The following is a 141,477-nucleotide window of genomic DNA, read 5'->3' on the forward strand; positions in this document are numbered from 1 at the left end:
AATGGAATCTTCATCAGCTTCCCAGGTGTGTCCTTTCAGGGGTGTGGCCTCTACTGATTGATCAGAACCAGGGCTCCTTTTAATCCTTTGGAAGGCGATAACTGCTTTCCTCCTGAGCTGACCTATGGTGGCCTGTCCCATCACCACCTGTCCTTAGATAGAAGTCACATGGGGCTTTTTTCCCCAGACCCCTAGTCCTCTAAGGTGGAAGGGTCTACCGCATGACTAGCTACATGCCTGGGTAGAAAAGATCAGGGGGAGGATCTGACCTGCATGCCCTGAGATGATCTAGGGGAGGAAAGGGTGCTGATCAGGGTGAGGTCCTCATTAACAACACATTTCCTATACTTGCTCTCCCATTTCTGCTGGTTGCTAGGTATCTGTTGCTAGGTGCCCAGGACTTTCAGCCCTGGTGCCATTCCATACCCGCCGGTTATCCTGATCTGCTCATGCCTGTCTGCCTACCCTAAAGCCACCAGTAGCTGGGCTAGGTGGAGAAGACACAGGTCCTCCGTCCTGGGGCTGACAGGCTCTTTTAAAGATGGAAGTTGCTTTGAAAGAATTTGCATTGGCCGTAAAGAAGGCGGCTGGTGCAGGAAGAGGTGAAGCAGGGACAGCTCTCGATTATGTACTTGGTCTATAAGGAAGAAATGTTACTAATTTTCTGACTGCTTGTGGGCCACGGTCTGGAAAATTCATGCATAAACAGATTCAGTGGTGTCTGGTGGTCTGTTGTTTCTTTGTAGATAGCTGCCTGGAGGTCCACTTGAAGCTCCAACATACATTCAGGAATGTGAATGGTCTTTTGTTAGTTTTGCCCCACAGCTATTAACTGAATAATTACCCTGTCTCTTTCCTACACTCTCTGGTCCACTGTGATTTAATTTAGGACACCTCAGAATTTTCCTCTTGTCAAAGATAAAAGTCTGCTTTGCAAGTATAATGAAAATAAGGGGTCTCTTAGACTAAATAGAGATTTAAATGTAAGATCCAAGGTAAGTCTTGTAACTTAAAGGGTGTGATGGGCAGGCCGTTGCATGAGTCAGAGAAGGCCAGGATACTGCTGGCGTCCACAGCAGTGTGGTCAGTAACCAGAGTTGTCGTGGCCATGAGGCAGGGTCCAGAGCATGGACCTCCACAGCTCCTGGTTCGGGGAAGGGGAGAAGTGGATGATACAGATTAAGATACTTCTCAAAACAATGACAAGCTGATAACTAGACTATAGCTGGTTAATAGCTGTGCTACCTCCTTGGTGTGAAAGGGGTGTACGTGACTTTAAGGATGTATCCTGACTCGTGATGTAGCCAGGGGAGGTGGAGGCCCCTGGATCACTCTTGTCCTGACTAAGGATGGCAGCCGAGAGAAGGGTGAACGACATGGGGAAACTGGCAAACGTAGCTCCTTGTGGGAGGAGTCAGAGATGAGGCCCTGTGGGAAGCTCCGGGTCAGGATTGAGACTAGGGTGGGCAGCTGTGAGGGGAAGAGCTGTGTTGCCAGCAGTGAGATGGGGCTGCCGTGCGGTTTGGAAAGGGTGTCATTGTTACAGAACAGATCCGGGGGTTATGGGTCCCTCTCTCACTGTGGGTTCTTTGCTCACTTCCAGGGAATTGGAATCATGGCTCTCAATGCCAGAGTTTTGTGAAAAGGAACTATTCACTCAAAAGTTATAGACTTAGAGTAATGGCAGAATGTTGCTATTAAATACTCCAAGTTCCTTAAAACTGCCCCCCCCCACCAACACACACACACATAGTTTTTCCTTTCCCCCTTTGCCTAGTCAGGCCAGTCAGGGGCACCGTATTTCAGGAAAAAAAAAAAAGGAATCCGTGGCTTGGCTAGCTCCTGGTTCTTCCCAGTCATCCTTGCTCGGCTGGCAGGCCTCCCGTGGTTCCCAGCACCATCAGCTGTGTTGCCGGGATCTCCAGTTCTCAATCCAAACCCACGTGGCACCTTCTCACAACCCCCCAGTGGGAGTGTTTTCACCCCTTTCCTTCCTTCAGTGTCTCACATCATCCCCATCCCTAGTCCTGCATTGCCTCTCCTGCTTGCTAAGCTTCGTGGTTAGCCCCCTCATAGCTGCCACGCCTGGGTTTCAAGCCCAGTGCAAATCTTCCTCTGTAACCCCATTTCCAACTCCTCCCACAATCAGCTACACCTGCCACATTGCTGTATTTTTCCAGCTTTTCTGGGCTGCCATAGTAAGTCTGGGCAGGTGTGGTCCCAGGCTTGGAGTGAACCATCTCCAAGCTCTCTCGTAGGCACTGTAACCCGGCTGGCGGGGTGGGGGGAGGTGCCTCCCAGTTACATCATGGGTGGAAGTCATTCCCATCTCCCTGGCTCAAAGCATGGCCAATACTACTTAACATATCTATGGAACTTGCCAGCTATTCTGGATATGTAAGAAACCGGTTTTGTATATTGGGTATGAAGCTGAACAACTGTTTTTTTTTAATATATTTTATTGATTATACCATTACAGTTGTTCTATTTCCCCCCCCCTTCATTCCCCTCCACCTGCACACTCCCTCCCCCACCATTCTCCCCCCTTAGTTTATAACCATGTGTCTCAAGTTCTTTAGATTCTGTATTTCCCCCACTATTCTCGCCCTTCCCCCTATCTATTTTCTACCTACCGTGTATGCTATTTTCTGTGCCTTCTCCCCCCTTCTCCTCCTCCCACTCCCCTGTTGCTAACCCTCCATGTGTTCTTCATTTCTATAGTTCCACTCCTGATCTAGCTGTCCTCTTGGTTTGCTTTTGTTTTAGGTGTGGTTGTTAATAACTGTGTGTTTGCTGTCCTTTCACTGTTAATATTTTTCATCATCTTTTTCTTATATAAGTCCCTTTAGCATTTCATATAATAAGGGCTTGGTGATGATGAACTCCTTGAACTTGACCTTATCTGAGAAGCACTTTATCTGTCCTTCCATTCTAAATGAAAGTTTTGCTGAATAAAGCAATCTTGGCTGTAGGTCTTTGGATTTCATGACTTGGAATACTTCTTTCCAGCCCCTTCTTGCCTGTAAGGTCTCTTTTGAGAAATCCGCTGACAGTCTGATGGGTACTCCTTTGTAGGTGACTGTCCCCTTATCCCTTGCTGCTTCTAGGATTCTCTCCTTCATTTTAGTCTTGGCTAATGTAATTATGATGTGCCTTGGTGTGTTCCTTCTTGGGTCCAACTTCTTTGGGACTCTCTGAGCTTCCTGGATTTCCTGGAAGTCTATTTCCTTTGCCAGACTGGGGAAGTTCTCCTTTATTATTTGTTCAAATAAGTTTTCCACTCGTGGCTGTTTCTTTCCCCCTTCTGGTACCCCTATAATCCGGATGTTGGAACGTTTAAAGATGTCCTGGAGGTTCCTAAGCCTCTCCTCATTTTTTTGAATTCTCATTTCTTCATTCCTTTCTGGTGGGATGTTTTGTTCTTCCTTCTGGTCCATTCCATTGATTTGAGTCCCAGTTTCCTTTCCATCACTATTGGTTTCCTGGACATCTCCCTTCATTTCAATTAGTTTAGCCTTCATATGTTCCTCTAATTTGTGACTATAATCAACCAGTTCTATGAGCATCCTGATCACCAGTGTCTTGAATTGTGCTTCTGAGAGGCTGACAATTTCTTGGTCGCTTAGAGTTATGGGCTCTGGGACTTTGAGTTCTTCTTGCGCCATCTTTTGTGCTGTTCGTGCCTATTCCATAGCAGGACCGGAGCCCTAAGGTGTTCACTAGAACAGGGCAACTAAGTCGCTGGGTTGTGACACTGTATGTGGGGGCGGGGTCAAAGAGGAGCAATGGCGTCCCGCCTGCCACCTGCTGTTGCGGCTCCCACAGGTGCGGCAGCCGCCACCGTCACTGGGCCCACTCATTTCGTTCCACTGCACGAGAGTGTGCCACCGCCGTCAGCCCTCCACCACTGGGTTCGCCCCCTGGGGCCTGCGCAGTCCGTCTCACTGTGCACGAATGTGTGACGGCGGTCAGTCTGCCCCACACCCCGACTGGTTCCGGGCTGCCTACACTCCTAGGTCGGGGGATCTGTCCTGCCGACCCAGCTCCGCTGCTGGCTCTGCCTCTCTTACTCTCCAGGTTGAACGGTTCGTTGTTGTCGGACTTCCGTATAATTCAATTTTCGGGACTTTGGCTGTGTCTTTGTTCTCCACACCTTTGTTGTGTTCAAACTCGGTTGTGGGAGAAGGCACAGTGTTTCCACCTATGCCTCCGTCTTGGCGGAAGTCCTGAACAACTGTTGATACACAAAATGACTCTCCTCAATGCATCCCGTTCCCCAGTCCAGACTTGTGGGGGTGGGGATATCCTATATTTTTATATTTCCTGAACACCCCGAGTTCTGGGCCCTGTTACAAGTCCTTCATATGGGGGCTGTGCCCCATTGCATAGTGAGCAGGGAGCCACGAGGAAGGAGGCAGTGATGGAGCAGCCATGTGACGGGAGGAGTAAGCCAGCAGATGCGTAGTTTGTCGCTGGGATCCCTCCTTGCAGCCTGGTGGAGTAAGGAAGGAGACCTGCTGCGCTGACTGCTGCTGCTCTGGTTGGTGCTGCTGTAGCTGACTCCGAAGTCATCAAGAACTCTGCCTTGGAAGACACCGGCCAGTTGCCTTGCAGACCCAGACTCTATCTGGACTCTTGGGACTTGTGCCTTTGCTGGCCTTCACCGTGACCCAGTGTAACATGGCACAACCTTTTCTGGACTATGACATGGAGGCTGATGACAACGATCCTGAAGGCGAGAGCTGCTGCTGAGGTTGGCGACTCTGGTACCTTCCAGAGGGTCTGGAGAACTGTTTGTGCAGCTGGGTTAAATTCAGATAAGGAAATGGGGGGCTTCTGTTTTGGGGGCTTTTGGCCTATAGCCTTTTGGGGAGCAAGGGAAGTGCTGCACCTCAGGGAAGAACAGGGCTCTGAGCGTAAGTGCTCCCAGCAGTCGCCAGCAAGGTCGGAATGTTGTACATAAAAATCTTTTTCTTTCAGCATTAACTGTTGTGTCATTCACCAAGGTACCATGTGAATGGGCCCCTGTCTGCTCCTTTACAGACACTAGTGACCTCTGGCTCTTTAAATTGGAATTAATCATACTTAGATAGAATTGAGAACTCAGTCCCTCAGTTGTATTAGCTCATATATATATATATATGAGTATATATATATATCTATATATACTCATATATATAGATATATCTATATATATATCTATATATATCTATATATATATACTCATATAGATATATATATATATATTTAAAATTTTTTATTTAATTATTGTTCAAGTACAGTTTTCTTTTACTCCCATCTTAGCCCACCCCCCCCAGTGCTCCCCACCTCCCTCCCATTTCCACCCCCCTTAGTTGTTGTCCATGTGTCAGCTCTCATATATTTTAAGTGTTCAGAAGCCCTCTGTGGCTGGTGAGTGGTTACCATATTGAACACCTCATCGTTGCAGAGAGTAGAGAGGCTGTGGATGAAAAGGGGGGCCGAGCACTAACCCCAACAAGCTCGGGGGAGGCTGGTGTGGTGGCCTTACAAACTCAGAGATTAAAGTTACCATGCAGGATGGTCTGAAACTAAAACTTTCCAGCTAAAAGCAGGTCATGGTGGGTAGTCATGTCCTAGGCTGTTATCTTCCCTGACAAAGATCAGTCTTTACTGGAACTGAGCCTGTTGTCTTTCTGCATCCAGGATAACAGACCTTTGGAATGTCAGGGTCATTGCCCCCACACCCCTTTCCTCAGGGCACAACCAGGCCCCAGCAGGGATACCACAAATCCCCTCATTGTTATCGCCATTGTGTTCATTGTTGACTGTTAACTATCCTTTCCCCACCAATGTAAAAGAAGTGTATGTCTCTCCGTTTTGGTTTTTATCCAATCCCAGTGACTTTTCTGCTTTGCTTTCTGAAGCTGCCCAAATCCACCACCAATGAATTTCAGGTAACCCTTTCAGCCTCCTTTTTAGATTATAATGTATAAAATAAGATGCAAAATCTTTCATTCTCTGGAGCAACTGTTGTTAGTTCGGCTCGAATAAACTCAAAAAATTCTTACAGGCTTGGACGTCTCTTACATTGGCGAGCCTGATCCTAAACAAAGATCCTGTCAAGCCTAACTTAGTGGGATAGTGACAAGGAGAAGGCTGACGTAAGAGGGGGCTGCGGGTTAAGAGCCACAGGTGCATCAGACAGGGAGGACTCGGGAAGAATCCTCGAGGTTAAACTTCCAGGACCGGAATGCCTGTGGGCCAGAGGGGGTGTTCCCCCTTCAGTCTGGGGGTGCAGACTGGGCATGGGCCTAACAGCTGAAAGGCACGCCTGCCTAGACCAGACACCCAGGAAGACCTGCCCAGAAGCTACGTCAGATGTGGGGTCCAGGTTAGGCCTCTGTTCTCAGCTTCCTGGTGGTTTCCACAAATATATTCAATGTGCTTGATAAAAGTTTTTAGAATAAATAAAAACACATGTTATTAGAAACTTTGACTATAATTTATATTACTTGTTAAAATATACTGCTCTTGTATAAACATGTTATATCACTACATAATAAAACTTAATTTGAAGAAAAAGAAGACATTTGTAGAGTTACTATTATTTTGATGAACGGAAATTTCAGATTCTGAGAACACTTGAAAATTCCATCAGTCAGCAAGGCCTTTCCCACAAGAGATGTTTTGTATTGGGAGAAAATAGTTAATTGCATTTTCTGGTTTCCTATTTTTACTTTCCTCCTCTTACATTTTGAGAATTCTCTCCAAATACCTTCAGCCTTGTGTGAACTAACCTAAGGCAAAAAGACAACTAACTGTTCATGCTGCAGGGAAGGTTCCATGGTTGGGTCATCAGCACTGGGAGGGCGGGGAGGGGTGGGGAGGGCCTTGGTGGGTGTGCCCCTGAGGAGACCTGGGCACAACTGGGGGAGCCTCTGAAGTGAGCTGGGTGACATCTGGGGATCCCTTCCTGCCTGGGGTGCTCTCTTTCAGAGAGAACATCTGTCTCCAAGGTGTGACCCGAGGCGGAACTCTGAAACAAGAAGTGTCTGCCACACTTCCTTGCCCTTCCTTTTCTCTTCCACCCTGTTCTGGTGTCTGTCTCCCCCGCTGTTTACTGGTTGCTATTTACTGGTTAGCAGGTAAATACATTGATACATTGATACATTGATAGCAGGCTAATGCAGTGGAGGCTTTACTCCTCCCACTTTGCATAATAACATCTAGTTTTAATACAAAGCTTCTGGAGACAGTGCTGGAGGTAAAGGCATGGAACAGGCACTGCAGTTCACAGCAAGGGGCTGCTGACCAGGGGAGCTGGCTGGGCTAGTCGCTGAGGTGTCTTAGGCTTCCCCTTAACTTTGTTGTCTTGTTTAAGCCCACTGTTCTGGGCAGACAGCCATGAACTTGGCTTCTGCCTGTGCCATCACATAGGGGAATGGCTGATGGGTCCCTGACACTTTGCTGGCCTGAGGTGCTGTGGGGCCAGGAGGAAGGTATCTGGCCTGGGGCCAAATGAAAGGTCAGTCAGTATTCTGACACTCTCCTTAAGACCAAATCCTGGTCAGGGCAGGTCTGTAGGCTGGAACCTAAGTGGGTTTTTGCCCCAGGCAGGCTAGGATTCCAGAAACCTGAACTGGAGGAGAAATCAGGGCTGGACAGAGTAGGGGCTGCGGGGAAAGGGGCTCATGCTCCATGACTGCTCAAGGATGACGAAGGTGAGGAGGGCCACTCGGGCCAGCGGGGCCGCACTGCAGTGCCCTGGCGGGTCATCAGCACACCGAGTCCGACTCAGCAGACAGACTGGTCTGGGGCCCGGAGGAGGAGCTGGTGACAGCAAGGCTAGGAAGAGGGGCCTGTGGGTAAGCAGGCCAGAGGTAAAGGGGGCACCAGCACGCCAGTGGACTGATGCTAAAACGTGGTCATGCAAACTCTTTGGCGAGTGAGTGGGTACGTGCCTGGGACTTCACCCACCAACGCCAGGGGCCAGGATTGGTTCTGCCAAATGAATTCCAGAGCCTGCTCCTACCCTGTGGTGGGGGAGAGCTTATTCTGCTTTGCAGAATCAGCGCCCAGCACCACATCTGGCTCATTGTGAGTTCCCAGTCTGGGTTTCATAAAGATTTACCGAGCTCCTGCTAAGTTCTGGCTATACAGGGGTGAATGGCAGGAAGTTCCTACCCTCGCAGAAGTCGATAGCCGATAGTGAAGCGAAGCAAGGAAGCAACTGCATGCAATTATTTTACAGGAAATAGAGCACTTTTGGTAGGTAACACAGGATTAAAGAACGGCACTGGTGGAGGGATTGCCTGGGATTATGTGGTCAGGAAAGGCCCTTTTCAGGTGGTGAAATGGAACCTAAGGGACAAGAAAGAACGAGTCATGCAACTGTTTGGAGGTGGGGCAGAGACACAGTTCCAAGGCAGCAACTAGCGTAGTGTGTGTGAGAAACAGAAGGAGGCTGGGGTTGCTCGGTGGCTCTGGGCAGACAGAGCCATGCTGAGAGTGGAGGGGGGTGGACTTGGAGAGGACGGCAGGGCCTCTCTCCAGTTTCTTAAAGGAGTGCCATTGGCAGATGGGAAGAGGCAAGCATGGATATTAGGTGGCATTTAGCATCTCTGGCCCTTGCCCACTAAATGTTAGTACTGCCTCCTCTCCTAAGTCATTCTGACAACTACAAATATTCCCCAACATGTTTCCATTCCCCCACACCGTCTAATAAGGACCACCAGGGGGCCGGTATGTCAGTCAGGGTTCTGAAGAGAAATAGAACTCACTACACACACACACGTGTGTGTGTGTGTGTGTGTGTGTGTGTATGGAGAGAGACTTATCACAAGGAGCTGGCTCACGAGGTTATGGAGGCTGACAAGATCTGTAGTCAGAAAGCTGGAGACTGAGGGGAGCCAATGGCATGAGTTTCAGTGGGATGCCAGCAGGCTCAAGACCCAGGGAGAACTGATGTTATACTTCAAGTCCAAAGGCAGGAAAAGACCCGTGTCTCAGGTCAGGGCAGTCAGGCAGGAGGAGTTCCCTTTTATGCATAGGAGGCTCAGATCTTTTGTTCTACATGAACCTTCTGGATGAGGCCCACCCACACGAGGGAGGGCAATCTGCTTTACGCAGTTTACAGATTCACATGTTCATTTCTCCCTGCAACAACTCACAGAAACACTTAGAATAATGTTTGAGCAAATATCTAGGTACCCTGTGTCCGGTCAAGCTGACACATAAAATTAAGCATCACAGTCTTGTAGGGCCCAGATAGTCTCCCTGTGGTTCAAGAGCAGAGTGGGGCTGAGCTTGCTGGGGTAAGCCATGAGGGGCTCCTGCAGAATCTGACTGGGGAAGGTAGGAGGCAACTGTGCCTAGGCATTAAAACTGCCCCTAGCCCCCCTGGCTGGTGTAGCTCAGTGAATTGAGCGCGGGCCTGCGAACCAGAGGATTGCGGTTCGATTCCCAGTCAGGGCACATGCCTGGGTTACAGGCTGGTTCCCTGCAGGCCAACTCCCAACAGGGGAGGCACGAAAGGCAACCATATATTGATGTTTCTCTCTTTCCCCTCTAAAGATAAATAAATAAATAAAATCTTAAAAAAACAAAACTGCCCCTAGCCTTGCTTATGGCAATCAGGTTTGGGGGTTATGATACAGGAATAGGCACAATAATAACCAGAGTCTTTACTTTGCAAATCCACATACATGATCTCATTTCACTGCCCAGCAGTCTCATGAGGGAGCCAAGGATGCATTGTAATTTCTTCCTTAAGGATGAGAAGGAGGCAGAAGTTTGCCCAGGCTGTGCACGTTGCTGAGCTGGCCGGGGCCGGGGTGACTCAGGTTTCCCCCAGATGTGGGGGAATGCGGAGTGAAGAGCACAGGATCCCTCAGGGCGTGGAGAAGCTGCAGAGGGCAAGGGGACAGCCGTGTGTGTGCACTGCAGGCAGTGGAAAGTCCTCAAGGACACAGTGTGCTGCCTGAGCTGTGGTGACGTGACAGAGCTGTCACTTACAAGGAGGAGAGGGCTGTGGCCAACGGAGCCTGCTGGTAGTGGCAGCTGGGGTCAGGATGACTCAGAGGGAGCAAAAACCCAGGGCGGGCAGGGAGGCAGCCAGACAGGGGGAGTGGGGGGGCTAGTGAGGAGCAGGCAAAGCTGTCACCAAAAGCCTCGGAGGATGAGCCCCGAGAGACGAAGCCAGCGAGGGCAGCTCAGTCTCCTTAGTTCTTTGCTAAAGAACAGCGTCGGGGGCCTGCGGGCCTGCTTTCCTTCTCCGTGCCTGAGCTGAGGAAGTGTCCGCAGGAGTCTAGTGAAGGGCAAGCTAAGGTCTCCGTGGCCTCCCCGCCATCTTTTGCTGAATCTAACAAGTGACCAGGGGCAGCGAAAGCCTAAGGCGTGCTGCTTGCTGAGGGGAGAGGACTGGTGTTCTGTAGCCCGTGTGTGCACAGCACTGGGTAGGGCCCTGTAGGAATACAGAGGAGATAAGAGGCACGCTATCCTGGGGAGTTCCCAGGGTGGGTGGAATGAGGGCACCTGACCAGCCACTCGCATCCCAGCTGGACAGACAGCATCCCATAGGCTCTGTGTCTGGGAGGCAGGTGCTCTCAAAGGCCACAGCACAGCAGTCTGCATCCAGCCTGGGGGCTTGGTGGGGACAACATCCACCGTGGGTGAAGCTGGCACATGGGAGAGGTGGGCAGTGCAGGCCTTGGCCAACTAGATTATGTAGAGAGTAGAAAGAAGAAAACATGGGAACCTGGAAAACATTGGCCTTTTCCCCCTGCAGATTCCTGAGAGGTGGCCTGGTGTGGTGGGGGCCGTGGCTGGAGAGGTCAGACTGCCTGTGTGAGGACTTGTGTGTCCCATGGTGCTGACCTTGAGCGGCTGTGACGAGAGTGGTGGCCGGGCTTCAGGCAGCTGCGACCCACAGCTGTCAGGTAAGCACACTGGCCGTGCTTGGACCCACCTTTCCATTGTTCTTTGGAGAAGACCGGCCTGGTTTCCCTCTTAGACAGTGACACAGAGCCCAGAGTCCCATTGTAACCAACCTCAGGGCCTTTGGGACCAGATGCCCAGGGTTTCTCCTCCCTGGACCCTGGTCACTACTCACTCTTTCCACATATGAATGTAACAGGGTGCAGCCAAGGGTTGGGGGTCGAAAGGGGGGTTTGTAATGGGGTCCAGGGTCTAGTACTCGGTGTCTAGGAAATATTAGAAATATATATATATATATAATGATGTCCTCACCCCCACAAGTCTGAGCTGGGGGATGGGACACATGGACCAGGGCCATTGAGAACTGTTTTGAATAGCCACAGTTTTGCAGATAATCTCTAGAAAAGTCTTTTAATGTATCTATAACCTTTAACTGGTTTCATAGATATGTTAAACAGCTGTGGCCATGCTTTGAGCCAGGGGAATGGGAGTGACTTCAACACATGATGTAACTGGGAGGCAACTCTGGTTGCAGAGACTGTGCAAGAGCTTGGAGATAATTGGCCTCACACTACAGGGCCACACCTGCCCAGACTTACTATGGCGGTTCAGTAAAGCTGGGAAAATACGGGAATGCTGGCGGCTGTGGCCAGTTGTGGGCGGAGTTGGAAATGGTGCGGCAGAGGAAGATTGGCGCTGGGATTTAAACCCAGGTGAGGCAGCCATGGGGGGTCTTTCTGGGACCACACAGCTTGGGCTCTCTGCTCTACTTCTTTTCCTGAGATACGGTACCCCAGACTGGGCAGAGGGGGAAGGGAGGACTGTGTGTTTGTGGGTGTTCTAAAGGACTTTGGGATCTCAATGAAGACATTAAGTCATTACTCTTAAGTTTGTGTAACCCTTTAAATAAATAATCCCTTTCCTTTTCACCAATCTCTGGCACTGAGACATCTTTCCCTGGGGGCGGGCAAGGCAAACCTTGTGCAGGGTGGGGGACCTTCGGAGCACAAAGGTGAGTCCATTTGGTAACAGTATATCATTCACCCCCACCCTGGGTCTGTTCTGTAATGTGAACGGGGACGCTCAGCACACACTGAATGGAGGCCCAGAGGCCTGCTGGGCCAGGGCTGGGTCAGCGCCATGGAGCCTCGGTCCCAGCTTCTTCTTGGGTTTGCTGGGGCCAAGGGCAGACGTCACCAAGACAGGCAAGGGGGTTTTGAGATCTGTAATCTGTCCTGCTAGACAGCCTGCCCTGGGGGTGCTGCGGGTGGCAGTGTGGCGACAGACACAACTACTGGGAAGCAGTGGTGCGGTCCTCATCTCTTAAACTTGTGTCTGAAGAGCAGGGTCACTCACAGGCCAGCGCTGAGCATTCTGAGTCTAGGAAGGCACCCCTAGACTGTGGGCTCTTTGGGGGAGGCTCCGGGGCATCCCCTTCTTTACTTAACCTGCCCCTGAGGTGGGTGGGACAGCAGGAAGCTGGCAGGGGACTCTGGGAAGGAAGCCTGAGCAGGTGGCTGTGGGGGCCTCTGCTGTGGAGGGCCATCTGACACCTTCACCAGCATACAGTCCTGGGGCAGGGTCCCTTTTGATTCCCCAAAGTGCCAAGGCATGTCCCAAGCAGGCCCCCGGGTGCACAGATGGGTAGGGGGCTCCTTGGACCCTTGAGAGAAGGACGCAAGGGATTCTGGCAACTCAGTGGAACTTGGCCTCAGGGCTTCTCCTGGCTCCAGACACGGCATCCTGGAGAGCTTCCAGCCTCGATCCCACACTGGAAGGAATCTGCTGTATTTTCCTTTTGGTCCCCAGCCCTCAATCAGGGCCCAAACAAGCCCACAACTCATTGTTCCCCATTGGAAGAGAAAGAACTTGGGGTGTGCCACCCTGTGCAAACACCTTCCTCTGTGTGTCAGAATCCCTCACCTGTGGAAACGCGTGTGCGTGCCCTTGCCCATCCACCCTTGTGGGCTCTAAGGAAAGATGGGAGAGGGCCTCAAAATATTTTAGAGAAGGGCTGTGAGTATTGTTATCATTGAGCTTTTGCGGTGTTTTATACATCAATATGTATCACCTGTGTTTACAACTGTATTTGTATTCATCTATTTTCTATTAACAAATTAATTTGTGAATTATTTTACTGTGGCATCATTGACATATAACCTTGCACGCTGGCTCCAGATATGTAGGGATTCAGTATTTGTAGCTGCTGTGAAATGGTCACCCCACTAAGTCTGGTTAACATCTGTCACCCACACAGTTACAAACGCTCTTTCTGGGGAGGTGAGCATTTAGGATTTGTTTTCTTAGTAACTTTTAAATGAAGAATACATGATTATTAACCATAGTTACCATGCTGTACGTACCTTGTATCCCCGTGACTTATTTATCTTACATTTATTTTGTACTTTTGATCTCTTTTGCTCATTTAGCACCCTCCTTCCTGCCCCTACCCTGCTTCTGGTAACGACCAATCTGTTCTCTGCATCTAGGAGATTGTCTTTGTTTTTTAAGAGTCTACATGTAAGTGAAATTGTGGCCATTTGTCTTTCTCTGTCTGACTTTTTCAATTAGCAAAGTGCTCTCAAGGCCTATTTATGTTGTTGCAAATGGCAAGGTTTTCTTTTTTATGGCTGAATAATATTCCACTGTGTGTGTACACCACATTTTCTTCATCTATTTATCCCTTGATGGACACTTAGGTTGTTTTCATACCTTGGCTACTGTAAATAATGCTGCAATGAAAAGGAAGGTGGAGACATTTTTTCAAGTTAGAGCTTTTGTTTCTTTTGGATAAATATCCAGAGTAGATGGCTGGATCATATGGTAGTTATATTTTGTTTTTCTGAGGAACCTCCCTACTGTTTCCGCAGTGGCTGCTCCCATTTGTATTCTATGAACAGTGCACAATGGTTACCCTTTACCCACAGCCTCACCAACATGCTTTTCTTTTCTTTTTTTTAAAAGATTTTATTTATTTATCTTTAGAAGGGAAGGAGAGAGGGAGAGAAATATCAATGTATGGTTGCCTCTCATGCATTCCCTGCTGGGAACTGGCCTGCAACCCAGGCGTGTGCCCTGACTGGAATCAAACCACAATCCTCTGGTTTGCAGGCCCGCGCTCATTCCACTGAGCTACACCAGCCAGGGCACCAACATGCTTTTCTTGATAAGCTCCCTTCGATGAGAGGCAGTGAGGGAACCACAGGCAGGGATAATACCGAGCATTAAGTCTAGATCCCACAGGAGGGGTGCAAGGTGTTTCCTCCCATGAGCAAGGATCCACAGCAAATAAATGGGGAAAATCAAATAAATGTATTGTTAGCTTTTAATCTGCATAAAAATGCTGCTCTCCAATTTGCTTTTTCTGATGAAATGTAAAAAATACTATTTCCCTGTTAAAAATAAATGTTTGTTACCAGCTAAAACAATGCAAACTGTTGGATATTTATTTTCAGAGTTCAGGCCTCTTAGCAACTTTTAAATCAAGAGTACAGTTTCCCTGAAAAAGTCCCCCACTTAGTGAATTCTCCCTCAAAATGCTCATTGTCCTCCCAGACATCTGCTTCTGTTCTCTGCTGAGAGAACCTGTGTCCTCTTCCTGGACACAGCCGATCCCAAATTCCACCGGCTCCCAGCCCACCCCAGTGCCTGGCTGTGGGGCTGCAGAGCCCCATCCCTGGGAGGGCGTGCGGTGGTCTGGACTGGGCAAGGCAGCGGCCGCAAAGGGGAGTCTGCAGAGCAGTGCAGGGGAAAGAGGTCACCTCTCATTTGCGTGGGACTCAGGAATAGCTGGGCAGCCTGCTCCTTGTTCAGGGGTCTTATTGTGTCTCAGGTGCCAGGGACCAGCTTCCTGTTGTGAGTGATCATGGCTGTCCTGCAGATCAGGTGGATTCATCAAATACACCATCATCCAAGGGTACTGATGGCCATTTCCCCTGCTTCTAAGGTCCAGCCCTTACTTTCTAACTACACCTTTATTACTCCTCCCTCTCCGTCATTTCCATGGTGAAAGTGGAACTGTGAACTTGAAGCACAGCTGAGCCTGATGCCCCTGTAAAAACAGCACAGAAGGGGCTTGCAGGACAGCCCTCTTTGTTCTGCTTCATACCTTGCCCTGTTTTAACAGATCTCGAAGTAGAGAAGGTGTGATTGTGTTTTGTCCTCTAATGGAACATCAGGGTCATTTGAGGCGTTTTTCAAAGGATCCAGGGTGCTCTTCCCTTATTATGGTGTTTCCTTTCAGGTGGTGGTTTTCTCTGCAGGGTGGGGAAAGTAAACTATTGGGTGGGCTTTCCCCCAGCTTCAGAGCTGGGTTTTTGTTTTTGTTTTTTAATCCTCACCCGAGGAAATGTTGTTTTATTGATTTGAGAGGGAGGGAGAGAGAGAGAGACATGTGAGAGAAACATCAGTTGGCTGCCTTGTATGTGCCCCAACCGAGGATCAAACCCACAACCTAGGCATGGGTCCTGACCGGGAATCAAACCTGCAGACTTTGGTGTACAGGACAACGCTCCAACCAGCAGAACCACCCGGCCCACAGACCTTGAGGGGTGTCCTCCCAGGATCAGAGACAGAGCCGCTGGTTCCCAGCTCCATGGGGAGAGAAAGCCAGTGAGGTACAGACACCGCCCCCCCACCNCCCCCCCCCCCCCCCCCCCCCCGCCCCGTCAGCCACTCCCTCCTAAAGCCGGTTTCGTTCCTGTCATCTGACTGTTAGGATTTGCTGAGTGCAAGGCATTAGGGTAGGTGTGGAATCCTACTCCCACCTTTGCTGATATATATACTGCTCTCCATCACAGGAATCCTGGGGCACAGAACAGTCCAACACCTGTCCACCCTCCCTTCAGCAGCTCCGCTCACCATGATGTGGAGAGAGTCCCGACAGGTCGTCCGGTCCAATGTTCTTCTGGGCTGTGCAGGCCAACTGATCAGGCTCGCTCCCCTTGGCCTCATCTACTACTGGCTGGCTTGCTTTCTCCTGCACGTTAGTAGCCAGGGAGGGAGGAAAGAAACTCTGGAAAGAACCCAAAGTGCCCATTAGATGATTGTTATTACGTTGGTGCCTGTTGCAACAATATAAGTCTGAGGTCTTAATAAAATTCAACATTTTTCCAATTAGCTGTTGCTTAATTAGCATCATGAATATTCAGAGCCCTCACACCCTTTTGCATCTGCCCCCCGCCCCTCACTTAGCCTACTCCATCAGACTGTGTTCCTGACATCTGTGGGTGGGGGCGGAGGCTCTCAGAGCCCAGGGCTCCTCCCGTCCTCCTGGCAAGGTTTGGCCTCTGCAGGTCCGAACCCCCAGTTCTCACTGCCTCCCCTCTTTCAGGGGCCAGAAGGCGCAGGCCATCAGTTCTCCCCATTGGGAAAAATGCAAAATGCAAACGTTTCCTCACTTGCTGTAAAGCCCACCTGAGTATTAGAACATGTGACCCTTTGAGCACATACTATCGGAGCAATTCGAAGTCTGGTGGCTCTTGGTTGCTGGTGGTTTCCTTCCCTCCTTCCTTTTTCTTTTTTTAAAATTAGCAACAGAACCTTTTCTTCAAAGGCCTCTACCCTGGAACCTCCCTCTATGTCAGGCAGAGACAGTGCAGATGTAGTTAACATGCACCCTCCCATCGGGGCACCTCGGGGACGCCTCCCGGAAATCTAAGGAGTGTGGTGCAGAAAACATTAATTTCAGTCTGTTTGTTTTTACTTTTTTTTAAGGGAAGAACACAGAGGGCCGGGGAGGGGAGGGAAGTGGTCCCCGAGCAAACCGCTTGTCAGGGACAGAGTCTCACTCAGAGTTGGGGGTCTCCTGGTGCTTCCTCCCCCAGGAGACTGGAGCAGGAGACCAGAGGAGCTCAAGCATGGGGGCTCCCACTTAGATGAGAGGAGGAGGGGTCTCCCCTTGCTGCACTGAGATCCGCTTTGCTTCCCCACCAGGCAATGCTGTCTGTCTCCACTCCTGACCGTGGGAGGAGAGAAGGGAATGTCTGCCCTTGGCCCTCCAAGCCCCCTCCCCGGCAGCCTCTCACCCCGCTTTGGACTGAATATGCTGTATTGGCTATAATTTGGGCTTAGCTTGGAGGTAATTTCCCAGTGGTGCCTGCAGCTTCTTAATGCAGGCTGTCAAAATGATGTAGAATTGTGCTCTGCCAGCCACCCGGCTGACTTTATTCAGATACATCTAATGTGACAATTTTGTCAAAGCTTGTTTTAAAGAGCTGTTTTGACTGGGTGTTAATGCAGCCTTCCTAATCAGCCAATTGCCACATCTGATCCCCCATACCAGGGACGAGATGGTGATAATTTCTCATGCATAAGTGTCTCCCCCTGCCCCCTGGGGACCCCTGAGGCAGATGCGGGCTTCCGGACAGATGGCCAAGCCCCCTCCTCCCGGAGTGCCAGGAGACTGTCAGACCCCTAGGCTTGGGAAGAGCCCGCTGAGACCTGAGGGGAAGCCAGTGAGGAGAGGAGCTTGGGGAGTTGGGGCTACTGAGGGCAGGTTTGCTGGGCTCTCAGATGTGCTCCAGGAGCTGGGTCAGCGGAGGGCCCAGGCTCTGGGCAGATGCCTTGAGTTCCTTCCCAGAGCCTCTCTGCTGAACTGAAGGTCTCACTGCCTGTCCGGGCATCAGGAAGAGCAGCGGCCAAGCTCTGGGCTGACAGACACAGGCTAGAATTCCAGATGATTCCCAGTCTTGGGCAAGTCACCAAGCTCACCTGAGTTCCAGTCTCCTCACTTGCAAACCTGTGAGGACTGAATACCATATCACAGGTGGGTGTGCTTGGCATGGAGGCAGATCCAGACGGCAGCTGCCTCCCCTGCTCCCCTCCTGCCTCCACGTCTGGGCAGGACCGGAGAGGAGCCAGACAGGGAGCTCTACGTGGAAGTGTAGATACCTGCACGGTCTCCAGGAGACTGTTCCCGCAGGCTCGGTGGACTGCCTACAGCACCCCTGGTTGATTTTTAAGCTCTATGGGGGTAGGAGTTGGGCATTTATTATTTAATGTGTATTACAAGTCCTCGTATATACCTGTAGAATCCTTGGCATGAGATGTTTAATCAAGATTTTTATCTTGATTAAACTAATTTCTCTGAACAATGGGTTTTGTCTTCTGAGGGAGAGGAAGTGCTTTTGGAGCCCCAGTTAAGCCTCAGGCCCTTGCTAGGGCTTCACACCCCTTCAGAGGCACAGTGGGCCTGTGGCTCATCCCAGCTCACACAGCTGGTGTGTGACCGAGCTCAGATCGGCACCTTTGTCTTCACCACGCAGATCCAGCTCTGTCCAGGGTGCCCTTGCCAACAACGAAGGCACTGGGTGCAACAAGCCATCGCGGTTCTGACGCTGGAACACTGGCAGCTGGCATTTGGTGCTGATTTCCCAGTGGTGCCGGGGGTGGTGGGTGGCCTCCAAATTGTCCTCAGGCCAGGTAGGCTAAGGGGTCTGAGGTTAGTGACTCTCACTGTCGGGTGTAGGGACTTCCCACTTGATTTGCATCTTAAAATGTCACCTCCTTTCTGTGTGTGGCTGGTCATTGATGTTTGTTTTCAGCTTGCTCACGAGGAAGGGCAATGAGAGCTGTCTCTACCAGCTGCAGCTGGTCCTAGTTGGGGCTTTAGGAGTTGGGGTCTTACCTCTTATGACCCATGCTTCTTCTACACCCCTGGGAACATCTGTGCTGCTGAAGGCACTGTATTTGTCTTCATGAAACCAGATTTAAAAATAAAAATCGACAACCATCAGATTATCAAGGAAGGCTTAATGAAACTTTTGTAAATGCTAATAAGATCTGCAACCCTAGCCAGCGGTTCAGGTGTGGTGTGGAGCCCTTCTGACTAGCTCCAGGAAAAAGAGTTAAGAGTCCCATGACCTAAACCTCAGGAGGCCTGGGCCCCAGGGTCCAGGCTGTGTCTGACCCCTGGCAGCTCCACTGCTGGCTCCTGGGTTCAGGGCACTGCTGGCAGAGTGTGACCAGATGACTATTTTCCTGGGAGCAGAATGTACTTTCTCCATCTGGGGCCTGAGGGTCTTCTGGTGTGTGAGTCTGTTTTGAGGGTTGGGTGTAGTTATGATGGGGCTCATGGAAGCCTGCCCAAGGCTCCCCACCATGGGCGTATGCTCAAGTCTGCTTTGGGAACCTCTTCTGAGCTTGGCTGTCAAGAAGAGAGTGACAGCCAGCCATCCTGGGAGTCCTGAGATGCTGCAGCCACAGGGGGCCGGGGCCGGGGACAGGACACGGGGGTGGTGGAGCTCCAGGCCTGAGGAAGCTCCTTCTCCTCGCAGACCCTGCTCCCGCAGAGCCCTCCAGGCCTTTCCCTGCAGAGGGGTCTCCTCTGCAAGCTGGCTCTCCCTCCTGGAATCAGAGGAGCACGCTCTCTCCTCTTCAAGTCTTTGCTTCACTGTCTCCTCCATTTTTAAAGCTGCAACACCTTCCCCACACTTCGGACTCCTCCTGCTCATGTGTATGTGCCCCAGGGCAAACATCACCTCCTAACATCCCACACTGCTCATTTATCAGGTCTTCGATTTACCGCCTGTCTCCTCTCTCCAGAACTGAAGTTTCATCAAGGCAGGGAGGGCCGCCCACTTTGTTCAAACACACACTCCCCCCGCCACCACCCCGAGAAGTGCCCAGCACGGGGTGGACCCCTAGTCAGCACTTGCTTAGTGAAAGAGAAGAAGTCTTTCCTCCTTCCTTTCATGGCCCCCTCTGTGAGGAAGGTGCTGAAGATTTACCAAGAGGACCAAAAGAGCCGGGGGTGGGGGGTGGGGTGGGGTGGGTGAGGGGGCGACCTGTGCCTCGTCCTGTGCTCCATCCATCTCAAGGAATGAGGAATGTCACTCGACAGAAAAATGCACGAGCTGCTGAATCTCCAAGACATTGTGAGAAAATCTGTCTCAAAGGCTACGTAGAGATGACTCCGTTTATTTGATAGGCTGTAAAAGACAAAACTATGGTGACGGGAAACAAATCAGCGGTCACTAGGGATTACAGACTGGGTGAGGGCTTGGTCTAAAGGGGTAGCTGGAGGGAATTAGAGGGGGGAAGTAAGAACTCATACTTATCCTGATCACAGCGGTGGCCACGCAAATCTAGACATATGCAAAAATTCATGGAACTATACACCAAAGGAAATAAGAGTCAATTTTGCTGCACAATAATTTTAAAATAGAGAAAACCATCTTTAAAAAAGGAAAGGGTGGCCCTGGCTGGTGTAGCTCAGTGGATTGAGTGCAGGCCTGCAAACCACACGATTGCGGTTCGATTCCCAGTCAGGGCACATGCCTGGGTTGCAGGCCAGTTCCCAGTGGGGGACACATGAGAGGCAACCATACATTGATGTTTCTCTCCTTCTCTCCTTCCCTTCCTCTCTAAAGATAGATGAATAAAATATTTAAAAATTTTTTAAAAAAAGGAAAGGGTGGAGTTTACCCAGAGGTACCAGCTCTGGGATAATCCACAATTATGGTGTTCATTCTGCTTCGGGGAGACGGGTCTCCGGGTCTCTGCTGCAGGAACTTCTCTCCACCCCCCTGCACTGAGTGCCTCAGGCCGGCCTGCACACACGGGAGCTGAGGATACATCCCTCTGTTTCTGTGCACACAGCAGGCACCGTGCACGGGTGCACGGTGGCAGTTTTGGAAGGACAGCAGGCATTTCATACGGAGCAATACCACCTTGGCAGACCATTTACTGCGATAAGAAGGAAGTACACCATGGATAGAGTTCCCTTTGCAAATTCCTTTGCTGGCCTCGGCCCCAGTTATGGATTTCCTGCTGTTAATAGATTTCAGTTCTTCCACTTGCCTCTTCTTGCCTGTCCTGCTGTGGCTGCTGTGCTCTGCCTCCCGAGGGCTCTCACTTCATGACAGTCTGCTGTTGCCCCTCGCCCTGGGCCCGGACCTGAAAGCTCCACGGAGCAGGGGTTGGTGGGAAATGTTTTCTGCGGTGATGCTGGGAGTTCTGCCTGCAGCGTGTCCTGCTCACATGGTGCGTCCTTCTGTGACTCACCTGGGTGAGTTAACATGACTGTTCTCCTCCCCGCCACTCCGTGTTCACTCTCTTGCTCCTTTGGTCCACAAATGGTGCTGCCAATGTTGCTAGAGCAGCGCCTGGCAGTGAATGAGCCCCTTGTGAGACTCACGTTCTGGCCCTTTGTCCTCAGATTGGCTTCTTCCACCAAGCAGGTCAGAAACCCAGGAGGGATCCCTGGGCGCTCCGTCTCCACATCCAGCCATCCGGCGGTCCCTCGGATGGCTTTGATGTTCCGCCCAAAACCTTTCTCAGACCTGCCATCCTTTATCACAGGGGCTGGCAGAGCCTCTTCCAGGGACCACGGACCTGGGCTCCTCTTGTCCCCCAAGTTCCCTCTTCACCACCTGTCTTTCCTCTAACCCACCCCTCGCCCCACACATTGCAGATGTCAGAGTTACGTTTGCCAGGGTGTTCAGAGGAGTACTTCCCTGTACAAAGACATTTAATCTAAGAAACTCCCTGTGGGCTAGAAGTCAAGTTCTTCCACAAAGCCCTTCACAACCAGAGCACAGCCCTTTCCAGGCCTCATTTGAGTCCACTTCCCTGAACACAGCGTGCCCTCTGGCTGACGTCCCGCCACCCTCAGAACTGGCTGCCCTGGCCACCTGCCCTGGACAAAGCTGCTCTCTCTGCCCCACCCCCAGCTCACTCCCCAAGGGTCAAGTGAGGCCTCCTCTGACAAATCTGCCCCTCCCCTTCACAACCCCTGAGGCAGAATTAATCTTTCCTTCTCTCTGCCCTTATGACGCTTTATTTGTGACAATGGTGTTCTCCTGCCATGACCTTGGATAAGCTTTCAGGGGGCAGGTGGGGACTGGCTCCTCTTGGCCTTCCCGGCACCTGGCAGGGTACCCTGTGCAGAGCAGATAACTTAATGCACACTAGTGTGTTGAATCCAATTGATTTCAATTTCTCAGATGCCACCTTTTCCATGGGCAGTGTGTGTGTGTGTGTGTGCGTGTGTGTGCGCGTGCATTCTTGTTGGAGCTGAAGTGTAAGAAGGTGAGGGAGGAGAAAGGTTCAGGGAAGAATAGTCTCTTCATTACTTCTTGGCATTAAGCTATTCTCACCCCTGCTCCTTCCGGCCCCCCAGGTCTCTGGTTTTAAGGTCACTGCTCTTACGGAAGGTGTTGGGGGTCAGTTTACCTCTCCTCCAGCTTTTCTATTTTAAGTTCCTGACAGCTCGGTCTGCTTGGTCAGTGCCCCTAACCGACTCCCCCTTCTCAGGCTTCAAACCTGGTTTGGGTTCACTCCCAGAAGACTGCTATCAGACCGCAGGTTGGATGGCCTGGCCAAGGGCTGGTGTTGGCGTGGCGAGGCTCAACGGGACTTCCTCTCCAGATATGGAACCCCTTGGTTCCCGTATCTGAGGGCGCATGGATGGAGGGCAGGGGACCCTCTTGCCTTTCCCACTCCCAAGCCACTCTGGTTTTCAGATCCATGGCAGGTTTCTTGGGGAAGAGGACGCCTTACAATCTGAGGAGAATTACCTTAGTTTTTGTCAGGGAATTTATGAATTTTCCTGAGTCAGAGAGTTCTAAGAATGAGAGAATTCCCACTTCTTCTCCCATCTTACCCCTCCCCTACCTCACCCCAACACGTTTTCCTCCTCTTCAAATCTCCCTGAAGATCCCAGATGAGGGTGGGACGGGCTGGGTAGCTGCTATTCCTGTTTGAGGTTTTGACAAGTTTATTTTTCATATTGTTATAATTTTCCCCACCCCACCCCTTTCCAAGAAAGTAGTGAGGTGTCTCGCCTTCCTGTCCTCATGCAGATTGTATCATTGAAAGGGAAGTTTTTGTTTCCTCCAAGACTGGGCTCCTCAGGGCACTTCTGCTGGGGGTGGGAGGAGGTGGAGCGAGAGGGGACTCAGGGAGCTTCCCCATGGTGGGGAGTGGGACAGGGAGCCTCAGGTATGTGAGCAGGCAACATGTGCCCGCCCTCTTTGGTGAGTGGGACCCTTGTATCTGTGGTTTTCTCAGTCCAGAATGTCCCCCCACCATATTTGCATAACTTGCACCTTTACTTCATTTAGGTCTCTGCTCAAGTGTTACCTTCCCAGCACGAGCTTCCCTGACTGACCGTCAGTGGTTTCTTGCACTTTACCTGATTTGTGTTTCTTCTTTATGTTAAAACTACCTCGCATACTGAGACAGGGTGGGAAGAAGCTGGGCAATTCCTTGGCAAGGGGAACAGGGAAACTGAGACAGAGAGCTGAACAAATTGGCTGTGTTGGGGCCTAAAGACGGTGAATGCAATCCATTAAGAAAATCGCACCAGGAGGGCCTGGCTGAGGCAGCCCCAAACAGGATGCTGCAGCCCAGCCAGGTAGCCCCCACCCTTGTAGGCATCTCTTAATCACGAGTACTACCTACCAATTAAGATGCTGATCACGCGCCCACCCACCAACCGTCGCCAAGAGCATGCAGTGAGCATGCACAGGACAACCTATCGGGACCACCTCCCCTTTTCCCTTCCTCTCTATAAATAACAGCCCTGCCCAAAATAAAATTTGCGGCTTGATCAGAAACCTGTCTTGCTGCCTTTCTACGCGCCTCTTGCTCCCATCCCTATTCATCCGTTTCAGGTAGACTCGGGACCCCCGTTGACTGTTCCGCGGGACGGAACAGGCTGAGCAATTCACAGCCAGATACAGAAGGTCACCTCCCTGGAGATAACATTTAGGCCTCAGTTGTATTTCAGCTCCAGGCCCAGAAAACCAGCAAAACCAGGTGGGTGACCCCAGGACCAGCTGCGATGATTGAAGACCCCTGCCCTGTTACTGACCAATGAGTGGAGACCATGACCGTGAAAGGGGGCGCACCTGGAAAACTGATGAATAGTGTACTGAGACCTCCCTTGAGACACCCCTAAGATTCCCACCTACAAGAAGAGATAAAATCCTCAAGACAAAGGACTCAGAATGAGCGCTCTCCCTCTGGGGAGCACCTGTGCGATCATTCCCTTTCCCCTCCTTCCCTCTCTCCTTCCCCTGCAGGCACATCTCCTAAATTCTAAGGGACCCTGAGATGTGCAGGCAGGGGAGCAATGGGCAGCTGCTGTTCATGTTCATCCCCTGAACCTGTCTCCAGGGCCCCTTTTCTCTGACTGGGCTCTTCTGTTACTTCTATCCTAATTCTTTTCTTGTTTCACTGTCCTCAGCCTTAACAAACATGCTCTCAAAATCACCTGGATACGTGTTGTAAAATCTTTGCTACACAAAGTCAAGAACCCACACACTATCTGCTGGCCTCAGGAGGACCAACTCAGGGCCAGGAACCCTGGCTGGTAATAATATTTCATATGCATGTGGTTATTATTATTATTTTTACATTCCTACCCCTGAAATGTAAAAGCACCAGTAGGACCAAAGACCTTGTTTGCTTTGGAGCCCTGGCTGGCGTAGCTCAGTGGATTGAGCGCAGGCCTGCGAACCAAAGGACCATGGTTTGATTCCCAGTCAGGGCACATGCCTGGGTTGCAGGCCAGTTCCCAGCAGGAGACTCACAAGAGGCAACCATACATTGATATTTCTCTCCTTCTCTCCTTCTCTTCCCCTCTAAAGATAAATAAAAAAAATATTTTTAAAAAGACCTTGTTTGCTTTGGTTTACTACTGTAGCTCCAGTGCTTAGATCGCTTAATGGGACCCATGATGGTTAGTTTTATGTGGAACTTGGCTACATCATGGTACCCATAGATTTGGCCATTAATCTGGATGTGACTGTGAAGGTATTTTTGAGATGAAATCGACATTTAAGCCAGTATATTTTGAGTGAAACAGATTACTCTGTAAGAATGTGTGGGCCTCATCCAACCGGTTCAACGCCTGGAGATAGAAGGACTGAAGCTCCCTGAAGAGGGAGCGTAGCCAGCAGACGGCGTGGGACTCACACTGAAACCGCAACACTTTCCTGGGCCTCCACCCTGCGGGTTTTTGGATTTGCCAGCTCCAATAGTGTAAGCCAGTTAAAAAAATATCCATCCATCCATACATCCATCCAGTCCATCTATCTGTTTATATCCTTGTATTCATCTCTATATACATCTTATTGATTCTATTTTTCTGGAGAAGCTTGATGAATATAGTATTCAATATTTGTGAATGAATGAGAAGTGAGGCCTCAGAAGAGAATGGCTTTATTGCATCATAAAGAGACATGTTCTAGACACTGAGACTCCCATGGAAGTCCCTCTAGCTATACAGAGCAACATGACTGTAACATGACTGTAACATGCTATACAGAGAAACATGACTGTAAGAATTCGTGTTGTGTGGCTTTGAAGGCATCAGAGGAGATGGGAACAGAGTAGGGAGAAGAGGCTCCTTCCCTGTATGTGGTTCTTTCCCAGATTCTCAAGTGAGTTTAGAGTAGGAGTAGAGAAGGGTCTTGAGTGACAACAATGACTTAGAGCCAATTATTTTGATTTAAAGAAAATATAGTATTAGGACAATTCTTGGATATCTACTTTTATGGGTTAAGTTTTTTTTTTAAAGATTTTATTTATTTATTTTTAGAGAGAGGGGAATGGAGAGATTAAGAGAGGGAGAGAAACATCAATGTGTGGTGTTCTCACATGCCCTCTACTGGGGATGTGGCCCACAACCCCAATATGTGCCCTGACTGGGAATCGAACCAGAAACCCTTTGGTTCGCAGGTCAGCACTCAATCCGCTGAGCCACACCAGCCAGGGCTTATGAGTTAAGTTTTCTAAATCTTTCCAAGGTTTTACTCTCTTTCCATTGGTTCTCCATGTCATGGCCACTCCTCTTCTCCCACCAATCATCACAAATTTAATGCATGATCCCTCACCTAGAAGCTTCATTCATTCATTCATCAAACATTTCCTGAGCACCTGCTGTGCTCTGGGAACTAGGGGATTGCCAGGGGTACATATTAGTTATCTCTGGTGCATAACATATCATCTCCAACGTTAGTGGTTTGAGACAATCATATCCATTTATTATCTCTCATAGTATCTGTGGATCAGAAATTCAGGAGTGGCTTGGCTAGCCGGTCCTGGCCTAGGCTCTGTCAAGAGATCGCAGTCTGATGTTAGCCCAGGCTGCCGTCATCTGAAGGCTTGACTGGGGCAGGAGGATCTGCTGCCAAGGTGGTTCAACCACATGGCCGCCAAGGTGGCTCTGGCTCTTGGTGGGAGTTCTCAGCTTTCTTCATACAGACCCCTGCACAGGGCTGCCCATGTGTGCTCACAGCACGGCAGTGACTCCCCCCAGGAGCCATTTGGGAGAGACCAACGCGGGAGCCACAGTGCCTCAAAGACCCAGCACCAGCAGTTGCACACCATCACTTCCACAGCATCCTCCTGGTAGCACTGCTCAGCCCTAGGGAAGGGACGAGCTGAAAACACTTCTCAGATAAGATCAAATTCAAGGAGTTCATCATCACCAAGCCTTTATTATATGAAATGCTAAAGGGACTTATCTAAGAAAAAGAAGATGAGAAATATGAACAGTGAAAGGACAGCAAACTCAGTTATTAACAACCACACCTAAAACAAAAGCAAACCAAGAGGACAGCTACATCAGGAGCAGGACCATAGAAATGAAGAACACATGGAGGGTTAGCAACAGGGGAGTGGGAGGAGGAGAAGGGGAGAGAAGGTACAGAAAATAGCACAGACAGTAGGTAGAAAATAGATAGGGGGAGGGCAAGAATAGTAGGGGAAATATAGAATCTAAAGAACTTGAGACACATGGTCATAAACTAAAGAGGGGGAATGGTGGGGAGGGGGTGTGCAGGGTGGAGGGGAATGAAGGGGGGAATAGAACAACAACTGTAATGGTATAATCAATAAAATATATTTTAAAAAAAAAGAAACACGGGTACCAGGCAGGTAAGTCATATTCTGCGCCCTGGTCACATGGTGGGGAATGTGTACAAATGATCTTCATGGTACAGAAGGACCCCTGGAAATATGTACAGGCCTGAAAGGGCAAAGTGTAAACCATAGGTACGTGGCATAACCCCCCAAACGAGCAGTTATACTGCTTGTTGAACAGGGAGGTATGGTATCTTCCCTGATGACTCTGCTAGGCCCATCCCAGGAGCACATTCCCTTGGTTCTTTGGTGCCTCACCAGTTGTAGTGTATTTATTTGTACCTTTTTCCTTCTTGACTCTATGTTCCTTGAGGTCAAGGAGTGAGTCTTCTTCCTCTGTGGTATCCTTCTCCTAAGTCAGTGCACTAGCGGGGACCTGGACCATACTTTTAAGTGACTGTCCTCAGTAGGTGGTCAAGGACCAAGACCTGTCACTTGTTGTATTCCCAAGGCCTGCTATGGAACCTCTTTCTGGAATGAAGTCTGTAAGGGTAAGAACTTTGTCTGTCTTATTCACTTTGCCTAAAACAGTACTTACCAAGCAAAGACTTAACAGGTACTTAAAAAAGGAGCCAACGAATGCTGGCATGAAGTAGTGCTAAATCAGCACTTGGATGAGCTAACAAGCTTCAGCCTCTTTATCTTCTGGATCTCAGAAAGCCTTCAAACTGTCTTTAATTGTTTCTGGACCTTATTTTGCTTCCTCGACTTTTTCCCACCTGGAGGTGAAAAAAAGGGCTAATGAGTAACAAAGATTTGTGGGCTCCAAACTCAGGCTTTGGATACTGTTCACTTAGAGCGTGGATGTGAGAAAATTATCCTCCTCTGACTACCTGTAAGAAAGGGTGCTGAGCCCAAGCTGGCCCTTTAGGATAGGGTAGGGGTGCGGCTAGAGGGAGAGCTGGCATGGTGCCTCGGGATCTAGGAGGGATCTCACACCAGACTGTGGAGAGATGCAAGGGTGAGTGCGCATCATCGTTATCCTATGATTAATATATAATAATATAGTAATCACCAAGCAGAGCTCTGTTAATACAACATTAGGCTTAAAATAATACCCGCAGGAAGCACCATCTGAAGCCTCCCACAGCATCACTAACTTGGCTTCTCATCCTATTAGCTCAGGTGAAAGTAAGAGGACCCTGAAGACGCTGGAAATACAATTAGATCCCTAGGATGTTCATGCCAGGAAGTGCTGAATGACTTAGCGACTTGGTTTGCCTGAGATGTTGGTGACTGGGGCGGGGGGGTGGGGGGAGCTTCAGGATTTCTCTGCTCCCTTATCCCCTCCCTCGTAATATCACTGGAGGAAAGATGATCGGTTTCCATGGCCAAAAGCAATGACAGTTTGGGGCCAAGATGCTATATGTTTGGTGTCTGTCCATCTTTCTCTCTCTCTCAGGATACTGGGTCCCAAGACTTTCTGTATGCCCCACTGGTGGACTGTTCTGATCTGTGGATTCCTGGCAGGGGCATTCAGAAGAAATACTATACTTTCATTTTTATGCTTTACTTCTGGTTAAGTGCTATAGACCTAGAGAGGAAAAGCAAGAACATTTGCCTGTAGTCTTGGCCAAGGAGGTCCACTATGTACATAGCATGCTCCCAGGGACTGTTCTGGGTTGGCAGCACATACTTCAAGAGTAGCCCTCATCCTGATATCATCCTGTATGCGTGCATCTCTCTCTGTCTGTCTGTCTGTCTGTCTGTCTCTCTCTCTCTGTCTCTGAACTCCAGGGGGTCTGGGTAGAGTTTAGCATGCCTGTGGCAGGGCAGGAATTAGGCAGGCTGGGCTCTGAGTCTCTGAGTAAGTATTATTTTTTAATCTTAATACAACCTATGCACAGTAACAGAAGAACACATCACACTTAGGAGGGTCCCTCTCTAGAGGTAGGGGGATGAATGGCTTGACCTCTGCATGATCCCAAAATTCAGCAAATCTTAACATTTCCAGTTTTCAGTAATTGCTTAAGAAAATGACTCACATGAGCCCTGACCGGGTGGCTCAGTTGGTTGGAATGTCAACCCATGTACCAAAGGGATGCAGGTTCAATTCCCAGTCAGGGCAGGGCACATACCTAGGTTGTGGGGTCAGTCTTTGGTCAGGGCATGTATGGGAGGCAACCAATTGATGTTTCTCTCCTCTCTCTGAAATCAATAAATGTGTCCTTGGATGAAGATTAAAAGCAAATGACTCAAGTGAGAGGAAACCATCGTTGGAGTGGAGTCAGTGTGGTGTTTGCTATGGTGGAAGCAGTGTCCTGAAATGAAGAGGTAAGTGGGCGATGCTTGCCAGAGGATGAGAGGGATGGGAGAGGGTGAGGGCCGAGCTTAGCCCGAGACACGGATGGGGCCCATCAGTTGATCTAGGCCGGTGAGGAGCCTATGCCTGCTCCTTACTCCCTCTCCACCCACTTTGTGTCACTTACATCTCCCTTATTTCCCTGGAGACCAAGTCCGGTCTTCTTGGCTAAACCTCCAAGCAGTTTTTCACCATATAGGGAATGTCCTGTTGTGCGACATGTTTCCTTTTTCAGTGCTCTGGCGCAGCGCTCACCCAGTAAACAAGAGCCAGGCCAATGGTGCCCTTACCATGCCAGGCTAGTGAGCAGGAAGCCACCACTCTCCTTGTCTCCTTAGGAACAAGAGTGGGGCATCCTGCCAGGGACCTGGGGCTGGCAGGGCCAGGCGTGGGTTACTGCTCAGGCATCTAACGTTTCCAGGCAGATTCTCTGGGACCTGTTGCTGTCACTTCCTCTTTTCGCCACAGGAGATATTCTCTTGTGCCAATTCTGTTCTGGGAATAATCACCACCTGGTCTGTTCCGGGAAGGAAAAGAAAGAGGTAGAAGGGAGCAGGCAGGCAGTGAGGCGGAGGGCAGAGGAAGCAGACCGGGTTAGAAAATGCTTCTTTTCCTATCTGGGTGACTCTGACCTCCCTGAAGCCTATTGTAGGGGGCTTAGATCTCAAGGTTCCTGGCATAGAGGTGATTGGAGATCCACCACAAGGCAGGACACACATGGCACTATGTCAGTCCCCTGCACACAGAATCTCATGCAGGAGGTCACTGTTGTCTCGAGCACCAGGTCAAAGCATCTCATACACCAGGTCACTATGGCGTTATCCCTCTTGGCCAGAGTTCGAGGGTTCAGGTCACCCTCTAGGCTCCTGGGCTGTGCCTGCTTTCCTCTCTGAGGATGGCCAGAGATGAGCAGATCTGCCCTTTCTCTGTCTGGTGAAGGAGCCAATAAGGACAGGGCCAAGTCACACATCCCCTGTGTTTTCACAGGGCTGCCCCTGTATTCTTGGCACAAAGCTTTTCTTGTCCATCTCAGGCTTCTGGATGGAACAGCTCTGCCTTCCAGCTGCAGAGAAAGAAGAGGCTGTCAGAAGAGGACAGGATGGACCCTCTGTCAGCTCCTCTGGGAAGATGCTGAGATGACGTGACCCTGGAAGGCATTTCCGGCAGAGTAGCAAGAGCATAGCCCTGATGTCTTCCACCTTTGTGCCCTTTGGTGGCTCACAAGTCCCACCACACAGCTCAGAATTCACTGCAACCTAAACACCAGCTGTTTGTGGCATATAATAAAAAAAACACCCTGCAGCTTTATGTTCTTAATTAATAAGCTCATTATTAATCTCCAACTACCTGCAAGCATAACCAATTCTTTGTCGTGACCATTTACCATGTTGGTGGGAATACACTTCAACCAGCTCTGGCTCATCTGATGCGGTAGGAAGGCAAATTGATTAAGAACCTCCTATCTTTCCTTTGATCCTGTTTGTCCAAACCTGGAGTGCACTCTCCATTTTATACCTTCGACAGTTAGTGCTTTTCCCAGACCCCTGTGTTGGGCTGCTACACCCACCCTAACTGTGTTGGCCATTCTTGGCTCACACCTGCACTCTTCCCTGCAGGGAAATTCTTGGGCCGTTATGCCCCGACCTGGGACGACTTGTAGCCAAGACTGACCAACGCAGCCTACAAAGGCCAGCCTCCTTTTCTCAAGGTGGGCCAGCCATGTAGCACCCTTGAAGTTCACTCTTCAACTCCAGGGGAGAGTGGGCTGAACTTAGACTCTGATGGAGCCCCATGCTTCCTTGGCTTCTTCTCCTGGCCATCCTGCTCCCCTCAACTTCTCATAGGTTCCTCCTGAGGACTGTCCCTCAAGAAGTCTCTCATGTCAGAATTTCCATCTCAGGTTCTACATCTAGAAAACTTGACTGAAGACAGTCAGTTTATTCCAGAAGTGTGTGTGCACATGTGTATCTGTACATGTGTGCTTATGTGTGGATGTGTGTGCATGTGAAAGAAGAAACGTGGGTTGAGACTCAGGTTAATTCAATGAGCTGAACATTCTCTATGAACTGTGTGGAAGGAGTTGTGAGAGGTTAGCACGGGGCAGAGGCATGGAGAGAGGAGGCCCAGGAAGACCTGGGGAGAGGGCTGCCTTTTGAAGAGTGAATGACAAAGAGCACAAATGAGGGGAAGAGCAGCATGATAAAGCAAGGAAACTGGGGCTGAGATAGAAGGTAGGCAACTTGTCCAAGTTTATTCCATGGAAAGGACCAAAGCCCGGACCCAAGGCCATCTCTCTGACTCCGAAGGCCTTTCTTCCACAAGCCTATCTCCCTTTAGCTTGGCTGGTGACTGGATCTTGAAACCTCTGCTCCCCTTTGCCTTTCCTATCTTTACCATGTCAGGACCTTGCTTACCTGTTGATGTGTTTAGGTGCCTACATGTCTCCATGGGCACAGTGCCAGGGTCAGTGGTTTTTACTCATTAAATATCTGTCAAACTGGCCTTAATCCAGATTCACCTTGTTTGTCAAGGTTCAGTGAAGTAAAATGTCTCCCCTCTAGAGGCTTCAAGCAAGATGGAATTTAATACAGAAACGTAGGAGCTTATGCAATTGTTGGAAGGGCGGGAGAAGTCGCCTCTGTATTGAGCTACTGAAATGACTCCTACAATGGTTCAATACTGGGGACTTTGTAACACTGAGGCTGCCACTGGGGCTAAGCCCATTGCAGCTGGAGCAGCCATGAGCCCCAGACAAGTCTCTGGAGACCTGGAGATGGGAGACTGGACAATATAATCCAGGGATTAGACAATCAAATGAAGAGGCTGCTGCTACTGCTTTTGAAACTTAACAAATGAGGGGACTTCTGCCAAGATGGAGGCATAGGTGGAAACACTGTGCCTTCTCCCACAACCAAGTTTGAATATAACAAAGGTTTAGTAAACAAAGATGCAGCCAAAGAACAGAAAACTAAACTATATGGAAGTCCAACAAAAACGAACCATTCTACCGGACCGGTAAGAAGGGCGGAGCCAGCAGCGGAGCAGGGTCAGGGGATCTTTTCTGCCTGAAAAGATCAGGCAGAAAAGATCCCCCGATCCAGGCACCAGGCAGCCGGGGTAGTAGCGCAGATCCAGTGAGGGTGCAGGGCAGGCTGACCTCGGTTGCACATTCACGTGCAGATAAACCAGCAGAGGAGTGAGCAGTGAGACAGACTGCCAAGGCCCCAGTGGGCGAAACCAGTGAGTACGCAAGTCGAGGGGCTGACCGAGGTCGCACATTCGTGTGCAGTGGGATGGATGGCATGGCCACACCATTGCTTTCCTTTGGCCCCGCCCCCACATATAGTGTCACAACCCAGTGACTGAGTGGCCCCGCGCTGGGGAACACCTAGGGCTCTGCTCCTCATACGTAACAGGCACCAACAGACCAAAATATGGCTCAAGAAGAACTCAAAGTCCCAGAGCCAATAACTCTAAGCGAAAAAGAAATAGTGAACCTCTCAGATGCACAATTCAAAACACTGTGATCAGGATGCTCACAGAACTGGTTGATTATAGTCACAAATTAGATGAACAAATGAAGGCTAAACTAACTGAAATGAAGGGAAATGCACAGGAAACCAATAGTGATGAAAAGGAAACGGGGACTCAAATCAATGGAGTGGACCAGAGGAAGAAAAAAATGACCAAACAAAAATATGAAGAAACAAGAATTCAAAAAAATGAGGAGAGGCTTAGGAACCTCCAGGACATCTTTAAATGTTCCAACATCCAAATTATAGGGGTACCAGAAGAGGAGGAGGAACAGCCATAAGTGGAACACTTATTTGAACAAATAATAAAGGAGAGCTTCCCCAGTCTGGCAAAGGAAATAGACTTCCAGGAAATCCAGGAAGCTCAGAGAGTCCCAAAGAAGTTGGACCCAAGAAGGAACACACCAAGGCACATCAGAATTACACTAGCCAAGATTAAAATGAAGGAGAGAATCCTAGAAGCAGCAAGGGATAAGGGGACAGTCACCTACAAAGAAGTTCCCATCAGACTGTCAGCTGATTTCTCAAAAGGGACCTTACAGGCAAGAAGGGGCTCAAAAGTAGCATTCCAAGTCATGAAATCCAAAGACCTACATCGAAGACTGCTCTATCCAGCAAAGCTTTCACTTAGAATGGAAGGACAGATAAAGTTCTTCTCAGAAAAGATCAAATTCAAGGAGTTCATCATCACCAAGCCCTTATTATATGAAATGTTACAGGGACTTATCTAAGAAAAAGATTATGAGAAATATGAACAGTGAAAGGACAGCAAACTCAGTTATTAACAACCACACCTAAAACAAAAGCAAACCAAGAAGACAGCTAGATCAGGAGCATAACCATAGAAATGAAGAACACATGGAGGGTTAGCAACAGGGAAGTCGGAGGAGGAGAAGGGTGGAGAAGGTACAGAAAATAGCACAGACAGTAGGTAGAAAATAGATAGGGGGAGGGCAAGAATAGTAGGGGAAATATAGAATCTAAAGAACTTGAGACACGTGGTCATAAACTAAAGGAGGGGGAATGGTGGGGAGGGGGTGTGCAGGGTGGAGGGGAATGAAGGGGGGAATAGAACAGCTGTAATGGTATAATCAATACAATATATTTAAAAATACATTTAAAAAATAAAAATTAAAAAAAAGAAACTTAGCCAATGACTAATGGACACCAGGAACTCTGCAAAACTAGGATGATCTTGAAAACCATCAACAGCCAAGTCTGCAGGGAGAGCACCTCCATCCCTTGTCAGTTTTCCCAATACTGTACAAGCACTGGCACAAATGGACTCTAATTCACACCCAGAAACATAGCCATAAGGGGGTTTGGTGAATGGTTTCTAACCTTTCCTTGGGAATGGGGAGGTAGAGGGAGATGACGTGGTGGGTGACAGCTGCCACGGGGACCTCCCACAGGGTTCTTTTCTCTCTCAGATTGATCTTCTGTTATTCTGCCTGCAAGTGAGGGATAAAAGGCAAGAAATGCCCCTCCATCCAAGCAGTGATGGCTAGTGTGGTGTGGGGGGCCCAGGGGAGAGAGGTTGGTGGTCCTCAGGCCCTCAAGAGAGGTGCCAGGGACGCTCTGTGAGAGGGAGGTGTGGCAACAGGTTGCACAGAGGAGCTTCAAGCTGAGCACATGGAGGATGAGTTCAGAGATGTGCACTCTGCGTGCTGAGGGGCAGACTATAACGCTGGAGCCAAGGCCTGGGGCTGCACACAGACAATGTGCAGCGGTGAACCATTTTCCTCAGACCCCAGATGTGTGTATCATCCTCTGTGGTGACCCTGTGAACTCTCTTTATCTTGAAAGAAGCTGAACCCAGAGAGACCCAAGAAGGAACTTCCCCGAACTCAACTTGGGCTTCCTCCACAGGTTGAAACCTATGCTGGACATTTTCAAGATCATCTCTTGCATATGAAAGGTCAATGTCACCTGCACATCCTTCTGAGAGTCAGATTACCTCCAGGGTCTCAGTCATCTGCCTCTGATCAGAGTCCTGTACCGAGAACTGTGGGTAGAACTGTGAACCAGGGTTTCTTCCTATAAGGAGCTTCAGTAAAACAACCAACCCTTTATAATTAAACCGCATTCTTTCTTCCTGCCCACTGGTGGACATCAAGGGGAGAAAGACTTAGGCCGAAGTTTAGAGCTGTTTAGCCAGAGAGCTGGCTGCGTGATGAGAGTTCCCATCTCCCAAAGTGTCCCAGTGAACATGTTTAGTGTGATAGACAGTCCCTTGTTGAAAATGTCCTTAAGGAACTTTGGGCCTTGAGAGAATGGGAAGGGGCTGACCTGATAACAATCACTAAGGGCCCTACTATTTCTGGTGTTTTGTGTTTCTGTGACTTGACCTGGAGATGGACTTGGTGTGAGGCCAGTGGTCTGGGTTGTGTGATGGGGAGTAGAAGAATTTGAACACAGGGTAGTGAGCCATGCAGTCTGAGTCTTTGGGCATCTGCTTGGGCTGTACTGAGTGGGTGGTCCCCTTCTGCTCTCTCTCTCTCTCTTTTGAAATTCTCTTTGTGTTCCCATATCTATGTTGGGTGAATGTAGGCTGGTGGCTGCCATGCTGCATTGGCTTCTGTGAGCCTTGGCACCTCACTTCCTATTGTTTGGGGCCTCAGGTGCAGATGTACTCCAAGCTCCTCTGAGGATGGAGGTGTAGAGAAAGCCCAGCTGAGTTATAATGGGCTCTGTTTGGTACAGAAGTGGCTGAGCACTTCTCCAACACCCCTGATGGGATTAGCAGGCATGGCGTGTCCCAGAGGAGTAGGAGACAGAGTCCTACACAACTGGCAGAAGAGCTTCTGCTTGAGGTGGGTGTCAGGCATGTCGGGCTCGTCACATCATGACTCACATGCGGTGCGTGATCCTGAGTGTGCTGCTGGGAGGGTGGTGGGAGGGGTTTGGTAAGAAGCTGGAGTTCTGCTCATCACCCGGCCAGGGCATGCTTTCTGTGGTTCTGAATGCTCTCTTCTTCTAGCTGATAGCACATGAATGTGGCCCACGTGTGAGTGTGTGTTTTTGTGTACCATGTGTAAGACATACAGGAGACTCTCCAGGTGTGTATATCAAACTATTTATGTGTCTACATATTGTGCACACCCTCATCCACATGCCTTCTCAAGCACGTGTGTATGTGTGTGTGGGTGTGAATGCACATGCAAAGTTTGGGTGGGTAGGTCTCTCTGCTGGGCTTTGCCCGGGGCCATTAGTTTCCTAGAGGGTCAATTTGGATTCGTGCTCCCTGTTTTGGGTCGATGGCATCGATCCAGGAGGAGTGAAGAATCAATTGTAATTTGGTTGGAGGGCCTGGCGCCAGAGTGTGTGAAGAGTAATTAGAGAGAGAGAAGCTGATGCAGAGGGCTGGGCCCACTGCCCTTGGTGGGGCTGGTGGCCTAGGCTAGACTGGGACGAGGTGAAGAGGAGACACAGGGGGAGGGGGCCTCATTTAAAGGAGGCTTGGGGGCTTCTCCCTTGAGCGCATGAGGCCAGTTCAGACTCTTTCCCTACCTGGCTCAGGTTGGACTCTGAGAAGAGAGCCTGTCTTGTGGTGGGACCAGAGGCCACTTCATGGTTTTTCTTTTGCTGATATGCAGCGTGCAACTAGGCTCTCTTGACAGATACTCTTTTACACCCACATGTCTCTTACATAATAGTAAAAGCACACATCATTTGTTCAAGACTTCTAGCTTTTCAACAAGCTTTCACTTCTCATTCGAACCTTACAACATGATTATGAGGTGAAAGAACAAGTATCTTACCCAATGTGAGAAGCCAGGAAGTAGAGGCAATGTGCCAGGTGGCTTGCCAAAGGTCCCATAGCGAGTTAGTGGTTGCTCTGGGTACACAGTCGAGAGCCAGCTCTGGGCTGTGACAAGGCTTCTCCAGTACCAGTAAGTCTCCTGGGAGGCAGAGCATGAATGTGTATGAAGACCTTTACTCATCTCCGGTCAAGGTTAATGGGGAAGGGAGTGTCCCAGGTGGCTTTGGAGGCTTGTTGCTGCTATACTGGGGTAGTAGTTTCTCAAACTGCAGTAAGTGTGAGCCACAAGAGGCTTTCGAGAGTGCAGATTCTCAGGTCCTACCCCCAGAGGTTGTGATTCATCTGGAGTGGGTCTGAGGTGAGGAATCTGAGATTTCATCAAATGGTCCAGGAGATTCTAAGGCACGTGGTCAGGACCCACGTTTAAAGAAATGCAGCTTTAGGGAGTAAAAGAAGAAGTGAGAATCTCAGGAAGCAGCTAGCCAGCCAAGAGGAAACTTGCGTAATGGGCATCCTGTCTGCCTGTGGCTGGTGCAGAGAGAAGCAAAGCTGCCGGATAGAGTGGGGGAGTCTCCAAGCCATGGTTAAAGAGGGGAGGGTAGATTGGCAATTTTTGAAACCCATACTATTCTGGGGTTCACTGGGACTCTCTTAATGTGTTTTCAGCCCCCTCAAATTTAGTAGGAACTCTTTAAGAGTATTATTTCTTGAAATGTAGAGAAGAAGCTATTGCAACATTTTGAGGCAGTAGGGGGGTCCAGACTAAGTTGTAAGGAAACATGATAGGATGGGAAAGGAGCAAGGGTAAAACAGAGCGCTTGGGTGCCTTCATAGCACTGCTAGTGGGGTTAGGCTCACAGTCATTCCTATTAAATGCCTGGGTCCATTTTGCCAGCCTGAGGGGCACAAAAAGAGAAAGCTGTTCTAATGGATTTATCACCCAGGAGAGGAAAGGAGGAAGGACTATGCTGAGGGAGATTCTGGAAAGAATAGGAAGGTTGGGAAAATGGTGGAGGTGGGGTTGTTGAGGGATTTGAAGGAATGTTCTGCCCGATCAGTGTATATTCAGTCTTATATGGTAGCCAACCAATGACAAGGGGCATGGGGCTTCCAAAAGAATGAGGCTTTGATTTCTTTCTGAGAACTGGAGAATCTTCTCCAGGAAGCAGTAGGTCATATTAGAATGAGTCAGGTTGGGGGCCAAGGAGAGGGTCCAGAGGTCTCTTGTCCTGCAAATGGAGTCCTTGGTCTGCATGTCCTGTTCTCTTTGAGACAGTGGGGGACCTGCCCTGATCCATGGGAGCCTCTTGACTGGAATGTACTTCTGAGAACTGCCCTAGGATGCTCTGGACTCCAATGGTGGTTTTCCCATAACAGGGAGTCTGAAATATGTCATGATGCAGGACATAGGAGAGGGGACTGGCTGAGGGATGATGATGGAGGGTGCAAAGAGGGAAAAGACAATGGTTAGAATCAAGAGAAACATTTCAGGGTGGCCTGAAAATGATAATCTTCATGTTCTACAAAGTACTTTGACCTCGGAGCTAGTAATGGGGTGACTAGGAGAGAATTGAAAGCCATGCAAGGATGTTTGCAGCTGCTTGCCCCTTTTGGCCCATCCCCTCCCTGTTTCTCCTTTCTTGGTGTGATGTGTCAGTCCCAGATGGCAGCTGTCCCCACCCTGTTCCTTGTATTCATCTCAATTCTCACTTCGTGTGCAGTTACTCATAGCATGAGCCAGGCTGGGATGCAGAACAACATACCCTCATATTGTATAATGCTTTGCAATCTTCAGACTACTTTTATACCCATGACGTCATCTAATGCACATGACACACTGTGAAGGAGGCAGTGCAGTGTCATTGTTAAGAACACGAGTTACGGGGGCAGGCTGCCTGGGTTTCAGCCCTGCCTCTGCCCCTACAGTTGGCGTGATCTTCAGCAAGTGCTTTCATTTCTTCTCTTATAAAATGGGGACAATGACAGATCATTCCACTTATTGTCATGAGAATTCAATCATTTCATCTTTTTTCTTTTTTAAATATATTTTATTGATTATGCTATTACAGTTGTCCCATTTCCCCCCTTCATTCCCCTCTGCCCTGCACACCCTCTCCCACCCACATTCCCCCACATTAGTTCATGTCTATGTGTCATAAGTTCTTTAGCTTCTACATTTCCAACACTATTCTCACCCTCCCTCTGTCTATTTTCTACCTACCAGCTATGCTACTTATTCTCTGTACCTTTCTCCCCTCTCTCCTCCCACTCCCTTGTTGCTAACCCTCCATGTGATCTCCATTTCTGTGGTTCTATTCCTGTTCTAGTTGTTTGCTTAGTTTGCTTTTGCTTTTGTTTTAGGTATGGTTGTTAATAACTGGGAGTTTGCTGTCATTTTACTATACATGCTTTTTATCTTCTTTTTCTTAGATAAGTCCCTTTAACATTTCATATAATAAGGGCTTGGTGATGATGAACTCCTTGAACCTGACCTTATCTGAGAAGTACTTTATCTGCCCTTCCATTCTAAATGAAAGCTTTGCTGGATAGAGCAATCTGGGATGTGGGTCCTTGCCTTTCATGACTTGGAATACTTCTTTCTAGCCCCTTCTTGCCTGTAAGGTCTCTTTGGAGAAATCAGCTGACAGTCTGATGGGAACTCCTTTGTAGGTGACTGTCTCCTTTTCTCTTGCTGCTTCTTGGATTCTCTCCTTAATTTTAATCTTGGGTAATGTAATTATGATGTGTCTTGGTGTGTTCCTCCTTGGGTCCAACTTCTTTGAGACTCTCCAAGCTTCCTGGACTTCCTAGAAGTCTATTTCCTTTGCCAGATTGGGGAAGTTCTCCTTTATTATTTGTTCAAATAAGTTTTCCACTCGTTGCTCTTCCTCTTCTACTTCTGGTACCCCTATAATTTGGACGATGGAATGTTTAAAGATGTCCTGGAGGTTCTTAACTTCTCTTCATTTTTTTGAATTCTTGTTTCTTCATTCTTTTCTGGTTAGATGTTTCTTTCTTCCTTCTGGTCTACTCCATTGATCTGAGTCTCAGTTTTCTTCCCATCACTATTGGTTCCCTGTACATTTTCTTTTATTTTACTTAGCATAGCTTTCATTTTTTAAAATCTAATTTGCAACCAAATGCATCCAATTCTATGAGTATACTGATCACCAGTATTTTGAACTGTGCATCTGATAGGTTGGCTATCTCTTTGTCTCTTAGTTGTACTTGTTCTGGAGCTTTGATCTGTTCTTTCATTTGGGCCATTTTTTTTTGTCTTGATGAGCCTGTTATGTAGTAAGGGGCAGAGCCTTAGGTGTTCACCAGGGTAGGGCAAGAGCCTTAGGTGTTCACCAGGGTAGGGCAACCCAGTGCCTGGGTTGTGGTGCTGTATGTGGGGGCGGGGTCTGAGAGGGAACAATGGCGCTTTCTCTGCTCTCTGTTGGATTTCAGTCCCTTCTGCAGCTTCCCCCAAGCAAACTGGACTTTTCTGGTGCTGATCTCCATGTGGGTGGGCCTGAATATGTTCTAGGACCCTGTGGGTCTCTCCAACAAACTCTCCTGTGAGGCTGGGAGTCTTTCCCGGCACCTCGACTGCCTACAGGTGTTTTCAATTGGTGTTTTGAGGCTTTATTTCCCTGAGCTGGGGCCCTGGATTGCATGGTCTGTCTTGCTACCCAGTTTTGCTTGGTTTATCTGTGTGCAAATGTGTGACTGCGTGGTCAGCCAGCCGCCTTGTGCATCTCTCTGGCTCTGCCCGCTGCCACCTTGCACCCAGGGTCCACCTGTTGCTGTCCAGCGCTCCTGGGGCCCACCACCCACCGCTTTTTTTTTTTTTTGCTCTGACCCCTCTCCGCGCAGTGCTCAACTTCACCCCTCCTACTGGTCTGGATGAATGTGTCTATTTTAACTCCTTGGTTGTCGGACTTCCGTACAGTTCAATTTTCTGTCAGTTCTGGTTGGTTTTTGTTCCTACATTTTCATTGTCCTTATTTTAGTTGTGTGAGGAGCCACAGTGTGTCTACCTACACCTCCATCTTGGCCGGAAGTTCAGTGATTTAATCTTTAGGAAGTGTTTCTACCAGGGTAGGGCATGTGGGAAGCTCAGTTAGCATTAGCTATTTTACTGTTCTAAGTCAATAAAAGGGGAAACTAAAATTTGAATGGGGCAAGTGACCTACTCAGGTGTTAGAGCTAAAATTTTGCAAGGCTGGGGCTTGAACTCAGATCACCCAGCTCATAGCCCCACCATGTGGAAATGACATATTACCAAGCAAACTAGATGCTTTGCACGAACCATTCACCTCCTTGTCCAGAAGTTCATGGGGATGGAAACCAGAGCAACCATTAATTCTATAGAGAGTTTACACTAGAATGTGCCAGGCACATTGTTTGACACTTTATGGTCTTCAAGTCATTTGATCCTCACAATGGCCCTGAGAAGCACAAATTTTTATCTTCAATTTATAAGACTTGGAAGTTGAAGGAGCCAGGACTCGAATGTGTCTGGCTCTAGTTGCTCTTCTGTGTGCAGAGAAGGGTGCTCCTGCATCCCGAACCTCTGAGAACCGTTCCGAGGCTTCAGATAACCCACTAGTTGAGGTGCTGTCCACAGTGCTGGGGACCTCAGCAGGATGACCAGAACAGGGAGTCACCTCTGTCGCTCACACTCCAGCAAAGGGTGGGTGTGTAGAGTGGATGGTTGTTCTCTTCCTTCCCACGCAAGGGGACTCCTCTCGGGTTTCATACTTTTCTCTTGGACCTCGAGAGGCTCAGAAATTAGGATGTTGTACAGGACAGGAGAGTTTTCTCCCCCTTTTCTGGGTGTGGGGGGCACTGAGAACTTATAGACACAGCACAGAATGTGCATGTGCCCACACATGCACGCATGCGCAGAGCCGACATGTGCCCAGGTGTCGGTGTATGTCTCCTCTGCATTTATATGCATTCCCATGGTTCTGCACAGGGCCTGTATAGATGTGTGAAAGTGTGTGGGTGGGCAGGTCTGTAAGTGGCAGTGCAGCACCTGTCTGCGTGGGTAGTGTGAGAGTGCGGTGTGTGTCCCTGGAGTGTGCATGGTGTGACGAGTGTGTGGGAGGGGCTAACAACCATGCTGTGTGTGAGCAGGGTGGTGCTATAGTCACAAGGGGCTGTTTGCTGGGTTCCGTCCTTACCCCTCCCCGAGTCACAGTGCATGCAGCACACACACCCCTACGGTCTCAAGCCTGTTCACACCTACTTCTTCCATATTCACTGACACACAAGTAGCCCACCAGCATATAGCACAGCACCCAATGTGTGTGCAAACACTAACACAGGAGCACCCACGCATCCAAACCTCAGAAAGCCCCCACAGGAGCTGGCTCTAGGCTCCTCTTTCCTCTTTTCGATCCCTAATCTTCAGCTTCCCGTCTTCTCTGGAGCTCCCAACCCTTTGTCCTCTCCCTCCTCTTCCTCGGGAGTGGCTTCTTGTGGCCTGGTGCCCCTGGTAGATCCACTCACTGGGCGCAGCCCTGGACACGGGGAGGAGGACTTAGGATGGGTCTGACCGTTTTCTCCCCAGAAATGTGGATGTGTTCTCAATCCCGATCTTGGTTCCACGAGGTTCCTGCTGGTGCCACCTGCTGGTGCCTGCTACCTAGTGTCTGGAACAGGTTGGGGTGGTAGCTGGCTACTCTGGAGACAAGAATTATGGTGAAGACTAGGGCAGCCTTGACCCTGGGCTCAAGGTGAGTTTCAGAAGCTGGATTTCACGTAAACAAGTCTCATTGGGATTGGACAAGAAGAGAAGAATGTTCCAGGGACATACAAGCAGTTGGTCCCTGTATGGGAAAGCCAGAGGTCCCATGCATACATGAACTAGTGTGTGTTAATCTTGTGCATGTGATGATATGGTGTGCATGTGCCCATATAAGCAGCTTAAGAGGATGCGGACTGTGTAGATGTACAGATGCAGGTGTGACATTTGTGTCATTATCTGAAGCCATTCTGCCTGTGAGCATGTGGGTAGGAGTGTCTTGCAGTTATGTGCGTGTGGGTCTTGTAGCAGGTGTGTGCACAGTGTGTTGCTTGTGTGTGTGTTTGTGCAGAGATGTGGGTTTCGGTTGTATTGACATGCTATGTGATGACGTGCCACGTGACAGAAACCTTGGTATTTTTACTGAGTCAAACATCCCCCCTGGACTCAGGGCGCAGAGCTTGGTGCAGGTCAAGACTTTCCCCTACACTGTTGCTCCTGACCCTCCCCTCTAACGGTGCTGCCCAATGTTCAGTTGACACTCAGCTTTCTCCCCTTGTCTCCCTTTCTGTTCTCCTTTCAGTACCCACAGCTCCTGGGGTACAGACGCACTCTGAAATTCTACCAACAGAGACCCCCATTACCTTTGTCTCAGGGTCCAAAGGCAGCCAAACCAGTCGCAGGCCCCTGCCCTGTCTGCCAAGTGTAGCCATTTGCCTGGACAATGAATGGCAAGCCATACACACTGGCCCCCACCCCACGCCACTTCATGGACCTCAGGCGCTAAAGACCCTCCACAAAGGAACAGCAGCCCAGGCAAAGAAAGGGCCCTTCTCCCCACAGCAAATGCTCCTTTCAAATCAGCCTCCCTCGTGCTGGAATGTCTCAGAGGCCTCTCGGTGCCCCTGGATTAACCTTGGGATGCTGCCAGGACAGCAGCCGTGGCAGCAGCCTTCTCCCCACCCCCTTCTCCTTATGTTCCCCCTCTATCAGTTCATTGTCCGGGGGTCCCTATGAGACTCTTTTCAGTGCCTCAACAGGTCTCCACCCACAGAGCCCTCCCACTCTGGGCTTCCCTGGCAGCTGTGACCACCCCCAGTCCACAGACTTCCCCATGTTGGTTTCCTAGAAAGGGAGAGGGAGGGAGTGTGGCATCTAAGCCCTCAAAATTCAGGCTCTGGATGAATTCTCCTCCCTCCCCAATAGCCCCCATCACTATTTTTCTATTTCTCCCATTCTACCCCTGGGACACATGCTTCTTAGGCTTAGACACCAGAATCTCCCACACAGCAGGGCCTTCCCAGGTTGGGATATCCCATCTCCTAATGGTTCTTCACTACTTCATGCTTATTCCCTAGTTTCTAATCACCTAGAGACTGCCATTGGGCTGCAAGCAAGGCTAGAGGGTCAGCACCCTCTTCTGATTTGAACCAGCACTGTAGCAGCTGGGCCTCCTGGGGGCTGTATAGGCCAGGCAGCTCTCCTCACCAGGCTTCTGATGCGCATAGTACCCCTGGGAAACCTGCTATGGACTGGCCACTGTGCTAACCCCTGAGCGCACCCCTGAGTGCACTCTGTTCTTCTCAACAACCCTATTGGCTGCTAACTGTATCTTCTATGAAGGCAAGAACCATGTCTGCATCGCTCGCCCTGCACCTAGCGAAGTGCATGGCACACAATAGGTCACTCACTACATATTTGTGAATGCCAGCTGCTGTCTAAATGGTCGGACATTAGTGAAATTTCCAACGAAGCTTAAGGAAGTTACAACTTGCTTAAGTACTCAGTGCCAGTGAGGCAAGGCAGGCTTGGGACTCAGGTTTTCTGACTTGGAGTCCCGTAACCTGCCCTCGGTACCGTGTTTCCCCTGTCTGAGAGCCACGGAAACTTGCTGCCGTGGCACCTTGTCATGGATGTTTTCTACAAGAATGAGTCTGGTTTTGTCTCTGTGCTCTCCATACCATGCTGAAACCCAACAAGGAGCAGAACGCAGAGAAAGAGAAGGAGAACAGATTGAGAAGTATAGTCTTGCCGTAGAGGGGACAGTGAAAGAAGCCTAGAGAGAGGGACAGAGGGGACGGGGTGAGGATGGGGGTGGCTAAGGACAAGAGTCAGAGAGGAGCCAGCAGAGAGTAACGGAGACTGGACGTGGGGAGAGCTGACATTTCCATCTGACCTCTGGCTCCTGTCTCTCCTCAGCCCCTCTTTTTCTGTTTCCTGCACCTGGTACAACGCTGCTCATGCCAAGGCTTGGGGGAGGACTGGGGGGCAATTGAATAAAGATGCACTTGGCATCTCCTAGCTCTCAGACACAAGGCTCTTTTGTGTTGGAGATGAGAACTAAGTGCAGAGGGCCCAAGAATGAGTGGTCTGGGGGTCGAATGTGTGCCAGAAATAGACCCCCTAAGGCCCTCCAGCTGTGGCTCCCAAGCTTGTTCTCCTCCCCCACCCATAGCCTATCCCTCTGTGGGTCCAAAGCAGAAGCACAGCCCCCTTTTATACCACTGCTTGGGCTGCTTGTCTCGACCCCTCCCCCGCTCTACCCCCTGGCTTTATTTGAGCCAAAGGAGATGCTTTCTCCTGAGCTTTTCCTAAGGAGGGAGGAAGTCAACCCAGCGCACCTTTGTGTTACTCCTATTTGCTTACTCCTCCTTCTCACCTTCCCTAATTGACCCATTTCCTCCTTTTGCCCTAACATCATCTCTGCTCTAAACATGGAAGCCTTTTCCTTGTGCGCGGGCCTGTCAGCCATGTCACCGACTTCCACTTCTGCCCGCTCCTTCCCCAGGAAGCTCTGCCAAACACCCTCCACCTGGTAGGTGCCTGGGGCATGACACAGCAGTGGACTAGACAGACCAGCTCTCGGCCCTCAGGGCGCTGCAGACCAGCAGCACCTCTGGACTGCAGTGCCTTTTTCTTCCTTTACTTAAGGTTTAGCTCGCATCTCACTTCCTTCACTCACCTCTTGCCTGTCTCTGCTCTCCCTGCTGACCTTCTTCAGGTTCTATGGCAATTCAAGCCCAGGGCACAGTCTTTGTCCAGGTTCCATGTTGACAAAATTTATTATGTTCTTCAGGGGGTCAGCCTTACCTTTTGAGCTAGATGCTAAGGTTCTGAATGATAGAGGCTGTGGCTCATCCATTTTGTGTTCTCCTCAAGGCCTGACACAGTTCAGTGGCTCCTTGTTAATTAGAGAGCTCTTCCTTCTTGAGCCCAGGTTTCTGACCTCTCTGCCTCTTGAGTCATGCTAGGGTATGACTTGTTCTTTGGCTGATTCCCTATAACTTCCTGCTCCTCTGCTCATGTCAACCTTTTACCAATTTCAGTGATGCCCGTGACTTCAATCCATGATTTCATGTGCCTCTGCAGAAACTCCTGTACTCTACTGGGATCCCTGACGATTCAAGAGTCTCTGAACTCTAGAATAAGGCCAGGTTTGATTACCCTTCTATGTAACATAACAAGGAAACAAGGACACAGAAACTATTGTTTGAGGCTGTTGAACAGTCTGTGACAGACAAACAGCACATAAGAACCTTCAGATCTCTTCCTTTTCCTACTACCATCTACTGCCTCTTCCATACGGGAGAAAGTTTGACACAGACAAAAGAATGCCCCAGGCCCCCTACTTGCTAGGGCCAGAGCTCAGAGGAGTCAGCAGAGCCGGGACACCTAGCTGACCTTTAGACTCCTGAGTGCCAGAGTGTGTGAGTGGGGGCCGCTGCTGCCCGTCTGTTCCAGCAACTTGCTGCTGGGCCTTCAGTGCTGGGCAGGTGAGAGCATATTCAGGTGGGCCTGAGATGCCCAGGAGTCCAGCAGATCACATTTGCTACGATCAGCCCTGGGCAGAGTGATGACTTGCTCGAGACTCATGGCAGTGTGTTTCTGTGGGACACTGCACAAGGAGGGCTGTCACCAGGACCCCAAGTTCTGCAGGAAAAATGTGATGCAAAGCAGAACCTCCTTTCCGCATTCTTAGATAAAGCCACAGACTCGTGAAACCTGTATTTTTGAGACTCCTCAGAGCTGGCCTGGAAAGCCAAGAAGCAAGGGTAAAGCCAGTGATCCTGCAGTGGTTGGAAGGGCTGGCTCCGCCTCTGGGCCAGTCGCCACCACTGCCCCAACGATGTGGCCTTTGGGGGAGCTGCCGCTGAGCAGGGGAACACTGGATATCCTGGGAAATTTGAATCATAATGAAGTTTGAGTTTTAATAAGAAGGAGTCTTCAGGAATTTATTTTTGGAGGAGCAAAGTGGACGTTAAAATAGCTACTCAAGTCCAGAAAGACAACTTACGAACAGAGGCCACCTGCCGGAAAAAACAGCAGGGCTCTGGGAGAGGAGGAAGTGAAGCAAGATTCCTGCAAAGTTCTGTGAACATTTTGAGCCTAAATGAAAAATTCTTATGCTAAGGAGGTTTGAGAATCTTGCAAGGCTTTTCTCCACTTCTTCTGTATCAGATCTTAAGATTAGATATTTATATTTCTGAAATCCAATTTCCTTTGTTTATTTTCTTCTCTCCTTCCAAGTTCTTTTAAAACATGCTGACTGGTCCTTGGCACATCAGGAGAAAACAAGGTGAAATGATTTACTTCACAAATAGGCTAGAATTTGGTGGTAGCAGCTGCAATTAAAGTGAACAGTTCTAAGATCTAGAAAGGGTTTGTTTGCAAACCCTTTCTTTCTAGGACTTCCTTCTATACTTCATTTTTGTTAAATTTTGAAGACTGTGTCATTCCCAAATGGCTACAACCCAGCCTCCCATCCCAGCAGCACTTGGTACAATGGGATGTGGAGACTGCCCCAGCCGAGCTGTAGGGATCCACATTTTCTGCCTTGGAATCGGGGCAGGGCTTTTCCTTTGGCAGAATTGATGAATTGCATCTTCTGAGGCTTGGACATAAAGGGATTCCAGCTCTTGGAAACCGGCCACCACACTGTGAGGAAGCCCAAGCAGCCCGTGGAGAACCCCACATGGAGAGGGACTGCGGTTCTTTGCCTGTGGCCCTGGCTAGCAGCCAGCATCCACTCGCTGGCCATCTGAGTAAGACACCTGAAAGTATGACTCCCATCCTCCAGTTGGTCAGATGTCACAGGAAGTCAAGAAGAGCTGTCCCCACCAGGCCCTGCCCAAATTACAGATCTGTCAGCAAATAAATGACAATTGTTGTTTTAAGTCACGGCACTTTGTTATTTTTTAATATGGCTAGATAACTGATACAGTTTCCTAATGATATAAACACTCAGTATGTTCTTTGGTGTTCATTTTGGGTAAATTGTTTTCAGTTAGAGCTCCCTCTCCCCTCACAAGCTGCTGTGCCAACAACTGTCCTGACCCAGACTCCACAGAAAGGTCTGCAACCGCCCAGGACGGGGAGGGGCGGCACACGAGAGAACCGCTGTTTCTGAGTCCTCCTTGCCCAGCGCATGTGAGGAAGGAGCAGGCAGGTCTCCCCTTCTCGTAGACTTGTGGCTCTGCTGGCCACCTTTCTCTCTCGTTCTCCATGGGCCTGTGTGGAGAACAGGCGTGGAAAAACCCCAGGGCGGGATGTGGTTTTTCACAGAGTAACTAGTAAGACTAGCATTTTGTGTTTCCAAAAAGTAGAAAGGATCACATATACTCCCGTACCTGATGTACATGCACTGCATTTGTTAGTGACATGGGTGACTAATCAGGTACACCTATGAGCTGCTCATGAAATGGTTCACATTCTTCCCTCAGGTTCCTCTCAGGTGGCTGGGATCTACATGCTCACCTTTGATGCTCCACTGGATGTAGCCATGCCTGGGAGGGGCTGCCATCCTTCCTGGGTCAAGAGATCAGTTATATGCTAAGAGGGAACGACTTAATTGGTCTCAGTCTTCACTGTGACCCGATACTGCATGTCTCTTTTGAGCTGATATGAAACCAAACTGAGACATGTCTGGTGACAATGCTAACATTCCCCTTTGTATCTTAACTTTCTCTTCCCTCTCTCTGCCTTTACTCCTTTGTTCCACTCCCTCTCCAATAGATTTATCTAGAAGAAATTTGATCTCCTTTTTAGATAGTTTCTTTGAAGCTTTTCCCAATCCAACTCGTGCTCTTAAGCTCTTTATGTGTTTCTTCTCCCTTCAGTCTGACAGTTTTAATTCCCTAGCAGAAACCAGCAAACCATGCAGGACAAAGTAGATGGCCAGCAAATCAGTCCTGATGATGGTGAGAGTGGCTCTACCCTTTTCCTTACTCTGCAGGCCACTAGAAGAATGTTTCTCCGAGCATAGATGCTTCTCACTCCTCTGCCTTATTTGTATCTAAAAAGAGCTAGGGACTGGGGCTTAGCCCTTAGGAGTCCAGCATCTCTCTCTAGGCCGGTTAGCTTAGAGGTTTTGGAAGGAGAAGAATCCTGCTGTTGCCAGCTCTGCAAATGGACCTCAGCAGGCTTTACAGTGCTAGGACCCTGGAAAGCATGTGAATGTGATTATGTTGAGGGTGGACTTGTTCTTGGGAATGCTGGCTGGGAATTAGCCAATCCGTGGGGGCCTAGAGCTCCTAATTCATTGACTTCATATCCCCAAGAAAGGCATCTTCACAGAGAAAGAAAACCCGAAGCAAAGACTCAGTGAGGGATGCCCACAAAGTTATGCATCTTGAGTGTTTGCAGGACTGGAGTGGGTGGGTCGAATAGGAGGTTATTCAAGGGTTCTGGTTCTTTAGATTACATCCAGATGCTAAAACTTTACCAATGTCTTTGCTGCTCAGCTGGGGATCCTTGCTTTCCATCTCCTGGCTGGCAGTGACTAAGAAGTTTCAGGTTTCAGGGAAAGCTGTTTGTCCAGTATTCAAGGCCACTGTCAATATATGTTGTGTGTGTGTGCACGTGTGTGTGTTCACAGAAGCGAATCTTGTTCTACTGAGAGCTTCACGTCCTGCAGCCAGTGCTTTGTGGCTAAGAAGTGTTTTTCGAAGCTGAACTTCTCCCCCTTGCTGCCCCTCTGCCTTCTCTCCTTGGCCAACAGCCCATCCTAGGGAGCTCTGCCACTCTTGCCATTGCTCGCACTCCTGAAAGGACAACCATCTTCGCTGCAGCCTCAGAATGCTGGCGATTGTTTGTAGTTTCCATGACACTCATTTATTCCTTCTGCAAATGCAACTGTGTTGGGGGAGGGGATGAGGAGTGGTTACAGTAGAGAGACTGGGAAGTATGAAGACCTTCCCTGTTCATATGTCTCCTTCTGTGGGGACAGAGAGCCCACCTCCCTCTTTCTCTGTATCCCTCTGTTCCAGACCCCCAGACTGCTCCCCAAATCCATCTTTGCTTCATGATGCTCACATGGGGCTAGGCCCCAGTTAGGTGGGGAGGGGAGGAAACGTGTACATGAGGAGGCAGCCTTTTTTAGAAGAAGGGCTGGGGGAACAACTTTTATTGCTCGAAGTTGAGATTCAGTAATGATGAGCAACGCTGACCCGCACTGGGGGAGGCAGTCTGTGTTCCAGAGGCGGGTCCCTGACACTCCTGCCCCTGAACCAATGACTCATTCTAAATCTTTGCGATTGTCAGAGGTCATTTTAGTCATCCCCCTGCCTTCAGGCTGGATGGAACCTAACTTAACAACACGTTCGGGTAGGAGGGGTACATTGCTGAGGGAAGTGTGTCCCTGTGTGCGGAAGGGGCTGGGGGAGGGGGAGGTGGCGCATGACCTCTTTGAAAAGATCTCCAGCGAAGGACGTTCCCGAGCTTTCCCAGACTGCCAGTTCCTGGGTTTCCCCATCACTGAATCAGCATCATACTCCCGGGAATTGCTTTTAGCTGGATGGAAACCGGATGTTGGGTTCCCTGGGTGGGCGGGGGCGACGTCCCCTCAGAACTGTCATGGGTAATTGAGACTCACAGGGTCCTATTATCAAGCCAGAAAAGCTACCATTTATTTTACCAGAAACTTGCCATGCAGTGTGAGCAAAGAAGGGAACAGAGCAGAGTCGCTACAACGCCTTGTCTCTGGCAATGCGCATGATTCTGCGGCTCTGTGCTGGCTACACTTCAACGCACCTTGAAATGGGCTCGCCTCCGAGCCCTGACGGGCAGACCTCGAAGCCAATCGTCTCTGAGGTTTGTGGGCGGTGACCAATGGGTGGGAGGTGAGGGCGGAGCCGGAGACCCGGCAGCTAGGCTTCATTGTGGCTCTGGCTTCGCTCTGCCTGGGCTGGTAGTGCAGGTGCCGCTGCGCCGGGCCCCGGGAGCCTGCGCGCCGAGCCTAGCGGAGCCGAGGAGGGATGGGGAGCGGGCCGCCCAGGCTGCAGGAACATCAGCGCGGGGCGTAGGAGGGTCGAGCGGGCGTGAGCAAGCGCTCGGGCGAGAAGTGTGCGGCGCAGGAGCACTTGCGATAGGATGAGGTTCTTGGCTGGCGCGCGGTAGTACTATGATTTGGTATGTGGCCACTTTGATAGCAAGTGTGATCAGCACCCGAGGTCTTGCGGCTCAAGGTGAGTTGAAGTGCAGCGTCCCTGTTCTGCCCCTCCCGACGTTCTCATCCCCTTCCTCCCCACCTCAGGCTCCCTGGCCCCTCCGAGCGCCGCGCCTTTTCCACGGGTGAGGCTCCGGCTCCAGCCAGGCGCGCTCCGGCACACTGCTGGGGAGGGCCGGGGGCTGCGGGCCAGAGGGTCGGGCGGGATGAGGTCCTAGTTCCCGGGCTGCCGAGCACACGGGAAAAGACACCTAGGGATCGGGGTTGATTTTGCTCACACTCGCCCCAGGTCTTTACACCGGCGTGCCGAGCCCGATGCTCTTAACCAGAGCAGCTGTCCTCTTGAGGGTTAGGGAGTCGGCGGCTTTCCTAACTCTGGAAGCCGGGGAGTTTGCGGGTGTTCGGGCAGGCTGCAGCACTCTCGCGCCACCGCTCCGCAGACGAGCCCTTGCAGGTAGGCGCGACCCAGAGCCTTGGGACTTCACACATGGCTAAGGGACAGAGTTATCCGCCCTGGGGGCGCCCATCACTCCAGCCTGCGCCCCTCCTAACCACAAATCTTGGCAACCAGAGGTCGAATCCTTCTCTCAGGGCTGGGGGTGCATGTAGACCCAAGAGAGGTGAAGAGCGGGTGTCCCGAGGAGTGTCCGTTTTTGGCTAGCCAAATCAGGAGCCGGCACCTGTCTGAGCCCTACCTGGGCCTGGCCAGGTAAAAGTTCCCTGGGAGCAAGCCGCAGCCGGGCTGACTCCAGGTCCCCCCCAACCAGGCTTCGAGGAAGAGCTGGCTGGGGCCAAGAGTAGCGGGGGAGGGGGTCCCCGCTGCTGCATCTCGGAGCGCAGGGAGGTCTTTCTTTTTTATTTCCAACCCCCTCGTCTGAGCTGGGGATGAGACTAGAGGGAAGCCGGCGAGTTGGGTGATGCGCGCGTGAACGCGCGGGCTTTTGCTCTGGAGACGGGCAAAGCGACCTACAAGCCGCTGGGTGGCACCTTCAGCTCTCGGCCCTTGTATGGAAGTAGGAGCGCAGCCTGGAGGGTGCCAGGACTCTGAGCTCACGGTTCTCGGCGCTCAGACACCACCCAGCAGCGGACAAGTTCACAGAGCCTGGAGGAGATGGCTGCCGGAGAGAACCGGTCTTTGGATGGAAGTCAGCAAGGGAGAACCCGCCAAGGAGAGAACCCACTCTCAGCGGCGCTAGGGCAGAAGAAGGTGTGGGCAGGAGGCACCTTTTACAGCATCCTCTCCTCACCTTGTCTGGGGCTGTGGAGGTGGGGGGGGGGAGTGATTTGAGAAAGTTTCTGGAATGGAATGCCTCCCATGCTATTGGGGGAGGGGGACGTCTGGACACAGAACCAGAGAAGGGCTGGGGGAAGGGTGATTTTGTTAAACGATATGTTGACCTGGATGGTTTTAAAACTCTATTTGTCAGATGGGGAAACTGAGGCCAGGGAGACTGCAAGGCTCCTATGGAGTGGGGATGGGTGTGAGGTCCCAATGCCCTCATCCTCCCCTCCAGTTTTTGGCGTGTTCCCGCTACCGGACTGTCTCTGAAAGCACAAAAGGATATGTTGGGCTTTTTGAATAAAAAAGAGACACTGAAGGGAGGCTCTGCAATAGTCTCCACAGCTGAGGACTAATGGTGAGGGGACTGGAGTTTTTGCAAGTTTAAGCACAGAGTAAAGGAAAATGGCTTTATATTGCAGCAACACACAAAATGGCCAGACAGAAAGAAGGACTTCCTGATATTGCATGTTGCTGGGCATGAAGGTTATGCCTTCTTTCTGGGTGTGGAGAGGGCCCTCTGTTTGGGGTGGCTCAACCTGCACCCCTGTCTGCCACTCCTTTTTGGTCTTGGGATCTTTTTAGCCTAGTGAGGGTCTGTATGTAGTGGTTAAGGACCTATGACTAGAGTCAAACAGCATGGATTCAAATTGCTGGCCTTGTGACCTTGGAAAAGTTGTTAAGCTCTCTAAGTATTATTTGCCTCATTGGAAAATGGGGTTAACAGGATGAACTTGTAGTATTTTTGTGAATATCAGTGCTAAGAGATGAGTGACTGTGTGTTATATAGTAAGTACTCAATAAATGTTAATATTGTTGTTAATGAATGACTCCTTGTTATATAGTATGTGCTCAATAAATGTTAACATTTTATTATTATTTCATTATCTCTGGGGTTCCAGGCTTCTCAATTTCTTTCCCTCAGGGCCATTCAGGGCACTGAACCAGCATTGTCCTGCGGGGAGGAGGGTCAGAAGGCTGCCTCTCTTAGGAACCAAGTGCCCTTTCATAGGCTGACCTTGCCTGGGAGGAACCTCATATTCCTCTGCAGCCCAGGGAGATGTGTGGAGGGCATGCAGGCTTCTGGGCTGCTTGGAAATCCTTTGAAAAGTCTGCAAAATGGGGATTTTGTCTGTGGCCAGAGGCTTGTGGGAAGAACGCAGCAGGTCGTAGCCTCAGAGCCTCTGCAGGGAGGGAGAAGGGGGGCTCTGCATGGCAGGCGCCTGCTCACATGAGAAACGGCAGTGTTCAAATACCGCCTGTGTGTGAGAGCTCAGCTGTTCTCTGACTGGCAGAGGTGACTTCCGGGGAGATTCCTGAGGGGGCGGGACTTTGAGATGCCATGCTTGGGGTCTGCCGGAAGCAGGAGCTGCTCAAGCACAGGGGTGAAGGGGGGATGGGACAGTGGTAGGGATGGGCTCCTGGGGTTGGGGAGGGTGTGGAGAAGAGAGAGATCAGAGAACTATCTGGAGTCTGGGGTGTTAGGAGCCTCAGCATCTCAGATTTTCGATGAGTGAGCCTGGGGAAGGACCCTGGGCCATGCTTAGCTGACTCTGGGCCTTGATTCCCAAGTCTCCTTCCTCCTGTCTACCACCGATTCTTGGCTGGATTACACCTGACTACAGTGTCCCTGAATAAAGTGGAGTTCTGACTCAGATCCTGCTGGTAGCTGGACCAGGGCCCTCTACTCTCTGCCTGGCCTTGACCCTTTGCTCTCCCTTTGATAATGAAGATGAGAGGGAGGAGGTAGGGACCTGGGGGTTGCAAGCAAGACCTCGTGGGCAGCCTATCAAGCCAGGAGAGACTTGGCTCAGGAAGTGGCCAAGTGTGCGCCCGCCCCTTCCTAGTACGCATGCTGGAGGCAGAGTTGTGTCTGTAGCAGGCCGTGTGTACCCTGGGAGAAGCAGAGGAGGTGGTGGGCTGGAAGGGGCATGGTGGGGGGGCAGTGGGAAGAGTCAGCTTGCAGCTACTGGCCTGAGGCCGGACATAGGCTGGACTTGGAGTTGTCAGGTCCCAGAGCTGGGTGGTTTCATGTTTAGGGCCCTGAGATAGAAAGCAGGGATCTGGTTACCCAAGGAGCAGAGGCTGCCTAGTTGCAGAGATGCAGAAACTCAGCCTCTCCCTTCCCCTGCCTCTCTCCTCTTGGCTCTGCTTCCTCCTGCAGTGCCTGTTTTCTCTACCCCCACCACCGGCCCAGCCAGGGTGTGGCTCCCAGGGCCTGGCCTGCTGCTTCCCCTTCTTCCTGGCCTCTTTCTTTCTCTGGCGTGCTGGGAATCTTCCTGTGTGCCTTACCTAGGAAGTCAAGGCAGGGAGACAAACCCCAAAGGGGGCTAGGCCTGAGATTTTCTGTGCTTCTCCACTAACATTTCCTCCCCTCTTCCCCCATCCTGTGGCCTCCTCAGGATGGGGCCCAGGGGCTCAGGGAGCCATTCTCTTCTGTCTGCTCCCCAGGATGGGTTAAACAGCTTGCGTGAAGAATGGCTCTGAATCGTGAGAAGAGCTGTAATTGGTACAAGCTGTCTGGAGGTGTGTGCGTGTCTGCATATAGGTGTGTGTGTGTCTGTGTGTGTGCACATGTGCGTGCATGCCTATGTGTGCTTATGTGGTTTATATGCACCTGTGTGGGATGTAGCAGGACAGGGGGCCGTCTGTCTGCGGGCACGAAGTGGGGAGTCACTCTGCTCCAAGTGCTGTGGGTGGCAGCAAGACTAGACTCAGAGCAGATGCCTTGCTTTCCTTATCCCCCAGGTCTGCACCTGAGTTTAGGCAGCCCAGAAGTTTCCAAAGGTGGGGGCTCAGCCCAGGTTCCAGATTTAAGGATGGCTGAAATCCCTGAGAGAAAGCCTGAGGTGGGGGACAAACACAGAGAGCCCCTGGGAATGCTGACGGCAGGTCTGTCCTGCTCCCGTGGCTCTGATACCCATTGCCTGTCACTCAGGGCGGCCCAGAGGATGGAAGGGCTGGGTCCCAGGCAAGATGGGAAAGGGTGCTGGGTTGGAGAGGCAGCCGGTAGCCTAGCCCCTCAGGGCACTGCCCATGGGTGTCAGTTCACTCTGCCCCTAGCAGCTGACCTATTTTCTTAGGAATCTCCGGCTTTCTGTTTTCTCTTGCGTGAATAAGCAGCAGACTGGTGAGCAGGGAGAAAATTCCATATGGCCAGGGCTTTGGGGGAGGTCCCAGCCAGCCTGACTGTTCTTTGGAGAAGAGGGGACTGCAATAGTTTCCTCTAGGCCTGTCCTGTCCCCTGTCCCCAGCCCCTTTACGTCGCTCCTGGTCACAGGCACACCCACCAAGACAGTCTGTGGCAGACAGCTTGCAGCTGGGCTCGTCCTCACAAACTGTGCGAGGTAAGCCACTGTCCTCATTTTCCAGCTTCAGAGCAGGGGACACTGCACTGTCAGCAAAGAGAGGGCTTTGACTTCCCACTTACCATGTCTACCTGGCACCTTACCTGAGGGTTGGGACCCTGTGCCAGGCAGAGCCCACTGTGTCCTCACCTGGTGAGGCCCACCCACTGGCCCAGGAGAGCATGTGCATGTTCGACTATGCCTCACGTGCCTGTAGGTACAGGCCTCCGCCTGCCTGGGTGGTGGGGAGGGCCTGGGGTGGGATACAGCTTTGCCTTTCTGCTGAGGAGCCATTATTACAGGAGCAGAGCAGAGGTTGAATTACTGGCTGCTTCCTGTCAGGGGCTCTTGGGGAAGGAAGGGCTCTTGGAAAGATAATCTAGTAGCCAAGAGCAAATTAAGGCTGCTAATCGCATCACTGCCTTGTGGACTGCTGGGGGAACCCTCCCCAGAGGAGTTGTGGGGAGAGGTACCCACGGGGGGAAGGAGGCCTGCCATCCATGCCTTCCACCCCGGCACTGAACTTTCCTGCCAGGCCAGTCTGCACTTGCCTGACCTCTGACTTCCCACCCTGGGAGGTTTGAAGTGGGGTTTCCTAGTCCTAGGGGGAGACCACAGGAGGTGGGGATGTCCCTTTGGACCTGTCTAGCAGCCATGTGCAGTCTTCTCTGGAGGCAGAATGGTACCCAGGTGGCCTCTAGCCCACCTGCCTCTGGAAAGAATGGGGCACTGAGTGATGGTCTGATGACAGGCACCTTCTCCATCTCACACTTCCGGCATGTTCTTGGCTTTGCTTCAGACAGCAGGGAGCCTGGCTCCCGCCTCCCTCACGCTACCCCTGTGGGTATGCCTCCCGGGGAGCCTGAGTCGCCAGCTCCCTGGAAACTCCTGGGGCCTCCTAGCTTGTCAGGGAGAAATGATTGGGGTACTATCAGGGGCTGTGCCTTTTTTGGACTCAGCAGAGATTATTTTTAGGCTGGCAGATGGAGGTGGCAGTGGCTGTCGCTTGTATTATTAGACAACAGGCCTGTCGTTTGGGAGTCTGGTGCCCAGAGGCAGAGAAGGAGGAGGAGGAAGAGGAGGCTCTGGGAGGGGCCTGCACTCCTGGGCCCTGCAGCCCGAGCTCACTCAGGGTCGTCTCTGATGGTCCAGTGACACCAGCTCAGTCAGAGGCGGCTAGCTGCCTTCTGTGGTGCCTGCCTTGTCGACCTTGCCTGGTCCTGGGCTGCAGGAGCCAGGCTGTTGGACACTGTGAGGAGCCTGCTGTGGGGATGGGGCAGTGGGGTGGGGGGTGTGATTTCTTGGGTGCAGTGGGCGAGAGGCCTCGGTGCCTGGACTGTGGTCTACAGGATGGTGCAAAGGAATGCAGGCAAAGAGGGGCCGGAAGCTTCCTCTCCTGCCACCCGAGTGACCTGGCTGCCCCTCCCAGTTGGCTCACTTGTGAGAAGGAGATGATGGTCCTCCTGTCAGGTGGGCCTGGTGGGCACTCAGTGAGCTCCGCCTTACGTGCCCGGCAGGGAGCCTGGCCTACGGTAGGTGTGCAGCAGGTGTGCAGCGGAAGCTGCGGCTCTCCCTGCATTGGCACTTGCACCTTCTCTGGTATTAAGAGTGTCTCCCAGTTTCAGTGGCTCTGCCCTGGTGGAAGAGCTCCAGGCTGTGAATGTCAGCAGGTACGGGGCTGTGCCAGGCCCTGGATGCCCATGATTCTGGGCTCACAGGGGATCCTGTGGCAGCCCTGGACTCGGTGTCCGCTGGGCACCACCTGGCCCAGAGAGCAGGAGACTTGTACCCTGTGGGCTTTGCAAAGGTCAGCCAGACTGCAGGGGCCACCCCATCCTCCTTACCCTCCTGCTCTCTTTTGTATACTGGGGTGAAACAGCTCCGAAGTGGGCCAGCAGAGCCCCAGGCACAGAGTGGCTCGAGAACTGCTGTGTTCTGCCTTGTCTAAACTGGGGATGTGAACTGCTCGAGAACTGCTGTGTTCTGCCTTGTCTAAACTGGGGATGTGAACTCCAGGATGCCTTGCAGCCTCCGGCTGTCGTCGCCCCTGAGGATGCCCGCTTCCTCCATGAGGTTGCAGCTGCCCCTGTGAGCTGCTCAGGCCCCTGTGATGGGGTTGGGGGTCTTTCTACTTTTTGCAGCTTCTCCCCACCTCAGGTCACGTCCCTCCTTTTCTTCCCTCCCCACCCTCCCCACCCTCCCCGGCCCTTCCTCGGCCCCCCCCCCCTTCCTTCCTGCTCCCTTCAGAACCAGTGGGCACGTGATTCAGTCTGCTCTGCTGGAGAGAAGCCCACCTGTTCCCTGAAGGAGCAGCCTCAGCTCGTCCCCTCCTGGTCCTGGGTCCTGGGTCCTGGGTCCTGGGAAGGCCTGTGTCTGTGTCCCAGCAGCAAGTCCTTCGTGCCTGTGTTCCTCTCTGCCTGTGTCTGGTTTGCACTGAACCTGCCTCTGTGTCTCTCCTTTCTTGCTTCTTCAATCTCTTGTCACTCTTTGGCTTGGGTTGGTGCCCTCCTGGGTTGGAGTTTCTATCTCTTGTCCATCATGCCTCTCTTCCCTCTTCACTGCTAGCCTGTTTACATTTGTGTGTGTATGGTGAGATTTTCTGTAGGAAGTGTTTTATTAGACATGCTTTGACTCAGAAAGGATTCCACTTAGGGAAAAGTGCTGGTGGGTGATGGAGAGAACGTGTGTGCGTGCGTGTGTGTGTGTGTGTGTGTGTGTGTGTGGTGGGGGGGGGGTGAGGAGATGAAAAAGCCGGTAAATAGTTTAGGATCCAGAAAACCAGGAGGGTGGGACTCAGTCCCGAGGCTTTCTTCTTGGGGAATTCCGTCTCTTTTGCCCTTTTCTCATCTTCCGATGCTTAGCTCACTGTGCCCTTTTTCAGGTGCTTGTCCCCAGTGGGGTCCTTGAGAAGAGATTCAGGATGTGGCTGTCTGGCTGAGGGGGTGACCCCCAGGGGCTGGCGGGCGTGGGGGTGGGGGTGGGGTGGAGACCTGCAGCCTGCTCCTGGGCTGGGGGAGGTGTAAACCAGGCTGCCTCATTGCCATGCAGTGAGAATGAGGCAGCTGGAGGTGCAAATGAGTAGCTGGCCCAGTAGGAACCCATGTCAGAGCCTAGAGCCCACCTACCTCCCGGGCTTGACCCTGCAGTCCTCCACCCCAGCAGCCTGAGAGCTCCAGAGCCCAAGCTTCACTGGTAGAGGTGGGCAGCCACCTACCTGCCTGGCAGGGCATGGCCTCTGTTTCTGCTGCCCTAGGCTCCAGTGTCAAAGGCTTCAGTGCTCCTTGAGAAGGAGCGCCCCCTACCAGGTTACCCAGTTCAGGGGAATAGCTCCCTTCCCACCACTCCTCTATTTCCCTCGTGCATCTTCTCTGCACACACACATCTGCACACACCCACATGTCCCTTTGCCTAGAGCAGCACACATGTATGCACACACACATGCATATGCACTTGGCTTCCCCTGTTCACTCATGGTACCCACTGCTTGTCCATTCCACCTGGGACTGGGATCTGCCTTTGTGCTCCAGATGCTGGGAGGCAGGCTCTGTCACTATGTGGGTGCCCCTGGGGCTGTGGGGGAGGCACCTGCTGCAGCATGGCCCTCTCCATGCTTTCCTGGAGGGGCTGGAATTCAAATTTAGTCTGAAGCAGGATTGGGGGTGGGGGGAATTGGGAAACCTGCTGGGGCCTCAGGCAGGTGAGTGCAACACTCTGCTCCAAAAATACTCTGTGATCTTAGCTCTTTCTCTAGAAAACAGTGATGTCACCAGTAGCCAATCAGCTTCTGGAAGGTCTTTCCTCCTCCTCCTTCTGCAACTTGCAGGGGAGAAGCAGGAGAGGGGGAGGAAGAGAAGGAGAGATACAGGGAGACACACAGACAACATACAGACAGACACAGGAACAGATGAAACACAGAAACACACAAGCAAGAGAGGGAGGTTCACACAGAAAAAAAGCAGGCAAACTCCTTCCCCTTGCACAGCTGAACAGAAATCCTCGTACCCCACCCCCAACTCTCTCTCTCTCTGATAGGAGACTTAAAAACAGGAGACAGGAGAGTAGACAGAATCACCCCATAGGGTGGGAGCTGGAGAGACAGAGACATGGAGAAGGAGCTAGAAAAGGAGTCGACAGACAGCAGGGAGGCAGCGACTAGAGAAAGGCAGAGACAGGGACCAGAGAAAGAGACAGATGAGAGGAGGAGACAGGCAGGGGCACACAGGGGTCAGAGATGCATCAGGAGTCAGACCCAGAGGCAGACAGACTCGCTCTGCTCTGGGCATCCTCTCTGGGCTGGTGGGAGGCCCCTAGCTCCCCGGTTTTCAGCCTCAAGGAGGAGCTGCTGTCCATGGTGCTGCCTGTATGGGCTGGGAGGGAAATGGGTGGGGACCGGGAAACCCTGGTCTAGCCAAACTTGTGTTGGGTTGTGTGAAGGCAGGCAGGATGGAGAGGATTCCTCAGCTGTCCCTTTGGGAAGAAAGCTGGACAAGGTGGGTTTGAGGGCACAGAGGGCTGGTGTGGAGTTAGGCGTGTTGGGCAGTGGTGGGGGTTGCACCCGTTTTTAGGGCTTCCAGTGTTTAGGGTCCAGGAGCGAGCTATGGAGTCATGTGGAGCAGTGTCTGGGCTGACCTCCAGCGTGCGGGCTGGGGCTTGCTCACCGAACCCCCTGCCAGGAGGATGGGTGCACCCATTCTGGCTGCGTGGTGTGTCTTCTGCCCAAGGAAGCAGGATTTCCCCTTAGCTGGCTGAGGTTAGTGGGCCCCAGGGCTCCTCCTCTGTCCCCAGCATCCTGCTGTCCTAATAGTGATATCTGGGGTTTGGCAGCCTGATAGGTTTGCTGCTTGGGAACTGGAAGGCTAGAACCGCCCTCCCCCCAAAGCTGCAGGCCCAGCAGGGAGTAGGAGGAGGGGCCTGACAGCGTTTTTCTCTCTGGTGTTGCCCCTAGCAGCCTCAGCTCAGCTTGGTAGGGATTCCCTGTTCCTGTGTGGAGCACTCTTGTTTTGTGTTGCCAACATCAGACTGAATGGGGGTGGGGTGTAGGAGGAGGCCGGGCGGCAGCAGGGAGCTCCTAGCGGGCTCTGGTGGGAAGCGTCCTGGTGTAGGAAGATAGCCTGAGTTTACCCTTGGCCACAAGAGCCCAGGATGCGGTTCTGCTGAGCTTCTGCTGAGCTCCTGCGTCTTCTCAGTGTCCAGACCCTTTAGAATTCTTGGCGGGGGTCACAGGGAAGGGCAGTGGCTCTGGTCCTCAGGAGCAGTGACAGAAGAGCTGGCCTGCAGGACTGAGGGAGCTTCTTCCCTCTGCCCCTGCCCTGTGGGTTCATGGCTGGGGGACTGGGGGAGGCGGGAGGGAGTACGGGGGACCCTCTGAGGAGTTGGTGAGCTCCTCTTTAGGAAGAGGGCAGTTGGGGGGTAGTGACCTTGGGAGGGGAGCAGATGTCCTTGAACATGGGCAGAGGGCTGCCTCTGGGGCTGCCAGGGTAGGATCTCCTTGTCACCTCCCTTTCTGCTTCCAACTTTGCTGTCCCATTAGCTGCCCACGGCCTTCGAGAGGAGCCTGAGTTTGTGACGGCGAGAGCCGGTGAGAGCGTGGTTCTGCGATGCGACGTGATCCACCCGGTGACTGGACAGCCCCCGCCCTATGTTGTGGAGTGGTTCAAGTTCGGGGTGCCCATCCCGATCTTCATCAAGTTTGGCTACTACCCACCCCACGTGGACCCTGAGTATGCAGGTGAGCTCCAGGCCACTCTGCCTCCTGCCCTTGGTCTTGGCCATGCTGCCCCTCCCCTGCTGGGTCCCAGTGCTCCGTGGTCCAGCTTCCTCCTGCCTTCATCTCTTTTACCTCCTGTGTTTTTCTGACTGGTCTGTTATCTCTGTTTTCCACAGTCTCTGACTCTTTCTTCCCAACCTTTGGCCTTTGGAAGGTTTTAATTAAGTGGTGGAGGGAGAGGGACAAGGGGATGATGCAGACAGGAAGCCCTCCCAAACCATAAGGCCCGTGGTTTGCAGGGGCAGAGGCAGGAGTAGGAGACAGGGAAGCCTAGAAGGGAAGAGCCGATGGGGCGGAGGGCAGCTCTGTGCAGGCAGACGCTGAGTCAGAGCCGCCGGGGCTGGTGCTGTGGCTGCAGCAGCTGTGTGCTTCACTCTGCCCGGCTGTACCCACACCTCCCTCTGGCTCTGAAGTTGGACCTCATTCCTTAGTGTGTGTCTGCTTGTGGCGGTGCCTGCTCTCTGCTTCCGCTGCTGCAATTACCCCTGCAGCTGTGGCCTCACTGTGATCATTGCCAGCGCCTGACCGGGAGGAGGGTGTGGGGCGTGTGCATGTGTGAACATGTGAATGTGTATGCCTGTGCGAGTGCGTATATATGCACGAATGGATACACACACATGTGTGAACATGCATATGTGCACTGGCACACATGTGCATGTGCACAAAGCACGGGAGCACACACATATGTGGGCACAAGTGTGCATGTGTGAGCATGTACCTCCATGAGTATGGATGTGCATGTGTTTGCAAGTACACGCACATATGCAAACATATATGTGAACACATGCATCTGAATGTGAGCATGTCCACGTATGCACACGTGCACAGATGTGACTGCATAGCTGAGCATGCAAGTGTGTGATCATGTGCACACGCCAACATGTGAGTGTGATTGTGAGCATATATGTTCACACATGAATATGTGTGTGTGCATGGGTGAGCATGTGAGTGTGTGTGTGTGTGTGTGTGTGTGTATGTCTGTGTGTTGGGTTTTAAAGGAAGAGAGGAAACCAGTGGGACATGCCTTTTATCTTCACTGCAGTGCATTTCTCAGAAAACTTCAGGTCTCTCTCCCTCCCTCCTGCGCCTCTGCCTCTGCTCTTTTTGGCCTGGTTGGTTTCGATAGTCTGGCTTATAGGCAGATAATTTGGTGTAGAGACAAGGAGGCAAGCAGAGGAGCTTATGACATGCAGTGGGGGGCTGAGGTGGTGGCCAAGGGGCGGGAGGACCCTGAGCCTGCCGGGACATCCTCCCTTGCTGTGGAGGAAGGGGGTCCACTCTGCCTCCTGCTTGGCTCCTGCTGCAGATCTTACCTTCTCGGTGCTGTGAGACAAGCATTTTTGTGAGACAAAGCTGATCTCCTCAGGGGTCAAGGGTGAAGGTAAGGAGACTGGCCAGGGGTCTCTGCTCCACTGGCCGGCCCTTTCCTCCTTCTCAGGCTTATGGGCCTCGTGCCTTTGCCACCTAGGGGCGCTGGGCTCTGTCTAGATGAACAGCGACTGTGGCACCGGTGTCAGGAAGAGATCCTGGCACCCTGGTCCCCAGCCTGCCTTCCCTCTGCCAAACAGAAGGGGTGTGGGCCCCACCGGGAGAGGGGTGTTACTCCACCGGAATGGGAGTGCTCTGGGGGTTGCTCTAGATCCCCTGACATCCTTCCCTCCCTCCCTCATTCCCCCTCTCACCCTCCTTTCCCCTCAGCTCTGTATCCCTTTCCTTTGTCCCAAGAGATCTCCAAAAGGGGAGTGTTCTAAAGGACTGTGGCTCTTCTCAGCACCAGGCACAGAGTTGCCATTGCAGCTGGGATGGGGCCCGCCGAGGATGGAGGGTTGGGGAGGGCTTATGGCTCCGTAGCCAAGGCTTTATGCCTTTTTGCTTTGCCACCTGCAGCTAGAGGTCGGTGCCAGCTGTTATTTTGGGGCCCTGCCATGGGAAATGGTCTGCAGGTGGCAATGGGCCATTTGCCTTCAGCCAGAGAGGGGGTGTTGAGGGTTGGCTGCAGCACCGGGGCTCTTGTCCGCTCTGTCCCCCAGGCCGAGCGAGTCTCCATGATAAAGCGTCGTTGCGGCTGGAGCAGGTTCGCTCTGAGGACCAGGGGTGGTACGAGTGCAAAGTGCTCATGCTGGACCAGCAGTATGACACCTTCCACAACGGCAGCTGGGTCCACCTCACCATCAATGGTGAGTACCAGCCTCCTTCCCCGGGAGGGGGCAGCAGCCCAGGAAGCCTGCTCTTCGAGGTGTGGTGGAGGGGATGCCTCTCTTTGCACAGCACCCCATCTCCACTCCACATTGCTGCTGCATAGAGGAGCCTCGCAATGCAAGGCTCCCCACACTGTGCCCCCTGAGATGCACCCCCAGGGCCTCTGAGGTCAGTGCAGTGCCTGGGAAGAGCAGCTCCCCGTGCACGAGGTGGTGCTTGCTGTGGCCCGTGGTGTCAGAGCTCCGTGTTGGGGAGGCAAGAATCTGGTTCCTGAGAGCAGGAGCGGCCAGGGTTCGTGGAGGCTGAAGCTGCAACTGCTGCCACCACTTCCCAACCTAGGAGAGATCTGCTGGCCTGGGACGTGCCTCCCCACTCTCCAGTGGGGTTTCCAGAGTCCCCATGGCAGCCTTCCTTTTCAGGGTGACGTTTGGGTTCCTCGTTAAGTGCATTCATTCACATAGCATGTACTGAGGGGTCTGCAGTGTGCCAAGCCCGGCACCAGATGTTGGGAAGACGAAGCTGAGCAAACCCAGACTCAGTCCCTGCCTTTACTGGGTACTCTGTCTGATCAATTGGATGAATCCTGGGAAGAGTAACAGTTTTAATGGCGACCAGCTATTTATAGCTCAGGTTAAATGAGTTGTGCTGTGCTCGATGCATTTCAAGCATGCTGGTAAGGAAGCCCTATGTGGGCAGAAGCCCCAGGGTGCGTGCTGGTTCCAGTGCTGGCCTAGGTGAGGGGCCTGGGTCTTCCCAGATGGGAGTCCCATCATGTCACTGGCCATCCTGCCATGGGAGGAGAGCCTCTGGGGAAGCCAGGGGAAGCTGGAGCTGTGGAGAAAATTTGAAGGAGAGTGATCCCCATTGTGTGGGAAAAGCAGGCTGTTTCTGTTTCGTTTTTCTGGCTAGACCTTTATTGTTCTTTATTCAGTTTATTACAAGATGTAACCAGCTACCCCTGTGTTGCAGACCTAGGCTAGTTACTGAGGCTTCAGCAGCATGTATGCTTTGGAAGTGCACACACAGCTTGGGTCCATTCAGTTTTGATGTCTGCGACGGTAGATGCTGTGCTTGGGTGAGAGAAGCTGGTGTTGCTCCTGGCTCGGACACTGCCCTCAGTACTGATCTGCCCTGAAGGACGGCTCTGTCTGCCCTACCTTGCAGGGCCGGTCATTCCTCTCAGGGCTTGGGTCAGGCCATCCCCTTCTGGACTGAGAACCCATCCAGGGTGCTGGAGGTACAGAGAATTTTAGCCAGAGTGCTGACCCCTGGGAAAAGCAAACTCAGAGATGTAGCCTTCGGTCGGAGTTGGTCCAGGCTGCTCGACCCATTAGACGTAGTTGGCTCTGTCAGCCAGTCCCAGGAGGCTGATGGGAGGCTCATTTTAAACCTTTGGGGGGGGCTGTCCCCAGCACCCAGCAAGCTTTGAGTCACCTCCTTTTGATGCCAGCTGTTGTGTGTGCTGGGAATGAAAACTCATCTTAATATTAGCCCAAGCAAAACATAATTAGGAAGGTAAATCTGCTGCTAAAAGCTTCACTGACTGAACACTGAGCCAGAAGTCCCCACGCTACTTTCTCTCTCTCTCGTGCCCTTTCCTAAGCGAGGCTGGAATCTCAAAGCACCTCCTCCTGTTTCTTTTGCATCATCCCGCTGGTGTTGGTTTCAGCAACCTGAGAGACTAGGCATTCAGCAGACGCCCACGTGACAGGAAGTAGACTGTAGTGTGGAAGTGTGTGTTCTAGTACGTCTCTGTCTTAGTTTGCACGAGTGGGAGTTGATTCTCTGGGGATTCCTAGTTGCTCGGAGTGGAATTGGCATGGAATAGACCCTGAATCCATGTCACAAATCCTTGGCATGTTCGCCCTATGACCTTGGGATTCACCTCCCTAAGCTTCAGTTTTTCTGTTACCAAAAGCAATGCCTATGTGCAAAGTCGTTGTGAGGCTTAAGGGTGAGAAAGTGTCTTGCCCGGGTCTGAAATGCTCATTACATGTGAGTATTTATGTGTAAGATGCTGGCCACCTTCCTTGTCCAGAGGACAAACACGAAGTCAGATGGAAGTGCGTCCTTAGGGATGTGGCAACATAGGACAGTACCTCAGGCTGGAGGACGAAGAGGACTGTCATAGCCTGAAAGTCCTGGCGAGGCCACCAATAATCAACCACTCAAAACACATTCTTGAATGTCCACTCTGGCCAGCATTCGGGGTAGAGCAGTGGGCAGTCAGGTCCTGAGACAGTGGCCCTGTGGGCTTTGGGGGCACGGGTGAGGGAGAGCTTCTCCGACCAGGGAGGAGGAGTCAGCCAGGGGCAGGGCTGGGAGGTGGGGAAGAGTATTCCAGGTGGAGGGAGCAGCATGCCCGGAAGCCCAGAGGAAGGAGAGCTGGTGGGTTGTTTATATGGATGGGTTAGGCAGAAAAGCTAAGGATGTGCACCACGTGTTTCAGGTTTTAGACCCAGGGCTTCTCCGGAGCACTTTGTCCTTCCCAAGGAGCCTCCCTCCCAGACGGGTAGGGCAGTGGAGCCGCCAGGTCAGATGAGAGGGGATCTTTCTCCCTGGGTTATCCCCTCCACCCCAAGTTCGGAGCTTCCTTCCAGCATAAATGTCCTCCTTGCTGAAGGAGAGGGCCCGGAGCACCAACCTCTGTTGATTCTGAGAGTGCCTGTTTCATGTTGGCGTTTTCTGACTGGGATCACCTTTGGAAAATGAAAGGCCAGTGAGAAATTAGCATTACAAATTATCTCATTATCTTGGTGTGTTTTCTTGAAGATCAGTTGTGTGGCAACAGACCAAATTATTTCTTTACCACAGATAAAATACCTGAAAAGCCCAAGTGAGCCTCACTCCAGGTTGGCGAATTTCATGGCAGAGAGGCCAGCCTATCTCTAACGTGCACTATTAATTATAGGGCACTTGTAAAAAAGAATTAAGACTGGAAATGCAGCTGGCAAGCTAACCCCTAATTCAGTAAATAATCCAGAGTCAAACCATTATTTTCCTGAAAACTTGAACATGTTCAAAGCACTTTCTTGATTAGCACCTAAATAATAAAGTAATTATGTAATTTGCAATTAATTTGTCACTTCAGGACATAATTTAATTTATTATCTTTCCTTTAAGTTTAGTACCAGAGGTAATAGAGGCTGCCTTCTGTGCTGGCTGTGTTGCGGGGAGGGTGTGTGTGTGTGTGGTTGTGGGGGGCGGTCTGTTGGGGAGGAGAGCAAATTTCCGTGCAGGGGGAGAGGCCCGGAAGTTAGGGTTACAGGATTCCTTTTCAAGGATGTGGATGATTTTCGCCTTTTTTTTTTGGTGTATTAGATTTTGGATCAGAATTGGCTGCCTTGGGGATGTCTGTTGTGTGTGATGGAGTATGCTTTTTAATCCATTCAACACTCACTCTCCCAGTGTCCCTGTGTGCCCACACTGAGCTAAGGGCTTGGAAAGTCATGGCAGTAAATGGTCCTACCACATTGATGATCATAAGGAGTTTTAAGTATTTGCATTTGTGTTGGTCTGTAGGTGTGTGTGTGAGTGCGCCTTCATCCATCGTTCATTCATTCATTGTTCATTCATAGATCCATTCAGCAGATATTTGTTGAGTGTTCTATTACACACTAGGAACTATGCTAAAAGCTGGGTGTGCAGTGGGGTTTGTGGAAAAGACCTCTGCGCTTAAGGAGAGTTAGTGATAAATGCTTTAAAGACAATCACGCAGTCTAAGGGGGTAGACAACGCTGGAAGTGCCATCTCAGATCCAGATCGGCTGACCAGGCAAGGCAGACATGGCATCTTAGCAAAGCCTTGTGTGACTGAAGGAGGGAGGTCTTTGTATCAAGCTCCGAACAGAGAGGACAGCAAACGCAAGGGCCCCGAGGTTGGATGATCTTGGCACACTCGGGAAAGACAAAGAGGGCAGTGTGGTCAGGGCACAGTGAAGGGCAAAATCTGGTAGGTGAGGCTGGGGGAGGGGCAGAAGACACTTTCACTGGTTCTGGTGGCAGGTTCGTCTGGAGAGGAGAGGCCCTGCGAATGCTTCTCACGATGCTCCAGAGGCTCCTGGGGAGATGCCAGTGATGACAGCACTGGGGAAATACCAACACGTTGCACGCTTACATCGTACAAGATCCTGTTTACACACTGCAGCTCATTCATTCCTCACAGCAGTTCCAGAGGGCGGGGGTTTAGGTAAAGCCCAGAGAGGCTGAGTCCCTTGCCCAGGGTGGCACAACAGGTGCCAGGCTGGCACGGTGAATTTGGTGCTGAGCTTAGGATGCCTGGAGACGAGCTCAGAGTGCACTGTGGACCCACAGGGCAGTGTGCAGAAGTGGGGCCCCTCCTTGTCATCTCAGAAGACTGCGGAGCTCATGGTCCAAGGCGTCCAGATTGTCCGTATTTCCTCTGGAAGCAGCTCAGAGGACATGTGACCATGTCTCTTAAAAGCTGACTGTTCAAGAGGATGGAATTTTAGCTAAACCTCCAATCTGGGTGGTGGCGGAGGGGGACAGCCTTGTGTAGTTAGAGTAGCAGTAAACAGCAAGCAACCTGTCTGTCGGGGATGAGGGCAGGGAGCCTAGGTGGAGACAAATGGCGAATGTCTGCGAGGGTCTGGCCAGGCTGGGTGATGCCCATGAGGACAAAGACGGAAGGATGGTGGAGGAGTCCATGGAGCTGCTGGCAGACGCAGGCTCAGTGGAAGCCAGGGGAGAGCTGTCTTTCCTGCCCCCTCGTCTCAGTGCTGAGCTTGGTGCTTCCTGGTAGGCGCTCAGCAAACATGCATCTCTCGGGAATTTGCCAATTGCAATGGATAATATTTAGAACTTGGACACTGCCAGGCTGCCTTTGAATTCCAGGTCTCTCCTTGTGTGAGATTCATGGGCAGAGTACCTGTCTCCACCTTCCTTCCTTCATCCTTAGGCTTCGAAGAGGGTCACACAGGAGCCTGTGAGAATCATGAGGATCACACGGGTGTGGTGCCTGGGGCCGGCGGGCACGGCTCGGGGCAGCCACCTGCAATTCCCAGCCTGAGCCTACGTGGTCTCTTTGCAGCCCCTCCCACCTTTACAGAAACACCCCCCCAGTACATCGAGGCCAAGGAGGGTGGCAGCGTTACCATGACCTGCACAGCCTTTGGGAACCCCAAGCCTATTGTCACCTGGCTCAAGGAAGGGACACTCCTAGGTGCCAGTGGGAAATACCAGGTACGTGTGGGTCTTCGTTGGGCCACTGCACTCCCTTCTGCCTTCCTTGGCCCCTTCTCGCTCACCACGGCTGTCTGCACATGACCGTGGCACTGTGCAAAGGCACAGAGGAGGAGGGAACAGCAGGCAGACTGGCTGGGGTCTGTGTGGCTGGAGGGAGATGGCAAGCGAGGTACCTGTCTGTGTATCCCTGAGATGCATGAAGCTGAGGCCACCTCCTCCTGAGGGTGGTGTTGGCTTGGCCCCCGAGTGGGTGCTGAGCCCCGTCTCTCCTTGGCCCCAGGTGAGTGATGGGAGCCTGACGGTGACATCGGTCAGCCGGGAGGACAGAGGTGCCTACACCTGCCGTGCATACAGCATCCAAGGGGAGGCTGTCCACACCACCCACCTGCTTGTCCAAGGTGACACGGATTTCTCTGACTTGTCTGTGCCCTGGGCCCTTGTAGGGACTTGCAGCCCAGCAGAGCTGCCGTGGGCACCCCTAGGCTGCAGCTGGCACAGCTGGGGGCACATGGAAGTGGGCAGCCCAAACATCATGATCTCCTCTGTGGGAGCTCCCGTGGTGGCCCACTGTGGCTGTCACACCAGTGGCATGAGGCCCTGTGCTGGGGCGTTCCAATTTCTGTATCTGCCCAGATAGTGTTGGCATTTGGCTGAGCTGAGGTCCACACGATCAGCACCTGGCGGTTTCAGTCTGCCCTGCCTGGGGCCCCAGTGTGCCGGAAGCGGGGGTGGCATCTGGGTGGCAGGGTTTCTTCTCTGCTGAGCCCATCCGCCTGCTTGGCCTCCCACCCACCGCCTGCTGGGGGAGCTGGTGAGGGTGGTGGCGGCGGCTGGGGCTGCTGAGTGAGGCACGTGCTCTTCCTGAGTTTTGACGTGGCGCAGTTTGGAGGAGAGCTGCCCCCTGTCAGGAGGGAGCAAGCCAGGTGTCAGCTGCAGCCCGTCTGGAAAGCTAGTGCCAGGGGCTGCTGCAGTTCTACCCTCCCTCGGCTCTGCTCTCCCCACCCCTCTCCTTGCGCTGCTTGCTTAACCTCTGCCTGGTAAGAAGCTGCTCTGAAGGAGTGGCCTTTCACTCTGCCGGTGCCTCCTGCCCAGGGCTCTGTTGGAGAGGGTGGTCTGGCAGGGCTCGTGTGTGTGTGTGTGTGTGTGTGTGTGTGTGTGTGGGGGGGGGGGGTGTAATCTNGAGAGGGTGGTCTGGCAGGGCTCGTGTGTGTGTGTGTGTGTGTGTGTGGGGGGGGGGTGTTAGGTGGCTGGTTTGGGGAGCCAGGACTTATAGAGGGGTTAGGGATAGGGTCAGGGAGCAGGTATGTGCCAAGGTGTCTATAGCTGGCTCAAGGGGGCGGGCACACTGTGGCCACAGCAGCACTGTCTGCCTCTCTGGGACCTGTAGGGAGAATGAGGGCTGGAGCCCTGACAGCAGCTGGGAGTGTTTCCACGACAACTGCCTGGGGTTACTCTGCTGACTCTGGGGCCAGGGCTGCCCCCTCTCCCCCTGGAGCTCAGAGCACCCTTCCTGAGGCATCTCAGAGCCTCCTGGGAGGCCTTGTTCTCCCTGCCCCTCCAGGCGAGGTCATGTTTGTTTCCTGTGTCCCCAGGGCCGCCCTTCATAGTGTCTCCTCCTGAGAATATCACCGTCAATATATCCCAGGATGCTCTGCTTACCTGCCGGGCGGAGGCGTATCCTGGCAACCTCACTTACACCTGGTACTGGCAGGATGAGAATGTCTACTTTCAGAAGTGAGCAGCCTGCCCTGAGCTGTGATGGGGGGTGGGGTGCAGCCAGGCGTGCAGGAGCAAGGCCTCTGGGCCAGGGCTGCTACAGGCTGCCTTGGGCTCTGGTCCTTGGAGATGGGGTGGTCAATCCACAGTCCCACTTATGAGGGCCCGTGTCCGCATGGAGGGGCCTGGAGAGGGGCGCTGGGAGTGTGAGGGTCTGTGGGTTTCTGCTCAGGCACTGGGATGAAGGATTCAAGGTGCTGCCTTGCTCTGGGGTTTCATGGAAGGGCCTCTCCCTGCACCTGCCAACGCCCTCCCCTCCCTGTCTCCTTGCCGCCTCGACAGTGACCTGAAGCTGAGAGTGAGGATCCTGATTGATGGGACCCTGATCATCTTCCGGGTGAAGCCCGAGGACGCAGGGAAGTACACCTGCGTCCCTAGCAACAGTCTGGGGCGCTCCCCGTCGGCCTCAGCCTACCTGACTGTGCAGTGTGAGTAGGGACAAGGGAGCGCCTTGGTGGGTGGGGGCTCCAGCAGGTCCAGGCCACGTTGGCCAGGCTGCAGGCTGGAGGGCAACCTCGTGTCAGGGGGCGGGTAGAGGTGTGGCTGGGCCCTGGAGGCCCCTAAGAAGAGGCCCATAACCGGGCTTGTCAGCTGAGGTGAAACTGGCCCTTGCTGGTCCCCTATGGGCCGTGGGCTAGCTAGCTCATGCCATCAGCCAGGCGCAGGTGGGATTCAGGGACCGCAGACCTGAACGATTGCCCTTGCACTGAGTGCTGGCCAGCACCTGTCAGCACCTGTCAGCACCCGAAAGGCTCCCTGGTGCTTTTTTCTCAGGTATCTGAGGGATTGTAACTTGAACCTGTGTAGGGTTAGATTTCCAGGTAGTTCCCCGCCTTCCCGCATCCCAGAGTGGGTGAGGGGCCAGGGAGAGGGGATGGAACCCTCTTCTGGGGTGAGTTGATCCAGTTCTACCAACACCTGGCTCCCTCTCAGCTTCCTTGCCTGCCCCCCCCCCCCCCCCCCCCCCCCCCCGCCCNCCCCCCCCCCCCCCCCGCCCCCAAGGCCAGAGTTCCAACTGAACAAGATGGTCCTCCTGCCCCGAACAATGGGCAGCTTTTGTGTGACCACCACCATTCAGTTCGCTAACCTCCAGTACTTCAGCGGTCATTGCTTCCCCACCCTCCTGCGAGCTGATCATTGTGAGTGAGAAGGATGAGTAATGAGGATTAATTTCTTCCTTTTGATTTGCTGATGGCCCTGTCCCTCAGACAACAAAGGCCCCAGGTTGATGTTGTGTGTGACAGGCTCTACATCACTGAAGGAGCGTGTAGGAGAACTGCTCACCCCAAGGCGTGCAGTGGCAGGGTGAGGGGTATGACAATCTGTAGACGTGGCTGTGGTCAGCATTTGAGCTGGGGACAAGTAGAAGAGCCACTGGGGGTCCCAGGGGGCGGGTGCCTCTCTGACCCCCTTCAAGGAGCTGGGTGTGTGCACTGTCTGCCATTAAATGGGTGTGGAGGTGGAGCCCAGCTGGACCCCCGCTGGACCCGACCCCCCTGGAGCTCTGGATCTCTCGTTCTTATTGTTTTCTTCTCTACACCATGATGTTGCTGCTTGGGGCAAAGGCATCATTTCCCCCACTTCCGCTGTGAGCAAATTGCAAGGACTTACACCCTGCTCTGTTAGGAGTCCCACCTTTTTAAGAACTGTGAGGCCCAAGAAAAGCTTTGTGACCCCGGACATCAGGTCTGTCCCACCCAGACCTGCAGTAGGAAACAGCAAGTCAAGAACCTTTTCGTAAGTGACTACCATGTGCCCCAAGCTGTGCCGGATGCAAGAGCGTAGGGGAGGAAGGACTCCTCTTGGAACAGCACCCTGGCTGGTGTCTGCCACCTGTGCAGGAAGGTGGCGGTGGCAGAGGGAGAGAGCCGACAGCAGGTAGTCTCCAGGAGCGCGGTGGATCTGGCCAGGAGTGAGCCCCGTCCCCAGGGCCCTGGGCGGTGTCCTGCTGAGAGGCGGTGTGGTTTCCCCGCCGCTCCGGCCGTCGCCCACTGCCACTGTCCCTTTTTACCTCCTTCCTGCCTTCAGAGAGAATCGGGGGGGGGGGGGGGGGATTTTCAGGTGGGTGAGACAAGGATCTTTATTTCTGTGAAAAAGCAGTGTTCAGAGTATTTCCCATTCACAAACCCTTTGAAAACCTTGGAGGGAAAAAAAAACCTCTCTACCATACAAAAGTAGGAAGTTATGTCTAAATATATAACTCGGCCTGGTATTTATGTAATGCTGTTCTCTGAAGAGCTCCAAGTGCTTAAAAGATCCCCGCTCATTCATCCCCACTGCCTCCCTGGAAGTTCTGGATCTTTCTTCCTGGTAGCCCTTGGGGGAATGGCGGAGAGCGGAAAGGTGATGACTCACCGCCGGAGAGGACGTGGGGCTCTCGCTGCCGTCCCAGGACCAGTCATCTCTCCTGTCGCCCAGGCTGACGCAGCATTCCAGCTGCACAGAGGGGAAACTGAGGCCTGGGAGGTGGGGCACCCAGCGGAATGGACAGGAGAAGACCCACCTGCGCTTATTTATGCCTCTGCCCACCTCCTGCATAGGACTGCCACTCCCCTTGGCTTAGGATGTGGAGAGGGAGGAGCTGGCCCGGTGATAAGGGCCTGGGACGTGCAGCAGGTGGGGGAGCGTGAGGTCAGATGCTGACTCTGAGGTTGGTAGTGGGGGGCACGGGGCGGTCCATGGGGAAAACGCACAGGAGAGCTCCCGCCTGCAGTGATGTTCAGAGTTGAGGCATGTGAGGAGTGCTTCAGACCAGGGCAGGCCAGCACGTGCCTCCGAGGGCCTCTGAGCATTCAGAACAGAAGTACTAAAGCATCCTGTAGGCCTCACACACAAAAGAAGTCTGCAGCCTGCGCTGGGCTGGCTCCCTGCGGCCTCTGGGCTGTAAGCCCAGGAGGGCTGGGGCTGGTTTACCCTTCGTCATGAGGGGCCCAGCACTCGGCACTGGGCTGCCCATCAGTGTTTACTGAGTGGGCGGGGCGTGTGGAAGGCTGGACTTTGGGGGTGCTGTGGTGGCCCGGTCCCCTGCCTGGGCTTCTTCCTTCTTGATGTCCCGTGCGTCTCTCTTCTCTCCCACCCCACCCCACCCCTCTGCAGATCCAGCCCGTGTCCTCAACATGCCCCCTGTAATCTACGTGCCCGTGGGGATCCATGGCTACATCCGCTGCCCTGTGGACGCGGAGCCACCGGCCACTGTGGTCAAGTGGAATAAGGATGGCCGCCCCCTGCAGGTCGAGAAGGTGCTAGAGAGACGCATGTGGGGCCCCAGTGAGACACACCCTCCCGACACTGAGGTGCTGCCTCTTGGGGCCTGGGTCCCTGGCAGGAACTTTCCTCTCCCCACCAAAAACTCTGGGAAGGCACAGAGCTGCTTCCCATGGGGGCCTGCAGTCCGGCAGGGCACCGGGACACCCCGCCCCCAGGGCAGCTGGCGGGCCCACCCTGCCCAGCCCTGGCCCTGGTGGGGTGGCCTAGGTGTGTACCCCTGACCCTGGCTCCCCACTCTGCTGCCTGTTCCGGCAGAACCTAGGTTGGACCTTGATGGAGGATGGCTCCATCCGAATCGAGGAGGCCACAGAAGAGGCTCTTGGCACGTATACCTGTGTGCCTTACAATACCTTGGGGACCATGGGCCAGTCTGCTCCTGCGCGGCTAGTCCTGAAGGTGAGGCCCAGGACTGCCTGCGGCCTCCCAGTGGGTGGGTGCCCAAAATGCCCACCCTCATGGCCTTGCGGTGTTCTCCCTAGGACCCCCCGTATTTTACGGTGCTACCGGGCTGGGAGTACAGGCAGGAGGCCGGCCGGGAGCTGCTCATCCCCTGTGCGGCCGCAGGGGACCCCTTCCCTGTCATCAAGTGGAGAAAGGTACCCCTGGGTTCTTGAGCTCCGGGAAACGTGGTGAAGGGGAAGGGCCCAGCAGCGGCCCTGTTCTGATGGTCCAGGTGCTGAGGAGCCAGGGGGATGTCCCCCTGGGCTCCCTGGAAGAGGGGCATGGAGGGGTGTGGGCCGAGTGCTCAGGCACCGACCTCTGCGTCCCTTTCTCCTGGCCCTGAGGTGTTGGTGGCTTTTCTTCTCCCCTGTCCCACCCGGCTCTTCTCCCCTGTCCTCTGTGCCCTGCCCTGCCTCCTCTTTGCCCCCTTGTTTGGCCAAGGTAGGGAAGCCCAGCAGAAGCAAGCACAATGCCCTGCCCAGCGGAAGCCTCCAGTTTCGAGCCCTGAGTAAGGAGGACCACGGGGAATGGGAATGCATTGCCACTAACGTGGTCACCAGCATCACTGCCAGTACCCACCTGACCGTCATCGGTATGGGGCCAAGGTGGGAGGGTGGGTGGGGGTCTGGGTGCTGGGGACTGTGGGTGGCTGTTCCCAGATGGCCCACCCAGGCCTGGGAGCCTCCCATGGGCGGCCCTAGCCTTCTGTGGACTCTGTGTGAGGGAGGTGACATGGGGCCTCTCCTGGGGAGGTCTTTTCCTCTTGGGGACAGGCAGGATGCACCCGGCAAACCCCCGACCCAGAAGTGAGGCACTTGCATGGCCAGTAACCGCTGCTGAGGCCAGGACCTGGTGGGGAGGCTGCAAGGCCCGGCAGGGGAGGAGCGGGGCAGTGCTGAGGCCCACTGGCTGGGCCTGGCCCAGAGGAGGGGACCGCTGTCTCTGGTTCCTGGGGCACCACCAGGCATTCTGCTGCCACTTCCCTGCTGAGGTGTGTGTCCCAGCACCTTGGTGCGCACCATTTTGCCTGCACTTCTTGGAGCAGACAGCTACAGTTGTAGCAACGAACGGCCCACACTGTGGAGCCTTTGCTGCCAGTTTTAGGCTCTGTACCAAGAGGCACCTCATCGTTTACAGCTTGGGAGGCGGGAGCTGCGCTGGCCCCAGCACACACTCATTGAAAGTGAGGCCACTGGGGACGACGTGCCTTGCCCAGTGCCACGTCCCTGAGGAGTGGCCGGCCGGACCTCAGGCTCTGGTTGAGGTCGTCAGCTGCCAGGCTGTGCCGTCCCTGGTGCCCGAGGTTGGGTAGTGCTGCCATCTCAGGAGGCTGGGACTGTGTAGGAGCCGGGCTTTTTGACTTTGCTGGTGACCTTCAGGGGGTGTTTCTGTGTTCGGCGTTGAGCACAGGACTTTGTTCCAGGGTGGCCAAGGGGTCCGGTTTCCCTTTGGCCTGTGGTCCCAGGGCTATGCCCTCTCCTGCTGAATGGACTAGACTGCTTGGTGGGCTGGGTGTCCTCCTGTCCTCCTGCCCAGGGGGCCAGGGGGCCAGCTCCTCAGAGTGCACCCCATTCTCACTCACTTCACATGCGATACCTCCTTTTGCTATTGATGCAGCAAGGTCACAGCTGCCCCGCCCAGTGGGCTCAGTTCTGTGCTGTTGAGAGACTGCAGTGGACTCAGTTTTCCACTTGGTCTCCAGGCACCAGCCCCCATGCCCCAGGCAGTGTCCGGGTCCAGGTCTCCATGACAACTGCCAACGTGTCCTGGGAGCCAGGCTATGATGGAGGATTCGAGCAGACATTCTCAGTTTGGTACGGACCTCTGTGAGTCAGCCCCGCATGCTTTGCTCTCTGCTTCTCCCTCCCCACCCCCACTCCAGTCCCTCTCCAGGGTGGGTGGAGGTCACGAGAAGGCTCCGGTCCTTCACCAGACCACCAGATGATGAGGCGTGTTGACACAGACCACAGCCCTGTGCGGGATGGGTGTGTCTATGGGACTCTGGGCGTTCCTGTATTCTGGCCTGGAAGGTTTGGGGAGCCGGTCTGGGCTGTGGCCCTCTGCTGCTTCCTCCCAGCTTATCTCCCTGCCTCCTCTGCGTCCGTGGTTCATTCTCCCTGTCCTCTGGAGTCTGGAAGAGACTTCTCATCGTCAAGGGCATGGGAAGCAGCCCTGCCAGAAGTGCAGATGCTGATTTTAATTCTGCCCCTCCCCAGTGGTTCCAAAGACCGGTGTGAAGGGCCGTTCATCTTCCCGGCCAGGCTCCAGCACCTGCACTTTCTCTCTAGGGCTGTTTCTGTTGTGTTTACATCTCTGTTACTAAGTTAGGCAGAGCAGTGATGCGCCGCCTTTTCCCAAACCTTGGGGTACACGGTCTCAAAGCTGCACGAATCGGGCTGAGGAGCTGAGGGACAGAAAAGAGGGAGAGGGAAGGCACCACTGACCCCTTTCATCACCTTCAGGTTTCCCTATCCCCACATTGCTACCCTGAGCCAAGGACCGGCCACCCAGGTCAAGGGGTCAGCCCTGGGTGGGGGAGGAGGAGTCCCCACACTCCTTCCTTGAGAAAGAGGAGACCGGGATTGTCTGGGTGGGTGTTCCCTGCCAGACTCTGCCGGGGCCTGGGGGAGGAAGCCTCCTTCTCCAGAGGAAATTGCCTGCAGGTTCAGGGAGAGCCCTCAGTCCACTTCTCAGCAGCGAGGGAAGCCCAGAGGGAGCCTGCTGCCTTCCCTCCATGGTGAAGTGGCACGTGTTTCCTGGGCTTTGTCCTGGGCATGTTGGCTCCTAGAGAGGCAGACTGGGCCTGGGTGGTGAGCGTGGGGCTGATAGCAGAGCACCCCCCCCCCCCCCAGTCCTGCGCAGGCTGCGTAGGGGCAAGGAGAGCGCTGCTGAACCGGCTGAGTGGCCACTGCAGCGTCACGGCATTCACTGCTGGGCAGCTCCCTGGCCAGGGCTGTGTTTGGCATGGCCGAGCTTCCTTTAGGGGTGCCTGTTGGAAGGTCTGGGCATAGATAGGGCTCCCCTCACTGCTTGTGGCTTGCTCCATGCTGCTGCTCACCTGTGTTGATTTTCACACTTTGCACACTTGCTTTGGTGCCTGGGTGGGGAAGGGTGGGTGAAAAGACGGGAGGTTTCACCCACCCTTCCCTCTTTCTTTCTGATTGCCTCTAACTCTCTGTGTACTTACTGACTGAGATATTAGGAGCTAGCTTTTTTTTTCCTTTTGCTGTGATTTCTGCTGCCTCAGCTTCAACTCCTGGGCTCACATGGTGTTGAGCCTTTAACCTAAAGGGGAAACGATGGGCATACCCTAAACCAAAGCTCAGAACTGAGAAAAGGCTGCGTAGCATCTCAGTCCATGGGGCGATGGCTCCCCCGAGTGGTGATGCTGGGCACTGCACCTGTAGACTGCTGGCTTCATGGCAGATGATGGCATTAGGTGGGCTGTGGAGAGAGTGTGTCAGCACCCTCCACAAACCGTGCGAGCTCCTCCTTTGTTGTGATTTCTAACCTGTGAGGCCTTAGGAATCCTGGTCCCCACTGTGGGGAGACCCCAGGTCGTCCTTGTCATACACCCAGGACCACATCACCTGACACAAAACTGGCTGGCCTGAGGGAGCCCTCTCGGCCGCTCCAGGCCCCACTTTCGGCTGCCCCTGGGAGCAGGGCTGCTGAGGTCATCTGGGTTCCTTTCTCTGTCCTGCCGCTGCCAAATGGCTTCTGTACTGTGGCACCTGCCTTGTGTCCAGTGTCCTGTCTGCACTTTCCCAAAGCAGAGCCGCTCTCAGGGATGGGACCAGGGCACCAGTATCCTAGGATACAATTGGACCAGTGTTTTGAGCATTACTGACACCTGAGTGTCCCTTTTGGAAGAGGAGGTAGCAGCCTTGGCCGGTGACCTGGCTCACCCCGAGTTGGGTAGGGCACCCCTCCTAGGCCGTTGCCTGCTCCTGGGGCCCGTGGACGGCCTCCTCCGGGAGGCCTGTGCACGCTCCCTTGTGTCTCCAGCGTGACCCACCCCACCCCATCGTCTTGGGTCTCCTCTCTTTTTTTCGGCCAGGATGAAGCGGGCGCAGTTCGGACCCCACGACTGGCTGTCCCTGTCGGTGCCTCCGGGACCCAGCTGGCTGCTGGTGGACGCCCTGGAGCCTGAGACAGCGTATCAGTTCAGCGTCCTGGCGCAGAACAAGCTGGGGACCAGCGCCTTCAGTGAGGTGGTCACTGTGAACACTTTAGGTGAGGGCGCTTCCCTGGTAGCCAGGGGGTGTAGACACGGCGATGGCAGGTTCTGGAAGCTAATGTCTACGCACCTGCTGCATACAAGGAACCTGGCCGAGTGCTCTACGCAGTCCTGTCACTTGATCTCCCAAGAAAGATCTGTTATACGAGTCTGCAAGGCTTGTGGGGTCCCATCTCAGAGTACTTTGGGCCAGATTCCTGTTGCATCCTTAGATGGACAGAAGAGGCTTTAAACTGTGTCCCAGTCAGGCCATGTGTTTGCATCTTTGTGTGGCTTCAGAGGGGAGATGGGGAATCTTCTGCTCGTGCTTTCCTCTGGCTCCTGGCCTCAGTCGGTGACAGTGTGTGGCTTACTCTTCCTTCCTGGACCTAGTGGCTCACTCTGTCCCATCTGGAGCCAGAGATTGTGGCTAGGAACAGGTGGCCCCACTCCAGCCTGCTTTACTGCCACCTAGGGGGCAGTAGAACCTCCCCTCGCTGGGCGGTGACTTTCCACCTGGGCCAGGAAGGGAATTGGAAGTGTAAACAGAGTGTGCGGGAATATATTCCTACTTCTTTGGGAAGAGAACAGAAGCTATGTTTTGCAGTATTTTTGTAAAGATACCATTTTATTAAAAAGACAATTACATAGTCCTGGCTGGCAAAGCTCAGTGGATTGAGTGTGGGCTGTGAACCAAAGGGTCACTGGTTCGATTCCTAGTCCAATCACATGCCTGGGTTAAAGGGTCTAGCCACCAGTGTAAGAGGCAACCACACATTGATATTTCTCTCCCTCTCTTTCTCCTTCCCTTCCCTCTAAAAATAAGTAAAGCCTTTTTTAAAAATATAATTACATTGAATTCTTCTTCCTTCTAGTTGCCATTTTTTAAATAGATTTTTAAAATTTATTTTAGAAATAAAAATAAATACCATAGAAATAAAAATAGATACCATTTAATAAAATGGTATCTTTACAATCACATGCACCCAGGCATGTGATTGGACTAGGAATCGAACCAGTGACCCTTTGGTTTGCAGCCTGCGCTCAATCCACTGAGCTACACCAGTGAGGGCTAGTTGTCATTTTTTATCTTTAGTTTTTCTGAGGCACTTGATCCCCTTCCAGGAGACTTTTGGAAGGGCTCTGAGAGCAGGAAGAGGAAACTCTGGACCCACTTGCTATGCCCCCTTCCTTTGGCTTGGGGGGCTTATTTCTGTGGCACCCTTGCCCCTGAAATGACCCACGCGCGGGCATGAGGATGCCTGGCCTCAGCACTCCTGGGCCGTCTCCCCTCTCTCCCTGCTGCAGCATCCCCCATCACTACTCCAGAACCCCTGGTGCTGGTTACCCCACCGAGGTGCCTCACAGCCAATCGGACCCAGCAGGGCGTGCTCCTGTCCTGGCTCCCACCTGCCAACCACAGCTTTCCCATTGACCGCTACGTCATGGAGTTCCGTGTCGGAGAGCGCTGGGAGATGTTAGATGATGCCATCCCAGGCACTGATGGAGAATTCTTCGCCAAGGATCTATCACAGGTGAGAATTTAGCTGCCCCTGCTTCTACTTCCCCAGTCCTCGAAGTGACAGGACTCTTTCTGGAGTCACTGGAAGTGTTGAATGACCCAGCTCGGGGGTGTGAGGTGTAGCCACACCCTAGTGAACCCCAGCCCTATCCATGTGTCCTCCCAGACCTGGGGCCAAGGTCCCACAGATTGAGGACCAGTCGGGGCGGTGGGGAGTTGTGTCGCGGATACAACCTGGGGTGGGGCGGGGGCCCAGGATGTGCCACCAGACACTGACCTCAGCGCTGCGCTCCAGGCCTAACAGAGACGGACAGAGGTTTCCCAGGAGGACATCTTCTGGCTTCTCCCTATACCAGTTCAGAGCCCGGGGGGATACTGTATTTTTCCCCAACAGATCTCCTCCAAACTTTGATGTCTGTCTGGTTGGCGAGAGGAAGCGGCTCGCTTCATTATTTCTGTCTTCCTCCCCCGAGCTCTCCTTTAGTGCTGGCACTGGCTTGTGGTGGCTCTCGGGAGCCCCAGCTCTCCTTTCTGTGACCTGGCCCCCAATCAGCCATGGTCAGAGCAGCTACAGCACAGCGTCAGGCGGATGCTGCAAGGCAGGGCTTTTGTAGACGTGAGAGCGGGTGGTTAAACATTTGCAGTTGCCAGGGCTTTGGGGGCCGAGTTCATGACACACCATTGTGGGGTCCGTGGCCGTGGGTCTGTGGCGGTCAGTGGCTGTCTCAGGTTCCTTGGCTGACAGGTATTGTCCCTGGGGCTGTAGGACACCTGGTATGAGTTCCGGGTTTTGGCCGTCATGCAGGATCTGATCAGCGAGCCCAGCAACATCGCCGGAGTCTCCAGCACAGGTACTCTGGGGGCGGGGCAGTTCCTCTGCAACTGCAGGGACGACAAGCCCCAGAGCCACATGGGGGGTCCCTGCAGGAAATGGGTAATATGGGAAGAGAGCCTGAGTTAGAGACAGGGGAGAGCCCTGGTGGAGACTGCATGAGTTGGAGCATTTCTCAACTTCGTCAGCTTCTGCTCCCCTGACGGGTGGGATTTCTCCGGCTCCAGAGCTGCATTAGCGAACGTTTCTGCGAGATGGCCACAGAGAGGGCGTCGGCTGGTCTTCTGGTTGCCATGGTCAGAAAGAACTTGGTTCAAGTCGTTTTTCTGTGAAATCGATTTCTTCCACTGTGAGTCTCTGTAGTGGAGGTGGGGCGATGCATCGGTCAGAGCCCAGACAACAGTCAGCAGGTGCCCACTGAATGCCTGTTATAAGGCTGCTTTGTAATTACTATGGTTTTATTTGGAAAGTTGCCATTTGGTGTTGCTTCCCTCCGCTCCTTCCTCTCCCTAGATTTTTTCCCAGCTCAATAAAGCCGGGAAATACAGCATCAATACAGCATCGCTATGCTGTAGCTGCTCTCCCTAGCATTTTCTATTTCTCTTTCTTCTTCTTTCCCCTGGTCCCATTTCTACACAGCTCTCTCCAGCGATGGTTCTAAAACACGGCAGGGTCCCTGTCTCCCCATGAAGTGGTTCCGCTGGTGTGGGAAGAGGCGCTTGCTTAGTGAGAAAGCAAAGGCCCCATTTCCATGGGCAGTGCTGTGGGGACCACCCCACACTGCGGCAAGGAGCTCGGCCGAGTGTGGGGTGGGCAGACTGGGGAGAGGGCATGAGGATGGAAGTGTCACGAGAGCGTTTGGGGGAGTGGAGTTGGACTTGCGTGCACCAGGGGGCTTTTCAAAATTAAATTTTTTTTTAATGTTCAAAAGCACATCCTCGGGCAGCAGAGCCCAGTGTATGTCTGTCTTGTGTTCCCTGCAGGGCAGGGGCTCAGAGAGATGGAGGAACAGGGAACGGAGCTTGCAGCCAAGGCCCGGGGTTCCGTGGGGCCCCCGCTCCGCCAACTGTTCTTCGTTCAGGGGCTTTGGGTCTGGCTTCCGAAGGGAAACCTGCAGGGTTGGGAGATTCCTCGTGGGGAATACGGATGCAGCAGCCTCTGCCTTCCCCGAATTTAAGGCCCCTGTTTCCAAAGACTGTAGCATTCATTTCTCTACTCAGCCAGTCAGCATGATTTGAATTTTTTAATCCGTATTGTTATCGACATGGCAATGGATTCTGGCCAATGGCATCAGAACGTATGGGTTTCCCCCTTGGTGGTGCTAAGGAGCCTCACTCACGGGCGCAGCGCCCCGTGCAGTGTAGCACAGGAGACTGCGGGGGAGCGGTGGTTCTGCCACCAGTGAGCACTGCAGGTCTGGGCTCGAGGGGAGCCTCCGTGCAGTCCTCTGCCTGCAACACGAGCAGATTGGGCCCATTAACCACGCCCCTGCCGGCTCCAGCCTTCTGTGCCTTCGGGTTTCCCTGCAGACGCTGGGCGCCTGCGGAATGGGGGGTTAGGAATGGATGGAAGTGTGCTGTGTGGGCCAGACCCCTCTCCTGACCCCTGTCCTGGCGGTAGTGTGTAGTGTTTCCCCCTCAAGGAGCCCCCACCCGAGCTCTCTGTGTCGGGAAGGCACGATGGAAGGCAGGGGACCCTCGGCTGGAAGTCAGAAGCATGGAGTGTGGCTTTGGCTGTGATACACGCAGAATCTGTGCAAGCGAGTTGCTCCAACTCAGTCAAGCCCAGATTTGTCACTTAGGGAAGGAGGACAGTAATGCGTGCTCCGTCTACTTGTGGGGTTGATGTGAGGATCTCTAACAGTATGCGTGAAAACGCGTTGCAGACGGCGTTTGCACTAGGTCATCATTGAAATTGTTGTAGTGCATTGACAGTTATCCCCATAGGGGCAGGATTGGGTGCTGTCTCTTCTGGACTCGCTTGTGTGGTGACTACTTGTCTAATGTGGTCACCCCTCTTCTCTCCTCCGCTGCCACACCCACGTGTTCAGGGCTGAGTTGAGCATGGGACCCAGCCTGAAATGGTCTGCACTACAGAGGCAGGAAAAATGCCAGGGGTTGGCTGTCAGAGCAGAGGGCTTCTTGGGGAGAGGAAGGGACTCACAAATGCTCCCTGCCCCTCCCTGCAGACATCTTCCCGCAGCCGGACCTGACCGAGGATGGGTTAGCGCGCCCTGTGCTGGCTGGAATCGTAGCTACCATCTGCTTCTTGGCAGCTGCCATCCTGTTCAGCACTCTGGCTGCCTGCTTTGTCAACAAGCAGCGCAAGCGTAAGCTCAAGCGCAAAAAAGGTGGGTGTCGACCCCACCCCCTGCTCTAGCTGGATCAGTTTCAAAAGCTCCCCATCAGGAGAGACAGCCCATTTGGAGCACAGCACGCTTTGCAAAGAGAACTGGGATCTTGTGGCTAGATCAGCCGGTGGACTTGATTTGAGAGGGGGAGGAAGGAAGCGGGGATGGTGGGGAAAGTCTCATGGACCAGAGGTAGGGTGAAGGCGGGGCCTGGGTGTGGCTGCAGGATTCTGAACTGGACCCAAAGGTGCCAGGTTCTGAAAGGGGCTGCGTCCGCCGCAGCTCTGCTCTGGGCCCTGGGCCCTCTGGACAGTGGAACGTGTTTTGTTGTCTTGGGCCTCAGCAGGCTCTCTCCGTTTCTCCCTTCTAGACCCTCCACTCTCCATCACTCACTGCAGGAAGAGTCTGGAGTCTCCGTAAGTGCCCCGGGCCCTGGAGAATGAGAGGTGCTGCTTGGGGGGTGTGGGCCCCAACAGTAGGTGGTGTGCCCACTCAGCCCCCTCCCATCCCTGCTGAGCTGTGCTGTTGTTTGACCTGCTCATCCGTTTTAAGGGTCCACACTGCTCACGGAAGGAGCTGTGGTGTAGACAATCAAATTTGCAAAATACCCATTTCTCTTTAGCTCCAAAATGTATTTCTGTGACATTTTGGTCATCCTAACAGATTTGCCTTCTTAATTTTGTGTTCATCTTGAAATGAGCTTGCCTTTTGTGAACTACCTGGGAGGGAAGCTGCGGGTTCGCCCAGACAGCAAGGCAAATGATAGGGGTGGGGCAGCATGAAACTGGAGATGTGGGTGTTCAGGACACACATCTAGACGACTGGGAGCTTGCCCCAGAGCTTTGGCCAGACTGTGCTGCCCGTCTGCGGTCCTCCTGCTCAGCCCCGCCTCCCCAGGTGTTTGTGGTTGGTGTTTGTTAAGAGAACGAGGAGGAGTAGTGAGCCCCGCTGCTCTCTCCCCTGTTCCCACAGCCTGTCCTCGGGCAAGGTGAGCCCAGAGAGTGTCCGGACGCTCCGGGCCCCGTCAGAGTCCTCTGACGACCAGGGCCAGCCAGCAGCCAAGAGAATGCTGAGTCCCACCCGGGAGAAGGAGCTGTCCTTGTACAAGAAGACCAAGAGGGCCATCAGCAGCAAGAAGTACAGCGTGGCTAAGGCCGAGGCGGAGGCCGAGGCCACCACGCCCATTGAGCTCATCAGCAGAGGCCCTGACGGCCGCTTCGTGATGGGTCCCTCTGAGGTGGAGCCCCCGGTGAAGGGCAGGCGCATCGAGGGCTTTCCCTTTGCGGAGGAGACGGACATGTACCCTGAGTTCCGCCAGTCTGATGAGGAGAATGAGGACCCGCTTGTGCCCACATCTGTGGCTGCCCTGAAGTCCCAGCTGACCCCTCTGTCATCCAGCCAGGAGTCCTACCTGCCACCACCAGCATATAGCCCTCGGTTCCAGCCCCGTGGGCTGGAGGGCCCCAGTGGCCTGGAAGGCCGCCTCCAGGCCACGGGCCAAGCCAGGCCCCCCGCCGCCCGGCCCTTCCAGCACGGCCAGTATTACGGGTACCTCAGCAGCAGCAGCCCTGGGGAAGTGGAGCCGCCGCCCTTCTACATGCCGGAAGTGGGCAGTCCCCTGAGCTCTGTCATGTCCTCCCCGCCCCTGCACACTGAGGGGCCTTTTGGCCATCCCACCATCCCTGAGGAAAACGGAGAGAATGCTTCCAACAGCACGCTGCCCTTGACTCAGACACCTACAGGCGGGCGCTCCCCTGAGCCCTGGGGTCGGCCAGAATTCCCCTTTGGGGGTCTGGAAACTCCAGCCATGATGTTCCCGCACCAGCTGCACCCCTGTGATGTAGCCGAGAGTCTGCAGCCCAAGGCCTGCCTCCCCCGAGGACTGCCCCCCACCTCCCTGCAGGTGCCCTCAGCCTACCCGGGCATGCTATCTCTGGAGGCACCAAAGGGCTGGGCAGGCAAGACACCAGGCAGGGGCCCTGTGCCAGTGCCCACTGCCACCAAGTGGCAGGACAGACCTATGCAACCTCTGGTGAGCCAAGGGCAGCTAAGACATACCAGCCAAGGTATGGGCATACCCGTGTTGCCTTACCCCGAGCCCGCTGAGCCGGGGGGACACGGTGGCCCCAGCACATTTGGCCTGGACACCCGGTGGTATGAGCCCCAGCCCCGGCCCCGGCCCAGTCCCCGGCAGGCCAGGCGCACTGAGCCCAGTTTACATCAAGTGGTGCTACAGCCCTCCCGGCTCTCACCTCTGACCCAAAGTCCCCTCAGCTCCCGCACTGGCTCTCCTGAGCTCGCTGCCCGGGCCCGGCCTCGCCCTGGCCTCCTGCAGCAGGCCGAGATGTCGGAGATCGCCCTGCAGCCGCCAGCCGCCGTCAGCTTCTCTTGCAAGTCCACACCGTCCACGGGCTCCCCGTCCCAGAGCAGCCGCAGCGGGAGCCCCAGCTACCGGCCCTCCATGGGCTTCAGCACTGTGGCCACGGGCTACCCCTCCCCTCCTCCAGGCCCTGCAGGGCCTGCGGACAACCTGGATGTGTTTGGACAGACGCCTTCCCCTCGAAGGATGGGGGAGGAGCTGCTCAGACCAGAGCCCCCCCCACCACAGATTTCTTCTTCAGGGTGAGTGTGAGCTGCTTTCTCCTGCCCACCTTCACCTGGTTGTCCTCCTGCCCCGCCCTCCACCCTTCCATCAACCAGAATGACAGGGCTTGTCTGGACGTGCTGCAGCCTCCCTTCTGGAGAGGAGTTCTGGGCTTGGCATCGGCAGGGCGTGGTCACTGACACAGGGTGGGGCTTATCCACCCAGGTACCCTGCCAGGGGCATGAGAGATCTTCATCGACCCAGAGCTCTCAGGAGGGCCCTGGGTTGACTGGGTGTGGGCACACGTGGGGAAGGGGGGCGTGGCATGTCCCAGTGAGTGGTTACCCTCATTTCTCACGGAGCGGAGAGCTCACCAGGTCCCTGAGTTCTGACTTTGGGGGTGGTTCCAGGGTTTGCCTAGAGACCTTGCACCCAGTCTCCTGTTCTTCCCCAGCCTCCACCCCCCCCTTGCTTAGCAGGACCCCAAAGTCTGACTTCTCTGGACCACCAGGCCAGGGGCTCGCTCCTATTCCCAAACCCTGCCCTTAACAGCCTAGTGAGCTTTGGGGCCCCACACAGCCTCTCCGGGGGCACACCCTGGAGGGTGGGAGCCAAATTTCAGGCTATGAATTATGTGCCTGGAGCCACATACCCCACCCCAATTGGTGTGCCTCGCAGGAAGCTGCAGACAGACAGACAGACAGACAAGCTCCTGCGATCAGCCTGCCTGAGAGAGCACACTCTAAACAGTAGCAGCTGGTATTCCAGGTACCAGTCAGCCTGGACGCCTGTCCGTGCCTCTTTTTCTCTTGTCTTTCTTCTGCCCTCCTTTCTCCACCTCCTCCCTTTCCTTCCTCCTCACGTCTGTTTTCTTCCTTCTTCTTTGGGTTGGCCAACGTGCTCAGAAGAGCCTGCAATGCCTAGTGCTCCCCCAGGCCCGCCTGCCCTCCCTTCCTCTCTCCCTCCCTCCCTCCTCTCTCTCTCCTTTCTTTCTGGTTCCGTCCTTTGGTCTCACTTCTTGATGTGGCTGCCTGTGCAGGGGAGCAGAGAGTTCCAGAGGGGCTGGCCCGGTGGTAGGCAGGATGGACTGCGGTCAAGGAGGAGGGAGCCCGGCGCCCTTGCCCTGCCCCATTCACTCCCACCCTGTCTGGTACCTGGAAGTGCAAGCCTCACCTCCCACCCCCACCCTGCTCCTGGTGGGGCAAAGGGAGTGGGCCTCTGGCGGTGGAGGACGGCTCTAGCTAGTGCGCCAGGAGGGGGCGCCGTGGCAGGCGTGGCAGTGTCTGTGCAGGACATGTTGTGGCGCAGCCCTGTCGTCCGCTCTGCCGCGCTCTCATCTGCTTTGTCCCATTGTCGCGTCTGGTTCTCTGTCTCTCTCCTCTCCTTCCCCGGACCCCATTCTCTGGCCTCGCTCCTCGTTGGTTCTCTGGTCCCTGTGCTCCCCCCCCTCTGGGTGTGCGTGGGTGGTTCTCCCAGGCCTGTGTTGATAACTGCTTTGTTTCTGATTGATCTCAGCTATCTGGGCAGTGTTGTCGAGACAAGCCTCTCCTCAGCTCAATAGGTAAGGGAGCTCCGTGGCGGGGCAGGGCGGGGGGTGGACAGGCGGACGGGGCTTTGGCAGGGCCATTGCTTCCTCTACGGGGGACTCGAGACCATGTCCCTTCACCCCCTCTGTGGGGGCGGCAGCCTCTGCTCCTCGATTCCCAAGGCTTCGGGGTGTCCCCCATCATGCTGCTCCAACAGCACCCGCCACCCCAGGCCACGCTCGGCACTGCCTAGCTGCAGCTTCTCACCCCAGCCCACATGTTGAGCTCTCTCCCACAGCCTACCTGCAGTTTTCTCACTCAAATTCCCTGCCATTCTGCTGCCAACATACCCAGAGCTTCCATGGAAGTCCCTTGGGACCTTGCATGCACCCTGAGGGACCCAGAATGCCTAAGACCTGCTTTGCATCTCTGTACCCCTAAAAACCTGTCTGGGGCCACCCTGGTACCCAGGAACACCTCATCCCTCTTTGCACTGTTTTCCCCGTAGCCTCAGGCATAGCACCCCCTTCCTGCCCAGCCCCCCAAACACGCAGAGCTTCCTGGGGTGGCCGGCCCCTCCCTGTCTTCTTGGGGCCTTGCTAACAGTCAGCCCTGTCAGGCAGCATGGGTTGAGGAGGGGCCCGCTGGGTCTTCCCAGGACCAGGTCCCCTGTGGCCCTCTGAGAGCATGGGCAGGGAAATGTTGCCACTTCCCTTGCCCTTGGATCCTGCAGCCCATCCTTGGCGGTGAGGAGACTGAAATGCGGGCCTCCCCTTAGGTTCAAGTTGCTCTCAGGTCCCTGTAGTGGCCACTCCTGGCCCCTGAAGCACAGCTGTGGGAGTCTTTGGAGGAGCTCTGGAGAGGAGAGGACAGGCTCCCAGGCAGAAGCACGTGGAGCGGGCAGGAGACGGACACACCTGGGGTGGTGGTGCTGCGCTCCTTCCTCTCCTGTCCCCCGTGGTGGCTCCTCTCCCACCTGCCTCCTGGTGGGCTGTCAGGAACAGGGCAGTTAGAGGGGTGTCCGCTCTCTTCTAGAGGATTTTAGGGCTATGCGAGGCCCACCTACTCTCATGGTAACTAGGAAGGCCCTGCTGCGAGTGCCACCATGGTGCTCCGGGGCACGCGTGGGCCAGCCGCCCTCACACGGGAGAGGGAGGCCTCTGGCTTCGGTCAGCAAGGCGCAGCTGCCACCCTGTGCCCCTGGGCACTTCCAGGAGGCCTGGCCATTCTAACTCAGGATGATCGGTCTTTTGCAGTGATAAGAAAGGCCTCCCTTGGCCCCAGGATGGTGTGAGGCCGGCTGGGGGCCCCTACTCCGGCTGTTTGCATTGGGGGAACATGCAGGGTCAGGAAGTCTCTGTGAGCTCACCTGTGCTAGGGGCCTCCTGTGGCCTGCTGGTAGGCGCTCCGGAGTGGCAGAGGCTGGGCTGCCTTGGGGCTCTCTTGGACCCTTCCCCTGCCGCCCAGTTATGACCCGCCCCCGTCACCCCCAGGGGTGTGGCAGCTCCAGCACGGCTGTCATCCCCCTTCTAGAAAGTGCCCAGACCCCATTCTCATTTGCTCCTCCAACCCAGCCACTGGCCCCTCTCCCTGTTGTCCCCACTGCGTCAGATCTGAGGGAGCTCAGTTGTTCTCTCACTGCTGCGGCAAACCCAGAAACCAGGGGCCGCCAAGGGAGAGCGTTGTTCCCTGCGGGCCCGGCCCAGGAGAGGCAGATCTCCCACGGCCTCGGAGCTGCACCTGCCTGTGCTGGGCAGCAGGTGCCCGCTCCCCTCCTGCTTGCAGAGTCCTCCCGGGGGGCCGTGGCTGCGGGGCCATTGGGAGGCGCAGGCCTCTCTTCAGACGCTGTCTTCACGCTGCGCCTTTGCATGTGTCTCCACTTGGTCTTGCTTGGACATGTGACACGTCTTGTCTGCGTCCGTTCTGACTCTGTTCGTACTTCCCTCAGTTTCCTCCCTGTTCCTACTCCCACACCTGCAGTTGTCTTCCTGCCTCTCCTCCTCCTCTCCCCAGCCCCTTCTCCTCTTCCCAACTCCCTTCCCACCTCAGGGAGTTGTACTGTGAGGGCCTGTCCTTTCACGAGGGGCTGGGAGCTGGGCACTTGTCCCAGCTCCCTGTCTGAGCCCAGTGGCCTCCCATTTTCCTCTCTCCCTCGCATCCCCTTTCCTGCTGATCCCAACTTTGGAGATTCTGCAGGTAAATCTGGGATCGTGGATGGAGGCTCCTTTACTAGGCGAACCATAGGAAGGAGCTCCCACTTGGAACAAGCTGCTCCTGACTTCCGAGGCCAGGCATTTGGTTCGGGCCCTGACCCGACCAGAAAGGTGCCATCTGTGGTCACAGCAGAGTAGCAGCTGCCACCCAGACTCCTGGCCTTCCTTTTTGTATGTGGAGAATAGATCCCCCTCTTCTGGCTACACCTTGCCCATCTGTGATTTCCTTGGCCTGCCAACTGTGGTGTGCAATCTGACAAGCAGGCTCTGCTCTGGGCAATCGAGGAGAGGAAGACGTTGCCCTTTAAATCATTGCTCCTGCCTGTTGACTGGGGTAGAGCTGCAAATGTGTCACACAGTCAGCTCTTCGGGCATGAAGGTCAGGAAGTACCCTAATGGGTTTTGGATTTTGACTTTCCTGTCCTGTGGTTTGCCTACATTTTGAACCAGGTTGTGTCTTGCCTCCATGACCCCAGGTCAACATAGAGCTAAGCAGCTAAGAGAAGTTCAGCTAAATGATTTGGGTTTTGTGTGGATTTTATGAAGGGGGCGGGGGGAAGAGTGTGAAAGTAAAATTCCCGGCAATTTTTGGTGATTCTGAACTGCAAGGAAACCCTGCTGGAGCAGAGCACTACAGTTTATGCGAAAGGCAACAGGGAAGAGCCAGAAAAGTGCCCGAGCTCGGAGGCCCTCACCTTTTGGTAGTGCTTCGACTTCCTGGGAGAAGGAGCACCCGGAGTCTGCAACGGGTTTGGGAAGAGTCGAGGCTGATTAGAAAGAGGCCTGGTGTCTCCTCAGTTGCCTGGAGAGCCCAGGGCTGGATTCTGTTCTGACAGGGTACCTGCCGGCCTCTTCCCAGGGATAGATGGAGTTGCTTCACCCAAGCTTCCAGGGAGACACCAGCACCTAAAGCCTTATTACCTGAAAGTCCCCTTGGTGAGCTTGACATTGATAGGGGTCATGGTCACCCTTCCAAGAAAATGGAGGCAGTTTGATGTCAAAGGGCTTACCATGCTGCAGGTGAACTCTGCTGGACCATGTTTCATGTGTCTTTTCTGTATCGCTTGCTAAAATAAAGACCCATTTGGCCCTCCTCCCTCCCTTTCTTTCTCCCTCCCTCCCTCCCTCCCTCCTGTCTTTCCAGACACTTGCTTGTGGTTTTCTTTTCTGCTTTGGGAGAGTGTCTGGGTGCCTTCAGGAGCCTTCTTCTGCTGTGTTTCTGTGTTTGAGAGCTGAGCCAAAGGCGAGAACAGGTGAATGAACAGCAGGTGTCCCGGAAGGGCTGGAGCTTGGCTGTTTCACGAGAGTGGACGGGCTGACCCCACTCCAGCCATCGCCATCGCTGGAGTGGAGAGCGGCTGCCCATAGCAGCCAGCCCTTCCCTCCCTGGTGTGTCTCGCCCTGGCTCCGCCTCCACAGCTGAGAGCGCCAGTTCAGTCAGCAGATTTAGTTCTCCAATGACGTGTGGAAGCAGTTTTTTTCTTCGATGTAAGTTCTAAACCTGCTTTTATTAGGAAGAGGTTGGAAAAATAGGTTAGCCTAGTGTTGAAAGTCTCTGCTCTATCCCATAGTAACTGGATAATCGGATGAGCCCCTTGTTTCAGTTTCTCCGTCCGACAAATGGGCTCAGTGTCCTAGTTACCTCCTCGTAGGGTTGTTGTAAGGATTGAAGAAAGTCATTGTGGGGACATAGGTCAGTGCCTGGCACGGTAAGTGGTAAAGCAGATGCTACATGACGAGAACAATAATGGCAGCAGTTTGCTGGTTGTGTTGATAAAAACACCCCTGGAAGTTTCACCTGGCTTAGAGAAGCCGCAGAATTTTTACGGTCACCCTGGACCAGTTTCTCGCATGTCCTAGTAGATGGTGTGTTTGGGCACTGCTTCTGAGGTCCGCTGGCTTGTCATATGCCTCCTCAGACCGTACGTCACTTGTCTTGCATGGTCCTTCTGAGGAGGCTGGCTGGGACCTGGAGACAGATGCACTGAGCAGCAGATTTATATCTGTGATTTTCTTTTTAGGCAGCGCGAAGAAGCCTTAGTCAAGGATGAGAAAGGGGTGAGGACATTCCGCCAGCATTGGAAAATCATGCCCCCCATGCCCTTGCCATCTCCATCCTTTGCCTGCCTTCCAAATTCCCTTCCAGCTGCTGCTGCTGCTGTGTGGGATCACTGTGGGTAGAGAACGGAGTTTGTGAAAGAGGAAGGAATGGGGAACTGGCAGCTTGGGTGTTTGGGGGTAGAAGACCCGGCTTCCAATGGTGAGTTGGGCTGTGTGTGCCTTCCTGGGCATGTGGGTTGGGCTGCCTAGCTCTGTGCTATCAGGGGGCTGCAGACCATCAAGAAGTTGTCTCTGATCTGAACTTGGAAGGAGTTTCTTGATACTTTATTTACTAAAGGGCTATACAATGGTGGCATCCATCAAAGAAGATGAAGGTTGCTTCATGGCCCATTAATGCAGGAAACCCCAGAAACCAGGGACTTAGCTACAGTTAGTCTGTGAGTTTCTTCTTCCTCATTCCCACAAAGATATCTGATGTTGGGGTGATGCAGCTGTGATCTTCCCATCTCTCTGTCACTTTTAAAAACGCTTCGAATGGCTTGTTCACTATTGGGGACTTCTTTTCCCCTCACAGGATATGTTTTCCTGCTGCCTTGAATCAGGATTTACCCCAAACTAATGGTGGTAGAACGGAAGCGGCAGCTGCAGGGATCAAGGCAGAGAGGATTCACCCTAGCCCTAGAATGTGTCGCAGGGCAACTCAGACTGCGATGTAAAAGGTGGTGTAAACACAGTCCGTGACTGGGAATGCACTGGTGGGAAAGTAAGAGTGACCTGTCTCTCTCTTCCCCTTTATTTCTCAGGCTCCAAGCTTGGCCTACTTGGGGAAGGAATGCCCTTGATAACAGATCTAGATTTTCTTCTTTTATGACTCTTGAAAATTCTCTCTGTCAAGTACAGATTGTCTGTCATAGGCAGTCATTCCTCTTGGCTGTCTTTAGTCCCCTTTGTTACCTGGGCTGCACATGCTTCACTTAAATTATTGACTTTATTCTAACCATGCATTTGATCCATCAGGCAAATGGCACTATCCACTCGGCTGGGAAAGAAAGAGACCCGTATACACAGTCTCCTGTCCCAACAACCTTGGCTCCTCTGTTGCTTCTTACGATAGAGGGGTTCATTGGATACTTGCTACAGGTGTCATGTGCTTTGCAAGGCTGCAGATTTGGACACTGTAATCATTGTAACCTACTTCTACCCTCTTTTATTCTCTTACATGACCGGAGACACCTGAGCCCCATCTGCGGAGGGTCAGGGAGCCGGAACTGCTGCAATGTTGGTAGATGACAAGTATTCGGTGCTCTTAGCTGCTGGGTTCTGCCTGACCCTTGTAGATGGAGAGGAAGGAGCCCTATGAAGCCGGGTTCCTTGTTTGGCCCTGATCTTCTCTTTGCTGGAGGAGGGCTGTGGATTGGGGTTGGGGTTGCTCCCGTCCTGCTTTAATCTGCCCTTTTCATTTAAAGGCCTTGGTTGTGATGACTTCTAAGAACTTCAGATGTCGAAGGTGCTTCCTTCGCTGACCTTCCTCCTCCCTGCTTGAGTTCTGCATGATGGGACTTACTATTAAAGTCTCTCTCTCCCTTTCTTAGGTCTTCTGGTGCTCAAAGATTCGTTTCCGTCTGAGGTAGGCCGCCTGCTGCTAGAGCTTTCTACTGGGTTTTCTCCCTTCCAGGAGCAATAGAAAGACACAGCGGACAAGGACCCCTTATGGACACCTGGGCCTCTACAGAACTGTACTCTGTCCTTCCACGGGCCAGCTCTTTGGATTTCTTCCCACTCTGATTCCAAAGCTCCCTGTCCTGGGGGTTGACCTGTGCCTTTCTAACTGTCCCTTTCCAGAACACATCCACCTGCACCCGGGAACGCTGCTGCACCTGAGAGGCTGGAGGCTCTGAAATACCAACGGATAAGGAAGCCCAAAAAGCCATCCAAGGGCTCTTCGAAGTCAAAGAAACGATCCGGTAAATGGCGGGAAGCATCTTGCACCTCTCTTTCCACCTTGCCCGCCATTATCATGGGATTGTTTGGTTCAGGTCTTGGCTTTTTGTTAGAATTTAATCTATCAGTTAACTTGTTCTTTGTTTCTCTTTAACACATAATTTTCAATTAATACACAAATATAATTTTCATGTAAAAATAAGAAAGATAGGGTGAAAATCTCTGATTGTCCTTCCAATTCTGTTTCCTTCCACCTGGGAATCATTCCTCAGGGGTTTCAAGAGCTTTTCTGTTTATTCACCTTTACCGTATTTTTAAACAACATAAATAGTGTCTTAGTTTTTTCCATTTTGCAATATGCCTTGGGAATACTCTGACTTCCTTATATATTTCCTCTGTGTCATTTCAGGCCTTCCAGTTGGACATGGGAATTATGGGGTCTTTTTCAGTGCTTAGCGGACTTTGTGGCACAGACCCAGCTTCTGTAGGTAGACTAGACTTTTCTCGGACGGTGAAATCTCATTTTGGAAAAAGGACATCTCTGTCGCATTATGTCTAATGTGTCCATCAGTAAGGGATAGCTTCTAAGCCGGTGTAAAAACAATTCAGCCCCTTTTCAGATGTAGAACATTCCTTCATATTTCCTCCATTTTACCAGTGGTTTAAAGAATACGACGGGCTGTCAGAGAAGACTGCGGGACGGTTTTCCCTTTTTTGCAGCTCTTTATGACTATCGTACATTGACTTTCTTTAGAGACTGGGTTATAGAAAAGGAATATACAGGGGCCCCTTGAATCTTGGGGAGAAGGTGAGCACTCATTTCTCACTTAGCCTTTGGGTGGTTCTAGGATCCTGTTAGTTTATAGATGGGAATACTGAGGCAGAGAAAAAGAAAATGAAAATTTTGGAGTTTGGGCGGGAAATTGGATCCAAAAGCTGAATTTTCAATTTACGTAAGCTCATGTCAGCCTAAGACCTTTCTTATCTATCTATCTATCATTTCCCCCCCCAAAAAGCCACATCAGGTGCCCATGTTCTCTCTTGCTCTCTTACAGTGGTCCTGTGCCCTGGTGCGCTCCCCCATGCCTTTAGCCGGGACCTATTCCATGAGCTCCAGTCTCCTACTTACAGTTGCTTGCTAAACATGCATTTGGGTGTTTTATAATCCTTTATAATGCCCAGAATAAAGTCATTGGTCATCCTCTCCAAATCTGCTTTTCGGTTCATCCCCAGTTTCATAAATAGCACTGCTACCAACCCAGTTGCTCAGGCTACTCTACCTCGATTCTCCTTTGGCTCCGACATCTTCCACTCAATCCATTTGATCAGGCTTATTGGCTCAGCTTTGAAAACAAATCCTGAATCTGACCCACTTTTTTCTGTCTCACCCACGAGAAGTCAATTCTGACTCATGCTCATCTCTCGCCTCAACGGTTGCCAGAGCCCCTAACGGGCCCTCGTGCCTTCGCCCTGGCTCCTTCTGCAGCACGTTGCACTCGGAGCAACCAGACGATCCGTAGGAAATGTAGGAACGTGTCCTCCCCTTTGGTTAGGGGCATGCGCGCACACTTGCACACATACGTGCACACTTCTCATTAAAGCCTTCCAGAAGCTTCCCCCCCAAACCAGAACAGATTTCAAACTTCTTAGGATGCCCTGTCTGTCAGTCCTGACTCAGTTTCTCTGCTCACTTTGCTTCTGCTGCGGTGGCCGTCTGTCTCTGGGACATGGCACTCTTGCTCCCGGCTCCCGGCTTGCACACTTGATGTGCCTTCTGTTGGGAGCGCTCTGCCCTCAGACCTGTGAAGGCTCCTGATTCAGAGCTCAATGTTTCTCTTTCAGAGAGTAGCAGTGTCTCAGGCACAGGCTGTCTGTGATCCTATTTTATCTTTTTTTGTAGTACTTGCAGTACCTGAAATTTCATTTCTGTAGTTTTGATGTCTGTACAGTTTGTCTCCTCCTTCTCACCCCTGCATTAAACTAGGATCTTCTAGAAAGCAAGGACTTTGTCTCTATCCCCAGAAAGGCTGTGGGGCAGAGGAGTGCCCCTGGATGTTCGGGAAGGGCCAGGCCTTACTGTTACACGTGATTGAAATTTTGTGTAAAATCCATCACTGCTTGAAAAGAAGGTGGAGGATGGAAAAAGTGTGTTCAGTCCCAAGCCCAGCCCTGAGTAGTCAGGAGGCACTAAAAAAGGCATATTAATATTTCTTTAATGAAAAGAAAAAATAAATGTTATATAAAATGTTAAATAAATACATTTAATATAAAATAAAAGGTAAAATATACATATTGATTGACCAGATCCACCTCACCTTTCCAACTCTGTGAGAGCCAGGGGAGCAGACGTGGGCTGTGGGCAGCGGGCAGCCTTGGTGGTGAGGAAGGTGGCTTTTCTGCTGCCCTTCGCTCTGGTCTCCTGCACACACGTGGGTGACCCCTTTGTGTAAGACCCGAAACCCAGGGCCTGTGCCCTGGCAGATGAACAGGTGAGTGTGAGGCCGTGGTCTTCCTTGTCACCCACTTTCTTTTCTTCTCATCTCTTTCGTGCGCGTGTCCCCCCGCTAGACGGCCCTGCCTCCCAGGCTCCGCAGCTTCCAAACTCTCAGGTTCTGTGGCCCGATGAAGCCGTCTGCCTCCGAAAGAAGAAGAGACATTCTAGGCCTGACCCCTTTGCCCGCCTCTCGGACTTGTGCCATCGCCAGCTTCCGGAAGACCAGACAGCGATCCTCAACAGCATGGATCACGATGACCCCGGCCATGCCACTCTGCTGTGACGACACAACTCTAAGTGCCCCCTGAGCGAGAATGCTGGGCTGTGGGCCAGGGAGGGATGCGTGGGCACAGGTGCTGGGGCCCGGGCTGCCCCTCCATGGAGGCCTGACCTGGCTGGGCTGCTCAGACCCTTGTTCTGCCTGTTTACACCGCAGGCAGTGCCACAGCCTCCTCCGAGCCTGGCTTCCTCTTCAGGACATGGGTGTGGGGAGACCTTTCTGCTGTGGGCGGCGATCAGGAGGTGAACTGGGCACAGGGAGATGTCGGCCTCCTCCCCCCTGTGCCCCTCTTCACAAGGTTGATTTTCTCTCCTGGTCAAAGGTCTGGGACAGTGGAGAGGAAAGTGATGGCTTTACTGCTCTCTGCGTCCGCTTCTGCTTCCGTGTTTTTAAGTGCTAGGAGAGGGCTAGACTTCCATCCCGCTTTCCAAACTCTACATATATATAGATATAGGTACAGATGCATAGGTGTGTAGTTTGTGGGTGTCTCTATGTGTATATATATGTACATTGAAGCAACGTGCTGTTTATTTCTGTGGTCAGTGAGGAGGAAGAGGGCAGCTGTCCTGTGGGCTTTGTGAGGAGGGCTGGCAGAGAGCTGGCCGGGGGCCCGGATGTCTGTCTCAGGGATGATTCTTCCTGAAACAGGATTCATGCCTTCTCAGCTGAATTCATCATTTGACTCACTACCTTCTCCCATCCAGAGCAGAAATGGGGGCTTGCCATGCTTTCCAGCTGCCTGGTTTGGGGTTTTAGCAATGCATCACCACAGAACTAAACACAAGCCTCTATTTCTTGGTTCCTGGGTGAAGAAAGGGTGGTGGGCGAAGGGCCACAGTGGCATCGTCCTCCACAGTTTGGCTCAGAAGTAGAGGCTGCTTAGCAGCAGGGCCCAGGAGCAGGCCCTGAGGCGCGCACTGGGCTCACCCATCAGTCCCTCTGGTCTGGGGCCTTGGGGCCACAGGGCCCTCCATTCCAGAGCCGCCTGCGCTGAGCGCCAAGCTGACGCTGCTCTATTTATATCCCGCCTCTGGCTCGGCACCCTCCGGAGTGCTGATCCGAGGCTGCTGACTGGGTTCTTCCTTTCCTTTTGTGGGAGCTAATTTCCTAGATTGATTAATTGCCACTTGCGGGGAGCCTGCTGGCGCCTTCTTTCTATGATCTCCACGTGCTGCCTGTAGACTCTTCCCTGCCATGGGCCTCCTCCACCCTGTGGACCCCGCCTCCGATGGAACGGGGTCAGACGAAGCTGAGACGCCTCAGATGTCTGGGTTCTGGGGGTGCTCTGGCCCCCCTCACTTCTCCTGGTTCCATTTAAGTGGGACTGGCTGAGGCATGGGAATGAAGGTAGAAGGGGTGGGGGGTGGGGGGGTAGTGGCATTGGCTCTGAGCCCTCTTCTGCTAAGATCTTGTCCCAGTTCCAGCTATTCGCACCCAGAAGCTTCTGTGAGGTCATCTTAAAATGACTAAAGATGTATCTCTTCCAATAAGATGATGATGCTGCCCCAGCACAGGCAGAAGGCCCTGAGGGCAGATGGGGCGCACCTGATTTCCCTTCCCCTCTTGGCAGGAGCCTGCTCTTCTTGCTGCCGGGGAACCGAGGGGGCTGTCAGGTTCCTTGAAGTATTTCCTTCTCGGTGCTGCTGTCTTGGTGGGTTTGGGGACATCTACCTCTCCTCGGTCACCTGCTGAGACATTGGCGAAGTGGAAGCACTGGGGGCATCCGGGAGTCTTGTGGCCCTGTTGCCAGTGGCTCTGCTCCATGACCCAGGGCAGGGGAAGCCACCCCTTGCTGGGAGCTCCCGTCTTGGGGAGGAACTCTTCTTTGCCACGTAGACCCCGGTGCTTCCTTCCTCTTGCCTAGTGCTTGGGGGCCAATTCCACCAATGGGGTTCTGCCACATAAATCACATGGCCACAGCTCATTTCTGAATGTGACAGAGTTGTGGTGAAGAAGAGGGAAAGGGGCAGTTTCTGGCCCCCATCTTGCCAACCGCCTCCTCTCTCTGGGGCTGGGCCTGTGCCCACAGAGGGGGACCAGGACCTTCCTGCTAATGCACTTCTCCGTGCATCCAAATCCGACCGCCAGGCGACAGCCCCAGTGAAACGGAAGAGCCGAGGTGAGGTGACTGTCTTTCCTGCGGCAGCATGACCTTTGCCACCGAGCCCTGATCTGTGACTCACTGAATACCTCTCCTAGGGCACGTGGGGTCTCCCTGGATCCGTGGGTGGCCTCTGTCTGTACTCTCACGACGTGCCGTTTCTCAGCCTGGGCCAGATCCTAACTGGAATGTGAATGTGGGATGTCAAGGATGTGGCTCTTCAGGATGAATGAGGTCAAACTTTCTAAGCCCGGATTTGGAATTCTAGGTTCTTCGGGTTATAAAGGAGAAAATGAGGGAAGGCTTTGCTTTGTTAGGATGTCACACAGGGCCCAGAGCCAAACCCCGGGCTGAGGTGCCTCAGACTACAGCTGTGCTTTCCTGGGGGACCAGCAGTGAGCTGTTGCCAAAGCTAAAGGCGCTGGCTCCTTCCTTCTTTTCTTCCTCTGGCCACGCCCCTTACCTCAAGCACATCAGACCAAATGGTTGGAGCAGTGCTTTTCACTGGCCACTGGGCAGCAGCTGTGCTGGGCACGCCCAAGGCTAGGGAAGGACCCTGGCCAACCTCTCTGAATGGCCTCAGATTAATTTCTCCTCCCAAGAGGGCTTCCTTCTTGTGACAGTGTCTTGAAGGCCAGCAGCCTTCCTACACCCCTGGGAGCTATTTCAGTTCTTCCTTTAAGGACTGTGTTGGAAAATGACAGAATGCAGCCCCCTCTGTCCATGTGATGGAGGGTCGGGATGTCGCTGGCACACGCTTCAGTGCTGGGTGTGTGCAGCTGTGAGGGTGTGGCTATGAATGTGAGCCTGACGGGGGTGTACCCATTTCTAGGGACCAAATGTCCTTTGTACTCTGCCGCTGAACAATTGCAACAAGCGCTATTGAGCTTCCTCGGACTTTCACGCTCCACTGTGTGGGAGATCAGTGTCTTCCAAACTCCCCCTTTGATGGTCTGGTCACCTCGCTGTAGAAGTAACTTGGATGAAAATCTACGGCTGTGTCTCCATCTTGGTCTGTGGCCCCATTCTCCATCTTCACAGGAAACTTGGGCTGTTTGGGCCGCAGGCGATTTCCTAGACCAGGAAAAGGGTCCCTGCTCCTAGGAGGAGCTGGGACACTCAGGGAGATCCGAGGCTGTGGCTGCCCAGGGCAAGAAAATGAGCAACCAGGAGAAGGGGAGTCCCATTTCTTGGCAACACTGAGCGGGTTTCCCTGCAGGCATGGGGTCCTGCGTGTGGGTGGGCGTTTGTGGCCGCCCCCCCAGGCTGTGCTGGGGAACCGCCGCCACAGCCGCAGTCTGGCTCCCCAGTGGCTTTGCTTGAGAGATGGGGGCTGTGAGGGGCCTTCTGAGATTCTGCTCTCGGCAGGAAGGCTGCTTCACCCCATAGGGCTGGCAGGGTCCCCGGTCATGCTCCTGGGGTGGGGTGGGGGATTCTCAAGCAGGGGTGGATTGGGGTGAGAAGTTATTAATATTTTAATATTTTCAAATGCTGGCTGTGTTTATTTTTGATTTGGGATCTAAATATTTGGGGTTGAACTGATTTAGTTGTTTTCCTGTGCCCTTTTCATGCAGAGGAAACTGGGTAGAGTTAAGATGGGTAATTTCCTGACTAGGCTTTCTTTTTTCTCCAAAATAGCCGAAGAAACAGACTTCATAGATTATCAGGGCGGCTTTGCCACTCCCCAGGACTAGAATCCGGGGCTGAGGTGTGGAGGACTAGGGCTGTTTCTTCCGATGTTGTTAGAAAAAGCCTTTTGGGGGCTTGGGGTGGGTTGGGAAGAATTGTACATAAAGTACATTTTATTATTAGGCAGAGAAACATAAGAAAAGAAGAGCTCATGGTTAACCTTGGGCTTGCTTTGCTTGCATGTAAAAGACCTTTGGGGGCACCATGGGGATTGCTGGGGAGCAGTGGGAAGGAGCTGAGGGCGTAGATGCGCAGCCCCCCCAGGAAGAGTGCGTGTTCTCACTGGGCCTTCTCGCCCAGCTTTGCCTTCCTCTGTCTCCAGAATAAAGGGAGGCATGCTCAGCAGCCTGGGGGCTTGGGGACCCTTGGGGCTGCGCTGCTTGCTCTGGGGAGATGGCCCAGAGGGTATGCTAATGTCCAGATCAGGAGTGAATAAGGTAATTGATGGAGTGGGTATTTCAGGAAGGGGAGTTAGAGCAGAGAGAGGAGGTCAAGTTCTTTTGCCAGGTGTCTGGAAGGCTGGAAGGGCGACAGAGAGTTTGGTGAGTCATGGAGTAGAAAGTGGGGGTCCGGGGGTAAGACAGTGAGGCCAAAGCCAGGGTACATCCAGGCTTACTCCTCTCTTTGGGGTACGTGGTAACCGAGCTACTCCTAAAGGTGCAGGGTGCAGGTTGGAGGTCATGCCAAGGAAAGGGAGAGGAGTGATTGCCCCGGGGCAGGGGCAGGCTGAGAAGGGGTGGCAGTGAAGGTCATCTGGGGGCAGTGGTGGGAGGGAGATACTGTTATTGCAAAAAGACTCTGGGGTTGGGGTCTTGGCATATAGGCCCAGACTGGATCTTGAAAAAGGTCTTGCTTCTTAACTAGATCTTGCTTCCTCTAGAATTAGCCTATAACACTAAGTGCCCAAAGCATACAGGGACATATTTTTTGTGATGTCTTTCAACTTTATCTCTTTGTTATTGGGGGCTCCTCAAGCCCCCAAATAGGATGCTTGTCTTGAGAGCCCCAGGCTAGCACAAACAGCTCTGGCCGGGGAGAAGGAAGAATCATTCTGTGCATGTGTGCTCTGTGTTCTCATAAGCAAGAGTGGCAGGTGGCCTTTTCCTCCTCTCTCCTGGTCTAAAACTGGTCCTGGGAACCTGTTGCTGGTAATGAAGAGAGGGATTGGGGTTTGGTTTTTTATTACCCATTTCTTCCTGGGTAGAGAGAGACTGCCTGCAGACCATGAAGCTCCACAGTGGCTTTATACCTAGAAGTTTTTTCTCCAGTTTCTCTTTGTTTGGTAGATTAAGGCCACCAGTCTGGTCCACCTCGGTGGGGAAAAAGGCTGACCCTGAGATCAGCCCAGCCATGCCTCTGTCCTCTCTATTCTCTCCAACTCTGCCTCCTTTTTGATCAAGAAGCAGAATTCAAAATCTCTTCTTTAGAAGAAGTCAATAAACCAAGAATTGAAGCCCGGATTGGACCTAATCATTCCTAACAACTTGCTGTGTGCTTTAGGGGTATCTCGTACCCCATGCCCCACCCCCCGCCCTGGACTGGTAGTGAGCCCTCACTGATCTGGTGTTTCAGTTCTGGGCCTCCCTGTCTGTGCTGTCAACTAAGTTTTTCATGAGCAAATCTCCCTGCCCCACCCGACCAGATGTTTTGTGTATCGGATTGTTGAGAGGGTAGAAGCGTTTTCATGACCTTATTTTACACTGATGGGAAACTTTCTAGCTGATGAGTCTGATCTAAAGACACTGCCATACCCCCAGGGTTCCTAGGTAGGATAAGGAAAAATTAGGAATTAGTGCAAATATCATTAATGGTTGGCCATGCCGTAGAGAAGGATGAGTCGGAGTATCCTGAGTTCTAACTACTTTGGTAGAACAGCAACTGGCAGTGGGAACCACGTGGATTTGCCCTTCCGGGGTGGTCTGCAGTGGTCTTCAGGGGTTCCTGAGAGAGCTGCTGGCATAGCTGTCAGCTTTGGGCCGCTGGCCAGGAGTGCTAGACTGGGGAATTCAGGTGGTACAAATTCTTGTCCCTGGTCCCTTGGCTCGCTGCCTTTCCCGTCCCACTAGATGGGGACATGAATGGTTCTCTGGGCCTTGGAGAAATATGCTCCATCTCCTCCAGGCACTGGGTTTCCTGGATTTATTTTAGGAACTAGGGCAAGCTCTTTTCCTCCACCCCACATACACACCAGTTAGGTTCCCTTTCCTTCCTTATCCCACTTACTTATGGCTCCAGGGATCTTGAACTTGTGCATGGTTTACCACGGGGAGATGGTTGGGTGGGGCAGGGAATTCGGGCAGGGAGAAAGGTTGGGCTGGGGAGGGGGATTTGCATTTTCAGCCTTACTAATACTGCAAGCATGCTTTTGGGCCATGTGTGGGGTCTTCACCTGTGTGTAAGGAAGGGGAAAATGCCAACTCCTCACATTGGTCAGGAGGGCTTAGGGCCTTTTTGTTTCCTGTAGGTTAGGGCACCTATGAAACCTTGTCTCCAGTGGAGGGGAGTTGACCTCCTCACGGTCATGTTTAGTCTTTAGAAGGGAAATTGTCAATCACACTATCAATGCATATTTTTGTTGCCTATTGCAAACGATCAGAGGTCTGTCATGAGTAGACGGTGTCCTGGCTGGGTCTGAGAATAGGGTTGTCTCACCTGTCCCCCTGCAGTGACAAGGTTCTCAGTCTGGTCTCTAAGCCCCAGCCAGCTTCTATTCTGTGCTCCTTTGCTGGGTTCAGGAAGTAAGAGTGTGTATGTGTTATGTGCCTTGTATGTGGTGGTGTCTGTTGTAGGTGTTTGTGTGGTGTGGTGTGTGTACAGGAGGTAAGAGTGTGTATGTGGTGTGTGCCTTGTGTGTGGTGGTGTCTGTTGTAGGTGTTTGTGTGGTGTGGTGTGTGTGTGTGGTGTGTGCCTTGTGTGTGGTGGTGTCTGTTGTAGGTGTTTGTGTGGTGTGGTGTGTGTGTGGTGTGTGCCTTGTGTGTGGTGGTGTCTGTTGTAGGTGTTTGTGTGGTGTGGTGTGTGTTGGTAGTGTGTAGGGGGTATGTGGGCTGTGCTGTGTGGGAGTTTGTATGGTGTGGGGTGTGTGTGGTGTGTGGGAGGGGATTTGTAAGTGCACACTAATTCACCCGGGGAGCATCCGGCCTCTTTTTGTTTGACTCTCTCGTAGGCAACTTCTGTTTTGTTAGGAGGGTAAAAATAATATACCACCTTTAGTGTATTTTTATGAAGATTGTATATAAAATTATATAAATATACATAATTGTTCTATTTTAAGGAGATGGGAACTTCTGTAAAGGGCGGGTGGGCGCAAGCATCAGATGCAATAGTCCTGAGGAGAAGGCTTCGGGCACACGGGACCAGGGGAGTGGGCAGTGGGAGGGCAGGAGTCCGCCGCTGGGCCAGAGGGGCGGGGGCTGGTGCCCTCGGCACACATATGTACTTAGAGAGAAAACCTATATAAAGTCTATCTAGCTAGCTTATCTATATATCTATATATCTATATGAAGTCATAGTTTGCTTTATTTTTGTACCTGTGCTTAGAGATGTTTGGAGCAGGACCACCTCTCCAGGTGGTCTGGGATACTAGCTCATGCCTTGACGCCCCTCCTTCCCCACCCTTCCTCTGTGCCTCTCCCTTGGAGATACTCTGTTCAGAGTTGCTTGGGTATTTCAGGTGGAAATATATATAAGTGAAAATTTTACAAATGACAAAACCATCCAAGTGAGCCAAAGGTGGTGGAGGAGCTACTGGGTCTAATAGCTCCTTAAACCCAGAGTCACAGTATTGCCACAGTATTTTTTGTCAGTGGGAGGGGCCACTATGGCTTGAAAGCTTTGGCACAGGTGCTTAATAGTGAGGATGGCAGTTGAGTTCATCCCTGCGTTGCTGTGGGTTGGTCCTCAGTTCCTCCGAAGGAATCCAACTCAGCAGCATTAGAAGGAGAAAGTCAAGATGACTTCAGGGGCTTCCAGCTCCCGTCCTGACTCAAGCACGCCCGGAGGGTGTGGTGGTGAGAGGGAGGCGTCCTGAGGCAGCTTTGGGAGGCCTATGCGTGGACTCGGTCTTGGAGAAGAATACCCCGCTTGCTCTTGCTGCAGCTTCTTGGAACCAGTGTGAATGTGATCGCTAGTAGAAATATGTTTTTGTTCGGTTAGCATTTTATGTGGAGAATCAGGTGGCATTGGAGATGGGATGGTCCAATCTGGGGACACTAAGGAGAGGATGAAGAGTGAGAGAAGAGCTTTGGGCATACCGGGGAAGGGGGAGCCAGGTGGAAACTCCTTCTGGCCCTGGCCTGGGGCGTAGAGAACGGAACAATTTAGAACTGAGGACTTTGCCCCAGAACTGCGGATTCTGGGGAGCGGGAGCTGCCTTGTATTTGAGTGGGAAACTTTGTGCGCCCTGCAGAATACCTCTCTGAGAATCCAAGACTTCACATAGGCTGCAACAGCCACACACCTTGGAGCCTCAGCAGGACCCCCTGGGTGCCAGCCCTCTCTTCTGACTGGCCTGGAGCTGAGAGGGATGCCTTTGAAGTTGGTGCAGGGCCACATGGTGCGGGAGAGGCTGGTGGATGCAGTCTCTGCTCTTGTCATGCCCGTCAACTAAAGAAAGGCCATGCTGACCCCTTCTCTCCAACAAAAGTGTCATGCTTTCCAAGAGCTTTTGTCCCATGGGGTTTGATCATTAGAGGAAGGAACACAGATGCCTCAGCCACAGGCAGGGCTCTTTGAACATTTTTGGGCTATTATGGGAAGAGTGTTAAGGATAGGGTGGAGCTTGTGTCTGATTCTTGACCCTTTGGCCTACATAATGAAGTCACTGCCCTTCACTCAGGCACTGTCCTTGGGCCCCCGGGATTACCTGCTCAGCACACTTTCTCCTTTTCACAGACACTGAAGGAGAACCGCGTCTTGTCCTGCAGTATGTAAGGGCTCCAACACTGGGTCCAAGTGGCTGTGTGTCCGTCCTCGAGTGTGATGAGTGTGCCCTGCAGTCCTGAGGCCAAGTGAGGATTCAGCCAGATGTTTCTTATGAATTTTTTTAGGGAGGTTGAGCAAGAGCAAAAGCAGCATATTCCGTGTCCCTTCCTGGTGTGCATCCCCTTCCAACCTGGCAACGCTTCTGCACGAAGGAGGCTTTCCATCCCTGTTCTCTCGGCGCCCAGAGAAACCCTCCACTCTCTCCACACTCCCTGTCCCACATCCAGCGCACGTGTAACCAGTGGAGTAGACGTCTTCAGCAGGACAGGCCCCCTGAGGGCCAGTGCCTCCACCAGTTCTGGGGTTATGGTACACCACTTCTGTCCACATCAAACCCAAGGCTCCATCCTCGGCAGCATCGAGGTATGCGAGACCACGAGTCACTGACTTGCACACTCCTGTCCCATTTTTAGCTTCCCATTGGGCTCTTCAGTTATGTGAGGAAAAGTGAAGACAAGAGACATAGCCCCTGCCCTGAAATGTTGGAGATGAAATCAAGGGGGTGTAATCCTGGCCACAGCCCTCAGAGAGGTGGTGGAAGGGTGGACACGGGAGAGGAAAGGGTAGATAGCCCAACAGAGGCACAACTGGACTGGGATCTGATTGTATTTGGAGCAAGCAAAATTTCCTGTCTTCGAACCTTTCAGGTAAGGGACAGGTGGGGGGCTGGGTGCTCTGATTGAGCCTTGGAGGCCCATCCTGTACGCCTGTGCCATATTCCCTGGCTCCCATGCAGTGGGATTGTTGGAATTTTGCTACCTCTGTCTGCTCTATGGAAGGAGCGTTTGGAGCAAACAGATCCACAGGGGGCTGCTCACCCAAGGGTCGTGTGGGCCCCATCCTTTCCCCTATTACATCAACCAGGAGCTTGGGGAAGAGGGGTTTGTTCATCACTCTTTGGCTTCTTGCTAGGCTCTTTCACTCCTGTTTGCCGTCCATGTTCAGGGTAAACCACTGTGGACAGCGGGTGAGCAGGGCAGCGCAGTCCTGTCCCTGAGAGATGGCCGCGGTACTGGAGTGCGAGGTCTCTGGGGGTGCAGCACCCGGGGGCGGGGAGGGAAGGCCTCATGGGCCAACCAGTCTCTGCAACTGCAGGCTGGAGCATCGAGAGTGGAACAGTTGGTTTAGTAGAGAATAGCAGTTCAAAGCTCCATTTACCGAGTTGCACACATCAACCTCAGAAAACCTTAACGTCACTTTTGGATTTAATTTCTGAACTGCCATCTAGCATAGATGGGGATGGACTTTCGCCAGGTGCTCCTTTTTCATAGCACTGGTTGGAGGAACCACATCCCTTTCCTTTCGGTGACGTCTGGCTCCTTTTCTCTTCAACATTTCCTCTTGTCCCAGGAGAAATCTGTCATCCTGGGTGTAATCTTCCACTTCACACCCTGAGGCAACTTTGTGTGAATTGCTGTCCCCTGTCTCACCCAGTGGTCTGCGGACATGCGGATGGGGGTTGACTGGGCACTGTGGGTGGGGAGGGGCTTCTGCTGCCACCGCCCAGGGCCCCTTAAAACCCATACCTCTAGATGCCCAGGGACCTCTCGCATTAGTTCTTTTCTAATGAGTCTGGGTACGACTTCTCAGTTTCGTCGTGGGAGTTCTTGCTCTCATTTCGAACTCTTTCATTTCCTCCTCCAGCTTTCTTTGGGGGTTACCCTCTGTCCATGCTAGGTCTTCTGAAGACCATTCCAACTCGTTTCCATTTCTCGAATGTCAAGTATTCCAACATCACCACGCTAGGGTGCTTTATGGTGCTGTTCTTGAAGAGGCCAGCTGGGCTGAACCTCCTTTGTCCCACTGGTTCCTTACAATTTGCTGTATTTTGTCTTTGATTTTTTTCCCTAGGGGTTTGGGGTGGGGGACTTAGGGGTGGCTTTTGTGTTCTCTCTCTTTTCTGTATGTATGGGCTGGTGCAAGTCAGTGTCATGGGCAGCTGACCCACGGCATTGGTTGGCTGACTTCGGTTAACTGTTAAAGACAAACCAACGCATTGTACAGCTGCACACAGAACACCTTTGAGTGTGAACTTAAATGGCAACTAGAGGCTTACTATTTGAACTTCAGGTATGTAACTGAAAAGTAAATAAAAACACTATTTTTTCAGTAAGCTTTTTTTTCTTTAAAAGACGACCTAGAACCCGAACTGTAAGAACATTGAATTGGTGCTGCACCAAAGCCTTATACGAACATGCTCTGTGCTTTGTGTAACCTGTCCCCGGTGGGCTTCCTGTTCCACCACCCTCTCCTCAAAGCCTGGGAATGCCAGCGGGTGCCAAGCCTGGGCCTGGGTCTGGGAGGTCTGTGGTCAAGGGGACCCCTCAGAACAGGGGATGATGGTAAAGATGGGACATTTCTCTGCTTCCTGAGTGGACTCTGAAAGAGAAGCAGGCATTTGTGAGTGTGTGCGTGTGTGAGGGCTGGGGTGTGTGTATACACGTGTGTGGGTGTGCTGACAGGTGCACGATGCCAAAGTGAATGCACTAACTGGGGGCCTAAACGGGAAGCCCAGGTTGATTCTGGGTGTGGGGCGGTCATGGTAATGAAAAGGGGAGGACGTTCAGTCCCCTGTTTCCTGTCCCCTGCGCTGTCCTCGCTGTCAGGAAAGGGAAGTGCGTGGAAACAGCTACACTTTCCACTAGGTGCTTTTTCCTCCGAGTCTTCAAACTCTTGAGCATTTATAAAGGGCCTGTCCAAGAGGCAGCCTCCTCCATCCACCAATCACAGGCTGCCATGACCGGGAGGAGCCCTTCTCAACTCCTGTTGGCTTTCTTGGGAAAGGGGCTTCCTCCCACAGTGGCCCTTGACCTCCCATTCCTGGGTCTGGGCCTGCTGTCCCTGCTGCCCCACCAGGTGGGCTCCCGATGGGTGGTCCTCCCCCTCTTCCCAATTAACAAAGAAGACCCGAATGGAGATGGCCCCTGAGCCACGCCTGCTCTGTGGCTTTAAGCAATAATGCCTTCCCTGGCTACCAAGGACAGTGACTCCTTTGGCCTTAGTCTTTTGCCAGTTAAAAGCTGAGTGACCCCTCAACCTCAGTCAGGGAGAGAATGAATCTGTGGCCGGCCACGGCTCAGGCTGCGTGCCCGGCTCCACTCGCTGGTATTTTCAGGCTTGCCGGCTACTAACCAACTCATTGCCAGTAACACTGCATGTTCATATAGTGAGTTAAAAATAAAACAGCAAACACGTACATAAGCAAACAAACAAAAAGAAAAAAAAAAGGCGCACCACGTGAGAAGATGTGTGGCCCCTGGAGGTGTTCCTGGGAGTGTTGCAAATTAAACTGATTAAAAGAAATTTAGTATTTAATTGCTCCTCATGTAACATTAGTCTGCTTCAGAAATGTTTTGTATTTTGATATAAATAAACATTTGCTAAAAAAAGCTTATTTCTAATTTTTATTTATACCCAGTGTTATCTAATCTCACCCCTGGCTTAGGTCTCCATAATGAAGTCGTTTTAAAGTCAGCTCAGAGCTCAGGCCCTGGAGGACGTTAAGGCTCAGCTGTCACAGAAGCGCTTTTCATTCAGGAAGCAAACGTATAGTGAGGGTAAATGATATGTTCGCCCACTGTTCCATTCACTTGGGACCCATTAGTGAGCAAAACACATGAGGTTCTTGTTCTTCTAGGGCGTGTAGTCCAATGAAAGACAGACCACGAACCATCGTTGCAATAAAAAAAAGTGCATAGACTTTCTGGACTCAGCAGGGTCGGGGCACCTGCAGTGTGAAGGAGCCTGTCCACTGCAGTTTGAAATAGCTCAGTGCTCAGAGGGGGCCTCACCGAGGGTAGGAGTTGTCTCTCTTCGTGTCTAACACACATGAAGTTCCTGGACTGTAGATTTCTTTACAATGCCTGAAATCTTTACGAACTAGTAGGAGGTGTGCTGACTCCTCAGTTCGGTGGTGATGCGTTTTTCTGGTTTGATAACATTTTGTCTAAACGAGTCCCTGACTCTCACAGAGGCAAAGCTCCACATTCAGAGTCAGCGGTGCAGTGACTCCTATGATTGAGTTACAGCTTTCCTCACACTCCAAGGGCTCAGCAGGCATCCACCTCTCGTTTGTCCCTTCCAGGCTTCATTTGGTGGATTTAACTGCCTAAATCACATCCTTTCTTTCCCTGATCACATTGTCTTTCTTGTTTCTTGACATCTGTTCTTTCTTCCACTCTATCTTGATGATTCTGGTTATCAACTCCCACTTTGCTTATTTTCATTTTCATTTGGTCTATAGGTGGAAGGCAAAGACCAAAGTAGCATTCCTGTTTAATGCCTATAGTTAAGTGAGGAAATCACTTAACTATGTGAGGAAATCAATGAACCCACCAGCTAAACAAAAACAGGTTCATTTACAAATTTAAAACCATCTGCCCTGGTGTAAGATGTCTCCGTATAAAATTCCCTAAGAGCCACGAGAAGGGCCTCATAGGGCCCCCGCAGCTTTCCTTTGCCTCAAAGACCTCTCTCAAGCCTCGCCCATGCCTCTTCCCTCTGCCTTCCCTTTTCCTTCGCAGGCCACAGTGAAAGTTTTTTGATATTTCTTACATACTCTGGTCTCGATTTTAAAAGCAGACACGTGGAGAATTTTGTAGTCTCCTGTTTGCACACAAGTGAGTGTGGCCAACATCGACAGACCCACCCTGCAGAGGTGGCTGTGCTGTGCTGGGCTGGGAGCCAGGCTGGTCCCGGACCCCTAAACCTGCCATGAATGGGGGTTTGCCAGGACAGGCTGAAACAGGCCTCTGTTGGCTCTGTCAGCTTCGGAGCTGCCTAAGTTTAAAAAATTAAGTAGTAAGAAAATAAATAGTTCGGGCAGGAGGCTCGCCTCTGTGTTAAATTATGTTATTTAAGGGCCTTTAACCTGTGTTCAAAATTGGCCCTAAATTCATGTTGGCCCAGTGTTCCATACTTAGAAAAAATTCTTTTGCGTGTTTTTCATTTGGTGCTCACAGTAACCTTGTGGGGGAAGTGAAATGGGTGCTATGTTGTCTCCTTTTTAGAGATGGGGAGGGGGAGGGGGTGAAAACCCCCAAATGAGCCAGTCACCCCATGTTTCTAATTTTCCCCTTCCCTTTTCCCTCTCCCTCCCTCCCCTCTTGGCCCATCCCTTCGCCTCTCCACCCCGCCTCCCATTTCATCCTTGCCTTCCTTCCATACCATGTCTTGTTCCACAAAGGCTTAAGGGCAGCAAGAAGTCGACCAGAAAAGAAACAAAGGCCTCACTTTTTAATCGTTGTCTAGTACCAACCCCCCACCCCTTCAGCTTCCTTTCCAATGGGCAGAATCAAGCCCCAGGCTTGTGTTTCCAAGGTGAGGCCACAGAGCCCCTTGAGCCTGGAAAATGAGACTTTGGAATCCTGCTGAGCAATGCCAATACCTTTCTTATTGAAAATTCAATAAGTTAAATGACAAGGAAAGGTGGAGGAGAGACTGTGTGAGAAACTTCATAGACTTTGTAAACCTCAAGAGATTACTGATTTCCGGAGTCAGGACTCCCTGCTTTAGGGTGGGGGGCGGAGCCAGGCTGGTCCCGGGCAGCGGGGGCTCTGTGATCAGGTAGGAGCCTGGGAGCCTGCTGAGCCGCAGGCAGACCTGTAAGGTGGCTTGGGTTTGCTTTGGCGTCCCAGCCTCCCCGTTGTGGGCCCACTCCCCTATTTCCATCCGACCTTTTCCTCCATGGTCAGAAGCCTCATACATACCCTTCTGCCTACAAACCTGGTGCTGAAGAAGGGTTTAGGATCCTTCGGTTTGTTCATGGCTCGTGGAGGTGGGCAGGACTCTTTGCTCATGACCCCGCATTCCCAGGCTGTAGAGCACTCTGCTCCTGCTCACGGAAAGCAATGCGTCTCTCAGCCCCAGTCTGTACTCCATCTGCGTTACACTGCTCTGCTCTCTTCGCCCCGTGCCCTGCCCCGCCCCCACCTGCAGAGGAGATCCTTGTTTTGGTTCTACCACGTAGTGACCAACGAACTTGGGAAAATCCCTTCAGCTTCCGGAGGGAGCTCCTTTTGCTAGCTTCCCTCCTTCAGAACCCACAGGTGGCAGGGTGTCTGTGTGCCCATTTTCTGTGTCCATCCCAGCACCCTCCCTGTAGACGTTCTCTGCCCTCTCGAAGGGCAGGGCGTGGATCCAGCTTCCTCCGGAGCTTCCTTAGCAGCACACGGCTAAGCACCAAGGTCCTATAGCTCAGCCAGTGGCCGTTCCAAGGAGAGAGATAACATTCTCTCACTGGTGTCCTCAAACTTTACAACAGATTATTTTGGAGCCCTTATTTCATTTGGCTTCATGCGCTTTCTGCCCACACAGGAGGAGAGGAGCAAGTTGCTTGCCACTTGCAAGCGCTCTGGGTGGGGCCGTGGTTCTGCACTTGAGCCCTCCCTTTCCTGTCCCCTCCCCAGGCCTCTGCCTCACCAGCTGCAGCGCGAGGTGGGTGCTGCTAGATGCCAGGGCAGCGGCCTCTGCATGGGTTGCGCTGGAGGCGTGACTGGCCCTCTTGAGGACTGTGGTGTGTTGAGGAGGACAGGCTCTCAGCTCCTCTTTGTCTTCAGTCTGGGGCTTTCATTGCCAGTTTGAAGTAGCAGGTGTGTTTCCTACTAAGTGCCCTTTAACACTGTCACACTTGCTTGTGTGTATTTGCTTCACTTGTGTGTAAACTCATTGAAGATTGGGACCTCTCCGTCCTGTCCATCGTTGGAGCCCAAGTGTTTATCATAAAAGAGAGATTTATGAATGACTTACTGAAAGAGTGCCTGTTCTATTTGGTATTATTTCATCTGAAGGTCATCGGTGACCTTGGTAAGAGTAGCTTCAACAGAGTGATGGGAGCAGAAGCCAGACTGGAGTAAGTTGAGGCATGGGACATGAACAGTTCGAGACAGTGTATATACATAACACTTGAGAACCTAGTATTTAAAAATGTACAATATTAATAGAAAGTTTGAGGTATAGTAAGGTCAGCAGACCAGCAGGCAATTGGCACTGAAAGGGTTGTGTGTGTTACATTTCCCAAGCAGAGGGGACACTCTGTAAGCACCAGGGTGTGTCAGAAGGCAGAAGGTGAGGGAGGACTGCAGGCAGGAGTCCTCATTGTAGAGGTCATGGGCAGGAACAGGTGAGGGAGGTGAAGAAAGCAGGCCTAGGACTGGCTAGTTCGGATACGTTCAGCGGGCTCCAGTGCACAGGGCTGCTTGCAGCTGACTGGTGCCTGGCCCAGGGGTGACGGAGACAGGTGGACACCAACCCTGCGTGTGAGAGCCTGGAGAAGACGGTGGCTGGGGCTGCACTCGGGGTTAGCTGGTTTGCCTTTGAAAAGTGCACTCGTGGGCAAGTTATCTACTGTGTCTAGAAACTGGCTATCCCTGGGAAGGGCAGAATGGTCTAAGATGGCAAAGCATCCAAGTACAGAAAATAAGAGGCGGGGTTAATGCCCCTTGTAGCAAAGGGTGCAGAGCAGAGGCATGGGGTAGTAGCCAGTGAGGGCATAATGCCACAGGGTGGGCTTCATTTGTTTTTTCCTCATCGCCCGAGGGTATGTTTATTGATTTTAGAGAGAGGAAGGGGGCAGGGAGAGAGATGGAGAGATAGAGATAGAGATAGAGCTGTGAAAGAGAGACCTCACTTGGCTTCCTCCTGTAGGTACCTGACCAGAGATGGAACCCACAACCTTTTGGTGTGCAGGATGAATGTGCAGGTTTGAGGGCCAGAAAAAGCAGTGCCGAGACAGAGTGGCAGAGAGTGACGGAAGGTGAGGCGGGAGCCATAAGCCAGGGCCTTGTACAGCAGAATAAGAAGTCAGATTTTACGTTAGGGTGATAGAAAGTCATTGGAGAGTTTTAGGTGGGGAAAGGCTTGATCTAATTTATGCTTTACAAAGATCGCTCTGACTGCTGGTGGACAGTGGTTTGCAGGAAGGTGAGAGAAGAAGCAGAGTGACTAGTGAAAGACCAGTGTTGCTACCCAAAGCTTAGAAGATGGTGTTTTGGACTAGAGCAGTCATGGTGCAGATGGAGAGAGGTAAGACGTACATGCAATACATCCATAAGGGATAGCTGACAGGCTTGTTGAAAGATTTGATGGGAGAGCTGAAGGCAAGAGAGGAATGGAGAATGACTCCCAAGTTTTTGACTTGAGTGACTGAGAATGAGAAGACTGAAGGAAGAGGAGGTGTGAAAGGGGAGAAAGATCAAGGTTTCGGTAGACATTCAGTCCTGTCACAACAGGTTCGTTCCCCACCCCTAGCCCATAGAAGACAGCCGCTGCTGAGTTTCTCACCCTTGCTGGTCCCCTCTTCACGAACATATCCTTTATCTCTTGGGTGAAAGGAGAGTCCTCCAACCTAATCAAAAACACAGGCAGCTGGCGAGTTTCCTGGTTTTATGTGGCAGATTCATTCCTACATACACACTTCGCTAAGCCTTTTGATCCTTCTTCCTCATTCTGCGGTGGAGTTCTGACATATCTAATTCATTTAATGTGGACCATCGCTTTTATCTAGCGTTCAAGAACCATTCATTCAGTGGCTACTAAAATCACCTTCTGGAGCCCTTGTGAGTGTGTGAAATCCTGAGTAGCTGGACAGTGCCCTCATATTAATTAATTCTCCTCTACAGAGTTTTCTATTTTGACTCAGCACACACAGCGTCCACACCCAGGTATGTTCTCCCCATCCCTCCTCAGTACATGTTTGCAGGCCCTGCCGCTTCTTTGTAAAACCTGTCTTTTTGGCAGACTCAACAGAATACCCAGTGAAGTCACACTGAGGCCTGACTTGTATTGTTTGTCTGGTGATAAGAATGGAGGAATGGGGCAGCTGCTAAGGAATTCAAGAATTTCTTGTCAAGTCACCTGCCTCTTTTGAGGCATTTGTGTTTTCTTCAATCAAGGAAGAGCTTCTACCTTTTGGCAAGGGAGAGTGGCCATTTCTGCCAGACCAGAGGTTTCAGGGGGATCTGAAGATTCATGGTCTTCCAATGTTTTAATCTATATTCCCATCCTAGATCACAAGGTCTCACTCTTTCCCTATCAGAGACATACCTTTGGCAAGGGAGGCTCAGCAGGCTGGACTTTAGCTTTCTCTGGTGGTCTGGCACTCTTGCAATTAAGTCCAGGGTCTTCTCTTCTACTGCAGGAAATGAAGTCTCTTTAAAGTCTTCAGGAAGACATTTGACTCACACTTTGTTTTAAACTGATGACTGATTATTCCAATCGTTTCCCCCCCCTCTCTTCAAAGCATCAGTGGAATTTGGTAACAGACACTTAATGCCACAGCTCTCTCTCAAATATAAGATATTCTGTAACCCAGTATATTCCTCAAACCCATACCTTGTCTGAGATTGAGATCTATGTAGGTGATCTCTTAGCAACTGCACTGTTAGCACATGCTGGGGACTATTAACTCTGTATGCCTAGCATCGTGATGAAGTCTTGTTGCCAGTGAGCTCACAAGTGACCCAACTCCAGAATTTTATCCTTAGAGTCTTCTGATGGCAGGTCTTAGAATAGATTCTCTATATGCAGAGCCTAAGGCAGGCAATATGGTGGGGCTATTTTTCAGGAAAAAACATGTGAGGAAGTAAGGAAAACTAGACAGGACTAAGGAAGGAAGGATGTGGTCTCAGTGAATTCTAGCCTTGTCCTTATTCATGTAGATCACCATAGAGGTTCTCCCTCTTAAGGCAAGGGGATGGCCTTTTAGAACCTGGTGTCAGCCTTTGGCTCTGGGTCAGTTTTTGTAGGAGAATGTTAAAAGCAGCAAGAGAAAAGGAGACGGTTACCTACAAAGGAGTTCCCATAAGACTATCAGCTGATTTCTCAAAGGAAGACTTACATGCAAGAAGGGGCTGGAAAAAAGTGTTAGAAGTCATGAAAGGCAAGGACCTACATCCAAGATTAATCTATCCAGCAAAGCTTCCATTTAGAATGGAAGGGCACATAAAATGCTTCTCAGATAACGTCAAGTTAAAGGAATTCATCATCACTGAGTCCTTATTGTATGAAATCTTAAAGGGACTTATCTAAGAAAAAGAAGATCAAAACTATGAACAGTAAAATGACAACAAACTCACAACTGTCAACAACTGAACCTAAAAACCAAAACAGAAACAAACTAAGGAAACAACTAAAACAGGAACAGAATCACAGAAATGGAGATCACATGAAGGGTTATCAGCGGAAAGAGGGGAGGATGAGGGAGAAGGCACAGGGAAAAGAAGCATAGATGGTAGGTACAAAATAGACAGGGGGAGGTTAAGAATAGTATGGAAAATGGAGAAGCCAAAGAACTCATATGTACCACCCATGGACATGAACTAAGTGGGGAGAGGGGGAATGTGGGTGGGAGGGGGCTGCAGGGTAGAGGGGAGTCGGGGGGGAAATGGGACAACTATAATAGCATAATCAATGAAATACATTAAAAAAAAGTGATTTCAGAGAACAATAAAAATCCTATATAATTCAGGGATGGAAAGCTTTTTTACTATGACTCAAAACCCAGATGCAATTAAAAAATTAATAAATTTCCACCTGCAAAATATTAACAAATTTGACTACATAAAAAGTAGGAAAGGTTTTACATGGCAGAACGGCCATATATAGCCTGGCAAAAAGTAAAATAAAAAGCTCATAAGCAAGGACAAAGGAGAAATGATAAACTCGGAGGAAATATTTACAATATATATGATAGATAGAAGGCTAATATACCTAATATATAAAGAATGCTCAAGAATTAAAGTAAAATAATTAAATAGTCAATAAATAAATGGCTAAAACCTATGAAGAGTTCACAAAAAATTATAATGGTTTTTGAAAAACTGAATAGATGCTCAAATTTCCTCATAATTACATAAAGGAAAATTAAACTGCACAGAGATACCATTGCTCTTCTATTAGACTGGCAAAGTTCAAAAAAAACTTAAGACACTTGGTGAGGCCCTGGGGAAATAGGTGTGCTCCTATGTTACCAGTGTGAGTAAAGATGTTGCTACCTCATGAGGTACAATTTAGCAATACCTAATAGGACTACAAATACATGACTTGGTAAAGCAGCAGCTTATCCTATGCATCTGCCCTGAAGCTGCATCTCCTACAGCAACGCACTGGAATCGCACATTCATAAGAGACTGGTTCAGTAAAATATACAATGTAGTGCTATAAGCTACAAAAAGAATGAAGATCTTCATGAAATCATAGAGAATAATTTCTGGGATGTATTGTTAAACTAAAAAAGGTGCAGAGAATGTGTATTATTTATCTATTGGTTATAACAAGTTACTCCTAAAGTTAGTGGCTTTAAGCAAATATAAATATCTCAGTTTTTTACAACAACCAAATTAAGGTACAATTGATATAGAAAAACTACACATATTTAATGCATACAATTTGATGAGTCTGGACTTACACATACACCTGTGAATTCATCACCTGCAAAGGTTTCCTTTCATCCTTTTTGTTTGTTTGCTTTTGTGGTAAGACCACTTAACATGAAATCTATCCTCAACAAAGTTTTGAGTGCACAATACACAGTCATTGACTACAGGCCCTGTGCTGTACTGAACTATGCTGCCCTATGCTGATCCCATCTTGAGTAACGGAAACTTCATACCAATGGAACAACAACTCTCCATTCCCCTTTCCCTCAGTCCTTGGTAACCGCCATTCTGGTCTTTGCTTCTAGGTAGGTCAGGAATTTGGGAGCAGCGTAACTGGATGGCTCGAGCTCAGGGTCTCTCCTGGAGTTGCAGCCCAGATGTTAGTTTGGGGCTCTGGTCAGGAAAGCTGCCCTGGGCCTGGGAGATTTACTTTCAGCGTAGCTGGCAAATTGACCCTGGCTGTCTTTTTCCATGTGGACTTCACCATAGGACTGCTCGGATGTTCTCCAATTCCCCAAAGATGAAGCAATAAAAGAAGACTAAAGACGAGGCTGCAATATCTTTTACACACTAGCCTTGTGTTCATACAGTCCAGTCATATTCCAAGTCAGAGGAGACTGGACAAGGGCATAAATACCAGCAGCAGGCAATAATTTTTAGGAGGAAGAGGATTTTTCAAGGCTGTCTAGTGCGCGCGCGCGCGCGCGCGCGCGTGTGTGTGTGTGTGTGTGTGTGTCTGGTGTATACATGTGCGTACACTTTTTGAATAAGAACGAGAAGTAAGAACAGATTTTACTTCTGCTTCTGGGATGAATGACAACAGCCCAACCTTTAAAAAAAGCCAGATACATTACAAAAGTGTATTTTATCACACTTTAGACAATAAACAATAAGGAAGATGAGCACTGGAATCATGGAGAGAATGGGGCCCTTCTGAAGAATGCTGATCACTGCCAGCAATTTTATCTGGAGGCATTTACTGGCTCTAGGCCTAGCCTTTTATTTAGTCTTGCCCTTCAGAGGAACTCTACTGGGAGAACAGAAATCAAGTTTAGGGGTCACACAGAGCTAGTGTGACAGTTTGGAACTCAAGGAACTCCAAGTGCATGGTAAGTTTATTCCGCAGGATGTTTGTCTGAGGTTGAGGCTCTGTACAAGAGGCTGGGGAGCTGAGTTAAGGACTTGGAAAAAGCAGGATCATATATTCTTTTAACTCATGGTGCTAAGGAGACCAAGTCCTGCTAGAGAAAGACGGCTCCTTAAATACACAACCTGCCTTTTCTTCGAGATACTTTTCAAATTTTGAAGCTGCATGGAGGAGGGAGCCTAAAGAGCTAAGCTTAAACTCTTCAAAAGGCACAACTAAATTATAGCATTAAAAAGTATTTAAAAAGAAACTAGACATGGCTAGGAAACTGGAAGCTAGGATAATAATATCTAAACTGAGGCACAGAAAATAAGGGGTGGGGTAGGAAGGAATATAGCAAAGGAGACACGTGGGACACAAACAAAAAGGTCTAATATATGTATAATTAGGGAATTGGAGTCCAGACAGAGGAGAGAGAATAAATGAGCAGAAGCAATATCAGAAGAGATAATGCTTGAGAGAGTTCCTAAACTGGGAACAGACATCCCACATATTCAAAATACTCAGTGAATCATAAGGAGGATACATACAAAGGAAAACACACCAGGCACATCATAGCCAACCTGCTGAGAACCAAAGATTTAAAGAAAAATCTAAGCCTTGGCTTGTGTGGCTCAGTGGATTGAGTGCTGGCCTGTGAACCAAAGGGTCACTGGTTTCATTCCCAGGCTAGGGCACAAGCCTGGGATGGGTCCTTGGTGGGGGTGGTGTGTGAGAGGCAACCACACATTGATGTTTCTCTCCCTCTCTTTCTCCTTCTCTTCCCCACTCTAAAAATAAATAAATATATAATTTTTTAAAAAAGAAAAATCTTAATTGAGAAAAAAACATTATCTTAAAAGCAGTAACAATAACATTGAAGATAGCCTTTTCAACATAAACAATGAAAGACAGAGAAGACAATGGAGTTATCTTCAAAGTGCTGAGAGGAACCGCCAACTTATAACTCAGTGAACAATAGAATAATTAAAACATCTGATCTAAAATAAAATAAGAAAGTAATAATAATGAGCAGATGATACAGAGAATATAAAATTAAAGCTGTCAAATATATATTAGTAATTACATTGATTTTAATGGACTAAACAAGCCAATTAATAAATAGATAAACATTATCATACTGGATAAAAATCCACAACTATATGCCATTTATAGAAGCATATTATATAAGAAAACAGAAAGGTGGAAATTAAAGTTTGAAAATACATACCACTGAGCCCTGGCTGGTGTAGCTCAGTGGATTGAGCACGGGCCTGGGAACCACATGATCGCAGTTTGATTCCCAGTCAGGGCACATGCCTGGGTTGCAGGCCAGTTCCTGGTTTCAGTTCCTGGTTCCCGGCAGCAGACGCATGAGAGGCAACCATATGTTGATGTTTCTCTCCCTCTCTCCTTCCCTTCCCCTCTAAAGATAAATAAATAAAATCTTTAAAAAAAAAAGAAAAATAAAAAGGAAAATACATACCACTGAAATACTAACAAGAAGAGGGCTGCTATAGCTCTACTAAATCAGACAAAGTCGATTTTAAGGTAAATATTATTTTTGACCCATAGGGCTATTTAATGATAATAAAGTGAGTAATTTAGTAGTAAGATAGATCAGTGCTAAATTTGTAAGTACTTAACATATTTTAAAAATATATAAATTCAAAATCGACAGCACTAAAATAAAAATATACAAATGCACGATCGTTGCTGGAAATTTGAACATAACATAAACAAGTAAGGAAAAACTTAATAAAGACATGGAAAGATGGAACACCATGACCAGCTGATTTGAACTAGCTGACATACTTAGACCTCTACACTCAACAACTACATCGTACAGATTCTTCTCAAGTGCTCATGGATTACACACCAAAAAAGCCTCTCACTCTCAGTTAAGTTCTAAAGACTAAAATCAAGAGTAGTTCTCTGAGTGCAGTGGAACTAAACTATAAATTAATAACTAGGATATCTCCAAAGTCTTTCAGTTAAGGAACACAAGTCTAAGTAATCCAAAAGTCAAAGAAGAAATCACAGTATAAATCTGAAAATGTTTTTGGAAGGATGATAATAAAAGTCCTTATAAAATGCAGCTTAATGAATGTTTTGGGGGAAATTTTTAGTTCTGAATGCATGTATCAGAAAGGAAAGAAAGTTGTTAATCAATGATCTAAAGTGCATATCAAAAAGATAAGATGACAATAATAAATTAAACCCAAAGAAATAATAAGAATAGATGTTATTGAAATTGAATACACATATGAAAATCAAAAGATATTTATTTGAAAAGATTAATAAAATTTACATTCAGCAAAACTAATGAAGGTCAAAAGACAAAAATAATAAGTTAGCATTTATTTTTAATTTAAAATAATAAAGTAGAACCACATCACATTGTACAGATATTAGAGAGATGACAGAGGACATTGCAAATGCCTTTATGCCAATAAATTTGACAATTTAGACAGAACAAATACATTCTTTGAGAAATATAATATAAAACATATAGAAGCAGAAAAACAAATCCAAATTATCTTATATACATGAAACAGGTTAATTTTGTAATTAAAAACTATTCAATAAAGAAAGCAGGTCCAGACAGCTGGATTCACAGATTAACTCCTCTAAACAAATAAGGAAGAAACAACATAAATCTTATATAAAGTCTTCTAGAGAATATAGTGAACTATTTCCAGAGAAATAGTGAACACTTCTAAATTTATTTTATGAGTGTAGCATAACATTGATACCAATATCTGACAAGAAAATACAGGAAAGAAAAGTTACAGTCTAATACCTCTTATTAGCATAGATTCAAAAGATCTAATAAAACTGTAAGTATGTGTATACATCTGTGTGTGTGTGTGTATTATATGGTATGTATGTGTGTATATGTATATAAATCCTGAACAAGTGGAGTTTGTCATAGAATTTCAATGTTGGTTTAACATTTGAAAATTAGTCAATGTACCATACTTTTGGGGCCATAAGACACACCTAGGTTTTAGAGGAGGGAAATAGGAAAAACATTTTTAAAGCAAAAAAATGTGGTAAAATATTTAATAACATCAACAACATAATATTTCTCCAATGTCAAAAATATGGAAATTCACTTTAATAATAGATTTTTAAAAGCCCATATGATCATCTCAATGATGCAGCAGAAAATAATAAATTTCAACACCTTTCCATGACAAAAACTTTCAGAAAACTGAGAATAGAATTAAATTATATTTAATTTGATGAAGGTAATCTACCAAACACCTAGCATCACATTTAATGGTAAAATAGTGAATATTTTTTCTATAAGGTTAGAACAAGGCAAATGCTGTTTTTCCTATTCTTCTCAACATTTTACTGAAGATACTAGCTAGTGCCAAAGGGGTGGGGGCGGGGGAAGAAACACTATAACAATGGAATGGAAGAAACATGATTATTATTCACACATAATGTGATTGCCTATGTAGAAAATCCAAGAGAATCTATAAATAATCATCAATAAATGAATTTCACAAGGTTACTGGATACAGGGACAATATCAAAAATTATATTTTCTGCCAACAAATGTAGTGGAACTGAAATGAAGTAAGCAATGCAGTCGGAAGTAATACTAAAATATCAAACATCTAGAGACAAATCTAATGAGCTATGTAAACCCTCTATGTTGAAAACTGTAAAACATTATTGATAAAATTAAAAGCCTAAATAAATAGAAGAATATATCATGTTCAACGATGGAAATCTCACTTTTAAACAATGCCATTCTCTCCATTTGGAGCTACAGATTCGATATAGGCATTCTGAGGGGCCGGGGCTCCAAGGGTCATGACCCGGTGTGAGTTCTCAGCTTTGCTTGGGAAAGAATTCAAATAATAGTCAGCATAGAGTTTAAAGTGAAAGTGAGTTTACCAGTGAAGCAGTGAGATAGACAGTGGTCTGCTCCACAGACAGAGCAGCCCCCCTTTACCAAAAATTGCGTTCTTTACGGAGGTTCACTCAATTGGGGATGGGATATTCAATAGGAGAAATATTCAGGACTTCTCAGGAGAGGGTGGAGATTTCTCAGGGGAGCTCCACCAGCCATTTTGTGTCCTTATTTGGGTTCTCCTTTCCCGCCAGGCGGTGTGGGATGAATGGTTCAGCATGTCAGTGCATTACAATGAGCGTGTGATGAGGTCAGTGGTGACCGTTAGTTGAAATTAGTCACCATGTTGGATGAAGCTGGTCTCTGTGGTTTTAAGCTACCAGTTTGGTAGGGATGGTCTTCCTTGTTCATGGAACTTTAGCTTCTATCAATTGCAGCTGCTCTGCTACATATCCTACCTCAGAGTCAACAAAACACTAATCAAGATTCTATCATTTTTATGGTCATTAATAGTTTTATTCTAAATGTATATGAAAATGCAGAAGACCTAACATAGCCAAAGTAAACATGAAGAAGAAGAAGAAAAGAAAAGCAGGAGAACTCACCCTATCAGGTATCAAGACCCATGATAAAATAAACATTACAGAAGAGTGCTACTAATGAAAAAAAAAAAGATCAAGGACATAGAAAAGAGAAGCCAGAAGTAGCTCTACACATACACTGCCATCTGTTTGTGACAAAGGCCCCGCTTCAGTTCAGTGGAGAGGGGTTATCTGAGTTGAGAAGAAAATAGATCTTGACCCATAACGCACCACACAACACACAAAATTAACCTGCCATGGATCACAAGTCTAAGCTTCTAAAACAATAATGCTTCTAGAAAAAAGAAAGAGAATGTATTCATGACCATTTTGTAGGGATTATTTTCTTGAATATGAAAAAAAAGTGAAGTAAAGGGAAAACATGATAAATTGATGAAAAGGGGCCGGGCAATTAGCAGTCCAGCCTGAACTGGGTTGTACAACAGTTCTCCATCAACCTCCGACCTTCAGGTCGGAGCAATTTGAAGAGGCACTCCGGCGGACTTCCTGCATTCCATAAATGCCTTTTCTTGTCTCCACTGGTGCTCAGCAGTCCAGTCCTCTTAGTAGTTAGGATCGATCACCACAGCCACTACAGCGACACTCTTCTTTTTCTGTTGATTCAGAGGCATGAGGCACCTGAAGGGGTTGGATGGCAGTATTCACTGCCAGTTCAATTCAGTGCTGTTGGAAGCATTCCTCCTTTGGAACTAACGTCTCTAGACCAACAAAGCACTGGGTTGTGGCAACAGACAGAAAAAATTTTGCTGGTGGATAATGGGGTAATCATGGTACCACTTCCATTTCCACTCCTTGATACCTGAACCTCTGAATCCTGATTATGGGAGAAAAACATACAATACATTAGTTGGATACGGATTTAGAACATATAGCACTTCCTGGAGAACCTTGCCCCAGACCTGCAAGGTATTGCCACCTAGGTGGTACTGTATGCAACTGGGTCTTCAAAATGCCATTCCAGGCCCTGGCTGGTGTGGCTGACTGGATTGAGTGCTGGCCTGTGAACCAAAGGGTCCCTGGTTCAATTCCCAGTGAGGACACATACCTGGGTTGTAGGCCAGGTTACTAGTGAGGAGCAAGTGAGAAGCAACCACACATCAATGTTTCTCTCCCTCTTTTTCTCCTTACCTTCACCTCTCTCTAAAAATAAATAATATTTTGAAAAATAATATAGTGTTCATTTATAAAAAAAATAAAACAAAATGCCATTCCATGTCTCTATCAAGTGATCTGCTACAGGATGGTAGAAAAATATGGTAAGATGAATGGATAGATACCGTAAGATTAGGCCCATTGCTGCACTTCATTTGCTGTGAGGTCCCTTGATCAGAAGCAAAACTGTGTGGAATATCATGATATCGACTAAAGAGTTCCGTAAGTGCACTGACGGTGGTCTTGGCAGAAGCACTGCGTGCAGCAAATCCATATCTAGAATGAATGTCTATTCCAGTAAGAATGAAAAATTATCCCTTACGTAATGGAAGTAGGCCAGTGTAACCAACTGGCTGTGTGGCAGCTAGCTGATCACCCCAGGGAACGGTGCCATAGCAGGGACTCAGGGCTGGTCTCTGCTTCTGGAAGACCAGGCACTTAGCTGAGGCTACAGCCAGGCTGGCCAAGGGTAGTGGCAGTCTGTATTGCTGAGCCCATGCCTCATTTCTACCCAGCATGGCTATTTTGTTCAGAACAGGCCTTCTTATCCACTTGATTAATAAAATCTTCCTCTGCGGAGGTCACCTTTGGTGAATGTTCACATGGAACACAAATATCCTCACTTTTTTTGCCTATTCAGAGAGGCTTACTCATATACCTCTTCCCCAGACCTCCTTGTCACCAGTTTTTCAATTATGTTCCTTCTAAGTCCCTCACCATCCTGCCAAACCCTGGGCCACAGCCCATGATTTAGTATACAGTTGAAGGTCTGGCTACGCCTTCTAACCAAAATGAACAAGCGGATGCAACCGCTCAGAATTTGGCTCACCAGGAGGATTTCCTTCATTACTGTCCTTCAGAGGTGTCCTGGGAATGGACTGTGCTGTTGGAGTGGTCTACTCTCAGGTTGTGCTGACATATTGTGCAGAAACATCTGCACATCAGGCCCGAGTATTCTCTTCCTCGGTCCGCTGATCATTGGAAACTCCATATGAGGCCATAGGTGTGCATTGGGAGAAGAAATGTAGTGTACCTGGAGTAGGGGCCATGGACATTTGGGTCACTTCCTTATGTAACTTTCTTGTGTTCAGGGCCTGATTGTGCCTGATCTCAACTATACCACTTCCATTTGATGATAGAGCGCTGCTGTGTACATGCAACGTTTTGCTCAATTGGTCAGACAGCATCCAGTTCAGGGAGGGCAGCTCAGATGGCATGGTAAATTGGTGGCCCGTGGTGAAACACTAAGTTCTTACTGGGGTCCAGTAACAAACAGCCAAATATCAAAAGGAGAGTCGTTACCTACAGTGGATGGCAAAGCTTTGCTCCAAAATCCCAATGGTTCCCACTACAATTCACTTACAGAGGCCTGTCAATGCATCCCTATCTGCCAAGATTCTTCAAATGCCATTGAATCTGTTGGGTCAGATGGCTCGAGTAGTCATTGAGAAAAAAATTGCCAAATAAATTTCTACATACCAGGCACAAGGGAATGTGCTAATTTGCTCAAGCAATGAAACCACATCTGCAACAGCAACTGCAGTGGGAGTCACCACCTGGTTAAGTTTACCATAATTTACTGCCATTCTCCAAAATCCATCTGACTTCTACACAGACCAAAGAGGCAAGTTGAATGGAAATGTGGGAATCACTGCCTCTGCAACTTTTAGATCGTTACGTGGTTGCACCAGTCTCTGCAGTCTTTCCAGGAATGTGGTGTTGCTTTTGGTTCACTGTTTTCCTGTGTAGAGGCAGCTAGTGGCTTCCATTTGGCCATTCCTAACATGATAGCCTTCGCTCTGCAGGTTAGGGAAGCAATGTGGGGATTCAGTTGCTGAGTATGTCTACTGCAATTATGCATTCTGGAAGTAGAGAAGTAACTACAGAATGGATTCAAGGACTCACTGGACCCACTGTGAGGTGGACGTGAGCTAAATCTTTATTGATCACTTGACCTCCATGAACCCCTCCTCTGGCTTGTGGACGTGGTTACTTTGGGTCTTCTAGAATTAGTGTTAATTCTGAGCTAGTGCTCAGTAATCCCTGAAAAGCCTATTTCCTTTTGCCCAATGCACAATCACCTGGTAAAAGGCTTTACTTAGTCTCTTTGAGTACAGCTGGGAGAAAGACTGACAATATACATTTTTGATAGTGAAGCAGGGTTTTCCTCAAGGGGCTTTGGCTTTTCTTTCATTCAAAGAGTTTGGGGGTCTATACACTGACTCAGGATGGAATTGGTCAAGGGCCACAGTTCTGGTCTTTATTCAAGTTAGACTTCCCTTCACTTGACCTAGAATTCTCCCACTTACATAGATCAAGCAAGCATTTACTAGAGTGTGCATCTGCTCTACTTTTAAGGACAACATGAGCAACTAGCCAATGCCATAGGTTTCTGTAAGTCAGACTCTTATTTCTGCTTTGACTTTGTTCTCCCTGCAGTAACCACGCCCACCTTGCCTTTGCCAATTAAGTGTTGCCACTTGGCCCCGCTCCCTGGGGTCTAAGTATCTCCACTGCATTTATATCTCCCAGTGTAGGGGCAGCAGTTCTTACTGTAATTTCTGATCTATAGAGAACAGCACCCCAGAATCCTCTGCAAGGATTCCAGGGCTCTCCTCTCGGCCATGGTGAAAGATGTGTTCTCTCCATGGTTAAAGACGTGTTCTCTGGACCCTCCAGTGGTGGGTGAGCATGGCCTATATCACAAACACCCTCTAACATTCTCGAGTACCTTTTTCTATGACATACCAAGGCAGTTCTGGTACTCCAAATGATCTAGTGTACATCATTTTCTGACCCATGTTCCAGCCAAACAACCAAACAAAACGTTAGAGCCATTTCTAATTCCCTGGACTGCAATGTTACATGTAGAATCTCTGCATAGTAGGCCCATATCAATAATAAATGTAACTGGGTTCAACTTTACTTGTCTTCCACCATTATCTTGTACCCTTAATATTCATCATACATATATTCCCCAAATTTGTCAGTGTAAATTGAAAGAAGCATTTCTTTTGGAGTAGAGTGCAACTCCTCATTTGTCACACTTTATACCTGACCTCTTGGGGACTGCTGGGACTTGAATGTAGTTATAAATCTAGAAGCAAAATCAGCAGTGTCTTGCAAGGTAAGTACCTTGGGTGTGGCCATTCCAGTTTCATCAGGCAAAGCAGGGTTAATCTCTTCATATAGAACAGAAGGGCTGCTTCTAATGGCAAAGAAGACTACCAAGTATTTAGGAGTTCAGTGTCCTCAGATTCATCAGCCTCTTCCCATATGTCCCCATACCAATTTCCAGGATCCCATTAGCTTTTAATAACTTCAAATTGATATGTTAATAGCAGACACCTTGTGAGGTTTGAAATTCAATTTGTGTTGTAATTTAGCCTCTTGCACGATGAGACTATGGGTTTGGTTTAAAACAATCTCAGCACTGTGGCTACAGGAGATAAAAGTTGCTTTTAGGACAGATATAAAAACATTCATCTTTCTGCATATAAAAATTTATGCAGAGCTTAACCTGGGAACACAAATCCCGAAGTGCACCCTTTTCTTTCACCACTTACTTCACCTAGTGTAATTAGGAGCAGCCAGCCAAAGTCATTATATTTTCTAATTTGACAAAAGTGTTCTTAAAGTACAAAATACAAGGTTATCCAGAGCCTTGCCTCTTATAAGTATTTGATCGGGAGTATCCAATGGTTGTATTTTGCATATTTTTTTCACCACATCTTGTCATGGACCATCAATGCCATCTTCACTAACTGGAAAACCAATTTCAGAAGTCTCAGAGCCAATTCCTTAAGATTCTCTTCTAGAACTATTCTTGGTACCAAAGTCTATACTTTATTTAGCCTTCTGTTGATAACAGAATCAATAGGATATCTGTATCTACCTCCATCTACCCATCATCTATCTATTATCAAGGGAAAGAGCAACTTATTTTAAAGAATTGGCTCATATGATTGTGGGGCCTGGCAAGTCCAACATTTGTAGGGCAGAGCAGTAGGTTAGAAATTCAGGCAGAATTTCTGTATTACATTCTTCAAACAGAATTTATTCTTTTTGAGGGAACATTTGTCTGCTCTTAAAGCCTTTGACTAATTGGATGAGGTCTACCTATATTATGGAGGATAATTTGCTTTACTTATAGATAACTGATTATATATGTTAATCATATCTAAAAAATACCTTCACAGAAACATCTGGACTAGTGTTTGGCCAAAATAAGTAGAAACTATACCTTAATGTAGTTGACACATGAAATTAACCATCACGCAGGATGGAAGAAAAATAATATCACACAGGGAACGACAATAAAATTAACAACTGACTTCCAATCAGAAACAACAGGGCCAGAAAGTAATAAAGTGACCTGTTGAAAGTGATGAAAGAAAAACACAGTCATCTGAGAATGTTGTATTCAGCAAAGCTATCCTTAGAAAAGGTGAAATAAAGGTGTTTCTGAATAAATAAAAACTGAGAAAATTTGTTGCTATCATGCTTGTGTTACAAGAAATATTAAATCAGAGGACTTCCGCCAAGATGGAGGCATAGGTGGAAACACTGTGCCTTCTCCCACAACCAAGTTTGAATACAAAAAAGGTTTGGAGAACAAAGACACAGCCAAAGGATAGAAAATTGAATTATACGGAAGTCCGACTACATCTAACCATTCCACAGGGATGGTAAGAGGGGTGGAGCCAGCAGCGAGCAGGGTTGGGCAGGACAGATCCCCCGACCTAGGCGCGCAAGTGGCCCGACACAGTCAGGGTGTGGGGCAGACTGACTGCGGTCACACATTTGCGCACGGTAGACGGACTACACAGGCCCCAGGGGGCGAGGGCTGATGGTGGTGGCACACTCGCGTGCAGTGGGACGAAACGTGTGGGCCTGGTGACGGTGGCAGCTGCGGCAGCTGCGGCACCTGTGGGGGCCGAGGGGGCAGGCGGCAGACGGCAGACGGCAGACGGATGCTATTGTTCCTCTTTGGCCCCACCCCCACATACAGTGTCACAACCCAGCGATTTCATTGCCCTGCTCTAGTGAACACCTAGGGCTCCGATCCTGCTATGGAACAGGCACAAACAGCCCAAAAGATGGTGCAAGAAGAACTCAAAGTCCCAGAGCCGATAACTCTCAGTGACCGAGAAATTGCCAGCCTCTCAGAAGCACAATTCAAGACACCGTTTATCAGGATGCTCACAGAACTGGTTGATTATAGTCACAAATTAGAGGAACATATGAAGGCTAAACTAATTGAAATGAAGGGAGATGTCCAGGAAACCAATAGTGATGGAAAGGAAACTGGGACTCAAATCAATGGAATGGACCAGAAGGAAGAAAGGAACATCCAACCAGAAAGGAATGAAGAAATGAGAATTCAAAAAAATGAGGAGAGGCTTAGGAACCTCCAGGACATCTTTAAACGTTCCAACATCCGGATTATAGGGGTACCAGAAGGGGAAAAGAAACAGCCACGAGTGGAAAACTTATTTGAACAAATAATAAAGGAGAACTTCCCCAGTCTGGCAAAGGAAATAGACTTCCAGGAAATCCAGGAAGCTCAGAGAGTGCCAAAGAAGTTGGATCCAAGGAGGAACACACCAAGGCACATCAGAATTACATTAGCCAAGACTAAAATGAAGGAGAGAATCCTAGAAGCAGCAAGAGATAAGGGGACAGTCACCTACAAAGGAGTACCCATCAGACTGTCAGTGGATTTCTCAAAAGAGACCCTATAGGCAAGAAGGAGCTGGAAAGAAGTATTCCAAGTCATGAAATCCAAAGACCTACATCCAAGACTGCTCTATCCAGCAAAGCTTTCATTTAGAATGGAAGGACAGATAAAGCGCTTCTCAGATAAGGCCAAATTCAAGGAGTTCATCATCACCAAGCCCTTATTATATGAAATGCTAAAGGGACTTATATAAGAAAAAGAAGATGAAAAATATTAACAGTGAAAGGACAGCAAACTCACAGTTATTAATAACCATACCTAAAACAAAAGCAAACCAAGAGGACAGCTAGATCAGGAGTGGAACCATAGAAATGAAGAACACATGGAGGGTTAGAAACAGGGGGGTGGGAGGGGGAGAAGGGGGGAGAAGGCACAGAAAATAGCATAGATGGTAGGTAGAAAATAGATAGGGGGAGGGCAAGAATAGTGGGAGAAATATAGAATCTAAAGAACTTGAGACATGTGGTTATAAACTAAGGGGGGAGAATGGTGGGGGAAGGAGTGTGCGGGTGGAAGGGAATGAAGGGGGGAATAGAACAACTGTAATGGTATAATCAATAAAATATATTTAAAAAGAAATATTAAATCAATTCCTTCAGACTAAAAGAAAATGATAATTTATGGTAGTTAAAATCCATGTGAAGAAATAAAGAGTTTTGAAAAAGGTAATCATGTGGGTACATATGAAAGTCTGTGTAACTACCCAGATGGAGTGTAAAAAGCAGAGAACTTGAACAATACTATATATCATGTGAACAACAGATGTACAGAGAACACTGCATCCAACAGGAGGAGAATGGAATTTTTTTCCAAGTATGCATGGAATATGCTCCAGAATAGACCAGATAGAAGTTCGGCCACAAATCAGTTTGACTGAAATTGCACAAAGTATCTTTTCTGATGATAATGAAATGAAAATAATAATCAATAGCAGAAGAAAAATGGAAAAGTCCACAAATACGTGGAAATTAAGAATTCTTTTAAAAATATTTCTCAATTACAGTTGACAAACAGTATTATGTTAGTTTTAGGTGTATAACATAGTAATTAGACATTTATATACCCTATGAAGTGATCACCTCAATAAATCTAGTATTCATTGAGGTGTATTCCAGTGATATCATACATAGTTATCACAATATTATTGACTGTATACCCTGTGCTGTACTTTACATACGTATAACATTTGTTTATTTATTATTCATCCATTTTTCTTTTCTTGTCTTTTTTAAAAGATTTTATTTACTTACTTTTAGAGAGAGGGGAAGAGAGGGAGAAAGAGAGGGAGAGAAGTATCGATCTGTGAGATATAGTGATCAGTTGCCTCTGACACACCCCCAGCTGGGGACCTGGCCCGAAATCCAGGCATGTGCCATGACTGGGAATCAAACTGACAACCTTTCAGTTTGCAGGCCAGTGTTCAATCCACTGAGCCACACCTGCCAGGGCAATTCACTCATTTTTAATAGTTTATTTTTATTGTATTTTCATTACTATTTATCTCTCATATACCCACTTCCACCTCCTTTACCCCTCCCTGCTGCAATTGCCAGACTATTGTCTGTATCCATGAATCCTTTCTCTTTTTTGTGTGATTCCTCCACTCCCACCCGCCATAGCTGTCAGCCTGCTATCCACGAATCTGCCCCTATTTTGTTTGTTAGCTCAGTTTGTTCATTAGATTCCACATATGAGGGAAATCATATGGTATTTGTCTTTCTCTGACTTGCTTATTTTCCTTAGCATAATGTTTTTTAGGTCCTTTGAACACAGGGTTGCATATATTCTTTCGAGTTAGTGTTTCAGGTTTCTTCAGATAAATTCCCAGAAGTGGAATTTCTGGGTCACAAGGCAGTTCATTTTTAATTTTTTTCTATACTGTTTCCCACAGTGGTTGTACCAGTCCGAATTCCCACCAACAGTGCACTGGGGCTTCCCTTTCTCCACATCCTTGCCAGCACTTGTTTGTTGATTGATAGCCATTTTGACAGGTGTGAGGTGAGAGCTCATTGTAGTTTTAATTTGCATTTCTCTGATGATTAGTGATGTCAAGCATCTTTCCATATGTCTGTTGGCCACCTATATGCCCTCTTTGGTGAAGTGTCTATTCAGGTTCTTTGCTCATTTTTTAATAGGATTTTTTTGTGTTGAGTTGTATAAGTTCTTTACAAATTTTGGATATTAACCCTTTATCAGATGTACTGAGGAATATGTTCTCCCACTCAGTGAGTTGTCTTTTTATTTTGTTAATGGTTTGCTTTGCCATACAAAACCTTTTTAGTTTGATGTAGTTCCAGTTGTTTATTTTTTCTTTTGTTCCCAAGATATATTAAAAAAAGTATTGCTATGAGCAATGCACAAGATTTTACTACCTATGTTTTCTTCTAGGATTTTTATGGTTTTGAGTCTAACATTTAAGTGTTTAATCCATTTTGAATTTATTCTTGTCTGTGATGTAAGAAGGTGGTCTAGTTTCATTTTTCTGCATGTATCTGTCCAATTTTCCCAAAAGTGTTTATTGAATAAACTCTCTTTAGTCCATTTTATGTGCTTGCCTCATTTGTAAAATATTAACTAACTCTAAAGGCATGGGTTTATTGCTGGTTTCTCTATTCTGTTCCATTAATCTATCTGTTTTTATGCCAGTGCCATGCTATTTTGATTACTACGGCCTTGTAATATAGTTTGATATTAGACAACATGATTCTTCAAACTTTGTTCTTCTTCCTCAAGACTGCTGTTGCTGTCCCGGGTATTTCATGATTTTATATAAATTTTTGGAATATTTGTTCTAGTTCTGTAAAATATGTTATTGGAATCTTGTCAGGAATTGCATTGAATCTATAGATTGCTCTGGGTAGTATGGACATTTTAATTGTGTTAATTCTTCCTATCCATGAGCACGGTGTATGCTTCCACTTATTTGAATTTTTTCAGTTTCTTTCTTCAGTGTCACATATCGATAATTTTCTGACTATAGGTCTTTTACATTACTGGTTAAGTTTATTCCTAGATATTTTATTCTTTTTTAAGCAATTGTAAATGGGATTATGATCTTAATTTCAGATAGTTCATTATTGGCATATTAAAATGCAACTGATTTCTGGTTATTAATTTTGTACCCTGCTACTTTACTGAATTCACTTATCAGTTCTAGTTTTTTTGGTGGAATCTTTAGGATTCTCTATGTACAGTATCATGTCATCTGCAAACAATGTCAGTTTTACTTCTTTCTTTTCAACTCCAGTCTTAAGTTTACTAAGAGAGGTGAAGGTGGACATTCTCACGTTATTCCCCATTTCAACGGGAATGTTTGTAGTCTTTGCTCACTGAGTAAAGACTCAATGGTGGTGGCAGTGGCTTTGTCATATGTGGCCTTTATTACATGGGTGCTGGATTTTATCAAATGTTTTTTCTGTATCTATTGATATAATCATGGATTTTAATCCTTTATTTTGTTTATTGATATATTGTATATTGAGTTTATTGATTTGCAAGTATTGTACCAACCTTGCATCCCCAGAATAAATTCTACCTTGATCATGTGTATGATCCTTTTGATGTATTGCTGTATTCAACTTGCTAATATTTTTTTGAGGATTTTAGCATCTGTGTTTATCAAGGATATGAGCCTATAGTTTATTTTTTGTAGTGTTTTTATCTGGTTTTAGAATTAGGATAATGCTGGGCTCATAAAACTAGCCTGGGGGTCATTCTTCCTCTTGAGTTTTTTGGAATAGCTTGAGAAGGGAAGGTGTTCATTCTTCTCAGAATGTTTGGTAAGATTCCCCTGTGAAGCCATCCAGTTCAGGGCATTTGTTTGTTGGCAGTTTTTTGATTCCTGCTTCAATTTCACTGTGTGTAAGCTGTCTGTTCTGATTCTAAATGTGTGAGATGGTGTCTTATGGTTTTGATTTGCATTCCCCTGGTTATTAGTGATGTTGAACATTCTTTCATATGTCTGTTGAACATCTGTACATCCTCTTTGGAGACTGTCTATTCATGTTCTCTGCCCATTTTTGAATCAGATTTTTTATTTTGAGCTGTGTAAATTTTTTGTATATTTTGAATATTAACCACTTATTGGATGTGTCATTAGCAAATATTTACTCCCATTCAGTAGGTTGCTTTTTAGTTTGATGCATTCCATTTGTTTATTCTTACTTTTATTGTCTTTCTCCCAGAAGATATGTCCCCTCAAATATTGCCAAAACCAATCTCAGAGAGTTTATTTCCTATATTTTGTTTTATGTTCTCAGGTCTTACATTTAAGTCTACTCCCTTTTGAGTTTATTTTTGTATATGATGTATGAAATTGTTCCAGCTTCATTTTTTTGGCATGTACCTGTCCAGTTTTTTCAACATCATTTATTGAAGAGACTTTCTTTACCCCATTGTATATTATTTCCTTTGTCACAGATTAATTGACCATATAGGTGTCATTTTATTTCTGGGCTCTCTATTGCATTCCATTAATTTATGTTTCTGTTTTTATGACAGCACCAGGCTGTTTTGATTACTATGACCTTGTAGTACAGCTTCATATCAGGTATGATGATACCTCCAACTTCGCTTTTTCTCAATATTGCTTTGGCTATTTGGAGTCTTTTAAACAACACATTCTTAAACAATCAATTGATCAAAGAAGAAATCACAAGGGATATTAGAAAATAAAAGGCACATATGAGAATAAAAACACAACACACCAAAGCTTATGTGATGCAGCAAAAAATAGTGCTAATAGAAAAATTTATAACTGCTGTTAAAAATAATTAGAATGTCAAATTAACAAACCAAATTTATACTTTTAGAAACTAAAAACAGAATATCCAACTAAATACAAAACTAGCAAAAATTATAAAGATTAGACCAAGATAAACAAAATAAAGAATATAAAAATAATAGAGAGTATTCAATAAAACCAAGAGTTGGTTCTTTGAAAAGATCAATAAAATCTGCAAACTTTTTGCTGGATTGACTAAGAAAAAGTAAAACAATTCTCAAATAAATAAAATCAGAAATAAAAAAGGATACTACAGTTTTATGAAAAATAGAAAGGATTTGATGATTTGATAATTCTATAAACAATTGTATGTCAACAAATTAGATAGTCTAAATAAAATGAACAAATTTCTAGAGACACACAAGCTCCCGAGACTGAACTGTGAAGAAATAAAAAATCTGAGCAGATGTCTACCAAATAAGGTGGTTGAATCAATCATCAAGAATTTCCCAACAAAAAAAGCTTAGGATCAGATGGTGTAGCTGGTGATTTATATCAAACAAAGAAGAACTCATACCAATATTCTTTCAAAAATCTGAAGTGGAGGGAATACTTTCGAACTCATTCTATGAGGGCAGCATAATTGTGATGCCAAAGCCAAAGACACTACAAAAAAAGAAAACTAGAGACCAATATCCCTTATGAATTTTAATGCAAAATCTTTACAATATAGGAAATATAACAACAAAGCATAGCAAACTTACATCAGCAAAATACTGAACAGATCATACCCCATGGGCAAGTGGGATTTATTTCTGGAATGCAAAGATTGTACAACATGTAAAAATCAGTGTAGTAGACATTAACAAAAATAAACCCCACCTGGTCATCTCATTTGATGCAGAAAAAGCATTTGACAAAATTGAGCACTCCTTCATAATACAAAAAGCACACAGCAAACTAAGAATGGAAGAAAACTCCTTCAACATAATAAAAGAAATGTATAAACAACCCACAGCAAACATCATACTGGATGGTGAATGACTGAAAGGTTGTCCTCTAAGATGAAGAACAAGACAAAAGTTCCTCTTTTCACCATTTACAGTCAGCATAGTGCTGGAAATCCTATCTCCAACTATCCACAAAAACCTGTAAGAATTAATTTAAAAATTCAGCAAAAATTAGTTGTATTTTTAAACACAAACAATAAATCATCAGAAAAAGAAATTAAGAAAACAATTCCATAAACGTGGCTAATCTTAATAAACTAGGAAAAAAGAAACCCTAAAACAAGTAAAAAGAAAAACAAAGAAATGAAAATTGTATTAGAAATCAATGAAATAGAAAACAATGTGAACAAAGGTGGTTTCTGAAATGTTAAAAAATAATGTAGCTAGGATGAGCAGAAAAAAAGAAGACACAAATTACCAAAATCAGAATTGAAAGAGGGGAAACCACTACTGACCCTACAGATATTAAAAAGGTTTGATGGGAATATTATAAACAATTATGTCAAAAAATTAGACAAATAAAATTGATCTATAGCTTCAAAACAATGCCTATCAAAAATTCCAGCAGGATTTTTTTTTAGAAATTGGCAAGCTAATTCTAAAATTTACATGGAAATTCAAAGGACCTAGAATAGCCAGAAAAATTTTGATAAGAAGATTTATACTATATACTTTGATTTAAACAAATCAAAAATTAAAAGGAAAGTCATCCAATTATAAAATGGCAAAAGATTTGAATACACATAAATGGCCTTTAAGCATATGAAAAGATACTCAGCATCATTAATAATTAGGGAGATGCAAATCAAAAACACAATGAGATGCCACTTCTTTCTCACTAAAATGTCTAAAATCAGAATGACATAACTATGTTGGCAAGGATGTGGAGAAATTGGAACTTATACATTGATGGTGTGAATGTAAAATGGTGATGCAATTTAGAAAATGTTTTGATATTTCCTCAAAAGTTGAGTTATCATATAACTCAGATATTGAGTGCCATTAATTAATTAATTAAACACAAATTAAACTATTCCTGGTTACCACTATAATTCCACTCACCTGGCTAACCTTCAAAAGAATGACAAAGCCAAGTATTGACAAGAATATGAAGCAATTGTTGATATAGCAGTTGGGCAGTAGTTAGTACAACCACCTTGAAATACTCTGTATATATTAATACTAATTATATATAAAGCCTATGATTTAGAAATTCCACTGTTTGGTGTGTATATACTCAGAAATTTTAGTGCTTATTGGTATAAAGCACCAAAAAATGGGTATAAGAATGTTTTATAGTAGCATTATTTTAAAAAGCATCTAACTAGATAGAGGTAACACAAATGCCCCCCAGGAGTAAGTTTCATAAATAATTTGTGTTACACAACGCAGTGGAATATTAGGCAACATTTACCTATGGTGACTGAGGTCGAAGCATTGGCTGCCTTGTGGAGAGTACTGACTGGGGGCCTGCTGTGATCCTGGAAGTGCTGTGCATCTTGGTCTGGGCTGCGGTTAAACACACATACGTATGTTTATGTTTGTGTGTGTGTATGCTCACTTAAATTTGAGCTGTGCATGCATTTGCATATTTTACTATATGTATTTTATAAAACACATGTGTGCAGTAATAGAAAAGTGAGAATAGATTTATGTCTCTGTTTCATTTTGAATACATAAACACAGGGTGTATAGCCTAGACATTTATAAAAACTTCACTTTTAAGTAAGAACAGGGTTGAAGAGCTAGGGGAGGAGATAGAACTCCCCAAGTACATATTTTTTAAAAATATATATTTTATTGATTATGCCATTACAGTTGTCCCATTCCCCCCTTCACTCCCCTCCACCCTGCACACCCCTCCCCCACCATTCCCCCTTTTGTTCATGTCCATGTGTCACAAGTTCTTTAGATTCTGTATTTCCCATAGTATTCCTGCCCTCCCCCCTATTTTCTACCTACCATCTATGCTACTTATTCTCTGTACCTTCTCCCCCCTTCTCCTCCTCCCACTCCCCTGTTGCTAACCCTCCATGTGATCTCCATTTCTATGGTTCCGCTCCCAATCTAGTTGTCCTCTTAGTTTGCTTTTGTTTTAGGTGTGGTTGTTAATAACTGTGAGTTTGCTGTCCTTTCACTGTTCATATTTTTTATCTTCTTTTTCTTAGATAAGTCCCTTTAACATTTCATATAATAAGGGCTTGGTGATGATGAACTCCTTGAATTTGATCTTATCTGAGAAGCACTTTATCTGCCCTTCCATTCTAAATGAAAGCTTTGCTGGGTAGAGCAATCTTGGCTGTAGGTCTTTGGATTTCATGACTTGGAATACTTCTTTCCAGCCCCTTCTTGCCTGTAAGGTCTCTTTTGAGAAATCCGCTGACAGTCTGATGGGAACTCCTTTGTAGGTGACTGTCCTCTTATCTCTTGCTGCTTCTAGGATTCTCTCCTTCATTTTAGTCTTGGCTAATGTAATTCTGCTGTGCCTTGGTGTGTTCCTTCTTGGGTCCAACTTCTTTGGCACTCTCTGAGCTTCCTGGATTTCCTGGAAGTCTATTTCCTTTGCCAGACTGGGGAAGTTCTCCTTTATTATTTGTTCAAATAAGTTTTCCACTCATGGCTGTTTCTTTTCCCCTTCTGGTACCCCTATAATTCAGATGTTGGAACATTTAAAGATGTCCTGGAGGTTCCTAAGCCTCTCCTCATTTTTTTTGAATTCTTGTTTCTTCATTCCTTTCTGGTTGGATGTTTCTTTCTTCCTTCTGGTCCATTCCATTGATTTGAGTCCCAGTTTCCTTTCCATCACTATTGGTTTCCTGGACATCTCCCTTCATTTCAATCAGTTTAGCCTTCATATGTTCCTCTAATTTGTGGCTAAAATGAACCAATTCTGTGAGCATCCTGATCACCAGTATTTTGAACTGTGCATCTGAAAGGCTGGCTATTTCTTGGTCACTTAGAATTATAGGCTCTGGGGCTTTGAGTTCTTGAGTCATAATGTTTGGTCTGTTCACACCTGTTCTGTATGAGGGGCAGAGCCTTAGGTGTTCACCAGGGTTGGGTGACCCAGTTGCTGGGTTGTGACGCTGTATGTGGGGGTGGGGTCAGAGAGGGAAAAAAATGGCGCTTTGCTCTGTTTTGCTCTCTCTCAGATTTCTGTCCCCTCTGTGGCTTCCCACAGGCAAATTTGGGCCCCTCTGTTGCTGGTTCCCGGGTGTGTGGGCCCCTGTACTCTCCAGGACTCTGTGGGTCTCTCCAATGAACTCTCTGAGCCACATAGCATCTCCTGGCCCCTCGCCCCCAGGAAAGTCTTTCCAGTTGGTGCTTTCCGGCTCTAATTCCTGCTGGGGCTGTAGCCTGAGCGGTCTGTCTCACTGTTTGCTCCTTTGCTTGGTTTATCTGCGTGCAAATGTATGACCACAGTCAGCCAGCCACCCTACGCCCTCACTGGGTTCGCCCGTCGCCACCCCATGCCTGGGATCTACCAACTGCCTCTGCCTCTGCCTCCACTCCTGGGTCTGTGGGTCTGAATGGTCTTTTCAGCCTGACCCCACTCCACCACTGACTCTGCCCCTCTTACTGGTCTGGCTGAGTGGTTTGTTGTTGTCGGATTTTTGTACAGTTCAATTTTCACTGTTTTTGTTTCTAAAACTTAGCTGTCTTTAAATTTATTTATGGGAGGGGGCACAGTGTTTCCACCTATGCCTCCATCTTGGCTGGAAGTCCCCCAAGCACATATTTTTATGTAGTTTTAATTTTTGAATCTCATCTATGTCTTAAATATTAAAAAATAAAATTATATTGATAAGCATGAAAACCTAATTATAAGATGGTGGCAGAAACAGGCGTTGGCAAGTAATTTCATGTTTTACTTTGCAATTACTAGTCTCCCTTGCAGTTGGGCTGAAGTCATATGATTATTAGTTGGCCAAAAAGCTTTAAGACGATGACTTTGGGCTAAAACTGAAGACCTGACTTGACTCTTCCATGTCTCCTCTTCCCCTTTTTGAGAATTATGGACAATCACACCCTGAGACAGTGGAGCTGCAAAGTGAAACTCTTCCTGGATCTCTAAGTCACTGCATGGAGCATACCTCCCTGAAGAATTATTCAACATGCTTTCGAGTTTTTGAGGATGAGAAATAAACCTTTTTAATTTGAGAACTTGTTTGTTGCCTCACCATAGCCTAGCACGTTCTGACCAATATAGATGTAGAATTGAGGTGATTTGTTGGGAGTGAAGAAAACAGTGGAAATTGGGGAGAGTGAGATAAAGGTTTTCAATATTCTTTGAAGAATTAAAATGAGAACATCTATAGAATATTAGAGCTAGAAAAGAACAAGCAACATTATTCTATTCTTTTCATTCTGAAGGCAAAGAAAGGAGGACCACAGCAACTAATCATTAGTCTTAAACCTATCACTAGTCTAAGGTCACAGAACAAGTTAATGGCAGAGACAGGACTATAGCTCGGGTTTCTGAAACCTTGATGACAGTCTTGGGGTCAGGCTACAACTACTTTTGAGAGCAGCTGAACATATACTTGGTGTCCCGTAGGATGTTCTAAACTTCCTTCAATTTCCTGGTGAAGGTTCTAGGTGGAAATAACAGCTATCTGAGCCTCTATCCGTTTTCCTCTAAAAAACAATCTGAAGTTACAACACAATACACTTTTCACTTCCACTTTAGTGTCCATCCACTCAGGCAGCCCTCCATGGGTGATTTGAAATAATCAGGAAATATATTTTACATAAGAAATGATATATTGTTTTTTCCCTGTATCTCTTATTGTTTGAATCACTTGTGTAAACAAAACAGACATAAATAAAGAAAATGTCTTTTTGAGAATTTTGCTCCCCCATCTTTGGTTTTTTGGGGGGCAGATGAGCTCTCTCCACACCGATGTATAAGAATAGGAATAAAAGCCTTGGCTGGTGTAGCTCAGTGGATTGAGCGTGGGCCTGCGAAGCACAGGATTGCGGTTCGATTCCCAGTCAAGGCACATGCCTGAGTTGCAGGCCAGTTCCCAGCAGGAGACACATGAGAAGCAACCATACATTGATATTTCTCTCCTTTCTCCTTCCCTTCCCTTCTAAAGATAAATAAATAAAATATAAAAAAAAGAGAATAGGAATAAAAAATGTTGGTGGCATTGTTTGAATGTATATCTAGAGGCCCAGGTCACTGTTAGAAATTCATTTTTTGGATTCATAAAATCTCTTTCTGCTTTAGCATTGTCAAGACCAGGTGACCAGGTATAAGCCCTCACCTCCCAATCTCCATCTATGATTTGCTGATTTCCCTCTTATGTCTTCCTCAGGCTTATCTTGGCTATGTCTTATCCTTACCTCCCCTCCCCTTTTCTCCCCACTTCTGAGCTTTGGCAACATTAGAGTAGATTGCTTTTCGGTCTCTCTTTTTCATCTCCACTCTCATCCAGGAGAATAAAACAGGTCATTGTGACATCATCATTGGGCAGCCAATCAGGTGGGCACCTCCCTTGTTCCAGAGGAGTTCTTAGGCCGCTTCAATGGAAGGAGGGAGCCAAGAAGAAGGCCTGGCAGAAGTCCAAAGATGATCATTACAACATGGATTGCGTACATTCTTGCCCGGAATGGTGTTGGGTTCCCCTTCCCACCAAAAACCAGTTCAGTAAGTGAAGCTGGTGGTAGCTACGTAGAATTTCCTCATGTACCTTCTTCCTTCTGAGCCCCCTGCTGCACTTCTAGAGAGAGGATCTTACAACTCATGGCTTTGGATAAGAATGGAAGGGGGTACTGGGTATCTGGGTGTTGTGAGGGCATCAACTTATCAATTTGTTGCAGGACATTGAAGTTGTGGAAAGTGAGGCTGTGTCTGTAGTACAGCACTGGTTGAAAAAAGTGAGTAAAATTCCTTTATTTTTCAGGGCACCAAAAATTTTAGAGAGCTGACCTCAGCAGGTGCAGGAATTGGGACTTCCCTCTCCTTAGAGTGGGAAACTCAAGTTCATTGCCAAACACCCCGCCTAGAGCTGTGTCTGATTCAGAAGATGCTTCGGCTAGCGTCTTTATGAGAGATGTGTTGGAATCACTACTAGTCCTGCCCTGCTTCTTAAACATGCCAAGTTTCAGATATGTTGCCCCAGCTACAGGGTGGCTCCAGAATACCCTGGGATAAGGCCAAGGCACCAGTGGGGTCCCTGGAATCCCATGGGAAGATAGCGGTAGGCGAGTTTATTGCAGGAACCATGAGATACAGAGCTTGTATGTGTGGATATGTGGCATATGTGTTGTGATGGAGAGGAAAAAAGGGAAAAAGAGAAAGAACTGGGGGTCAGATACCGAGTGACATTTTCAGAAGGAATTGACTTTCCTTTCAGACTGAAGAAGAGGCTTCCCAGGACATAAAGCAGAAGATGTCCAACAACTTCCCTCCCAACCATGGCGAAAATGTCCAGGTGACCAGAAATATGGAGACCAGTAATGGAGAGTTTGAAACAATCCTCCTGGGGGGGGGGGAGAGGGAGGGGGAAGGTGGGAAGTCCTACTGCAAAGGATCTTGGGCAAGTGGGAGGCGCTGGGCTCCGCCTGAGCCATGGAGTTCTTGTTGGGCAGTAATTACGGGGACTCTGCTGAAATTTCCTAGGTGAAGCACAATCCCTCAAAGACTGATTTGTTAGCAAACCAGAGTCAAGATGTCCTGGAAGAAAGAACAAGGATCCAGTTCATAAGGTGGAGGTAAAACAAATCTCATTTGCTTTGAGCCAAGTTGTGGGGGGGGCGGGGAGAAGCAGAGAAGGCCCCAAGCCTGCCTCCTCAGCTCTCTGGCCAACACAGACCCACAGCCATTATTCTCGAGAGAACAGCCTTTTGCTGAGAAAATTTGCAGCCTTAAGATCCCTTCGGATCTTAAGGGAATATCTTGAATATGTTGGCTATCTTGAAAGCCCAGCTCATTCCTAAAAATGTAAATGACTTGAGGGGTTGGAAAACTGAGATTACTCACCGTTTCCGAAATGCTTCGGAATAAATTTCAGACTTCTGTTATTTTTGCAGTTGATTTGTTCAGAAGTGACTGCACTTTAAAGAGCTTAAAGAAAATAAGCTCTTAAAATGCAGAAGCCAAAGCCCTCATCTGCAGCTGAGGGGAGAGGAGGTGCCTCAGGGCTGAGGCTAGAATTATGTGCTCCACTTTCTGGGAGCCTCATAATTTGCCAGCCTCCCAAGGGGGCCTGCCGAGCACCCACCGTCCCCAC

General features: G+C 50.0%; 2 protein-coding genes and 1 long non-coding RNA gene across 3 annotated transcripts in view; 2 read left to right on the plus strand and 1 right to left on the minus strand.

Annotated features, from left to right (window-relative positions):
- Positions 1-14,023: 14,023 nt before the first annotated feature.
- LOC118981464 (uncharacterized) lies at positions 14,024-18,612 on the minus strand. Its single transcript, XR_005065346.1, has 4 exons — positions 18,545-18,612; positions 15,778-15,931; positions 15,401-15,507; positions 14,024-15,173 (listed from the first exon to the last, which is right to left on the minus strand). It is a non-coding gene; the product is annotated as an uncharacterized LOC118981464 (long non-coding RNA).
- Positions 18,613-50,339: 31,727 nt separating this feature from the next.
- On the plus strand, positions 50,340-99,396 carry IGSF9B (immunoglobulin superfamily member 9B). Its single transcript, XM_037038228.1, has 20 exons — positions 50,340-50,587; positions 60,725-60,922; positions 62,992-63,138; positions 68,210-68,361; positions 68,645-68,762; positions 69,957-70,098; positions 70,423-70,568; positions 73,237-73,379; positions 73,663-73,803; positions 73,887-74,003; positions 74,290-74,440; positions 75,551-75,662; positions 77,909-78,084; positions 79,376-79,602; positions 80,356-80,440; positions 82,610-82,771; positions 83,142-83,187; positions 83,744-85,393; positions 92,998-93,119; positions 95,665-99,396. Exons 1-20 carry the CDS (start codon positions 50,524-50,526, stop codon positions 95,871-95,873), a joined length of 4,308 nt encoding a protein of 1,435 aa, XP_036894123.1. The 5' UTR covers positions 50,340-50,523; the 3' UTR covers positions 95,874-99,396.
- Positions 99,397-139,814: 40,418 nt separating this feature from the next.
- SPATA19 (spermatogenesis associated 19) overlaps positions 139,815-141,477 on the plus strand; it is a 5,255-nt gene continuing 3,592 nt past the window's right edge. The window contains exons 1-4 of the mRNA XM_037038302.1: positions 139,815-139,892; positions 140,066-140,122; positions 140,602-140,693; positions 140,867-140,959. Of these exons, the coding sequence (XP_036894197.1) occupies positions 139,815-139,892; positions 140,066-140,122; positions 140,602-140,693; positions 140,867-140,959 (320 nt within the window). The remainder of the gene's footprint in view (positions 139,893-140,065; positions 140,123-140,601; positions 140,694-140,866; positions 140,960-141,477) is intronic.

The sequence above is a fragment of the Sturnira hondurensis genome, unplaced genomic scaffold (genome assembly GCF_014824575.4).
Source record: "Sturnira hondurensis isolate 20B ecotype Veracruz unplaced genomic scaffold, ASM1482457v3 Scaffold0024152, whole genome shotgun sequence".
In the NCBI taxonomy this organism is placed as follows: Eukaryota; Metazoa; Chordata; class Mammalia; order Chiroptera; family Phyllostomidae; genus Sturnira; species Sturnira hondurensis.

Bases quoted from the DNA above. Each gene is read 5' to 3' on its own strand.
- IGSF9B (XM_037038228.1), top strand. From the start codon at position 50,524: ATGATTTGGTATGTGGCCACTTTGATAGCAAGTGTGATCAGCACCCGA. The intron at 79,603-80,355 runs GTGAGAATTTAG...CTGGGGCTGTAG, and splicing joins TCGCCAAGGATCTATCACAG to GACACCTGGTATGAGTTCCG. The intron at 93,120-95,664 runs GTAAATGGCGGG...TCCCCCCGCTAG, and splicing joins GAAGTCAAAGAAACGATCCG to ACGGCCCTGCCTCCCAGGCT.